This window comes from Argopecten irradians, chromosome 1 (genome assembly GCF_041381155.1).
Source record: "Argopecten irradians isolate NY chromosome 1, Ai_NY, whole genome shotgun sequence".
Taxonomy (NCBI): domain Eukaryota; kingdom Metazoa; phylum Mollusca; class Bivalvia; order Pectinida; family Pectinidae; genus Argopecten; species Argopecten irradians.
Window position 1 is genome coordinate 13,832,062 of NC_091134.1, and position 119,446 is coordinate 13,951,507.

A 119,446-nucleotide genomic window follows, 5' to 3' on the forward strand; every position below is an offset into this window, starting at 1 on the left:
GTCTCCAGAAACATCTTTACTTTGGAAAGTCATATAACTATTAAGCCAACCAGTGACCGGGCCATAACTCTATCCCAGGGCTTAATGTTCTGTAGACAGAGGCCATGTCGATGGTCTTTTTTCATTTAGATAGACCTATAAACAACCAGGCTCATGTAAGAACGTGCCAGGTTTGTTGGTTGAGGAAAGCCGGAGTACCCGGAGAAAAAAACCACCGACCAGCGACAAGTACCTGGCACCTGCCCAACATGGGATTCGAACTCTCGATCTAGAGGTGGAGGGCTTGTGGTAATATGTCGAGACATCTTAACCACTCGGTCACCGCGGCCCCATCTAAAACAATCAAATGAAGAGATATCTCCATCGTGAGTACATGTAATACGGTCAATGCGATTCTGGGGATGTAAAGCATTATGTTTATTCATGTTGACGTTCAATGCAAAAAAAATATTATTGGATGATTTGATGAAAAGTTATCGGGAATATATTATCGATATGGCATTGCATTGTAGGCATGACGCATCGCTCAGGTAAGTAAGAAAAAGATATCTAATATTCGAAAATCTTCATATCTTAGTGTAGGGTAGTAATATAAAAATGTTTAGAGAACAACCCTATGAAATACAGTACAAATATTGTATACGATACAGACGTGTCATTCAATACAACGTTGTCTGACAGTGTAAAGGTATAAAGTTTTTGTAATTCCTGTGATAAAATCTCTAACCATGAAGAACTAACTGCTACAGTTTCACACACGTGATCATCGTAATGACCGACAGGTTAGCTTATCAGTGTGCTTTAAGACAAAATGGGTTAGAGAGTATTGTTGACTCAACAATTGTAATGTTTGAACTCAATCTAATGTTTTTGTGACCCCTCGTTTTTATTGTGCAAATTCTGCAATCTTACAAGGAAAGTAGGTAAACATATTTTAAATCCTCATATTTTGCATCGAATGAGTAAATCATCATTCCCCTGGCTCCATATCATCCGTTATTTATACCATTTAAGTGTAACATCCTGTTTTCTGTTTGATTTAAACAAAGAAATGGTAAAGTGCGAGAAGGCGTCAATTACGTCACAAAGAATAAGAATGAGTTACTGTAACTTACAACTTGTCAACCTGCATTTACAGAGATTACATTTCTCTCTTATATCATCCACTTGTTAACGTTGTTGATGAATATTGATGTTTTACATTTAAATAATTTATCCTATTATATCCATTTATGTATAAGGATCGATGCATTCTGTAACGTATTATTGGTTTGATAAATTATTTTTGTAGATTGTTATTTTTCTATATATTTACAACAAACATTAAATTTATTTCACATACTCCATTTTATTAGCCCTCTTATTCTTTCAGCCATCTGACCGATTCTGATATCACAATGATCGTTTTATGTCATAATTCATATAACAACGATTAAAGCACACATATTACATTTAATCAAAACAAATCAAATCAAAATACAGTAATTATAAGAACAACATAAAAATAAAGAAGTATATAATTAATACTCTATATACAGCGAACGCTCAACACATTGTGTTTAATTTAGGAAATTCAAGTATCCACTGATATTTCCTATATAAAGCTGTAACGTCGAAAATGTATCGATTCAGATAACAATGTCATATTTCCTTGTCATTCGTATTTTCCTCGTCAAGTTGATCAGGAAGTAAAAAATAATTTGTCCTAGTATTCAACCTCGACTGAAAACGTACAACCGGTTAAAATGTTCTTTGTTATATACATGTTTGTGTACCTTTATAAAAGGGTTACGCAATGCAGATATTCTTGACAAAGAATCGTCAATTTAACGTATTAAAATAAATACACATGCTATCTTGCATACAAAGTGTGTATATCATTCACATCTTGTTTTGTGCTGTACAACATAGATAACATACCTCTGTTTTAAACCAAATAAAAGATAGTTACAAGCTCAGTATGTTATCTGTTTGTTGAAGTCTCTTATAAAGCTAACAGAAAAAAATGCAGCTAAGTGTATTTATTATCTAAAGCGTAATAACATTAGGTACGGAGGCTTTTTAAAGCCAACACAGTACTAATATATATCGTTTCCATATTAAATTATATAATTATACTGATATAAGTCAAGTGCATAGGATATGGAGATCCATATAACGTCTAGAAATAAGTATTTCATTTATAGTAAGATTAATTAGTTCTTTGGCTTCTGACAATGTCATTGTAAAGTTGCACCCACAAGCTTCCATACAACAACCGGTAGTGGGTTATAAATACTACTACCCACGTCTTTGTATACCTGACACAGGTAGGACGAGATATGTCGAATGTTCGTTAATTAACAAGATGTAATGTTAATCATGAGTTCGAAGGCTTCATCCCAATTACCCATTAGGGTGAAGGGGGAGACATCATGTGCTGTTCACCATGGAAGCCAACTGGTGTTTGTGTGCCAAACCTGTTCATTACCAGCGTGTGTCAAGTGTGTATCCACAGTTCACAGGGGACATATCATCGACGACTTAGAAGTTGTGGCTGCTCGAAAGAGGGAAGCAATGAGAATTAATATCAGTATTGATATAGAGAGAGAACTGTCCAAATTGGATAATGAGGTCATTTCGGAAAAAGAAAGCATAGAGGATGATCTCGATAATTTTGAAACCTTGGATAAGAAAATTATAGACAATGGAGAAGAACTTAAGCGAATGGTTGATATGTTTACAGAAGAGCAGCGACGAGTATGTAGACAAAGCAAAGAAAGTAATGTTCCGGTTTTGGAAAGTTATGCGAGGAGGAAAAAGACGGCAATTTCAAAATTCAAAGAAAATGTGAAATTATACAAAGAAGTTCTTCAATGTGGTTCTGACATTATGGTTTATGATACTGATGTCATGCCTTTCTCACACTGCACGTCAATGAAACGTCCATTAATGAATACAGCCAAACAGACAGCCGACTTCCTTCATCAAACTTTCAACATCGTTATCATGTCTTGCCAAAGAGAGTATGTCATGGATGGCACTGATGGCATTTCCTCATTTGAACCGCAACATTCACAAGAAAGCATTCACAGTATGAATGCATGTGTGGAAAGACGGCAAACATATTCAACAACGCCAGGTGAATATTTTAACGTTGATGCTTCTGTGGACGGCGCAAAATCAGAAGATCGAAAGACGAGTGTAGATCGCAGGGAGGAACGCTATAGATTGCCCGATTCTGCTGTGGATTACGCTTTTGACTACACGAAGAAAGAAACTGAATCCAATAAGACATCAATGGGACATTTCTTTGGTTTGACTAAAAGTTATACCAGAACGTCAAATCCACAAGGGAGACTTCCCTTTGACGTCACAGACAGAGACACTTGTCCGTCTGACTCGGCCAACGTGTTTAACAACACAAAAAGTGCCAATGATCCATCAGCTATTGAACACATGCTAAACTACACGACGGCAGACTCCTGTTCGCTTGATTCAGCCTCCAGCCAAGAAATCGACTATATCAAAACCGGCGACGAGTCGGCATCTTACTGTCAAATGGTCGACGAATTTGATGCGCCAGATAACGACTTTATAATATACGACATTGCACCCTCCAATGACGGTTCTGTCTGGGTGTGCTGTAAGAACAGTGTCGTAGTGACAAAGTTCGACAGTAGCGGAAATATTACTGAGGAAATAAAGTTCGATGATGTCGTAAACTGTCTGTCCGTATCACCAATCACGTGCCGTTTGTGGGCAGGGTCCGGTAAAGAGCAACATTCGATATATGAAATTCTTTCTGGAGTTCCTTCATTAAAATTCGAGGTTGACATATTACAAAAATGTCTTTGTGTTTTGCACGACGAGAATGTCGCCATCGGAATGGAAGATAGTGTCTCCATGTTCACAAATGACGGTGAACTTATTCTCTCAGCGTCTGTAGACGGAAAACCGATCCGCATATCAGAATGTCCGAAGACAAACAACATCGCCGTTGTCCTCGTTACGACAAAACACACATCTTCAATTGTGATGATGAATGATAATCTAGACGAACTGACGACATTTAGCTTGGTTTCCAGTACAATCAGCATTATAGCAACAAATGTAGTGTATGATGATGGGGGAGACATGTTAATAGCGGCCATGAGTCAAACTGACGACAGTCGGAACAACGTTGTCCTTCTAAGAGACGGACTTTTAGAGGAAAGTAAGACAAATCTAACAGTTAAAGCTAAGGGAAGTTCGATGACCGGATGTCAACATCCCGTTATTACGCTGGACAAAACTGGAATTATGTGGACAGTGTTTCATGAAGATATCAATTCACCACAACACGTTCAGCTGTTGCAATATCATTCTGAGACCTAACAAAGTAAATTCGTGCGTTTTTATCAAATCTTTAAATCGTGGATTATAAAAACGAAGGTTTGTTGAATACTGTATATACATGATCCTTGAACCAGTTTTTTTTTACATTGGCTTGTATCAACTTTATCAAACCTGTTTAGCAATAAATGAGAAATTGGTTATCTGAAAATATTCGGCCCTGGCAAACTTAGATGGATTGATAACATGATGTAATATAATTGAATTCAACGATAAAAGAAACGGATTTCGAACTTCTACGTTGTCAATACTAGGCTATTCAGACTAATTGAACAAATATTTTACAATGAAATTCAAATAGATAGTCATGTATATGAAGTGATAGTGACGCGGGACTTTAAATCAATTTTCCTCGTACACCACGTTTTGAATAATACAGTCAAGCTATCTAGATCTATATTGACAATTCTGTTATCAACTTCAGTACTCGCACTTTATTTACTAAATATTGATATGTCGTGATACTCTGAGACATTAAAATGTCGTTAATTTTATCGTAGATACCATTTGATATGTGGTTCACAAACTATCAATTACTAACTGAAATAACTAAAAACTGATACATATATACTTAATTAAAATATAAATCTATTTATTGCATATTTTAGTAAATAATATTTTTGTCATTTAGTAACTCCTTTGTCCCAGGCATTGGTACATAATTTCCTTTTGGTTTTTATTCCTTTTTCAATTTGTATTAAAATGGCTAATCAACATTTATTAAGATAGTAATTGTTTGAATCTGATAGTGAACCGCCATAAATCAATTATGTTTGATCAATTGATGCATTCTACGAAGGTGAAGGTGCAGAGATTATGTCACAAAGGAACATATTATGCATTTTGCATGTTATAGAGTTATTTGCTATCTATTTTTATGTGTAGATATTAAATGTAACGTCATACGTTTATGGGTATTACGTCACCCGTATTACAGAGAAAACGATATCTTTGTTCACACAAACTAATGTTGTGACAATTATCAACAATTACCAATTGTGGTAGATTACAATTACTATAATGTAAACTAACAAAGCCAAATTAAAGTAAATGTGGGTATAAATGACACCCAAAATGTGACCATTTTGACGCCTCACTAATTTAACATGGTAACGTCAAAAGATCCCGGTCAAAATCACTATTCCATCTTGTGGAGTAATTCGCCAATAATAAACGGTTCTCTTGGTCTAACTTAAACCAATTCCAATGCAGACACAAAAACAATGCTCAAAAAATTTAAACGAATATTGTAAATATAAGGATTGAAATATCTTATTAATGTGAAATCTATGGTATACATATATGTATTTCGATGGCAGTGTTTGGCAGTCTATCCATAATGCGTCAGAAAAGCTATAGCATTTATATAGATCATAAATTCCATAAAAAGACAATTTAATGTTTAAAGACAAAACCATTTTACGCGGGTTAAGGATTACTGTAAAAAATTATATTCATTACCTTTATCAATGTACAGTATCATCAATCAATGTTATTTGTCTCTAGTCCGTCCTTCATCAACGAAAAGCGTTTTATGGGTTTTTTTTGTGTGAGATGTGCATTTAAATTAAAGATTTCAAATCAAATCAAATGCATTTTATGTAACTTTAAATTTGTGTGCGTGAATTCAAAGAGAAGAACTAGTACTATTTATCCATCACGTTTATCGGGAGCTGGAATAATGCTGCATCAGTACCACTTAAGTAATATTGAGAAAATATTTTATCAAAATATGTTTTTTTAGGAGAAGAACAAATGATAAGATGACAAAAAGATAAGAAGCCATTCCAGAAAATATAGAAGGGTCAGAAATCATTGATAATGTTTAGAAGCGGACGTTACATTTTTATTTGTGTGATATGTTTGATATGTTTGCATTTGGTAGCAAATATGCTAATATTTAGCTAAAAATTATTTGTCATGTTTTACTAATAAAAATCATGAGTCTTTTCAAAATGTGTATCTCTCATTTTTTTCCACTCTTATCAAAAAATCAATATATCTGTATATGATGAAGAGCGGTTTATCTGGTATTGCATGTAAATAATCAGTCGATATAAAATTAATTTCAAAACATACTTTGGCCAATATTGCTTTTTTATCTAAATCCTATTACGACCAAAGTCATATCTAAGAAGAAAGCACCAAGTTTAGGTGATGAGGAAATTAAAATACTGAATAAAATCCACCGAACTACGGTCATTACGGTTTCGAACTAACTCTCCAGAGGTGGATGACTGCTGATGAAATATCGATATACAAATTACTTGGTCCTCGTGGTCAAAAATATATATAAATGTTACGATCCCATAAAAAATACATTTCCTTGTTATGCTTTTTGAAAATGGTTCTTGTAAAATAACGCTGCATATTCTTTTATATGAAAACAATTTTGAATGTTATTGCAATAGTTTGTTAAAGATACCGGTATGTCGTAATTTGTAAAACTGCGGAAGTTAGATAGCTGTAAAACTGCCAACAAGTACATACATCAGTAGATTAAAGATGCACCACGCCTATTTCCACTCAATTGTTTTTTCTCCGCAAACCCATTTTATTATTTCTTTTTCATTATTCTTTCATATCTTAGTTAAGATATTATTTATTAATTAAGTATTAATGATTTGGAATAATTCTGAAAAAGGAGACAAATATTTTGAATAATTAAAAGTAAATTGATCAACCAAAAACACTATGGTAAAAGAAATTGTAGAGAAAAAACAAACAATCAGCGCAAATTCGCAGGATCATATGGGTTTTTTTCGATGTAATATATTAAAATTTAAATGTACAGTTGCCTTGGGATTAGCTGCATTCTATTTCTATAAATTCGACAAAATGTCCCTGTCGAGACATATTTCCTGTGCAAAAATAATTGTTACGTATAACGTGACATTATACACAAAAATACATATTAAAGTGGTTACAATTTTTTTATCCTTTTATTACCTTATATATACTATATATTTACTCGCCAACAAACTTTATGTCTAAATTGAAAATGGGTAGATATTAATGTGTAATCACGTTAGTCATTCATTCTTATGAAGTACTGATGTAGGAAGTGGACTGTTGCAGCGAAACAGGGAAATAATTAAAATAGAGGAAAACGGAGTGCTTGAAGAGATGACTTTTAAACCAGTGCATAATTATACGAAGGTCTTATTGTAATAATGTGATTGTAATAACCTTTCATTATTTTCTATATTGAAATTATACATTGTAAGTATTTTTATGTGTGTATGTGTTCATGATTGTGATATTCCACTGTATTCATGGATTTTAATAGTATTGTCGAGACATGTCAATCATGTGACGTTTGTCTCACTGGGCCTCCATACACGCAGGAAATAATTCAATATAAGTGGTCAGTAATATAGCATTGGCATTGCACTCCCTTCTACAAACCACTGAGGTGTGTCATTTCCACAATGGCCTCTGATACGTGTGCTGCGGCACAGCTACCTTTACGGGCCAAAGGGCAGTCGTTTTGCCCTCATCATAGTAACGAAAATGTGACGCTCGTGTGTCATACTTGTTCAGAATTAGCCTGTGTAAAGTGTGTAACAAAGACTCACAAGGGTCACGACTTTGATGACCTGCAAGAATATGCAACGTCGAAGAAAGCGGTGATACGGAGATATTTGTGTGACGATGTGGAAAACGATCTTCGCAAACTCAAGGAGGAAATTCGCATATTCCAATACTTACTTACAAAGTATACTGCAAAAGCCACTGACAACTCCGATAAAGACAATGCATTTAAGACGCATTTGGGTGAGAAGCAAGCCGTCTGTTGTAATCTTGAAGAAAACATTGCAAATTGCAAGGTTTTACTGCAATCTGGGACAAGTATCAATATTTATGATTCTGATATTGAACCCTACACACCATGTTCAACGCTATCACAACTTGAAAACACAGAATCAAGTTCATTTGAACTTCAGGATGCAAAGGCTACTGATGAAAAACATAGCGGTGACACAAAAATGTCAATTGCGTATATTCCAAATGTGAGTCCCGAAGGTCTTGCTGAAGAAGAGGATTATGAAAATATAGATGAAGAAGATGTAAACGTCACCAACGAAAAGGTTACCGGGACTAACGAGAGCATGGAAACTGAGGTGATTGGTGGATTTGTTGGACCTGTATCAAAATTCGTCATCTACGACATAGCAGCAGCCTCTGACAATACAGTGTGGATTTGTTGCCGTGATAGCAAAGTTTTGACACGATTCGACAGCAAAGGAACAGTGATGAAGGAGTTGGACTTTGAAAAGCTTGTGAATAGCGTGTCCGTGTCACCTACCACAGGGAATCTATGGGCGGCATCTGGCAAGACTGTGTGCGAGGTCAGAAAAGCCGAAATATTTGTAAGATTCCATTTAGACAAACCATGTTACTGCATTTGTGTTTTAGAAAATGATCACATTGCTGTTGGGAGGGCAGTTGAACAGTTACATGAAGTAAGCGTCTTCACTGCAGATGGGGAAAGGAAGCTATCGACCAAAGTCATAGGTGTACCAAATAAACTCACTTCTTGTCCGTTAACAAGGAATATTGCGGCACTCCTTTTAAACTCTTTGAGTGCATCGTCTTCATCCATTTCAGTAATGGACAGCTTTCTTTCACAGCTGATAGTTCTTAATTTGGAGCAAGATCAATTTGATATGGCACTGGCAAGTTGCCTTTCTTACGACGAAAACGGATCCCTCGTTGTCGAAGCAATATCGAAGAAGGACCGAGAATATAATGTTACCCTACTTCTTGACGGGAAAGGTCACTTCTCGAGAACACTCACCACGACCAGAAGAATGAGTAAATGCCACCACCCTGTGAATAGCATCAGTAAAACTGGTGATTATTGGAGAGTTCTTCACGAAGCTCAACGATCACCTCAGAAAATCCAACTCCTGAAATACTGAAATACAGGTCACATGAATTTGCGAAGCTTTTGTGAAGTTATAACTTCGTTTCATAAATTCGTCTTTCCTGTATGGACTTACTACTGACCATATTATTTTCGCTTGTAATGGAATTTCTCGTGACAAGTGATAACTTCAAACAAAGCCTACTATTAACTATTAATGCCAGCATGAAAATGCCAATACACATCGTTAGACGTACAAACGTTAAGTCAAATTGCCATGAAAATAGAGAATGGTTAACGGTGGTAACACGTCTGAGTAAGTAATCTCTACAGAAATTAAGGACAGATATAACACATAGGTAATCATTCGGGCCCATACTATTTCTAATTTATGTCAATGACATCCCAGAGGTAGTGAATTGTGTTACCAAAATGTTTGCGGATGATACCAAATTGTATTCAAAAATCAACACATTACAGGACTGTGAAGAGCTACAGAGAAATATTGACAGGATCTCCGATTGGACTGACCTCTGGTTAATGAAACTAAATAAAGAAAAATGCAAGCATATGGAAATTGGAAATATCCCCATTAACAGACAATACACCATAAAGGACGGCGACAACAGAATACGACTTGGGAAAACCAACAGTGAAAAAGATCTGGGAGTCACAATAGATAATACCCTGAATTTTACAAATCAAGTGAATAAAGCTTCAACAAAGGGAAACCAAATTATGGTATCATTTTTAGAACATTCACGTATCTTGACAACCAAACTTTTAAAACACTGTATAAGACTCTGGTTAGACCTCATTTGGAATACTGTTCTGTCGTTTGGTCTCCCTGGATTAAAAAAGATATAAAAACCATCGAAAACGTCCAACGAAGAGGCACAAAAAGACTAGTAAACCTCAAAGATCTCTCCTATCCAGACCGATTGAAGACCCTGGGTATCCCAACACTTGAATATAGAAGAATGAGGGCCGATATGGTGGAGACCTTCAAAATTATCAACAAAATCGATATTGTTACCAGTGCGAACATGTGTACTCCAACGAGACACACAGGTACAAGAGGTCATAATAAAAAAAACTCTACAAGAAACCTTTTCGTCTCAACTCGGCAAGAAATGTTTTCAGTCACAGGATAGTGGAGTCCTGGAATTCACTCCCTGTTGATGTGGTCAATGCTGAAAACCTGAATATTTAAAAAAAAAATAGGCTAAACAAGCACTGGAAAAACCACGCCACGAAATTTTCACCATCAACCTAGGAAAGACAGTATATTATACATAAACCTAGGACATACTATTAAGGATTTTAAGCAATCACTTTAAATATTTTACCATTATTGTAAATATCACTATACATATTTACAAGCCTTATGTGGCTTCCCAATGATGTTGGACTGATGAGAAACTGATGAGAAATTCGGATGGTGGAACCGTAATAAATGTGTAATTGGTATATAATACCAAAAACATATGCTAGCAGAAGTACAAACGTTTAACGCAACTCGACCGCTTGTGTAAAATATTAAAGTTTGAACTGAATTGTGAATGCAAACTGATTAGTTTTAACTGAATATATCCATGGATACTTCCCATATTGCATTGATAAGGATTGATATCAAAATAGTCTTGTAATTTGTCTTTGTAAATGCATGTTTTGACGATTCACAGTGATTGGATGTGATTCGCTATATAGCGAATACATTATCAATGTCTTCGGTATTTTTGGTGAGAATTGAGAAAGACAGAAGTGTAGAGCTTAACACACATATATTACTATGTGGGATTTTACTATTTGAATGGAATATATATAAAGTATAAATATGTATAATATCCTTTAAGTAGTGGTGCAGTTGGGAAAATATGTTGTTGGACTAAACAAGTAATTTTAAAATTTATTTGGGCACACTATGGAAACAAATGTATATGAAGTTAGAGTAGAAATTTGTATATTTGGAATAAAAAGGATGATGTTTGTTTATCTATTTATTCTTTTATTCTCTGATCGTAAGAGAAAGGCAATGAGGTGGCATCTTTCTTACAAAGTTTTGTAATTACTGCAAACGTTTGTTGAACAGCTAATACAATACTCATTTTGTAATTGATCAGGTAGCCTTCAAATCAACTATTCGAACTTATGTTGCTAATGCTTTGGTCACAACCCCTTCCGAATAGGCTTAGGATGTACTCCCGGCTTGATTTTTAGCCATTTTAGACTGGTTCCCGGCCGGACACCAGACATGGCTGGTCGAAGAGTTTTAACTCGAAGTCAAGATGTCTCTGATGTCTCGTAGATTTTCATAACCGGCCCCATTTCCATTACATATCGTTTAAGAATCTTCCGAAATCCGGTCTGGAATCGTGCGGCAATCACACCGCCCGACATTCGGCCGAGACTGCTGGTACAGGTATCGTTCAGAAGATATCCCTTCAGTATTAGTACGATGTCCAGAGAATAGGCATATGCTTGATCAGAACTATTAGATTTAACAGAATTACATTTTAAGTCATTAAATGAGATTACAATGCATTGTTTTCTTTATGCAAAAAGTGACTTTTGGAATCTACAACAAAATGCTATAATACTATATTTAAAGAAAGCGTTTAAACTCGTGTTCGTATAATGTTGACATTTGCATAACCAGGTAGATCATTTTCCAGATAAATGTACTGTTTTCAAAGTAAACAAACACACCAAATTCAGCTCCTATTATCATCTCCATGGCCACACACTTGAAATTAAAAATTCTGCAAAATACCTAGGTGTCACAATCCAATCCAACCAAAAATGGGACAAACATATCAATTCAATTACATCTAAAGTAAACCAGTCATTAGGCTTTTTGAAACAAAATATGAAAAACAAATCAAAACAAATCAAAGATCACGCATACAAAACCCTGATTCGTCAAAAACTAGAGTATTGCACACCAGTGTGGAATCCCCATCTACAAATGAGATAAACCAGATGGAGAAAAATCAAAGGCGTGTTACAAGATTCAAATGCGACCGTTAATAATACCAGTTCAGTTTCAGACATGCTCGACGACCTGAACTGGCTGGCTTATCTTCTTCTAGAGGATTGTAAATAACCATGTTGTCCTACACTCTTATTTTATCAAATTCTGACTCCACGAAAAACCAAGACCCACTTTAGCCATCATAATTCAAACTCTTTCATGCAACGTCTAACAAAAAAGGTTCATATACATTTGCTCACTATCTATAGGTGGTACTGTCTACCACAAACTAAAATGTTTATCATCTCTTTAGAGACCGCGGACTCCTTAAAATCTGCCATCCCTATCTCTGTAAACTGCATTTTTTGTATAGATATTTTAAATGACGCGCGTTAGCTCGTCATGTTGAAATATCTGTACAAAAAATGCATTATACACACAAGTAAAAAACAAACAATAACAATCATTCCTTATATTTACATTTCGACCGACCCTTTCATTAAAAATTAAGTGTTCAAATAAAATAAAACTTTAATTTTTCAATGTTATACGATTGTTGGAACAGCCGGTCAATTGATGGAATCCACTGCGTTTACGCAAGTGTAAACGATTTCGCAGTTGGTAAGGTTATATAGCAAAGAGAAAACGGAAATGTAAATATTACAGTATAATTGTAAACTCAGATAAAACAACCTGAATTAAACTCTTTTACTTCCAAAACGTACCTTCCAAAATTTCTTATTTAAATGAAATGTTCCAATGTGTTCGGTTAGGCTAGTGCGGTGCTTTCCATTTCAGATACAACAGATTTGTACCGGTACAAGTGGTACGAACGCACGGATAGTTCATTGATCTAATCTAAATACATGTATTGTCTAAGTATACGAACTTCCGGTAAATCCGGTAGAGAGTCCGAATAGAGGAAAAAGAGAGAGTGGATACCATCTACTCCATTGAAAGCCTTTTATGGAAAACGACAAATTATTAGTGTTAAATAGTTAAATTGAAAAGTTATTTCAATGTTTTAGTTATGATAATTGTAACTACTATATCTTTTATGGAAGACTTTAGTGAAATATTTTGGAAAAAACCCAATGTCATGTAAAGATGATTATATATCAGACATGGAATATTTGTCCCATTGGGCCTTCATACTTATAATATAAGGAAATATTTCTGTTTGAAATAAAAGTGTTAAGGTCACACTGGGATGGTATTTTACTCTTGTTCATAACTTTCCAACGATCATAATCACAATGGACTCCGATACATGTGTTGTAGCTCAGTTACCTATACGAACCAAGGGTCAGTCTCGCTGCCCACTTCACCATGGCCAAAATGTGAGTCTTGAGTGCCGTACTTGCTCAGCATTGATCTGTGTTAAGTGTGTCACAAACTGTCACAAAGGTCATGATTTCGGTGACTTTGAAGAAGCTGTCGTTTCGAAGAGGAGGATACTGCAGAAGTATTTGTGGAGTAACGTCGAAGATTTGGAGAGGCAGAAACAAGACATCCACTCCGTTCAAAATTGTAAGAAGAAAACTCAACAAGAGGAGGATAGCCATGATAGGAATGCCACAAAGAAAACACATGTGAACGAGAAACAAACGCTTTGTTCTAAACTGGAAAGAAACATGGAGAGATGCAAGAGAATACTACAATCAGGATCAAGTATCGATATTTATGATTTCGATATCGAACCAAACGAACAGTGTGTGACGTTGTCACAGTCTAATATTTCACAAGTGGACTCTTCTGAGTTTACAACGGACACTGGTGGAAAAGACATCGAAGACAAAAGACAATTAGACAAGGATTCTGATACCACTCAAAGTGAAGAAGATCCACACTATGAAACAATTCCGGATATTATATATATTGATGAGAAACATGCTAGCAAGGAACGCATTATTGTTACTGGCGATAGCGAAAAATCGCGAAGGACGACCAAGGTGATTGACGAATTTGAATCACCAGACACGAATTTCATAATTTACGACATAGCGGCAGCCCCTGACAATACAGCATGGGTTTGTTGTATGAACAGCAAAATTGTGACTCGGTTTGATAGTAAAGGAACCGTTCTGGAGGAGATAGAATCTAAAGAGCTTGTCAATAGTGTGTCCGTGTCACCCATGACAGGAAACTTATGGTTAGGAGCAGGTCGTACATTGTATGAGGTCAGTGTGAATGGATTGCGTGCCAGATTCCATCTACAAGGCCCACAGGAATGCATTTGTGTTTTAAGCAATGAAAACGTTGCTATTGGAATGATTGAAATCATTCACGGAGTCAGTATTTATACAGTTGATGGTAAAAGGATTATCAGAACAAACATTGCCGACATTCCAGATAAAATAACAGAATGCCCTGTGACAAACAATATTGCCGTTCTTACCGTTGATTGCATGCATGCAACTTCTACCTCCATTTTGATAATGAACGAACGGCTTGTCATACTAATCGTGGTGAGTTTAAAGGAAGCTGGTTTTGATAAGACAGTGGCAAGTTGTGTGTGTTTTGACGCTGATGGAAATCTAGCTGTGGAGGCCATTTTGTGGGAAGCCAAACGGAATAACATTGCCGTTCTTCTTGACGGAAATGGTCGCTACCTTCTCACCAAAGCCAGGAACATTGGAATGGACGGTTGCAAACGCCCACTGAACAGCACCAGTAAGACTGGACATTACTGGAGAGCATTCCATGACACTCTCGGATCACCGCAAAAAATCCAAATTATGAAATAACACAAACGTTACCAATTGACAATGATAAAAATAAAATAATTCGCAATTAAACTGGTTCTAGACTCAGTTACCTCCCTTGCGGACGCTACACAAAACCTAGAGAGCGGAGTGCAGCCTGACGGAGATTAAGGAAAGAGAACAGTCTATACTTATACTTGCTTGTATCATATGTTCCAACCGGTTATTCTTATCTACAAAACATCGTGTTCTTCCAAAGAAATTAAAACAACTGTAAACTTACTCATTTTACATCGATTGAGACATAGGTTGTATAACTTACTTTTGATGAAGTGGCAGTAAACTGGATTAGTCGAGCAGGTGGCCTCTGCACTTTTGATGTGCGGCGAATCGAATTCCAATCGGCTAAGTGAAAGGCAAGTGGGGTAGCCGCTACACCACCAGATCATCCAGAAGTATAATGAATATGTGATGAAAACTGTCAGTAATATCAAAGAAAATCACACGGCTATTGGTTTGAATTTTGTGTTTGAGAATGGTATTTACTAATAAATCACAAATTACTTTTACTAGTGTGTATAGCTTGTTTAACAGAATTCATCTTTACAAAAGCATCCATCTCGTGTCCTTTTTTGACCATTATTGGCATGTTAGTACACTTATAACATGCAGCAGGCTGGTTTCAGTTCGTCACAACACAAAAGACGTTGTTACGACGTTTGGAAAGGCGGCATTACGCTTATCTAAAAGACTTATAATAACTTTTGTAAAGACAATATAACGCTTATCTAAAAGACTTATAATGACTATTGAAAAGATGACACCAATCTTATCTGAAAGACTTATAATCACTTTTGTAAAGACGATATCACCCTTATCTGAAAGAGTTATAAAGACTTTTGTAAAGACGATATCACGCTTATCTAAAAGACGTATTATGCTTTTTCACGGTTATCGAAACACTGGTTACTATGACGTTTGGGAAGGCGATATCACTGTATAATATCTATAAAAACCCTTTTTAGAACAACTTCTCACATGTTTTAAAAGGTTTTATAACACCATTTTATATTTCTTACATTTCGAAATTGACGTTTCTAAGGTTACCACCTGTTTATGGAGTCCAACAGATATGTTTGTATTGTATATAAAATGCTAAAGGTAAATTACAACTAAAATCCCCAATGCATACATTTCCGAGTGTATATTAGTCACGAAGTTGAGTTCAGGTCACCCCACATCTGAAATAGACACTTGGGCTGTTCCAGCTTAACCGGATGGCAATCCTTTCGCGGAAACTGTGCAGACCGATTGACGAATACTTCATTGTATTATATACGAATACTTTTAAAGGCAATAATGATTAACGTTTGAAAGTTATAACTGTTTACAGCCCACTTTGTTTAAAATGATCAGAGTGACAATTAGCTTTTTAGATGAACGTATATACGTTATCCGATAAGAGCATATGTGACATTTAATTGAAATAGGAAATATATAAAAATAGTAACATAATATCTAACATTATGAATGTGTAAGTCTGAGCCTCCGTACATACAGGAAGGGAACGATCATAAATATACGAAAATAGGTTTGTATAGCTTGTAAATTGATTAGAGATATATTGCTACAAACTATAGAGGGCTAATATTGTCACAATGGACTCCATAACATCTGCTGAAGCGCAGTTACCAGTGCGAGCCAAAGGACAATCGTTCTGCCCTCGCCACAATCATGATGTGACTCTAGTGTGCCTTACCTGTTCTGAATTGGTCTGTGTCAAATGTATAACACATGTTCACAAGGGCCATGCTTTTGGTGACCTGCAAGAAGCTGCAGCGTTGAAGAAAGTTGTAATACAGGATCAAGTGAGTCGAAAATTAGACGATCTTTGTACGCTTAAACAGGAAATTCGCGTTTTGGAATGTTCACTTCCGAAGGACGAACACAATCAGACTGATGTAGGCACTACAATAGAGAAGCATTTAGAAGAGAAGCAAGCTATTTGTTTTAATCTTGAAAAGGACATTGAGAGATGCAAGGGATTATTGCAAGCTGGTACCAGTATCGATATATATGATTCCTGTATCGACACCATGTCATTAAAAACAGATGGCACAGGATCAGATTCGAAAGCATGTCTTTATTCTGGTTGTAATGATAGTGATATAGCAGGTGAATCCGATTCGGATAACATTGCAGACAACCATGCTACAGCCTCAAAGAGATGTGAAGAACTCAACGACATCAATGACATTCTAGATATTGACAACACTTACACAGATAAAGACGATCCCTGTGGGACTCACACTAAAGAAACAAACGACAGTATACACACCTTAGAGTCAACAAAAATTTTCGGAACTGCTGGATTTAATGCTCCAGAAAGAACGTCTATTGTCTACGATATAGCAGCAGCGACTGACAATTCAGCGTGGGTTTGTTGTGTTAGCAGCAAGTTTGTGACACATTTCGATATCAACGGAACCGTGCTGGAAGTGGTGGGATTTGATGAACATGTGAATACTGTGTCCGTGTCACCAACAACTGGGAACTTATGGGCTGGATCCGGGCGCAGTATATACGAGATTAGTGCTTCAAAAGTAAAGGTTAGATTCTGTGTAACCAGATCACAAAAATGCATTTGTCTTTTAGTCAATGAACATATAGCCATTGGAATGGTTGAAAAAGTGTGTGAAGTCAGTGTTGTTAGTGCAGATGGGGAAAGGAAATTATCCACAAAAGTCAGAAACATTCCAGATAAGATATCAGAATGTCCTATAACACGGAATATTGCTGTTCTGCTTGTAAGCTCTACAAATGTATCATCTACTTCCATTGTGATAATGGACAAACTCTTGTTCAGCCTGAAAGAGATTAGTTTAAAAGAAGCTGGTTTTGATAGAACTATGGCCAGTTGTGTGTCTTACGACATTGATGGGGCTCTTGTTGTCGAGGCTATAACATGGACATCATGTATGTACAACATTGCCATTCTTCTTAACGGAAATACACGCTATCTTTGCACATTAGCCAAGAGCAAAGGAAAGATGAGTGGATGTAAACGTGCGGTGAATAGCACCAGTAAGACCGGCTCATATTGGAGAGTTTCGCATGACGCTCCTGAATCTCCTCAGAAAATACAACTCTTGAAATGCTATACAATATAAGTTCACATGCAAGAGTTTATCAGTGAACACGCACATCCTGCTTTCGGATAATGTGTCCAAATGCATCTACTAGAACTCTACAGGTCAAATTGTATGTTTGTGTATTATTTACCGTCCTATCAATATCTTATGTCTTTTCATCCATTGCATGTCGCGTGTTGTGTACGGCGAGAGTGTCTTTGCTGCCAATAGCGAGAACATGTGACAACTTTAGAGTGTTATCCCATTGAATCAAACATGTAATAACAATGACAGCAAACGAGACACCTCGCCCGGTCACATTATATAAACAACGGAACACCAGTCGTCATGCTTTGAAAAAAAATATTTCAAAGTGCGTTAAATATGGTGAAAGTTGCAAAGTGCTTTGAATTTTTCAAAGTGGGTTATTTTTTCAAAGTGAATGGTAACAGTTGTTCCTTTATGTTGATGCTTGATTAAGCAAGAATACTTTTATGGTGTTTCTAGATCTAGGGTCTAGAGGCATTTTTACACATATGTATTGTATGTCTATTATCATTATCATTCAACCATGATGTCAATAATCATATTATCGAGCATAATCGACGGTTAACCTCACGCCACATTCGGAAATATTTAGAAAGACGGATTTTAATAGATTCATCAATCTGTAGATATTGCCTGGAAGAGCCGTAAGAATATTGTAGGAGATACACATATTGTTTCGTTACAAAAATTTAAGTAATAGAAATGAAATTCTTAAAACCGTGCCTTAAAATACACTTTAACATACCTTAGCAACCACCTGTTTATTTGGGACAAATGGTTTACCTGTGTATATTTAGAGACATGATTGACTGTAAATGACTGTTCCTTTCTATTGTCGATGGAAAGTACATCCATCCCCATTATCATCATTATCTTCTTTTTTAGTTTCATCATTATTTGATTTTTTAATATTTTTTTTATATATCATCAGATGGTGGGCTATTCAAATCGCCTTTCGTCCGTGGTCCGTCCGTCCGTCCGTCCGTTAACAATTCTTGTTACCGCTATTTCTCAGAAAGTACTAAAGGGATCTTTTTCAAATTTCATATGTAGGTTCCCCTATGGCCCTAGTTGTGCATATTGCATTTTGGGACCGATCGGTCAACAAGATGGCCGACAGGCGGCCATCTTGGATTTTGATAGTTCAAGTTTGTTACCGCTATTTCTCAGAAAGTACTGAAGGGATCTTTCTCAAATTTCATATGTAGGTTCCCCTAGGACCCTAGTTTTGCATATTGCAATTTGAGACCGATCGGTTATCAAGATGGCTGACAGACGGCCATCTTAGATTTTGATAGTTAAAGTTTGTTACCGCCATTTCTGAGAAAGTACAGAAGGGATCTTTCTCAAATTTCATATGTAGGTTCCCCTAGGGACCTTGTTGTGCATATTGTGTTTTGATACTGATTTGTCAACAAGATGGCTGCCAGGCGGCCATCTTGGATTTTGGTAGTGTAAGTTTGTTACCACTATTTCTCAGAAAGTATTGAAGGGATCTCAAGCAAATTCCATACATAGGTTCCCCTAGGGCCCTAGTTATGCATATTGCGTTTTGGGACCAATCGGTCAACAAGATGGCCGCCTGGCAGCCATCTTGGATTTTGATAGTTAAAGTTTGTTACTGCTATTTCTTAAAAAGTACTGAAGGGATCTCTCTCAAATTCTATATGTAGGTTCCCCTAGGGCCCTAGTTGTGCATATTGCATTTTGTAACTGATAGGTCAACAAGATGGCTGCACGGCTGCCATCTTGGATTTCATTGTTGAAGTTTGTTACCACTATTTCTTAGATAGTACTATAGCGATCTGTCTCAAATTTTATATGTAGTTGTGTTTGAAAAAGTTTGAAAAGCAGGGAAAAGATCCCTCTTTCCATTGTCAGACATAGATCATTCTTTGGTGGGCGCCAAGATCCCTCTGGGATCTCTTGTTCATATATCAATGGATAATCAGCAATACTAATGATGTATAATATACGGATTATATATACAAGTAGATCGATAAAGTCGATAAAGACTTTGTATTTTAATCTTACAGATTGTCAATAATATACATTACCTGATAGTGGTATTATCTGATAAGCTGTTCAAACATTCTAGGTATAATTTACGGTGTAACATTGTTTAGATTTGCAGGTGACTCACATTTTAGATAATGTTTATATTCCTACTTCAGGAATTTTATTGTCGTTGTTATATTAGAATTTTGATCTTGGTGGTTTACCGTAATGCACATAATACTCGAATATTTGTTTAGTTAAAATATAACAGGCAGGTATTAAATTTGAATGAATTTATCACAGTAATACGTTTGACCTTTTCAAATTCAGATTGCCTGATTTTTGTTAATGACTTACTCAAGAATGAAGCATGATGAGTATATAAGAAAACCTTGGGATTTATCACTCCTAAAAGGACACAGTGTAACCTAGTAAAGCGGATCTTGTGTAATCCGGATTTATGTTTATTGTGGCTTGATTGAATATTATTTTCTTATTTATCATAGTAAAGAAAAACCTTAATAATCCGGAAACTTGCTGGTCCCGATAACATCCAGTTTAGACAGAGATTATTGCATTGAGATTATTTATTTACAGCAAAAACACAAAGAGCAGTAAAATAACACAATTCTGTATCATTATGCGTTGTATTTGTAAACATTTTATTCCATTATAAAGCACAACTAAACAAGCAGTTGGCAGCAAGGTTATTGAAGTCAACGGCATAATTCAAAGTTTTATGTCTGATGAACATGATCTTGTTAAGGATTTAAGGAAAGACTCGCCTGACCATATGTCAATGAAAGGAGGTCACAGGTCAAGGTTAGCGTGTAAGAGGTTAAGGTCACCAGATCATTATCTTTGATTTATGCTCATACGTACAGATGTTTTGTGATTTCTTATCACTTCATAAAATTTAGTTGTTAAATAATTAACCAAGAAATTCACTTACGATACATTAGTTTTTCAAAGTAAATTATTCTGTCAAAGTAAGCTTGCTGAGTAAATTTGCGACCCGCATGCTGTTTCTATTCTTACTACAAATTGTACTGAATATCTTAATGCATAATGAAAAGATATTCAGCAAAATTTCCAGCAAGAATATAACCACAATTCGGGTCAGTCAGCGGGACCCTTCCTGACTTCTCAGTATTCCAGTTGTTTTGACTTTCCTGTATATACATGTAACGTTATATCATGTCATAACAATCAGTCTTTTACAAATTATGGGATTTTATTGTTTTTTCTTTTTTTTTCAATATGTCAAAATTTCGATATTCTGTGGTGATCGAGAATCGTCTTGATAAACCCTCCAATAAACTCCGGTCTCACCGATGCTATTCACTGGATGCTTGCATTGGTCAATTCGTTTAGTCTTGACTAAAGTTCGCTGGTACCGACCATTTCCATCAAAAAGGAGGGCAACATTATAATATATGCAATCTTTGCATACCACGGCCTCTACAATAAGGTTGTCCTTCCTATCATAGGATACACAGCTTGCTGCCATTTTGTCGTTACCTTTCAGGGTGAAGAACCTTAATTTGGTGAGGTGTTTATCCATAATCATAATGGAACTAGCGGCACACACACCCTCCTTATCCACAACAAGCACTGCGATGTTTTTCGTAACAGGACTTTCCGATATTTTGTTTGGAATATTATGGAATTTTGTAGATGAAATTATTTCACCGTCAGCCTTGACAACGCTGACCTCGTTTGACATTCCGAGGATGATGTTTTCACTACTTGAAACACAAATGCATTTTAGTATGGTGTCCAAACGAATCCGAGGTCGTATCCTTGTTTCACTGACCTCGTACACAGTGTGATCAGATCCCGCCCAAAGACTTCCTGTCGTTGGTGACACAGAAACACTATACACAAGTTCATCGAATTCTACCTCCTCCATGACTGTTCCTTTACTATCAAACAGGGTCACAATCTTGCTGTTCCTACAACAAACCCAGGCTGTATTGCCAGGGGCTGCTGCAATATCGCAAATGATGAATTTTGTATCTGGGGATTCAAATGCGTCAACTACATCAACATTAGGTGACGTTAGAGATTTCTTTGTCCTGTCATCCGTTTCCTTTCTCTGACTGTCAGTTCTTTCATCCTGATAGTTGATGGTGTTTGGTGAAAGTCCTTTACTATTCTTTGGAATTGTTGCATACATTTTCTCTACATGACCTGTGGGAAACGTTACGTCCGCTTTCGAATCACCTCTTTCTTCGATTTCTTCTATGATTTCTGATTGTGATAGCGTTGGGTATGAGGTGTAAGGCTGAACATCACAATCATAGATATCGACACTTGATCCAGATTGTAGTAGTTCTTTGCATATCTCGATGTTCTTTTCGAGATCAGAACAAATAGTTTGTTTCACCTCCAAATTCGTCTGTGATACTACGAGTTCTTCTATATTGTTCTTATTTTGCTCAGTGTCTCTGGCGATGAACTCACGTATTTCTATTTTAAGCCTGTTAAGATTGTCTTCCACCTCTCGATCCAAATACTTCTGTATCATCGACCTCTTTGTTCTTACAGCTTCCTCCAGGTCCTCAAAATCATGACCCTTGTGATTTTGTGTCACACACTTAACACAGACCAATTCTGAACAAGTACGACATACTAGTTACCTTTGTACCATTGTGAAAAGGGCAGAATGACTGTCCCTTGATTCGGACTGGTAACTGAGCCGCAGCACAAGTACCGGAATCCATAATGATGGTGTGCTCCGCGATGGTTTGTAGACCTTTATAAGCTGGAAGACACCGATATCTGACATATCTGTACATTTGTATTGATTTTTTTTTAAATATATAGCTGAAGTTATGGAAGCCGTACTACACCTATGTCAAGTTTCTAACAGATATTTCTAGATCCTTAATCTTATTTGATTTCATTTACAACACATATCTAATCGTAGTCTTAAGTTTGTTTTGAGAACATCAATAATAATTTTAATATATCAATTTGTTATCGAATTATAGGTAATATAAAATATAGGTAACAATAAACAATAAAAAAGGATATACATTCCTCTAATAGGCCTTCGTAGTATATCATGCAAATCACACATATTGAATAGTTGATTTACAACGATAATCAAACGGGCTATAGATTATAAGATTCTTTCGTATGTGGATATAGAGGATAGGGATATTCTACCCGAGGGTCACAAAATGTAGTAAAACCTGAGGCTTGCCGAGGAATTTGCAACATTTTGTGAACCCGAGGTTCTCGTGTTTCTTATATCATCGTCTTTACGCAGGCTGTTAATTAGAAGCCATAGCATTTTGTTTACTTTCTAAGGCGTAAATGTTGTCAGAAACCGGTCCGTTTCTGGTATCTGAATTGTCTTTGCATTTGGCTGCAGTAGTCATGTCTTTATTTTCAGAACGATTTTCTGAAATGTTCTTTTGAGAAACATCTTGTTGTGCCGAAGAATGTGTTTCTGTAAATATCGGATGTAATAACGATTTGTATGATGTATACGGTACGATATCGGAATCATAGATATCGATATTTGATCCAGATTGAAGAAGGCTCTTGCAAACTGCAATGCTATTCTCTAGATTAGTACGAATAGTCTGTTTCTCCTCCAAATGCACTTTCATTGCAACGATTTCTTCAGTATTTGTCTCAATTTGTCAAGCACCTCTAGTGATGAGCAATCGTATTTCCTTTTGAAGATTACCGAGATCCTCTTCTACGCCTTGACTCAAATATCTCTGCAGTAACCCCCTCTTTGTTGTGGCAGCTTCTTCAAAGTCATACGAGTCATGACCCTTGTGGAAGGTCGTGACACATATTAATTCTGAACATGAACGGTACACCAGAGACACATTCTGGTCACTGTGAAGAGAGCAATATGACTGTCCCTTAATTCGTATGGGTAGCTGAGCTGCAGCTCCTGTTCTGGAATCCATTATTATACAATGTACCCTACCTCGCTATGTTTATATGTAGACATTCATTAATGAATAGTCCGTAATACATGTACCTCATGTAATTGGTGTCGTACAATTATGGGACAGGTATTTGTTACCCATTCACGAGCAGCCATATAATTGATCTAATGGTTTTCCACATGATTTCACATCTTTGTTAAAGAGACAATTCACTCAGGCTAATTCTTTTACATAACCAAGAAGCACAATATAGCATAAATGCATTGTTCTACATTTCTTATGAAACATTTAACGTAAAACATTGACCGATTCCATGACATTGTTAAGTATTTTAATTAATATTGCTGAAATATCAAATCGTTGATCAATACGATTTAGCAGGTACAATATGGACGCTGTACCCATACCGAGCCAAAGTCACGCACGTTAAACAAATGAACTGCATAACCACTGAGGAGGTGATAAAATGATTTTTTTAGGCAAGACAATTCACCTAATAAGGTAAACACACTACTGTCAGAGCGATTTGAGCAGTTCTGGACAAAAGTTGCATTACTCTACGAGCAAGGGACAGGGTTCGGCATACAAGAAGTTCGACCTCAGTGTGTAATGGCGGATAGCGAGCGAGTTTGAACATTTCACACACAAGTCACCACCATGGGCTTTTCAGGCATATCACAGTAAAACCGACTGATATAATTTCCATTAGAACTGGGTTTTATCCGATATATGTACAAATTTTAATGTTCTCTTAGACTGAATTGTCCCTTTAATGTTGTGACTACACAATGACTAAACCTAGTATACCTCAATGCTGCCTATAACTTACAATGGATTTTATATAGTGTTGAACCGGACGTTATAATAATATCCCTAGAAATCAAAGGACTTGTTCATTATGTGATAAAAATGACGTCGAAGATGAAGTACATTTTGTTCTTCTCTGTCTGGCATATTCTGAATTTAGAGAAAAATAGATTAACAGATATTTTTATCATAGACCAAGCGTGCATAAGTTTATAGAATTATTCTCTAGTAAAGATGTTAAAATTTTGAATATGTTGGGTAACTTTTTGTTTCGTGCAACAGAGAAAAGAAAAACTCTGCTCTCAATTAATTAAATGATAAAATTGTTTTTTATTTGCCGTCAGCATCAACGTGGGTTCTGTTGTGATCACGTCTTTTATACATATGTAGCTTATTAGTATATTGAAATACTGAAATATTGTCCTCCGCCATCTTATACTTGTATACATTGTATGTCATATTATAATGATAATAATTGTACTGTTCCCTATATGCTTGTTATGCATTTGGATGAAATAAAAAAAAAACTTGAACTTAAGACAGATCCTAATCATCCAATATTTAAACAAAACTTGATGCGTGTCATAATAGGTGTAATCAATTTTTGCAAAGAATGAGCACGTACATGTATTTTGACAAAACACGTTGTACTTGAACACATGTAGGGTTTAATAAATATGAAATCGGTACGTCGGTTGTGTTAATTGGCACTTCCGCAATTGGAATATATCTATATATAATTATAAGCCTGGAGTCCGGCGCAATGGAGTCCTTTTTTGACGATTGTGAAGAGAGAAACATGACTGACCTTTGGTTGCATAGGAAGTAAATGTAGCTGAGCTGAAGTTCTTGTACATGAATCCATGATAACGCTGCCATGCTTCTGTTGATGGAGCACTTTTTCGGATGATGATGATTCCACTCTATGCTGTTAGTAGAACTGTAAAAACGAGTACGCAGCGTTTTCTAATACAATGATGTATTCTATACGTAGTGAGATCTTGCATAACAGAAACACGTTTTTACACATTTAAGAGGAGCAGTCTGCGAATGGTGTATAGGGTTCAATATCGGAACCGCAAATGTCGATAATTGTTCTTTTCAAGACGAGAGCTTTAATTTGTTTCTTTCCATTCCTTCTAGTCCCGATATCGGTGTCAAACAGGCATTTTACTTCCATGTTCAGGTCCTGTGAAAATCCGACTTGAAAGTTTGTAATGGTCCTCTCGTACATCTCGACCCAAAAACTGCTGCATTATAAACCGTTTTTTGTAGCAGTTTTTCATCTCAGCAAAGTCGTCACCCTTGGGAAATTGAACAACACAACAAATTGTGTGCTGGAAGTCGAAAAATAGTTTTCAAGTCATCCAGTAAATGACAATAATTGATAAACACACTGTATGAAATAAATATTCAAAACAAAACCTTTCATTTCGTCATAAAATTGTTTATCGTTTTCAATTAATTATTACAAAAAATGAAACACACACAGTATATTCTAAGAATATTGAAGCATAAAACACAACACATTTGTCATAAATAGCCAATACACCTTGGACACTTAATTAGCAACCAAGTTCAAGGATCATGAAACAACCTTTAAGACTTAAAATGACGTATCTTTCATAACTATTGTAATTCAGCTTTGATAGGCTCAAGCTAATTTTCAGACTGTTTTGAACGTAAGATGTTTCATAAACTTGGGGTGAGTTTCATTAATGCTAATATACAAGGTCCATTCCCAAATAGTGTGATATAGTGGGTATCCATTCAGGCACCAAGACCTTGAATGGAACTAACATCCATTTGCATTAACTTGTGCAAAATCAAATTAGAACGTTCCAAACGTGAAATATCTTTTCATTGGAAATGCATGCTTATGTTACTAACAAATATAATTAATGTTGGATCTGTTTAACCCATAATGAAAGTGTTCTATTTTACTACTTACTTTCTTATACAACAAACTTTTAAAACTCATGTTTGAAGTATTTTCTACATTTTCAAATATTTTTTATAATATCTGATTCAGGAATTAAATCATCAAAAAATATTTCCATGTAATTATACTAATAGAAGCCGATGGGTATAGCTCCAAAATATTTCAGATTAAAAGAAAACAAATTAAGATTTTAATTACAAGATCAAAAGAAAACAAATAAAGATTTTAATTACAAGTTTATCATCCCCTTGTCACCTCTATCCGTAAGAGCATCAGTTATATATCCTCTACAGCATTCATTTAGAATGATTGCTCTACACCAAACACAAAAACGTAAACAAGAGCACACATATAGCACTACGATATATCACACTTTCTATCACATTGATTTGTTAGTTTCTATCCTGTACAAGCAATGTCATATATGATTTAGACAAAACCCATTCATCCCTCGAAAAATTACAGATATGTACCAGTGAATACATATATACATATAGTAATGACTGCATGCTTGATGGCAGCAGCTGTAAAATCAAAATCATCAGAAATTTTGAAAAACAAGCTAGGTGTTGGGTCTATCAGTAATGCAATTCTCTTCTAATGGAAGGGGCATTTCTTGTCTTGATAAATCAAAATCATCAGAAATTTTGAAAAACAAGCTTGTTGTTGGGTCTATCAGTATTGCAATTCTCTTCTAATGGAAGGGGCATTTCTTGTCTTGATCTAAAACATTTATGCTGTTAGTCCTTGACACAAATAAGGTTATATAGATGTTATCAAAAGCAGTTAAATCTGTATGAGAAGAGGCTTTATTTGTTTTATAGACCCCGATACATACATGTATTCTTATACCAAAATATACCATGACCTTATCAACTCACTATTGGCACTTAAATTAGTGATCTGTTAAGTCAGTGGGTCAGAAACAAATCATTGGTCCATAAATTAAGGGGCCAGTGAAATAAGTGGTCAGTAAAGTCATAAGTCAGTTAAATCATTGGTCTGTAATTGCAGGAGTCAGCAAAAAAATATTAAGTGGTCGGATCAGTAAAGACAGCGGCCAGTGAATGATTGGTTACTTAAATTGGTGGTCAGTAAAGTCAAGGGTCAGTTACGTTAGTGGTCAGTAAAGTCAATTAAGGGTCAGTTAAGTTAATGGTCAGTGAAGTCATGGGTCAGTTAAGTTAATGGTCAGTGAAGTCATGGGTCAGTTAAGTTAATGGTCAGTCAAGTCAAGGGTCAGTTAAGGTAGTGGCCGCTTTATTTTAAGTCAGAGGTCAATAAAGTCAATGGCTCATAAAATCAGTACCAGTCTGTAAAAAAATTACTGATCTAGAAGAAGTAAGTATGAAAATATCAATGTTCTGCTGAATATTATGCATGTATTGCCCTGGCATTAGGGAGACAGGATCAGTTGTTACTGTTATAAGGGGAAGATAAAGTTAGATATCATCTTGCCTTAACTAACATTGAAAAAAGACTAGCTTTTCCTTCTACACAAAACAGTGAGTTGAGATTTAAATCCTCCGATATATAACTTTGGTATCAGCTTTATGAAGTTTTGAATAACACATTACAACATAAGTCAGCACAAATCTCTGAACAATGAAAATAAACATCTACAGCTATTTGGTATGTAATCATATTGACAAGCAACCAAAATGTACTTTTTTGTGCAATCAAATCCTAATTAGAACAAAATAATTACCACAATGATGAATTCTTCAAGCATTGACAGTAATTTGTTTATCTCTGTATATCAACAATTGATATAGAGTAAAATTGATCTGTGCACTATTTCTAGTCTCTAGAAAAAAGCCCTAGAATAAGAATACTGGTAAAATGTGATAATTTATATCAATGTAAGTGCCTTTAAAGGAGACAATCAGATATGTAACTGGTATCTTATATATGAACCAAAAACATTGTATACATTGTTCTACCTTATACACATGACGAAACAACTCTACATAGATATGGAATACTGAATGGTACTATTCAACCTTCATACATTGCTTCATTGAACACACCGGAAAAACAAGAGTGAAGTCACTGATACTTCTACAAAAAGAAATAAGAATTATTGTTATAAATCATTATCACAAGTAAGCAACAAATTTCCACAGCATATTTTAAAGTTTAATGTTTACCAGGGTATCAACTTTTTTTTCACAGCAATTTTCCTGTCATTCATAGTTTAAAACTTTACCGGTCATCCAAATTTCATGACATTTTTTTTAACGAGGCTAATCTTGTGTGAAATATGTATACATAATGTCTAATCACAGATGAAAGAAGTTGCTATAAACGGCAGTATCTTTTTATCATATTTAATCCTTATTGACTGACATCATTTTGTTTGTGTTTAGAGTCATCACTGAATAATGATAAACCACAATAAGATTTCATCTTCCGCTTACTTTGAACAAATAGCAGCAGGTATTTTTAACAAAAACTGTTTTCATTAATTATATAAATACCAATCAATTATCATTATGTAAATTAAACCTGTGTTCAATTTTTCCATTTTATAAATATTTACATATATGTATAGGCTTAGTGTATAACAACAGAGTTCTTTCTATGGTAATGATCAATACATCAATGGAAAGATATAATAGGTTGTCTCATACATCACTGGGCTACTTACATATTAATATTAAATGTATAATACTCTAGTGAATTGTTAGTTGGTTATGTGCATGATGTACGGTACAACTTCCGTACACTTAAAGCAGAAGTGGGGAGGTTAGTTTTATTAGTTAACAAGTCTATATCAATGCTGTTATAGTGTTTGATTTACTCTATCAATAGAATTACAAAAGCTAAAATACTGTGGAAAAAATTATTTGATTACAAATACCAAGCTTACCATTATTCAATACAACATTAATATCTTTTGACTAGTAAACTGCAAAATACGGATAACTGGTATTCAGATCAATCAGTATGATTGTTATGAAAATATTTCCACTGTAAATTGTTTAGTGTAACAAATCCAATAGATCCCCTTATTACCACTAAATAGCTGGGTGAATGACGTCTTGAAAATAAAATAAATGGTCATTTCCAAAGTGAGTAAAATAACAGAAGAAATCTCAGCAGTAAATTCAGACTACAAGCAAAATAAACAAATAAATTGCTTAGTGAAAACTAATAATTTAAAAATGTTAATAAACTTACACATCTGTAAAAATAATGTGAAAATAAACCAAAATAATAATTTTAAAATTTTAATTAATTTACACCTCCAAAAACCCATCCTATTTACCTAAGGGTACACATGGTATATATGTATATTATTGGTGACATACCGGTATACCAAGAGAAGGGTTTATGTAATGGTAATGCCATAATGATACATATGTATGGTAGCCAGACTTTTCATTCCTTTATCCTATTGGTACTGATACAATTAAAGGGAGATAACACTGCAGTTACTACTAGAGTGTACAATATCAGAATCAAACGTTACATAAACAAACAAAATTCTAATGATATGTCAGTGTTTCGGAATTATTTAAATGAAGTAATCACCTTCCTCATTCAAGTTATAATCTACATACATAAATGTACAACAGTTATGACTTAATATACATCAATGAATTGTATCCAGAAATTTAAATCATTAATGCTGATATGCCCCCGGTCTTTTAATAGATATATAGTATATACTGGGTACCCAAAATCTGCCACAGATCTATTTGAACCTAAATGATCAAAATATAACAAGCTGATAACATCATACACATAACATCATTTTAAAATCCTGATACAATATGTATCATTTCTTGTAAACTAACTGGACAGCCTTACATCAATTATTTTGAAAAATCAAATTTTGGTTTCTTTTTTCATTTTTTGCCTTCATTAACTAGAAAAAGTAGACTTTGATATGATAAAATCTCCAAAGCTTAAAGTAACAATGATTAGTTGACATAATGCAACTAATTAATATATTAAAAAATCGTACACAGATATGCATCAGCATTCAATGAAAATTGTGCTACTTTTCTGGAATGAGAAAGTGTTGGGGAAAATTAGCCAGTAAAGAATACTGAAAGGTGGCATATAACTTATATGATACATCGTAATAAAGTCAACAATTTTATATAAACAACCTCTGTTCTTGCTTGGTGTTTTGTTTATACACATTTCGACTCGGATTATATACAAGTGTACATCAAATAGTTGAGGGGAAAAGCTATTCTTGCTGGAAAACTCAATTTAGAATATCGAACAATAAACCAATTTTTGAAAAAATAGAGATATTTTAGAACAATTGTCCAATTACATTTACCAAAATTAAATCTAGCTAACAAATCAAAGATAATGTTAAAATCTATCAACAATTTAATGTTAGCAAAGAAACCAAACAATAGGATGAATAGCATATACTCGTGCTATCAACATATATAAAACAGGTACTTTTATGTGTTTTGTGTACAAAAGCTGATCCTCATTTACATCTATAATTCAGCAAGAGTCAGCTTTCAGTCTGAAATTAAATTTGCTATAAGCAATTATGTTTAAATACAGTCACACGTAAATGGAAATATTATAATTGTTTCCATCTTGAATGATTATAATTCTCTAGAATGCTGAAATTGGGAGAAGATTGTATGATGTCATTGTATTGTCGGTACTATGTTTTAAAGTAATCAAAAGGAGATAATCCAGCATTATTTAATTCTCATATTAAAAAATAATCTTTTTAACGAAAAACTTTGGTTTAACGAGATGTTCTGTCTTCGCAAAAAGAAATCCAGTACGATCCATAGAACAGATATGCTGTATTTTGTATATAGTAGCTGTGCATGCAATTATTTTTGATTTTCAAAATAATTCAGGCAAGAATCTGCAAACTTATTACATTGTTATAATACTCGATTATTACATACATTCTCAAATAGTTTTGTCAGCAAACTGAAAGACATTATATTTCAACACCTGTGTCATCACTAATAATACTGATAGAGGCCTGTAGTACGATATATAACCTTAAACCCTGAAATTTAAAAATGAAATGTTCCAGCCTTAGAATAGGAACATCTCAAATAGGTTTTTAGGGGTGATTGAGTTAGTGTAAATGGTGTTTAAAGGGAAAACATATGCTTGACAATGACAGAAAAGCATACAGCAGTCGTCTTAAAGGCTGGACAAAAAACCGAATCTATACCAAAAATTCAAATCTTGAAGATAACAAACTGATATTTTCACCGTTCAGTGACTGAAATCATTAGTCTGACATCAGAAATAAAACAAAGCCATAGCCACAGGCAACTTCATACAAATTAAACTATAGCTACATTACTATTAAGTTTTGTCTTAACTAAAAATGGCATACTATCACAAAACAATAATACTGTAGATTTTGTTATTCGGAACGAAAACAATACTGTTTAACACTTTCTACTAAATTAATTTTGCTCCTGCATTGGTCAACCGGTCACCACTGACCATTATATCACAACAAATTGTGCTAGGAGTCTTTGAGACTATTATATGATTTATACTTGTAGTTGACTGTACATCAATTGACCGTCTCATTTTCAACATGAATTGTACAAACTTTTATCTTATAATAGGTACACTAATATCACAGGATATATACGGATCACTGGTATATTCTAATACATATAACATACATTTATATCTGAAGAAAAAATTGTAAAACAAAAAAATACTGTTAGTTATAGCAGACTAAACTAGTACTAATGTAACTGTATCATATCTAAACATATAACAATGATAAATTAAAACACTCAAAACATTAAAGGGACAATTCACTCAAGCTAATTCTTTTACATAACCAAAAAGCAAATATGGCATAAATGTACTGTTCTACATTTCTTATGAAACATATAACATAACATATTGACAAATTCCACATCATTGATTAGTATTTTAATTGATACCATTGTAATTACAAATCGTTGATCAATACGATTAAGCAAGTACAATATGTACGCTGTACCCATACTCTAGCCAAAGTCACGCACGTTAAACAAATGAACTACATAACCACTGAGGAGGTGATAAATAATTTTTTAGGCAAGACAATTCACCTAATAAGGTAAACACACTGCTGTCAGAGCGATTTGAGCAGTTCTAGACAAAAGTTGCATTACTTTACGAGCAAAGGACAGGGTTCGGCATACAAGATGTTCGACCACCATGTGTGATGGCGGACAGCGAGCGAGTTTGAACATTTCACACGCATTTCACCACCATGGGTTTTTCTGGCATATCGCAGTAAAACCGACTGATCTAATTTCTATAAGAACTGGGTTTTTCCGATATATGTACAAATTTTAATGTTCTCTTAGACTGAATTGTCCCTTTAACCACAGAAAACTATGAACAATACACAAGTTCTATCAAATTACAACCAGTCTTTGCATTTAAATAAATATAGTTTTAAGCAGCAGAAAAAAAAAACCTTCATATTTACACCTTTTCGCAATATTGAACTATGATTTAATCAATCTTACGGGAAATGTGTATAGAATACATATTTATTAAATTATTATGCAATGAACTCGGTCAATAATTTTCAAATTATTTGCATTGATTAACAGTTTGCTTAATACATTTATGTTTGCTGTTTACTTTAAGGAGGTGCCTGGAATCAAAGGTTAAGGAATGCAAAGTATAGGAAGGAGAAAAAAAATCAGATATATTCGTAGGACATTTAATGGTGATGTGAAGAAATGTGACAGAATGGAAAGGACAAGAGTAACACTGTTTACTGTTCAAAAAATGCTGCTAAAAACTGAACCTAGCAACATACGTCTGAAAGTTACCATTCCTAAATTTTGCTGAAAGTCTTCGTAGTTTAAATTGAAAATGTTGACAGAAAACTAAGTTTAAATTGAAAATGTTGACAGCAAGCTATAAAAAATCTGCATTTTTACCAAAAAAATTTAAATTTACTTTATACATTCTAAGGTGATAAAAGTGACAAGTGCACTTTCAATTAAATATCAATCCAGATTACGATATAAGGGAAAAGCACCTTTGTGAGAGTTTACACTATATAGATACACACTATACAATAAATTTTTATCAAATTTATGATGAATGGTGATGACAACCATTCAAACATGATATATACACACCATATTTTCATACTAGTCTGGATTTCTAAGTATTAAATTGCACCATTTTAATGCATGTGCCACCACAAGTAAATAGACGCATACATTGTTGTATTTCACATTTATTTTTATAACTATTCTAACACATGACTAAATTGTAGTTTTACAACTATCAATATTCCCTTAATATAGTATTAGAAGGCTCAATGGTCCTTCAAATTTAAATCTGAACTAGGAAAAGAGCCAAAAGGGCCTGCACCATTCATCTATACTGCTTATGTAGAGTAACACTTTAAGATTTGCTCGATCGCTGACAAATGGTATTTTTTTCACTATCAAAAAACAGCAGCAGATGATTGAGTATTTTTCTTCAGTTACAAAAGTTACTTACTTTACACCATTACCGTCGTTGAAAAGTTTGAGCTTCTAATTTTACTTCAAGTTAAAAATATTAAAAAATAGTTAATTGCATCCCGAAAAAATTCTGTGGCACTATATCCTATATGGAATGAAGTACTGATTGCGCATGACCCAAAGGCAAAATAAATTATTTTATATTATTATTTGTGTTAATTAGACTTATGTATACATGATTAAACACTAATTATTGTTCAAACGATGAATATCATTTATGCTCTGTCGGCAGTGGAGCATCTTTAAACACTAATCTATTTCTTTCCTTACAATTCACAGCAAATACTAGAAGTTATCAATTTAAGATAATCCAGAAATAGTTCAAATACTGATACAAGTCATTAGGAATAAATAGTATACAAAATCAACATATTTAACACTAGTTACATGGGAAATAAATCATTTTTTCTCAGAAAATAAGAAAAAAGGTTACCCTTATGGTATTTCAGAAGATTTAGATAAGGAAATTTTGACGTCCATTAGTAGACAGTGGGAGCCTGATCAATAATATACAATATACCACCACTAGTTTTAATTGAAAACAAAATCTGATCTACACACTAATTAACTTTTAGTTACATATTTCTAAACAAATGTGCAAAACTAAAAAATGTTTTTTTTATAAAATGCTCTCTATACACAAAACTTTTTGTCATTGTCCAGATACCCACTCTTGACCTCAATATGCTTCGATTCAACCGTGGTTCTCAAATGATGAAGCTCAGTAGATTTACTAAATTCTGATATCATCAGTAATTCACATGTTTCCAAAATGCTACAACTTAATTAACGATCATTTTTACTATTCTGAGGTGATGAAAAAAATATCTTGCAAGCCCAAGGATTCCAAAAGTTTCTGGGGTTTTTTTTTTATAGGAACTCTCTTTCTATCATTTCTAAATGGAATGATAAAAATAAAGTTCTACTGGTGGCACTAAGAGATCCTTAGAATCAGCCACTTAACATTGATAGCATTGAATTTAAGTGTCGAGTTATCAAGAACGACTCCCAAACAAAATCCCCTGGAGTGGAGGATATACCGGAATAATTCTTCTCATATTGCAATGCCTACACGTTATTAAAAATTAAAAAAAAAAAATGTTTTGATTTATTGACTAAAAATCATCAATCATTACTCCAGCACTATTCTCACAACACTATTTTCACTGAATCTCAATAAGATTGAATCACATATGATATATGGACTATACATAAAGTGATGTCTTTTGTGCTTGATTTCTAAATGAGGATGTTGAAACGGATAGAAACGACTATGAGCTGACCTCTTGTTCACTATCAGATATATGCCTAGAGGAAGAATAGTTTGTCTTGTGCTTCTTGCTGTCCATGTGCATTGCAAATTGTCCATCACCACTCAAAGTTACGTTGCACACCTTACAGTAAAACTTCCCACTTGGCGTGCGGTAGTTTTGAAAGTCTCTTTGTCGTTTAGACTGTCCCGAGTCATTGTCACTACCAGGGAATGGATAGCTACGCTTGGAGCCGCTGTGGTAGCCTGAACGGCCGTTAAATCCTATACCTGTAAATATAATCAGGTGATCAATTACTCCAACAATGTTGAAAGCGAACAAGTGAAGAGAAAATTAATCATGCATCCCCTTGGAAGTGAGACAAAGGAAATTTTAATCCTCGACTTACAGATTCTTAAGGAGACAATTCCGTGGCAAGCCTCGTGTTTGACAACTTAGAATCTTACTCCTTGAGTTAAGATTTCCATTTGTCATCCTCAAAGGGGTGAAAGATTTTTTAACCGTTTTAGCAAAACAAGGTTCAGTTTTCAATAACATTTTAAAGATATTGCAACCAAGTTGATATGCTGTAAAAGAAATATTTGTGCAAAAGTTTTGTCCCGTCTGTATGGGATGTAAGATACATCATGATATCAGTAATTTAACGTGGAGATATCCAATCCTCAGGATTGCAGTAAACATATAGCTGAGAAAGCATCAAGATTATGATACAAAGCCTTACCTCGCCCCCTACCTCTGTAGCCTGGACCAGCAGAACCGTTAGACCAGGCTCCACCACGCTCCTGAGATTTTAACTTTGCTTTGTGTTTAGCTCCTTCTAGATGGGCATTGAGTTGTTCCTGACAAGTAACATGGACTGAACAGAGTTTACACTCAAAGACGGTGCCGTCGCTATAAATAAAACATATAGCTTTTAAGGTGCTACAGAGATTTTAAAGTTTTTAAACAATATTGAATGACTTCATCATACATAAAATTGCAATGCGACTTATTTAAAAAACAACATGCTCCCCCATTGACAATTCACCTCATAGGTACCGTATGTGACTTTTCATTTTGTGAACTACACCATTTGAATGACATTGTATAGGTCCACGTGCATCTGCAGACACAAGGCTTGGCTCTATACTCTTTGGCCATTGGTCAATTACATGACTGCAAGGGCAACAAATACACCTACATACTGTGCAAGGAGATTGCATTAGGAGCAATACAAGGTGTCTTCAAACTTAGAATATACAGAAACATCTGAGACCTGGATTATTTGCTTGAATAGCAGATAGAACCTTTCACACTTACACTGTGACGTGGTCCTTCTGAGATTCTGTGACACTGCGAACCTGAGAGGACATGCGAACTTTCTTCTGATGGTTTTTACCCTCATAATGTTGCATGGCTTGCTTTGGGGAGTTGAACGACACGTCACACACTTTACAATAAATCTCCTCTGTCGCTCCGGACAATTTCTGAAATAGAAAAGTCATATATGTCAAATAAAGTCTTATTTCTGATACAAGTATAGGACCTCTCAAGTTCTATTTTGCTATGCATCCTATAACAGCCAAATTGAGTGTTTGAAAACTAGTTAGTGATAACCATAGTCTTAGTGATTACCATAAATATCATGTATCTCAATGTGTTGAAGCATTTTGTCTGTTACCCTTTAAATACTTAAATACTAAAATAATTATCAATGTACTACACAGTTTTTCCATACCTCTTTATCATCTTTCGTCATTTTACTCTCTGTCTTATCCTTCTGCTCATTTTTCTTCTCTTTGTCATTCTGTCCATCATCATCCAGAAGAACAACAGTCTTTCCTGTCACAATACTTCCTTCCTTTTCTAACTTCTTTAATGTCACTTCAAGTGCTGCCGACTGGCGGAACAGTCGCACTTTTTTCGCGTGATTTTTTCCATCGTAATGTTGATCAGCCTGGAGGCCATTGTTCATTGCTAAATTACAGAGTTTACAACACATTGGCTGTATAAGAAGTGCAAGTTTTGCTTCTACTTCGGGATCTAATTCCACGTCTTCCTTTTTGCCAGCACTTTTCTTTTTTGCAGTTGTCTCCTCTTTGCTGTCTGACGATTTTGCTGAGGAGGTACTACATGTACGATTAGTCTTGGGTCCAGGTTTAATTTCACTGTTTTGTTCTGTTTTAATTAATTTGGTAGTCGAGGGTCCAGATTGGCATGTTTCTGGTGAGGCTGGTCTTTTTCCAGCTTTGCTTCCAGTTTCAGATTGTGGAGGAATATTCTTAGTATTTAACGCTTTGTTATCACTTGATGGCTTCTGCTCATTTTTGTTCTGTTCTTGGTTACTCGATCTACTCATATTTCCTCTCCAAGCTCCCCTAGGACCACCACCATAGGACCTTCCATTACCACGGTGATCACCTCTCTGTCCTATACCTCCTTGCCCCATTCCTCTTTGTCCCATCCCACCTCGTCCCATACCTCCAGGATGATCTCCAAAACCTCTTCCCAAAGTACTACCTCTATAGTTTCTTTGATTCATTCTTCCACTGTCCCCTCCCCTGCCCCCTCCCCTAACCCCTCTTTGATTGAAACTGCTATTTCCCCCACTGTCTTCTCTCTGCTGACCTCTGTTGCTCCCTCTACCCCTCGTACCTCTAATATCTCTACCCCTATGACCTCTTGCTCCCCTCATACCCCTGTTCGAATTATCTAGCTGGACCTTACTTATCCCTGTGGCATACCCTGAATATGCATAATCAGGTTGTCCCCCCTTGTTGTGTTTATCGTTATACTGATTATTGTGCGATTTGTTGTGCGCATATCCATAGTTATTCTCAGAATAGTTGGTATAAGCATAATCATTGTTGTAATTATTGTTGTCATAGCCACTGTTATTGGATCCACCATAACTCTGGGAGTTGTCGCCATAGTAACTGTAGCCATCATAACCAAACTGGTCATAGGAACCAACATTATGGTAACCATTGCTAGCACTGTAGTTACCATTTACGTCATTACCATAGCCACCACTATTGCTTCTACTATGGTAACCCTGGGCATTGTTGTTATTTGAACTGTCGTACTGTGAAGAACTGTTGTAATAATTGTCGTTGGAGTTGTTATAAGAGTGATTAGCATAGCCAGCAGAGTTGTAACTGGAATGGTTATATCCGGAATTATCATAGCTGTCCCCGTTACTGTAGGTCGCATCAGCGCCCTCTGTGCTCGGGGAATTGTAGCTGCCATGATAACTTGAATCATTGTAGGAAGCGTAAGCAGAGCTAGCACCAGTGGAACCATAGCTTTCATACCCTGTTGTAGTCTGGTTATACGAGTTATAACTGTATGTATTCTGGGTCTGGTAATCGGTTGACTGGTTTAAATTTCCAGTATTAGTTACCGAATTCTGTTGGTAACCGCTGGTAACCTGCTGATTGTAACTGGTACTGCCCGTTGTCTGTCCGGTACTGGACACTACAGATGTATGGTAATTCCCTGTGGCATCATTGGCATAATTGCCAGCCGGTGTCTGGCCAGCACTGGACACTACTGAGGTATGGTAATTCCCTGTGGTGTCATTGGAATAACTGCCAGTCGGTGTCTGGCCAGCACTGGACACTACTGAGTTATGGTAATTCCCTGTGGTGTCATTGGAATAACTGCCAGTCGGTGTCTGACTGACACTCGACACTACCGAGGTATGGTAACTCCCTGCGGCGTCATTGGAATAATTGCTAGTCGTTGAGTTACTGGTAGGTGCAGCGGCGGTTGATGTCTGGGAGACAACGCCCTGATTAAAGTAGGGCTTGTAGTCAGCTGTAATGAAAGGAGGAATTTCATCAAATACTTAATAGTTAGATACCACAAACAAATGTAGGTGTTCTTAATGAAGTCTGTAAAACAATATCTTGCATTACAAAACTTAAAAAAATACTGTTTTATAAAGCACATAACAGCAGGCAATAAGCAATAGGTCGGAGAATATTTGATTCACTGCTCAGTTGAGCAATGTGAACATGTCTCGACAGAATTTCTTCTTTGCAACATTTCTACACAAAACTGATTGAAAATACAAACATTTGTCATATCATCATGACATTTTTATCAAAGTCACATGTAACGAGAAGAACCATGGACCTTAAAAAGTTAAATGTCGGACCCATATTCTGTACTTGCATATTAGAGTTATCTGCATTTTTGGGTAGGTATTGATTGTGACGTCATGTGTTTGTGAGTGTAACCTCATAATTTTCAGAGAAAACAATGTGAATTGCCTTCACAAAATAATGATGTCACTATCCGCAAGAGAGCTAACTCAGCAATAAGCAAAGATGGAATATATAAATATAGTATATGATTCTCTTATGAACGGTATGTTTTTCTAAAATAACACAAGATCATATCATAATGTTAGGCTATATTCAGAGGTATTTCATCAATCTTAGACTTTCATTGTAGATTAAAATTATTCAAATTATGTCCGCAAGGAAAACTTTATGAACAGCAAATGACAAGTCAAAATTATTGCAATTGATAGGTTAGGTGTTCATTACCAGAATACCTAATATAAATCAATTAGTGATTTGGACCTATCTGCATATGTATCACTTGTTCAAAGATGCTACCGGTGACAAATGATATTTTTCTCTATCAAAAACAGGAGTGGACAAATAATTAAGTATTTTTCTTTAGTTACAAAAGTTCATTTCACCATATGCATTACACTTATGCATTGTAAAGTTTGAGCTTTGTTTTTTAATTCAATAAGATAAAAAATATTAAGAATAATAAAGTACGCTCCCAAAAAAAATACATTACACTTATATACATGTGTAACGGAGCAGCCTTAAATTTGGCAAGAAGGCTATTGAAATAGCCTCTGAGTAAAGCAAGGAAACGGTTGATACCTATAAAGCTTAATTACTTGAATCGTTACTAATTTATGATCAATTACGATCATATAGAGCTATAGACTCTCGCCCTGTTACATTTGGTGCTTTAGACCACTCCAAGTGGAAGTAATTGAGGCTTCCTTGGAGAGAGAACCTGGGTTGGTCTGTGTTCAGGGGCGAACACGTTTAAAATAGGGGAGTAGTGAAGCAGGTTTTAATTGTACATAGTGATATAGTGGCCTTCTAGATTCACGCCAGGAGGAAATTCCCTTTAGCTCAGTCGGTAGAGCGTTGGACCAGTAAGTCCGGGGTCGCGATTCGAACCCGGCTGGCGGCACACAATTCTTGCCCTGTTACACATGTAGGCTCTAGCTATGCTCTATATGGAATGAAGTATGTAATGTACCGAATTGTGTCCATGTGCGCCATGCACCAAATGTAAAATAAATAATTTTGTTTGTACTTCTGTGGTAATTAGGCACATAACCTTGTATGCAGGATTAAACATCAGTTATTGTTCACATGATGTTCGTATCATTTATAATTGCTCTGTTTGCGGTGGAGCATCTTTACTAGGCCTAGCTGGTACTATTGGGCATGGTCCTGTACAATCTTGCTCCCATATGAGGAGAGATAAGACTTAATTAATTATCAGACACATAACCTACCTCGGTGAGCCCAGAACCATCCTCGATACTCCAGGGATTCTGATCACTTACGATCTCTACACTCCTGGACTATCTCCTTGTGAAATTGAAGGCAACTCAGCAGAAAACATTTGACCAATCACTGGCTAGCAAAGATTTCCTTTGAAGACTACAGAGAGAGCAACGACTAGCATCAAAGCCACCCAGTCAACCACAGTGTACCGTTATACGGCTCTTTTGGTGTGTACATCAAATGACTAAATTACCTCTTCTATTCTGTTGCCTCCAGTTTTACTATGAGATAGTCCAGGGGTGTAGAGATCGTAAGTGATCGGAACCTCTGGAATATCGAGGATGGCCCAGAACACACAGTAGATTAAACGTTTTATGCTGTTGTATCTTTAACAGTGAACACCGTTAACCTCGTCTATATAATAATTTAAGTCAAAAATATACTAGAATTACTAACTTACCGGTGCTTAAAACTGTTTAATTGGGAGGAAACGAGTGCATAAGAAATCCTACCAAGTGTCAATTAAAATGTCAAGCTGACACCGACAACCGTCGACATCAGACAGACGGGATCGTCTGCAGTGATCTGGGTCTGTCTGTGTCTGCGATTCGCAGCTATAAAAAAAAATCGGGAATTGCTTACATCGAGAAAAAACACACAAAAATGACAACCTCTGTATTTTTACCTGAATATGTCGAAGACATTGAGTTTGTCAATTGTGCAGTAAATTCCTTTACATGGAGTGAGTAAAAAGTAACTATATTTCTTTGACGTCTGCCGACAGTTCACCTTTCTCTGTTCGCCATGCTAATGCTGAGTGAGGATGCAAAATTCGACACTAAAAATTAGTTCCAGTATGTTTGATTGTATTTCATATGTTTGACGAGAAACTATGGCGTAATTGATTACAAAACGACATATGAATTTTCGATTTATTGTAATAAGGAAATATGATACAATAAATTTGTCTATAAGTACCTAAATTATACAACAATTTCAGGAACAAAATATTACAGGGCATAAATTCCATATACACTTTAGGGAATGGACTCACCCAAACCTCAAAGCTTCTTTTTAACGATTTTATTTGCTACAATTAGATATTTTAACTTTTTCAAAATCAGAGGTAAATCAAATTTTAAATGTTTACAAAATGCATTATCCAATGATTATCCATCCCATACATTTGAGGATCTAATGCTAGGTACGGCAGCCTAAACATGCCAAATCGTCCCGGTTACAGCAAGCAGTTTCAGTACATGAAACGTAATTCGTTAATTTTATTCTTTTAGGAAGAATACAGAAATTGATTAATTATGGTTCTGGATTTTCCTGGGATCAACAGGCAGAGACGCCATGAATCATTATATGTACGTGCGTAATGGAAATGAAAAGTGAAGGTTGACAGGTATAGGGGAGATAACTCTTACGCGCGATAATGTGGATGGTCTTTTGGCGCCACTGGGCCACCGTAGATATATGAAGACTCGTCACTTCCGTGTTTTGAACAAAACAACTTCGAGGTTGTTTGTATGAATTTTGTTTAGAAAAACAACCAGGATGGGTCATTTGGTGTGTGTCACATGTATCAAATCGATATATTGGTGAAGTTTATGGTAAAAATTGGAAGATTTTCTACAGAAAATGTAGGTAAGAAGCTGAACAAGTTATTCTGAAACGAGAAAATAATTTTCTCTATCAGCTGATAGCAGTTTTCTTGGAACAACACGTGTAAATTATCGAATAAATAAGTACCAGATTTTGTATCGTTACCATGTGTATACCCATATGTTTGTTTGGTTAGATAAGTAGACAATTTTCGTCACATAATTGCCGAACAATAAAATGGTGAAACATATAATTCTGTGAAAATAATGGGTTTTTTATTGATAAACACATGTAATTGTGAACGTGGTTTGATGATCCACATAGCTATAGACAAATACATCAATCGTTTGAACAGCTTTATAACATATTTTTTGTGTAACTATAGTTAATTTTCCAAGAAGCACATGGATGCATACCCTTGATCGATACTCCAGGCAGTGGTTACTTTAATCACTGAAGTTATAGATTCAACACCCCAACTATCTCACATATATATAGAAAACCTGAAGGCTGTTCAGGAGATAAAAACTGATCACAACTGTATATTTAATTTGTACTAGTGATTAACTAGCTGGACTACTAAAATTTTGGAGTTTACTTATCTAAATGAATTTGACTTACAGCGAAAAAATTAATGTCACAGACTGGAGAAGCAGTTTTGACTTTGTTTTAACAAATTAAACTAAAAGCATAATATCACACAAACTGCATGTCTAGACCAGATATATAAAATGTATATATTATTATTATGTATTTAGCTTGAGAGATTTTAAGATTTAGCTCCCAGTATTGTAGCTGCAGCTAGTGAATGCGGAGCTCGAGCTGATCAAGTTGTTTTGTTTTACATTTAATTAATGTTTAGATGTACACATGAACATATATATATATTTTTATATATTTCAGCCAACATACATATATACTGATTGAGTTGAGCTCAGACGAAATATTATAAAAGATTAGACACCATGCCGCCGAGTTCGGGTGAGCTATGGGGTCACCACTTGATGCCGCAGCAAGTGCTGGTGGATTGTCTATTACCCAACGGCATCCTTGTCCAGCTTTATGTGAACCGAGATGCCACCCTCGAGTCCATCAAAGCCAATGTGTGGATCGAGGCTAAGAAATTCCCTCTTCATCATCTGCTGTTAGACGCAGCCTCCTATATTTTTGTCAGCATCACTCAAGATGCAGAAAAGGAGGAATTTTATGATGAGACACGTCGTCTGTGTGATTTAAGACTTTTCCAGCCAGTTCTCAAAGTTGTAGAACCAAAAGGCAATCGTGAGGAGAAGATGCTTAACTATGAAATTGGTAATTATTTCTTTCTAAAACTCAAATTAATCTATATTCATACACATTTATTTAAGCATTGATGTCACTATTTTTTAACTTTATCGGGTTATGAAAGAAATTTTGTTTGTAAACTGTTTGAATCTGCGAAGCGGATTCTCACAAAAGATTGCAAACAAAACATTTTTCATAACCTAATGAAGTTAAAAAATAGTTACATCAATGCTTATAATTAATTTTTCAGACTACTTGATAACATAAAATATGTTTAAACATACGATTCCATTGATTTTCCAATGGATTATTTTTTATAAATCAGTATGCAACGCCGACGTCTCTATTGTGACGTCTTGATATGATTTTATCGTCGGGTTTTCGCGCCATTCCCAGATTTTTTCTTCATAGTATATGAAGAAAAAAGATCTGCCAATCAGAAAGTCGGATATAGTATGAAAACCAATAAAAATTAATTATATTATTTTAGAGCAGTGCAAATTTTTAAAAAATATCCTATAACTGTAAATATTACTATTTTTGTTAATTTTCAAGACTCGATCTGCTGCAAAAAGACATCGTTACAATTTTAAGGGCATCCTTTTCAGTTACCATCATATTAACTTAATCATTACAATTACAGGAATTCTAAAATCATGTTTAAGAATGTAAATTAATTCAAAGCTTAAAAAAAATAGTAGTATAAAACACAAACATTCTTTTGAAAAACTTTTGAAATGAATATTATATCTTGGTGTTGTACAAATATTTAACATTCACAGGTATGACAATCGGAATCCCTACCAATGACTTTAATGAGATGAAGGATCTGGAAATTGTGACATTTCGTAGAAACATTTTGGATGTGTGTAAAGAAAGTGTGGACCTTCGAGAGGCTGCAGGCAAAGAAAGTCTGGCACTGTACGCCTATCCCCCTAATGTAGAGTCTTCTCCGAACCTTCCGAAACATCTGGAGGATAAACTCGCTTCATATGGTAATGATTCATAGACATATGTACATATTTTTATCTTTGATATTCCAGGGGTTACTATCACTGTAGTTATTTCCATCTATAGACTTAAACAGCAAAACTGAAGGCTCTGTGTTTTGATTATAACTAATGAGCAGATCGGTTGGTCTTTGGATACACAAGTACATCAAAAGAATTGAATAACAGCAAACTAATGTTCACTGTGTTGCTTTGAATTTGGGTATCATTCTCCCTGTAATTTTCAAAGGAAATCTCTGCAGGCCTGTGATTGGTCAGTTGTTTTTGTCTAAATTGTCTTCAGTTTTACTTTGAGATATATAGTCCGGGTTGGTTATATTGACAGTGATAGTAACCCCTGGAATATCAAGGATAATGTACTTTATGGTATACAGTTGCACCTGTACATTTAAAACCATAATCAACCCAATGGTTGTTTTTTTTTGTAGAACATAATTATCAGGAATTTTGTTCCACAAAAAAAAATGAGAGTCCACACTTCTTTGGAAATTATATTCAGTCATATTAATCTGTAAGTATTAATTATCAATGAGTTTCAAGATGATCCTCATTCAAATTCCATCTTTGTCAAAGTAATGGAGGTGTAACACCTGCATTGGTTTTTCATTGACATTTTATAAAAACACCATAAACAAAATAAGTTTGGTATATATACTTATAACAATCTAATTTTATTACTTATAACTCTGTTGTGGTATGTGGATGATGTATTGGTTTTGTTACACAGATAACTTCATTGTGGTCTGTATATGGGTTGTGGCGGACGATGGAAACAGGACTAAGTTCAGTGTAAGGGTATCTCATAAAGCAGCACCTATAACAGTAATAGCGGAGACAATCCGACGTCGTAGTCGTATGATGGGGATTACCAAGGAACATGCTGAACGGTGTATAGACGTGTACAGTTCGGCATATGCTCTTAAAGTGTGTGGATCCGACCAATTCTTGCTGCAGGAATTCCCAATTAGTCAGTATAAGGTCAGTATATTGTAGTCTGTGTCAGTCTTTATTAAACCATCAATTCAGCATTTTCAGTATTTAGCGTTCTGACCGAGTGCACGTGATTGTCAGTATATTGTAATTTTGTTACAGTGGAATTCCCAATTAGTCAGTATAAGGTCAGTATATTGTAGTCTGTGTCAGTCTTTATTAAACCATCAATTCAGCATTTTCAGTATTTAGCGTTCTGACCGAGTGATTGTCAGTATATTGTAATTTTGTTACAGTGTTATGATTGATCGATGTAACCGAATCATTGAATATATGGTATTTAATTCACAATAGATTTCATGCTCAATTGCTACAGGTCAGACATAAGGGAGATAACTTTTGATATTAAGGGTTGATTCCATAGCTAATAAATTTATTTACAGTATGTACGTGAGTGTATTGGACGAGACAAGATCCCACAGTTTATGTTGCTGACTAGGGAAGGGATTTATGCTTCCCTACCAGACAATTACTTCTTCCTGCCTTCATATGCACAGAGAGGTGAGTTTTATAGTGATAGAAAGAATTTTAATATCAGTTTTGTAATAATAAAACATATGTAAACAAAATTTTAATATCAGTTTTGTAATAATAAAATATATGTAAACAGAATTTTAATATCAGTTTTGTAATAATAAAACATATGTAAACAGAATTTTAATATCAGTTTTGTAATAATAAAACATATGTAAACAGAATTTTAATATCAGTATTGTAATAATAAAATACATGTAAACAGAATTTAATGTCAATTTTGTTATAATAAAACACATGTAAACAGAATTTTAATGTCAGTATTGTAATAATAAAATACATGTAAACAGAATTTAATGTCAATTTTGTTATAATAAAACACATGTAAACAGAATTTAATGTCAGTTTTGTTATAATAAATACATGTAAATAGAATTTTATTATCAATTTTGTAACAATAAAATTCATGTAAACAGAATTTTGATATCAGTTTTGTAATAAAAATATGTAAACATGATTTATATATCAGTTTTGTAAATAAAAAAAACATGTAAATAAAATTTTATTATCAATTTTGTAACAATAAAATTCATGTAAACAGAATTTTGATATCAGTTTTGTAATAAAACATATGTAAACATGATTTTATATATCAGTTTTGTAATAATAAAAAACATGTAAACAGAATTTTAATATCAGTTTTGTAATAATAAAATTCATGTAAACAGAATTTAATGTCAGTTTTGTTATAATAAAATACATGTAAATAGAATTTTAATATTAATTTTGTAACAATAAAATTCATGTTAACAGAATTTTAATATCTGTTTGTTTTGTAATAATAAAATTCATGTAAACAGAATTTTAATATCGGTTTTGTAATTATAAAATACATGTAAACAGAATTTTGATATCAGTTTTGTAAAAATAAAACACATGTAAACATTATTTTAATATCAGTTTTGTAATTGTAATAATAAAATACATGTAAACAGAATTTTAATATCAGTTTTGTAATAATAAAATTCATGTAAACAGAATTTTAATATCAGTTTTGTAATAATAAAATACATGTAAACAGAATTTTAATATCAGTTTTGTAATAATAAAATTCATGTAAACAGAATTTTAATATCAGTTTTGTAATAATAAAATTCATGTAAACATAATTTAATATCTGTTTTGTAATAATAAAATTCATGCAAACAGAATTTTGATATCAGTTTTGTAATAATAAAGTACATGTTAACAGAATTTAAATATCAGTTTTGTAATTATACTAATTCATGTAAATATAATTTCAAAACAATTTCCTGGTGTAAGATATATTTATATTTGATAAGATTTTGTTTGTGCCTGATAATTAATTCAACGAAACATAAAGCTCCTCATATTGATAGGCACAAGGAGACTCTCCTGGTATTGCAGGTAACATTGGCCCCGATATTTAATGCTAGATGAGTAAATTATGTGATATCATACATTGTAATTACAGGTCTACAGGCCTTGTTAGACATCAACAACAAACAGACCATCAGTCTGTGGGAGATTCAGGCCAACCTACGCATCAGGATCCTGTGTGCAACTTATGTCAATGTCAAAGAACCGTGCAAGGTCAGCATTTATGTCAAAGTTGAAGTGTATCATAGGGCTGATTTTTACATAGTTCAACATTATGTTTATGTTATAATGTTACGAACCTCTCACTCAAACATATTCAAATGCATTTCAGTAATGATTTTTACAAATATAATACTGTCTAGTTTGAAGAAATTGTTTTTTAAAAAGAAGAACTTTGTTTTATTCTTATTGTTTATTATAAACCTATAGCTAGTTCACTAAAAGACAAGATGAGTAGCAATCTTTTAGTCTTGAGACTAGCTTTTGAAAAGTGCATAAGCCAGTACAAGGAATAAACAACTGGACCACAGCTATGTCACTAACACATTCACCGTCCCCTGATCCCACATTTGAACTCTTCTTATTTCTAAGACTGGAGTAGTCCATTATGAAATTTCTGGGATGAATAGGAGTTATAATTAATGTTAACAAGGTACAAGAAAACTTTTGTTTATCTTATTCCTTCACATGGAACATCTTAGATACTTTAGAATTTAAATTTAAGTTAATATTTCTACAAGTTTTTATAACTTTTCTGCAATGTGAATATATTGGTTTTGATATTGATTACAGATATTCGTGCGAGCTGGTATATTTCATGGTACTGAGGCTTTGTGTGAACCGCGGGATACTAAGCTTGTTGAGTCTAACAATCCACGATGGAATGAATGGCTTGAATTCCTCTACATCCCCGATCTCCCTCGCTCAGCACGACTCTGTCTCTCAATCTGTTGTGTGTTGAGGCGCAACAAGAATAAGCGTGGTGTAAGTTTGCCCTGAATTTGTATATTTAATGTTGTTCACTGTTCACTAAACCAACTTTCTTCATCAACTACAAAATTTTGTGAATTCATTTTGTGGACAGATACTTTTGCAGAATGAAAATTCAATAGCATTTCAGTAAAAGTTCATTTGCTGGGATATACTTTTGAGATTTCAATTTGACTAATAATTCTTAAATAAATTGCAAACTCAATGTTGGTTCATGCAATATAGTCTCCGAAAAACATGGAGGACTAATTTTACAAATTTCTTTTGTTTAAATTGAACATGGAATTTACAGTAATTTTGCGCGTATAGTGCGCAGGTACTTTTTTTGGGGTCGGATCCAAAAAAAAATTAAGAATTTTTTTTTTTTTTTTAATAGCTACCAACAAAAACCATGTGTAAACATGCTACTATTATTAATTATTTTATAATTTCTGTAACGATCTCCCATATTTCTTCTCACATTTATATAAGAAAAAAAATCTTCATATTGTCATCGATATACATTTCTGCATGCTCAAGTTAGAACGAATTCAACATACCAAGATTTCAAGATAATTGAGTGATGTTCAATAAAGTTGATCATACATTTTTATGTTACAACAAGTAATGTTTTATCCTATAGGTGAGCAGTGAACCTCTAGCTTGGGGTAACCTCCAAATGTTTGACTTTAATGACCGCCTACTGAACGACAAAGTCAGCCTCAATCTCTGGGCTATGCCGAAGGGAATGGATGAGTCTCTCAATCCTATAGGAATCCCAGGTTTGTAGGACTGCAGTTATCTCTAGTCATCCATTGGAATCACATGATTGATGATTCTAGTCACATGGCTGATCTTGATCACATGATTTTTATCATATATAAAAATATGACTATATTTATTGATCAAAACTCATTTGACTCTTAATTGTATAGTTTCCTGATCTTAATTTTATCATATGATCTTAATCCCATAATTAATTAATTTAATCACATTATCTATTGGTTATCTGTAAATTTCCAATCAATAGTGTTAAATGATTGGTTATGAATATTTTTTTAGCCTTGGTTTCACTATCCTTTTTTTTTTTTTATCGGGTATGAAAGAAATTTTATTTGATAACTGTGAATCCACGTAACGGATCCTCACAAAAATTTGAAAGAAATTTTTTTTTTCTTTAATTACATTAAGTATATCAAGTAATGACTTTGCTTTAGGTTCAAACCCTGACAAGGAGACACCCTGTATAGAGATTGAGTTTGACAAATTCAGCTACCCAGTATCCTACCCACCAGAATCTCACTTTGAGGAACTGGCACATATGGCTTTGTCAAGGGAGAGGAGATCACAATACCTTGTAAGATGAATTACTGTATACACTAACAATGCTAATGGTGGATTTCTACAATGCTGTATATAGCCTATATTGTAGATTTGACACATTGAAATGTTGAGGCATTTGTATATAATTTCAAATTTCATTTCAAATTGATAAGAATAAATGTAAAAGATTTACAGAAATTTAAAAAAGACTGCAGTAGTAGTTATAATTCCAAGAATACAGGTTGTCGCACATGAAAAACTTAATATAATTTCATCTTGAATATTATTCACTATGAATAATAAAGGTTGTCACACATGGAAAGTTTAGTTTAATTTCGTCTTTAAAATATATAATTAGAATTATTGTTATCATTCATGAAAAAATGTAAATGATATGGGGAGCCTACAGTTTTACAAATGTCTGTCCACTCCTGTTCCTCCATATAATGGTGTGCTGTGTTCCTCTTCCATATGAAGGCGAGAGCATTTATGTCTTACAAATATTTGTATAGTTACTCAATCTTTTTTTAAATAGGTGTCAGTGTCCATATAATCCTTCATGAAGAAGTTTATGTGTCAATCTGAACTCTGTTATCATAGTACACACATCATAAAATCGATCGAAAACTAGCCAGATAGAAAATATTTTCAAACTGAAGAATTTTCAAGTGATTTAGAAATCAATATTCAGCTACATGTTGTAACTATTCCCTGTATGAATGGTCCTTCAGGAAACAACACAGAGCAGGAAGAAGGAGGAGGAGTTAGTCGATGACATAATAAAACGTGATCCACTATCAGAAATCTACGACCAAGAAAAAGAAATCTTATGGAAAAGGAGGTAAAGAACACATAAATATACGTCTTTCACAAAATCAAGAATGACGTTTATATCACATTATTTATATAAAACATGTGCAAACAGTTTGGAAAAAAAATACTAGCTTAAATCTAATATCATCTTGAAAAAATAATATAAAAAAAAAATATTTTTTTGCGGGGGAAAGTTTTTGCTGTTGATTTGAGGAAATATTCTTGATAAGAAATGGTTTCAATTTATGTTTTTGGGGAACAGTTTTGGCTGTTAAGTTTGCAACATAATTTTAGCTATTGTTATATCTATTTTGCCTGTCCTTCCCTATATATAAAATGATCTGCTTTTCCTCGTAGAGAGTACTGCCTACAGCATCCTCAATCTCTACCTAAACTCGTGTCAGCAACAAAGTGGAATGACAGAGAACAAGTTGCACAGGTAATGGAGAATTAATGTTTACATTAGGGAAAAGTGGTGTGAATATTCTTTCAGATTGGTTCTGGTTTAAGTCACCATTTCTTTTAGCCTGGTTCTGGTTTAACTGATCATCTCATTCACTGGTTAAAAGAAAACTTCAGATTCTGAATGCTTGCCGAAACGTTCATGTTAGGGTCCATAAAAGTGATTCATCCATCTGCTTAATGCTCAGGTGCTTTGGATCAAGATTATTGTTTCACCTTTTTAATCTCTGATGTATTTCTGTCTTCCAGTTATACATGCTCTTGAAGAAATGGCCGCAGCTAAAACCTGAGGTTGCCCTTGAACTTCTCGACTGTTCCTTTCCTGACCAACAGCTGCGGAGATTTGCTGTCACTTGTTTTGAAATGGGTCTCACGGATGACAAATTACAGCAGTTTCTTCTTCAACTTGTACAGGTATGTAACAAAATGTTTACTTTCACTTGCAACTATAACTATAGATAAACTAACCAAGCCAAAGTGAAGTCTATGTGTATGTAACTGGCATTTATAATTTGACCATTATGACATCACTAATGTTGCCAATGTTACAATGTAAGCATTAGACTATCTTATATGGTGTATATATTTTTGCAGACAATATTCATTGTGTGCTAGCATGCATTTTGAAGATTGTCTGCAAAACTCTGGCATCTATATAGACCATAAGAAGATTTTTCATGCGTAAATCAATATCAGGTAGGGTACCATTATGTAATCTGTCATTCAATGTTTGGTGTAACTTGCATTTTGTTTATGAATTTACGTTGATAAAATCTATCTTAAACAACAGGCATTGAAGTTTGAGCCATACCTGGATAGTCCTATCGCGAGATTCCTGTTGAAAAAATCCTTGCTAAATCAAAGTATTGGCCAATATTTCTTCTGGCTGCTGAAGTAAGTGTACTGTAGAAGATATTTGAAGAAAAAATCAAAGAAATGTGGTTTTTAAAACATTAAATTAATACAGTATAGGATATAAGTATGTTAGATGTGTGTTATAACTGTTCAAATTGATAAAGTAAAATATAAAACTGACGATTTTGTTAAAAATATTTTAAAGAATTGTAGCTATATAGCTGAATATTACAACAATATTTAGATCAGGACTACACAGATTACAGACATTTTCAGCTGTTTTCATCTTGAAATCTGGAAATATTGAAATCATCAATTGCCTTGAATTGTTCTGCAAAATGGCTTAATTTTGAAAGATTCAGCCATTTTCATAATAAAATACTATCTGAGGTTTTAATGTTGCTTCTATTGAACAAGGCAAAAATGTTCCGTTGAACAAGTCAAAACTGTACTCATGACTTACCAGTGATGTTAATTTTACATGTTTGGTCTGTTGAACAGGTCTGAAATGCACCAAACCAACATTAGGCTGAGGTTTGGTCTGATACTAGAGGCTTTCTGTCGTGGCTGTGGACCATATTTACGTATGTTATCACGACAAGTAGAGGCGCTGGAAAAACTCACAAAACTAACGGACATGCTGAAGAGTGATGTACGCGAGGTGAGAGCTACCGAAACATGTTTATTGATAAGATCAATGGTAAAATATGCACAGTTACAGTATTATCTTTCTCTCTTATAGCTTTACCATATAAAGGTAATAAATTGTTACAAATTTTCTTTGACAATCTATTAACTTGTAAAAGGCTTACTGGGATGATTACGGTAATTCATTACATAACTTACCCATTCAGCCATGTCATAAATTACGACTTTTTCTGCCAACTTTTATCTTGTCATATGCTAATATAAATTGGCAAAGGAAAAATTAAGTTAATAATGGCTCCAATATTAACCATCTTTGTTTTAAGGATGATCACATCCGTGTCTTACAAGAACATCTTAGACAGCCGGACTATCAAGAAGCTCTCACTAATTTTATGTCACCTCTCAACAACAGTCATCGCCTGGGAGATATCGAGTAAGTTCATAAGTCTTGGAGATATTAGTTGTATGATACTGGTCCTAAAAGTCGGGTTACTGAATATATGTTTTCCTATGATGTTTGTAAAATGAATGTAAGCTTACAGGTCTGCTTATGAAAATGAGAATGAAAATGTCGAAGATATTATGGGGAATCAGAAAAAATAATGTCATTAATATTATATATGCTGAAGCAGAATAATTTATTCTAACACCATGGTGTCAATTATTAAATGATCATTTTGCCTGTTGAAATCTGCCATAATGAATCTCTAAAATGGCATATCTTTAAATAACAAATCATAATCTCTATTTCCATTCTTATGTCAGTAGATAACAATTAAAATGAATTATTTTGAACTTTAAAAGGGGGCTAGAATTGTTTACTTAGATGTGAAACAATGAATTTTTGACAACTCTTTTTAACTACTTCTAGCTTGGATGACTGTCGTGTGATGAAGTCTAAAAAACGGCCTCTGTGGATCGTCTGGACCAATCCCGACTCGTTAGCTGATGTCTGGTTCCCAAACTACAAACTCATCTTTAAACACGGAGATGGTAAGTAAATATACACAGTATAATTCATCTTAGATATGTAAGATTTCATGGAGATAGAGGCACTGGGTCAAATATGCATGTCTATAAATAGCGGTCACAATATAATTATAGTACATCTATTTAGCTCTTCTAACTCTTTAAGTAATGGGATTAGCTCATGCTATATCTACTGAACCATTGTTTGTATACTGTACTACTTAAATAAACCAGTAAATATACCAGGCTCCAGCTTTGAAAAACAAAGTGGTCAAAACATCTTGTGCAAAAGCATTGCCTTAAAGATTCATAAGTAGGTGAATAGGTTTTTACTCAAGTTAGAGCTATTTGTAAGAAGAAATCAGGGCTAGACATTTTGACTCGTGAAATGTTCTCCTACAGGTTCATTAATAGGTGAAATATAAAATTACAGTGTACTTGTATATTAGTGTTTCAACACCTCTTACTGACTACAGTGAATAACAAATACAAATTTTAATGTTGGCCTTTGTGTTTCAGACTTGCGACAAGACATGCTGACCTTACAGCTATTGGGAGTTATGGATGTACTGTGGAAAGATGCAGGTCTAGATCTCAAGTAAGAATACCTGATTGTCATCAAGATTTATGTTGATAGTGCAGTCACTAAATAAAAGGGGGCAGAATTGATTTAAAATCTTGTCTTCAGTGGGAATTGAACCTGGGACCTCTAGCTTACCAGTCATATGCTGAAAACAAAAATTTACATACAGGAAAGAACTTGTCCACTTTCCATGGGTCACAATTGGGTTTTTTTTTTTGCAACTACCAATGAGTATTTTCTCTCAAATTTCAACACGCATGGAAGTCATTGTATTGTTCTGGGTTTCGTTGGTTCCAACCAAACTTTTTTAACATCTATTTTAGATCATTTAACTCAAATACCTAATTAAGTTAAAGTTTATCTTCATTACTTACAGGTTGATTCCCTACGGTTGTGTGTCAACGGGGAAGGACGTCGGGGTAATACAGATCGTACGACAGGCCTCGACTCTGATGGAGATCCAGAGTAAGGGAGGCATGAAAGGAGCCATACAAATCGACTCGAGCGCCCTACATAAGTGGATCAGCATGAAGAACAAAGACAGGTGAGCAGCTACACCACTGTAATGGTGTACCTGTCCATACTGACCACTCAGGACACAAATGACCATTATAGCCGAGTGGTCTTTATACAGACCACTCAGGACACAAATGATCATTTTAGCCGAGTGATCTTTATAGAAAAAGCAAAATATGTTTAAATTGGCCTTTTGGACCATAAAACAACAGTCCTATTAACTCAATCACCCCTGAGATTTCATAATGGACTGCTCTAGTCTTTGATTTAGAAGAGTCTAAGTTTGTCTTCAGGGGTGAATTAGTTAAGCATGGGTCTTTGGACAGAGCTTGTCACTCAGACAGGTTTCACTGTATATTTATGGTGCATATATATGTGTGTTATTCTTGTAAAGACTGGGTAAATAATGTATAAAGAAAGTATGCTGTCCAGCTACCTGCAAGTTCTGTCTGCATTCACCAAGACATGTCTTCATGCATGACCAGGTTAAGATTACTCAAACTATATTATTATGCATTTTGAATGTCATCTTTAAAACACACTGATACCAACACTTAAGTTACCTTATATATCTCACATACATTGATAAAAGTAAGCTAACTGAAAGTTTTATTTTTTTATAAGTTTCATTTCGAAATATTTCATTAAATCAAAAAGGATTGAACTTACAACCATGCTTGTAACAAAATCACATAACTTTTGTGTATTGTTACACCAGTACAATATTATCATTCTGATATTTTAGGTATGACCAGGCCATTGACAAGTTTACCAGATCCTGTGAATATATTTTTACCCTGAAGTGTGTAATACTAATTATGATATTTAACACGTTTACCAGATCCTGTGTATATGTTTTTACCCTGTGTAATATTAATTGTGATGTTTCAGATATGACCAGGCCATTGACACATTTACCAGATCCTGTGCTGGTTACTGCGTTGCAACATTCATCCTTGGAATTGGTGACCGCCACTCTGAGAATATCATGGTAACGGAGGAAGGACAGGTAAAGGGACATTACTCTTAGAAGATATTTTTAGTGGTTCATTTATCACTTATTTTCCTGATTTTCAATTTATTCTTGATCATTGCTGATGTTGTATTAATCATGTTATAGAAAATACAAATCATGTATTTGCCATACAGATATGTAAAGAGTTCTTTACTGTAACATTACGATGATTATGCTTGTGACCATGGATGGATTTGATACATTGTCATGTCATACCTGTAAGATTATCTATCCAACAATCTAAAACTGTCTTACGTGCTAAAAATATTTCATAAATGTTATCTTATTTACAAAGCCAAATGTTTTGTGCGAAAAGATCCAAAGTATTGGCCGGGTTATGTTGATGTAGATATTTAAATAGAAATAAAGGAATTTAAAGTTTATAGTTACATGTCATTTACACTTGTTAATGTTTCACAGGTATTTCACATAGACTTTGGACATTTTCTCAACCACAAGAAAAAGAAGTTTGGAATCAACAGAGAGCGTGTCCCATTTGTTCTGACTGAGGATTTCATGCGAGTGATTACCAGAGACTCGGACAAAGCCCAGAAGCAAGAAAGTTTTAAAAAGTAATAACAGTTCAAGCTTTTCAAATTAAGCTCAGATACTTTTTAACATATTTTTGTGGGTACTGCGTTTACTGTATTTAGCACACAAAACATATATGGACTTGTGATGCAGAACATAACTGCCAACCAATTGTATGAGATGCATTTCTGAAAATTCAGGTCACAAAACAAGTATTTCTCCATTTCCGTATTTTTGCGCGCATAGTGCACACTTTTTTTCATAAATTATCAAGTGAAAGGTTGGGGTGCGCACTATACGCAGGTACAAGGCATGGCCAGCTCCTGGGTCATGATCACCGACCGACAGGTCCTAGATAAAGTGTGCAGTAACATTTTGTATATGTTGTCGTGATATGGTTATGATTTAATACTTGGATCTTTAAATCAATGATCAATGCATATATTCAATATAAAAGGAAAACATCACTTGAAATTTCTATCTTTAATTCCTTGAAAGTTCGTTTTGGGAGCACATGTGTTCATGACTGGACACATGTTACGATCGTGAATCTTCAGTAAGCTATCTCCAAATCTAAATGGCTAAATGAATATAGTCTGGAGCTTGAAACGATGTATAAGTGTGTAATTGATTCGTCACATTAAACAGATTACCTTATAAATATTTTTCTCCAGCATGTGAAAAACTTTTGAACTTGCAAATGTTAACGGAAGCGAGGGTGATGGCCACATGCAGAGCCAGCAAATTAAATACGAAGCTAAAACCTTACATTAACACTGACCAATCGGCACTATAAATGATGGTATGACTGTAAAATTTACTCTTATTACCATTTATTGAAATAGCTCTGTAAGATCTCATCCTGATTTCAATACTAATTCAAATAATTGAGAATACGGAATTGTGCAGTCAGTTCTCAAATATGACGGCAACCTGTGGTTGATGGCCTACTCGGTCGGCTTTCCAGCTAATACCTTGGACAATGATTAAATCTAAATGCCTATCAGATACACAATAGACTTGATTGATACCACTTGGAATTACACAAGGTATGATTAATTATTTGATTGTAAAAACATCGTTGTTGAGATCCTCATTATAGTGTCATCGGCAATTCACAAGCTAACTAGGCCTGCCGCTGTGTAAACAAAGTGTCAATCATCGTGTCAAACTCCTCTCGTTACTGAACAGAAGGTTGTTTTAAGCACTGATAAACAATAAGAACCGTTTGATTTTGTTCTTCAAGAGTGATTGGATGAAATGCAAAATGTTTTGAACGAAAAATACAAAAACAGAGTATTTTTTTGTGTAAATTTTTTTTTCCAAAATGAAACTCAAAAATGTACCTGTGCACAATACGCTCAAAAATACGGTAGTTAGTATGGCTATTAGGCGAGACTTTCACATCACACTTTCATAATTCTGATCAATCATTAAAAAAGAGAAACGTACATATTTATTCACAAAAACAAATATGTAATTAGATGCTCCTTTTTTTCAAGGTTTGCCAAGATGTGTGTCAAAGCTTACCTTGTACTGAGACAGAACGCCCATCTCCTCATCAATCTGTTCACCATGATGCTCTCCTGTGGTATCCCAGAACTTCAATCTCTCGACGATATCAGCTACCTCCGTAAGACACTGGCCGTCGAGAAATCGGAGCACGACGCTGTGGAATATTTCTCTGGACAATTTAACATCGCTGTGGGCGAACAGTGGAAGCAGAAAGTAGACTGGTTTTTCCACAATGTTAAAAATATGTGATACGACAAGGAATCTTTTGAAGAAAAGAAACAGCTGCCAAGTGTGATTTCTAGTGAGATTGGTGTGATGAGCACAACGCCTAATGGACATTGTTGAGAAACAGAATGTCCAGAATATGGGAAGTAGATGGTCAAATGTGTGAGTGACAGATAGAATGAAAAAATATTGGACTTGGATAATTAACCATTGCTTGTACAATACACTTATGAACTTTGTGTTATCAGATTTTCTATGATCTTGTGACCAAAAAAAATAAGTCTGATCCAAGTGAAAATAAGAGATGAGTGTATTCGTGTGTAAGTAACTAATTAGAATTTGATGTAATAAGATAAAATAAAAAGATTAACAAACTGACTGAAGAGATTAAATGTAACAGGTCTGGGTTTAATTTTTGTTTCAGATAACTTTCCGACATTAGCCCTGCAGGCTATACAAATTCAGTAAACACTGATAAATCTCTTTCCTTTAGTCATTCATTTTCACTTATTAACCTCCAACACATTTGGTTTATTTGCCTTTTACAGATTTCATACAGAGACTTTAAAATTGAGCCAATGTATTTGTTGTGATTGCTTTGTGTACGTATTGTATTGTTGTGATTGTTTGTTGAGATTTTTTGTCCAATATTCCGTTGTATGGTTTAAAATCATACCTTTATACAAATGCGTTTTTACCTTTTCATTTGTATGCTTGAAGCTAAAGTTATGCAATATTAGTCTAAGCATATGAAACATAAATTAAAGATTGCAGGTGTCCTTCCGTTTTAGTCCATAATCAAAATAAAACAGATCAATGCAATGAAGATCTGACATTCACATGCACACAAATACTGTAAGAAAACTGCAATTGGAGTGTTCAGTACGCCGTTGGTGGTATATTTAACGTATTTTGAACATACATAGTCATTATCTATATTAAGATAATTTAAACGAACATCATTGGAAATATTTATGTCAATAATTATCACTAGTTTTACTACACCGGTCATTATAGCTAAACTGTAACAGAAAAATAGATTTCAAGCTCAGAATGAACATACTGTATATATATGTAGCCATAGTAACTAAATTAAAAATGTGTCCAGTTAACAAATGAAAGTGAATTAAGTTCCCTATATGGTACATCTTTCTCTCCACCTAACAACTTGTCTTCCTTTACTTTTAGCAATATAATTTATGTAATTAGCCAAGTTGTTAATAATCAGGTTTCCATTTCAACATTTAATCGCTCAGTCATGTGCCTTTGGCCGAAATAGTCCAGTTTCAGATGCATGTCGTTAGCAGGAGACTTTCTTTCTCGGCCATGGTATTAAAGCTATAATGCAATTTCTCAGATATTTTAGGATTCATTTTAATTAGATTAGCTATTTTGATATTATGCTGAAATTATTGTTTTGTAGCAAATGACCTTGGCAACTTTGTATGACCTTTGACCCTCTCTCTGGTCCTTGATTTTTGAAATGTTGACCTCTGACCCTCTTCGAATTCCCGGTGCTTGACATTGGAAGTGTGTATAACCTCTGTCCCTCTCTGTAGCTATTTTATTTTACATCACGATCATCTTGTGCTAAACTTCCAAGAAAATCAATCAAATAATGATACCAGGTTCAATATGTTTGGGACCAAAGCTGTTTTAAATCACAATGAGGGGCCAGGCCAATTCTATCCATTGTTTAGCAGATCGTACAGGAAATATTTTAGTTGAGATAATATGCACAGAAATTAGAAATTATTTTGTGATTTGTGCTAAAATTGTAGGATTTCTAGAGCTAACTTTAATCGCCAGTTCAGTGAGCTTGTGAAAACATGATTTCTATATTATTAAATGCTGTGTCTCCTGGATTGCAAAATAATCTTGGATGCAAAATAGTAAGACAGTTTTAGAACAACTCTTCTTTTTTCTTTTTTTTTCCTGTTTTTTTTGTGATCTTTGGACTATGGCAAAATGACACCTCTTGGCTAAAAGACACTGGTGCATGTACATCACTATAGGACACTTTTAATACAGCCATTGAAATACTAGATAGTCTTAGGGATGGTAGTTTCTTGTACCAGGTAATAGTGGATGTACATGTATGTATTATTAGTTAGTGCTATAGTTAATCAGGCATGGGCTTAATTACTTTCTAAAGGTGTCAATCAATTACCGTTATATTATCATATTTCCATTAGATCAATGGTAATAATTTTAGAACAGCTGATTTCTGTTTTTAATATAAAAAACTGAAATTTGATGACCTTTCTATGATACTTATATCATATTATCTTCAAAAATTAAACATGAAAAATGCTGATGAATGATCTATGAAAAAGTAAAATACCGGTATATATGATCTGAAAGAAATAACATGTGTATGGTAGTTATATAGTATTAATTAAGCCCATGTCTGTACATGTTATAAGTGCTATTCTGTGGATTTGGTTGTGACTGTTATATGAGAGCGAGGTTGTTAAAAGGCTATACAGCTACAACCAATATTTATCTTTTACATAAGTCAGATACGAATATTTTCAATTTCAACAAAATTTTATTAATTACATTAAATTGGCAAGGGATTAAAGTGAATAGTCGGGCAAAGAAAACCAGTCTAAATGCGTTCATTGGCCTTCCAAAAGTTCTCACATATTAATACGACGGTCAAGTTCTGCTTAGTTTCCCAGTTCTGACCATTAAAGTAAAGAAAAGTTGAAAGAATTGAAAGCGAGGCTGCGTGGAAATGTAACCACGGACATAGTGAGCCGGGAGGACATTTTAGAATTTCCATACTTTAAATTAATTTCTTCGTACGCAGACAGATTTTGACGAGAGATTTTATTTTTCCATTTCATAAGAAATTATACTGGATACATTCACACCATTTTTACCGACTTTAGCCATCCTTGCCCAACTGTTCACTTTAAACAACAGGTGGATATGAATATTATTGATTTACTTATTTTTGTGAATCAAAAGATATTGTTGGTTTGCATAGAATTATTAATCAGAATTCAAACTATATTTGCTGTATAAGATAGGAAATAGGAAATGTGATGATCAAGTACTACAGTATCTTACTTCAACAGGAATTTCACATGTAAGTAAACATGCTGATATGATATAATTTTTCTGCTAAAATAGGTATGTTTCTTGTATTTCAATAGATTATTTTATTATGTACCTACCATGGAATTGGAGGTATTTAGTCTTCCATATATATGTTTCCCGTCCCAAATTTAAATAATTGACCACACAAGTGAATTGTGGTGTTAGGTCTATTTCTATTCACTGCCAATTCATCCCTAATGATTCATAATGAACTCTTCTTGGTAAATGATTAGAAGAGTTCATTTTCGTTTTGAGGGTTTAACACTTTTTGTTTTTCTCAAAAAAAAATCATAAATTCAAATTTGTTTTTGGTTTTGAAAGAAGGGAATCATTGAATGGCTGGCTTTCAGGTCACTTTTTTTAGCATCAATTACATGTATGTATATAATACACAAAACAATGAATCTATTTATAGAAAGGTTGTTATGTTTTCTATTGTTTGGGAGTATATTCCTACACTACAAGACCAACACATTTACATATTTACATTGTTGAACAAAATGCTTTGTTTACAAGCAATGACTTTTTGTCTTTTCACTGACAGAAATGAATGTTTTTGAAAGGATAAGTACTATGGTTGTAAAGGTTTATGAATGATTGTGAAAAGAGAATATTTTTGTGAAATACAAATCACAGAATTTTTTATAATAAAATAATTCATGTTCATTAAACCAACAAATAAAATATTAAAACTATTAAATACTGTGTTTGTTACAATGTCATTGCATTTGGTGCAGTTTTGAGTGTCTGTTATATCCAAACAGATCATTTCATTCCCGATATTCCAGGGGTTACTATCACTATGGTTATATCAATCCTTGGACTATGTCAAAGCAAAAACTTGGGGGGAAACCTGATAAATCACAGGCCTATACACAGAGCAACGTCCAACTTCAAAGTCATCCAGTCAACCATTATTTGATTCTTTTTAAATGTACATCAAAGGGCCAAACTACCTGTCTCATCTGTTGTCACACACTGTGCATTCAGTTTTGCAATGACAAACTGGTAGTCCATGGATGGATATAACGACGACGAGAGAGATATATTGTAACCCCAGGAATATCGATGAAACGCTTCATATACTTTCCCATCAGATTTGCTAAGCTGTTTCAACCATGGTAATGGTGTTTATAATATGAAAACACATCATTTTGAGTTAACATAAAGTGCTGTAATTCACATTTGTTTTAATTAACCAATGAAAAAATAATGTAATATAATACTTAGTATTTTCTTTACAAAATAAGGAGGTTGCGGTTTAATCTTATCGTAAAGTACATACTGTATGATACGAGTTACTGCTCTTAGAACGCAGAAAACAACTCCGAGAAGAAAACGGTTTTGAACTTTTTTTTGAACTGATTTTTTTTCATCGTGTAATGAAAAAAATGAATAGGCCAATCAGAAAGCCAGAAACAAAGAGAAAATTAATTATTATTGTATACAAATACCAGACGTAAGACCTTGCTTCCCTTGTTTGAAACCATGATATCTTAAGATTTATCGCAAAACTCCTAATTTCACAAAATTTCTTTTACATTATTGTACACAAATGTCCAGACGTAAGACCTTGCTTTCTTTTATTGAATCCATAGATTTGTTGCAAAACGCCATTTTCATTTTTGTTTTACTTTATAATTAAACGGTAATGACAGCTAAAATAACCGAATGAAGAATTTGGTTCACAAGAATCGTCACAGTTCCTTTGAGTTCTTTTACTGCGTTTGAAATAGTAATCGCGTTTTACTGCAATAAATCTGCACCAAATATTCTAAATGTGATCCATTTTCGGTACCGTTCCGTTTTGGGTAGGTCTAAGTTACAATTGGCAAATGCGAATTTTTTGTTAGTGTTTGATCGAAACGAAACCCCATATCAGTTTGAAATTTCAGCACAAGAGAGAATAGAAACGATTGCATCATTTTTACGAATGTCCATGCGGAAAAATAATGAAAACATGGGGCGTTCCGGAAGAGTAGGCGTCATGACAGCTTTATCGACAAGAACCAACTTATAAATCTGATCCTAAGGTAACATTGGACAAACATCCCATGAATTTTTCAGATTATTTGTCATGAGTTACTTTTGGATGTGATCACTAAAGCCCATGGCTATATCATATTGTCTATCTGTTTTTACACTTATGAATAAGGACAACGACTTAAAGAAATGAAGTTAGTTGCAATATAGATTTAACCGGAAGTGCGACTAAAAACATAAAACTAGTTATTAACACAGATGAAATTAATTTTACCGCTTATTAAAGATTTTATGTCAAGTAAACTCAAATTGAGCTGCATCTTAGCTAAAAGAAAAGAACTTAATGAACGAAAAACTCAAACGAAACATACCTAGACTACTTAAGAGACGTGGCACAAAACTATCGTATTCTTAAAAGTAAATGGAAAATAGAATTATGGCTTCAATTGTTGAATTAGGATTTTCACTTGAATTGCAACTCAGAAATAAACTTGTAGCCATTATATGTCAAACAGACATAACTTAGAATTGTGATGGAAAAAACCAGTTGTTAGTGTTTGATATTGCAGCAACCATCGATACATGTTCTTTTGTAAATAAACACATTTTTTACGTGATAATGATCTAGCAAAATTGCTCACTTCGCTTCTATTACCCATGCAGTTTTCAATTATCAGAGGTAAGACCTATGCAGTCAAATTACTAATTATATTTAAAGACTGGTAACGCATTTAGTATCCACAAGTTTTCAAGTTATGATAACAGCTATACAACAAATAGGCCAGAACGGAGGTGTTTTTTCTCGGGATACTCCGGTTTTCCTCCACTTTCAACTGACATGATACATTTTATTGTACGTCCTTGTTGTTAACTACAATGCACTAATTTGAATCCTGTAGTACAAGGTTTAAGATTTGTACCTCCTGTACACTCTCTTTTTGCGATAATCGTAAAAAGGCTGATTGATTTTGGCAATTTTTTTTAAAAGGAAAATCTTCTTTCTGACCTCGATTTTCCTATACTCGATGTTTCATCTATATGCTTCAGCACTATAATATCGACAAGAGATTCCGCTATCAAAAGACAACACAAAAGAATATACCCCAACCTCCCAAAACACCTACATGTATACACCCGTGCACTCACCATGCTTCTTTAGTAGATGGCATAGTTTTACTGATAGGACGCGTTCAAAACATTGTAAAACAAAAGTAAACATTTGCAAATTTTACTACACTGTTAGTCTGTTCGATAGAATACTTTAGAAATTAATCTGCAATAAACGGGACAATGATTGTGCTTGCTTACACTTTAAATAACACCGAATCAATATGCATATTATATGCAAACATGCATTTTAGCCTTTGTATTTCAGTTGCAGATCGATAGCACATGCTTTTATACCTCCCTCTTCCTTCGACACAATTAAGACATGTAGAAAGAAAAAAAGTTAAATTGCAATTAAACATTTAACTGTGATACTAGGATTTTTTTAGTATTTGTCCTTGTTATGTAATGTTAGTTTACGACGGCAATAAACTGGGAGCTTTTGTTTCCTTCACTACAACTCTATTGTATTAGCTTTGTAATCTGAGAGAGAGATATACAAATTAGAAATAGCTTTATCAACCTCTCTCGTTTTATTGCGCGACAGCTAAAAAAGTTCAGCAGAATCGATTGAAATTTTCATGACGTTTCAAACTAAAATGACCCTGTCCTAAGATAATGAAGATTTATGAAATGTTTAATCTCACCGGTTAACAATTTATTCCGGTATAACAAACTTGGGGTCATAAATTCATACAACACCGGTAATAATGGCATTTACACGAGATTACATGTGACCCGCGCGCGAGCGTTGCCCGTCACAATTGGTGATAGGTTCCCGCTAAAGTCATGGATAGTTAGATCAAGAAATAGTTTCAATCTCTATGAACTGGGGTCATCAACGTAGAAGGAACAAACGGATTGGAATGTTGTGATTTTTTGAGTCTCGTATGCAGCTTTTCTAGGAAGGAAGTTAATTATTTGATTATCCCGATATTTTCTAGCGCTGCATGTTCAATAATTAGACAGCAATAAAACCAGTATTGTTTAAACATTAATGTAATAAAACACAAACAGGTTCCGTATCTGAGAGAATAACAGACCAAAGGAGTACTATATTCCGTGTACATTGTCTGAGAGGCTATTTCAGCGAACCGGAATGTTTACGTTATATCACAAGGCTCTGATAATTAGTTACAGTTGATATAATCATGGATACACCAGCGTGGCCATAGACTATTTGAGATGTTTTGGGGGTCTGGGTCAAAAATTGGTAAAAATCATACTCTACATGTCACTGATTTTGACTGAATATCGCTAGACCCCTAAAACGTCCTAAAAGGGTCTTAGGGCACTGATGGGTCCATAATTATAAATAAACTGTACCTAATTCTCATTTCCACGTGATATCAACCTATCAAGGCGACTGATCGTGCCAATTTAAAGTGTTTTTATATCTAGATATCGAACAGCATGCCCATTTCGGTGGTCAGTATTTTTGAAAAAATGAAAAGCAAAAACCTACAAATATGTTATATACTTTTTTTGTAATTTTTGTATTTATAATTTTGATCAAAATGTTTCAGATATAGGAATAGCTAAATATAATCTATGTTTTGGAACCTTCTTAAGTTGAAATTTGAAAGATATTTGGTTAACGTTCATTGGACAGATAATGTCATTTCATGTCAAATGATGTGGCATCTTGGATGTTGACGGAAAGATTGAGTATCTGACCTAGTAAACCTACTAATGACCTACTTGTATAGCAAAATTTTGGAAACTGTTACTAGTTCTCGAACACATTAGCAATTCGTTATAATGACAGTGTTAGTAATTAACCCCTTGAATATCGGGGACGGCTACCTTGGTTTACCAATGCAGTCTTACATAGGTAACCTATAACTAGTATATCAATCGATTGTGTTACTTTAAATATACTGTCCCTAATCCATGATAGTAAAAAGCGACTATTTAGGATCTATCTTTTTTCTTCCCTTTGTCCTTCGGTTGAGAGCTCGCCCACGTGAGGTAGGCTGTTGGGTCTGTCCGCTGGCTTAGAAATACCATAGCCTATAAAAAATGTAGTTTTTCAGCTTGTCAGTATAACGTGACCAGGTGGGGTGTGTTGCTTTGTGTCTTCGGCGGCATCCTTCAGTGATTTTATTTCACTATATAAAGGCCAAGAGTTTCACTATTTATAAGACACAGCACGAATACTCACACTTCACATATGCAATACACTATGTCTTATGACAGTCACAATAGCTACCAATCCAGCAATGTCTACCCTTTGTTATGATGTCTGATGAATATTTTTCAGATGTACTCTATGTGAACCAAATCAGATAATCATACGTTTTGTTCAATTGTTTTGTCAATTAAAACACTTTTGGTAAAAAGTGAATCATTTACCGTTCTTCCAAAATGCTTTTCATAAACGTTTAATAAAACAACGTCAACTAATGAGACTGCTGAGTCGAAATCGTTTACGACTTCATGCTTATATTTGATTCTAATTCAGTCAAATTCTCCTTGATAGTTTAGCATTTACGTGAGTCACTCGACCAATATTAATAAACGTTTATTTTTTTCTTCTCTTTTCAACTCAATTTTCTGGACTAATTTCAGAGTTTGTCGTAAAACGACTACCCCAAGGCCCTTTGCGGCCTCGACGGTTTCGGATTTGCACCACAAATATCCAAGGGTCAGTGCGCCGATATCGCGGGTCACCGTATGACGCATCCATGTTGATTTCAAACCGTGTAATGGACATCAGGAATAACAAGTGTGATTATATTTTGAAATAAACACGGCGTAAAAGTACATTCATTTCAGCTACGGGCCATCAAGTTAATCTCGTAATCGTAAAATAGCAAAATATAAATCATAATATAATTTGATGTGATCGCCATTTGCTGATGCAACTATAAATGGGACTTGGTAACATTGCTGGTTTTTATGTATTCTCACTCTGGCGTGTCATAGTTATGAACTTCCGCGATCATTCATTCGTTATCCCAGAAAACATTAAAGTGCACGGATTCTGTTAATACTTCATTTGTTGATAAAGCTAGGGTTTATGTAAACTTTGAAAGATTCTTTATGATCAATAAATCATATTAATACAATTCATAAACGTTTAGATTTAAAATCAATCAGAAATGGATTTCTTTTTAATTTCCGAGACACTTATTTACGTGATAATTTGGTACCCCTTGTTCTCATATGAGCATTGCGTTACGAGTGCTTTATCTGCTCATAGAAATACATTACAATACTTTGAAGCAAAGAACGTTCACATAGGTCTGTTACATCCCTTCAAATTTGAAATCACATGATGGATAAATAAGTGCTGTAATTCATATCAATATGCTAAATGGAGCAACAGTGAATTCCTGAAACGCAATCACCGAAGCCATTATTAAAGCTAAAATTTTAGTTGAAACTAATTAAGAGCTTAAACATAATTATCCTTGCTGATAATATAATAGATCAAGGACAACATCAATTAACCAGATATTAGGATAAATTGGGGTTTATTGACAAACAATACATATTTGAGTATTTTTCTTCTGTAACGTACTAAGTTTAACATGCGTGTATTGTCAAAACTTAAACACCTATAATTCAATTTTGCTTGTAACGAGCATTTTCATTGGTTTAAAAATTTACTTTATCAGCCCATAAAGGAAAAATGGCGTCTGCATTTGTAACGCCGCTTCTGATTGGCTGAGATTACGGCGTAATGATTTCAAAGACAAATGAGTTCCTGATGAATTTTTAATATTGAAGAGACTACCTTTAGTAAATTGAATTATAAGGATCAATTTGAATAGATTGCTTCGCGGTATATTTAGAGTAAACTCAGATTTGTGTGTTATATCTCCACAGCATAAAAATCTATTAAAATTATTCCGTAAGTAAATTAAGCAGATTTGCCCTCCTTCAATATAACAACATACCTCCCTATTTGCATTTTCGTACAAGGTGACTAAATTTAGGATCTGGTGCTTTCTATTCCTTTCTGAATTACTTTTCCTTGACATTAAATTGTCTCTCCGTTGCCTCACAAGATATTACAGTCTCCCAAAATAGACATACATTAACCACTAGCAAATAAAAAGTTCGCAACACATACATGGGAGTCCGTCCTTAAACGACCCTATCTGTTAATATTGGACCTCAGGTTATACGAACCTGTCATCCATCCAGCCAGTAAATGTTGATCTCGCCTAGGTTTGTATTACGTAAGTTGTAGAGAAAACACAAGATGCTTTTACTTTTGTAACACCTGGTCTTTTGTCACATTCTGTTTTATAAACTTCATTTAAAACTATTAGATGCACTTTAGTTATATATACAGTATTATTAGACTTATCCTTTATCGACTGCATTAGATGTTCTGCATGCATCCTTACAGTTACATTATACAAGCATGTTTCAAGTTGTTTTTAACAGATTCTTATTAGCTTATTAAATATGGATAGAATGCTGGGGATTCTACACTGCAAAGCACTCGGTGGAATATGGGTAGGTGTATTATGTTTGTCATATTAATGGTATTCTTTGTTGCAAAAAAGTATTAAGAGATGAGTAATGATGTTTACGAAGAAATTTTACTTGTTATGAATTGTTTTGTATAGTGTTATAAATATTTTGTAAAGTATTCTTAGTGTGTTATATACATTACTTTGGATGTTTTTAAAACACATTTTCATCTTAATTTTATGAAAATGTTGTATATTGCTACCAGGTAGTTCGACGAGAGTAAATTCTTGTCAGTACCGTACACTTGATGTCGCTGTGAGCCATCTAAAGGTTATTCAATTACTCCCAACTCTTTGATTGACGCTAGGTGAACTTTTTTTGAAAATTCTACCTTAATTTTACCATCCCAGAACACAACAGCCAATATGCGAACAGCAGATTATTCTCACTATCATAACACATTCTAATGACGTAAACCGGAGCCGGTCGTCCAATTTGCGGACGTCGCCGCATGGGTGCCAAGCTTGCTTTGCCAATCGGAAACTCCGGTCTCTAATAGCTACACATTTGGGTGCTGCTTGAGGCAGTTTCACAGCTACTGTGATTCCAGGGGTAACAATCATTGGTCCATTCAGGGAAAAAACATTTTTCAAGGATGGCTTTTCACATTTTGTGAAGAAATAGATTTAATTAGTCTCTTGCGAATTTTCGTAATAAAATTAGAGAAAACATATTTTCTAAAGATGCAATCTTGAAGCGGAAGGTTTTGGTGTGAAAAGGCGGAAACACTCTCAGAATGACAAGGTTCCGTCGTGAAATATTAATGGGCTTTTGGTAGTGTTGTTTATCAGCGGTTTAAATCAGAAAGTCGCGGGTACTCTAAACCACTGGATCCATGATATGACGCAATGTTTTAATTGTAAAATGTTTTATGGATAAAAGATATTGTAACATAATGGAACCGTTTCCTATAAAACCGATATCTCCTGTAAGAAGGTGTCATTTAATGGCTTGAGAAAGTGGTCATCCGTTTTCTTTTCACAATTTCACCATGATGCTTACTTGCCGTTACCAAAGATTGTCCTTTAAAATGTGTCTTTTCTGATTTTGTTAAGTCAAGCATCATTTTTATTTGAAACAGCGGTAATATGTATTTGATGACACTGATTAAATTCCAAGAGACGTGATAAACTATATATTTTTATATATAACTTCAGACTCAATTTTAGGACATCATATACAATTTACAAGGTAATCCTTGGTAACGGCAAGTAAGCATCTAGATGAACATTTGAAATGAAAACAGATGGTACTAGTTGATATGATGGACATGATAAAACAATTCTACAATACTAGTATCATACTAGATATCATTTAAATAGGACAAGATATTTAATGCTACCAAATACTTTGATTTTGTATATTTTTTCCAAGATTAATATGCATGCACTTTCAAAAATATAGTGCACAAAAATCAGGATTTAATTTCTGTTATTTCAAGATTTGAATTGTACAATGCTTGAAATACAAAGATTTTTTTAGGTTTTATTAGCTGTGCGTTTCCATACAACCCTATTGTTTGAACATTTTTATTGTCCACCATTTGGAAGAAAAAGGACTTATCTTTTTGTGCTCTAAATGACCCCTTATCCATATTTTTTTAAATCTGTTATTTTGAGATAAAATTGTTGTGCATATGTATATATCAAATATTATGTGCATTCCAGGATGCAATTGGTATACAAGTTTTGCATCATTGCACATGTAGTTGCTATGGTGAGCGTCCGAAATATACATAAATTATGCAATACATTTGTATGTCAACATCTTGTCGATTTTAGTCATTTTCTCCATATTTTTCATCTTTTAATCATACAACGCATCTTTTAAGAAACTTTTTTGTTTCTCCTAAAGTCGTATCTATTGCCTACATATTATCTTTTATTACCGTAAATATGAAATTTGTTCAAGGTTGCGCTCTGTTGTTGCTACATTGTATTATGTAATTTGAAACCTTTCAAAAGGCCAAAAATAAACATTTTTTCCTTGATTAATGCATATATGAGATAATTACCATGGCAACGAGAGTTGTACCAACAAAAATAACGATTGCAAATAATACAAATGAATCAGTAATTGAACAAATATTAAACACATAATCTTTCATACTAATCACTTTTTGTTATATTTAGTGGACTTGGTGAGAGGGGGGGGGGCAAATGATACCGAAATTTTCATGTAATGATGTAGACAATTTTATAAAGGCGAACTAAAATATTATTTGTAATTAATATTTCTTTATGACAGTCGTGTTTTTAAGCTTTGTCTCGATTACTCTTTTTATCGCCTTTGTAGTTGGGAATAGTATCACCTGCTATACCACACTAAGGCGTGGAATCTGTGACTAATTATACCAATTTTATCGCTTTATACCTTATATCAATGTGCGTTTCATGCCATGACGCTATGCAATTCAATTAGACATGCACACGTAATGATCTGTATGTATCAGGTGCCGAATGGAATCAATTGTCTTGCTTCATTTTTGCAACAGATACCCGATACAATATCGCATAACCGATAAGGCGATGAAACAGATACAATCAGCTGGGTTAAAATGGCTGGAGATTAATTGCTTATTTATTAACAGGTGTCTGCGTGTTATAAGGATATGGGAATTAGTAAATTCTTCAATTGTTTTAATCTGAGATCGTTATCAGTTGGTACATTGCAATGCATGTCGAGGCTTAGCCGGACATCTTGGTTTCAATTGCAGCTTACGGCTTTGCGTTATAGCTGGTATTTTGAATAAATATTTTATAATGTTATACACTATATGAACACCCTATGGTGTAGAACTATCTCTGGGATCAATAGTAATAAGGCTCTAGTTCAACAATGTGTTTATATGCTAAATATTTTGTATCTTCTGTGAACAGAAAATACATGATGTTTGCCTGATCTTATGTAAAGTTTTGCAATTATTTCAGATCACTGTAGTATGCTCTCCCCTTCATACTTATAAGTATTCATGTTTTGCCCTCCGGGAATTCTAGCAAACCATTTTTTGTCACCTCAATGGAAACAACCGAACACACGCACACTTACTAACAAGACACACACTCACTATATGATAAAGGGTTACTGTATTAGGAGCAGAAACTAGCATTTTAGGCCTCCAAAAATTTAGGCGAATGCAAACTTAGAGGTCAAAGGTAAGCAGGCTATTAAGATTGATATTAAGAAGAAAACTTCATTGACCCTGTCCGTAGTCTTTAAGTAATTAAACGTGTTCATCATGTGGCACGTTGAGCATATTTTGGCTGTCTCATTTTATGAAATAAAAGATATCGTTGAATAGAACCTTACTCTTCAAGTTTAGTAGTGTCACCGATCTTAATTGCATTTAACAAATGCAATATGGTATGTGGGTATGGAATTTAATTATATAAGTTATCAAATGTTTGGGGTATAAACTTCGATTAGATTCAAATGTGAACAGTCCTAGGATGTGGTTCTATGAAATCAAATTTCACGTATACATTCCTGCGTTGTGGAGTGTTAAATAATTTGAAAAGATATCGTTGGCCGATTGTGATCGGGGATCACTTCCCCACACAAATCACGTCATCATCTCGTGTTACCTCTATAACTTATATCATAATTAATTAAACTCAGATATTTTTAAATGGTTGATGTTTGCAGAACCAATCAGAAGTGTTCAATTAAACCATTTAACCAATCAGAAGTAAGCAATAAACTATTTTAGATCGTGTTTATTTTATTACTAAAAGTGTCACGCAAAGGAACTTGAGAAACATATCAGTTTACCTTGATGATCTTGTGCTAGTTTTGGTCACCAGGGAGAAATATATTTAACAAGAGGTCGGTTTCAGCTCGTTGAGGAAATCTTTCAAAACCATCGTGGTGGCAAACAGAAAATACTATTAAAGTATGCTGTTTCAAGAATGGCTTGACTTGCCAGTATAAATTACTAGTAATGATACACAAGAGTAGCGCAGCATCATTTAACTGGCATTTTAAAGTAAATTCAAGTATACTCCATAAATCATCAAACAATTTTTTTTCAGAAATTATGATGACGCTGTTGTGGAAATTATCACCTTCAACTTTCAACCTCACCTTCGACTTTATGCGCTGTCAAATCCTGGTCATGTCGGAATAACCAGCGAAAACTAAATTGTTGAGCAATGCCATGGTTTGACTTGATATCGCAACCGAAAACAAGATTTTTTCAAAGACAACTTTTCGTCGAAATCCTCATGCCGACCGTAAAACTTTTCCATAGTCTTCTATTTTTATCTCATAATCATTTCTAATTTTTCACTCATACTTCTCACAAAATGATTTGTTGGGAAATATAAACAAAATATATTCATAGTGGAAAAATAAAATTGTACAGATATGGAAAAACAACAATTAGCAAAATTAAAGTACCACGCATCCTTGTTAGTTTTGTTGTAAATAAGTCAGATGAAAGTAACAATCTTTATAGTATTGGGTTTCTGAAGACAATGTAGAGCAGGTTATTTTGGCGGATCACATTTGAACTTTAACTTGAAAATTCAAAAGCAACTCAACATTTCACAATTTGGCTTTATTAGACCAATTCTTATTATTTCATAACTCACAATATCGCAACAATGCCGATGACAAGCGAAATTGCGAAAATGAACGACTGTACAGTGTTGTCGATTTGAAAGCTGGTTAACTTGAAGCAATATAACGGTTAACGGTTTGGATTAATTAAAATTAGTTTAATAATATTAAAAACGATTTCTGATCGGAAGGCACAAGCACCTCTTCCAAATGAGCATTTGATTGAGATAGTGATGTATTTTCTCATCTGTCTCTGTACTGTTATTACTGTGAAAAAAGCTAATGCAGATGAAAATTGTTTCAAATAAAAAAACATCCGTTATATAATCAAATTTTGTATGAAATAAAAAATTAGAAACACAAGTGAAACATAGCCGAGGTCTAAAGAATTGCTTTATACAACTGTACATGTATCAATATCTTGACTAATATCCGTGACATCAAATTATCAGATGTGGTTATTTTTAGCCATCAGACTTGGACAATTATCCGTCTGGAACACGTAATATTGACGTAATATTTAAGATCATTGTAAAAGAACTGCGTCTTGTTTCACACGTAAACCTGTGCAAAGTATAACATAAGCATCGTACAATGATAAAATCCAATAACATAATATGCAATGATTAACCTTTCTACAGTTAAACATTTACATGGAAACATATTAAAAGATAAATGTACATTATTTATTTAAATATAAACATTATCAATGAAAAATAAAACCCACTGCAGTTGTGATACTGTTTTACGTAAGTCATTTATTGGTATGGCTGTAAACCAGTTCATGGAAAGATCGAAGCTGTTTCTTTTTTCAATACTTGGTTCTCCTATACCATTTTCCAGATCAGCTTTCTCATCCACCTTTGTCTACGCGATTGTGAGTTCATGTTTCCCGAAAAAAACAATGGCGATACCATCCGTACTGATTGCGTACGTGATGAACAATGCTTGTTCGGTCCTAGGGTAAGTACCGGCTGGAGTTTAATGGGATATCGGATGATAGCTAAACAAGAACACTTGGATATCAATGTTTGATTTAGAGTGCATTTTAAATGAAGTATTAATAACTGAGTGTGCACTATGCACAAAATAAATATTTTCCTGGAGTCAATAGAAGAAATAAAATCAATGAAATTAATAGATTAGTTTCTAAATTAAAGCTTAATATGCAATGCCAAATAGAAAGACATGATATGAACATAGGAGTCATTTGTATTAAGTATTTGTGAAATTTACCCTTCGTTTATTTCGGTATCTCTAATTAAAAAGAAAAAAAATTGACTGAAATGTAAAAATCGTATTACAAAGATATATTGATGCAGTGGATAATTCTAAAATAACAAATATACCATATATATGAAAGAAAATAATTCTTGAAAGGAAATTACCAATATGATTTAATACACGAGTTAAATTTCTTCTCTTTCATAATTTTACAACCTTTAGTTGTCTGCTTGTGGGTATTTTTGGTTTTTATTTTAATTTGTCTTTTTGGGGGAATATTTTCTTAATTGATTTACAAATAATAATAAATTCTGTAGTTCAGCAAAACCAATATCAATTTAAGAGTATGCATTAACGTACACATGTAATGTGTGAGAGGAGGTTTCATTGCAAATGCACATTGTCCTATTAAATCATAAAATATACTTTTAAGATAGCACAGTGGCATTACACTTTTTCGTTAAGTCCATATAACCTATAACTTTACTATCTATTAAGTACAACATTGATGAAGTGAAAAATTTAAGGCATAATCTTGCAAAAATGGTGTTAGTTTTTCAAATAATCGGTTTGATGACATATGACGTTAAAATTCATATAAAAAAATAAATGAGGTTTTAAATACGGATCATAATAAGCTTTTTTGTTATTCTTCTTCAAACTTTCTCTATTAAATTACAATTTAAGATTTTAAATTGCATTTAATTCCTTTACAATGTGTTTATAACAAACCCCTCGTGTCACATTGGTTTTAATTTCAGTCGTTGTGAGCTCGTGATAATTAAGTTTAATTAGGATTGAACATTTCTTTCTAAAATGCCATTAAGTGTTCTGGATAACGTAATGTTGTCAAAACCAAACAAAATATTATTATTGTGAAATAAAACACGTTTCTATCATGAAGCAAAAAAAAAACCACAGAAGATAAATATCCCGAATTTCTTGTTTTCCGAAGTTTTCACATTGAAATACCAAATAACGATGTAATGCGAAAGAAAAGAAAACTAGACCAAGGCGCTCCGGAATCAAAACTTTTTCTTCAATGACACCCACCACACCATGCGGGTGAAATCAAAATCATTTGTTTATATTCCGAATGTGATTGATGGATTTTTAGTCAATATTGTAGTTACATATTTAAGTTATATTCGTTATACTTGATTTATTTCATTTCATTGTCTCACTTGCTTATCTGGCTGTAGTTCCAATCATGTATTAATGAATGACGATGATATCTCTATCAACACTAACATGACCAGGAGTAATATACCAAACATCAGCTCTACTGTAAGCACACCAAGCCCCGACACCCACGACAGCAAATGGTTCATAAACACGGAACATTTTACGATATACACCGGTTGTTGTCTGTCTCACGGACGGCTTTGTTGGTCAATGTTTCAAAGGCGCTTGATTAATATGCGCTAATCACGTAAAACAAAAGGTATAAGAACTCTTACAACTCTTATCAATTCCTCATTTTGGAAGGAAATTCTTATCACAAAGGCCATACCTAAGAACTGGGAGGGATCAGGCTTAATATACGACGGACGCTGAGGGGCACTAACCTTATAAACACAGATTGTCCTACAATTTACTGCTTTTCTTAAGTAGACGGTCTTGTATCTGATTAATATTTTTTGATGTGGTTATTTCTTTGTTTGGAGGCAAAATGAAGCCGATAAGTAATAAAACCAATGTTTTTTGTATTTTCTCCGAATCATCATATTGTTATATTCGTGTCTCCATTCTCGTTTCGGACTTAGTACGACGTTTCGGTGCTAATTAAAGGCAATGGATAACATTCAATGTTAGTAGGTATCTTTAATTGGATCTAATTCTTAACTTCTGCTTTATATGGAATATGATTATATTATTGGATCATTTGTTTATTGAGTAAATAGCATTAACTTTAAAACCTATAAATATACATTTCCAAAATATATACAGGAAGAGACTTCCCATAAAGAAAATTTGCATAATTGCAGTTTTAGATTTATTGCTTGAATGTTATAAGGCTGATCTAATCTGGATCCACGTGTTATATTTTACTACATTCAGCCATCATGTATATGCCTTAATCATACATTGAAAGCTGATAATTATTTAACGAAGATTTTACTACATTATAGCTTTCTGGTCTGAAGACGATAGTATTAATCCAAATTCCCTATTATCTCCGATTTTAATAATCCTTTAAACTGATATATCTTCTAGAACGCCCTTATAGGATTTCCCTGGATATTGGAACAAGGACAATCGTCATTGTTGAAGTCCAAATGCTAACTACTTTAGTATATGATCTGAGTTTACGGAATGTTGTAACATTGATTTATACTGTAAAAAGGACAGCTAGCTGACTGTGAGACGCCAGTCGTCACCTAGATCTAGTTAGAAACCTACACCAAATACCGACGAGAGATATTCTTATAACCAAAGCATCAATTTTATGTATTTTCGGTATTCAAATCTGTCAACTGTTGATGCTATTTTGGTGTGACAATCCCGTATTACGACTTGAGGGAACCTGATGGGAAATAATCAGTAATATTGCGGGGATATTCTCCGGACTTAACAGCGGAGAAAAACTCCACTGATCCTCTTGGGGCAATAAAACTGGAAACGTAATCATTTCTTTTAGTATCCCAATCTAAAGCGTCATGCTGATGCGGAGTCGTAAAACAAGAATCACGGCGATCCAGATGAGAAAATGGCCGTCACTTCGTATCTAATGAACTGTTAAGATTCGGCATTGTTCCTTTACGGTTATTAGTGCAGTTCGATATATGATATTAAATTTTGATTTATACACATGTAAAAAGACACATGCGTGTATTACTTATAAATCGTTTTTTTTTTTTCATTTCAAGGCAGTAAGAAAACAACACCTGATATCGCAAATTAACACTGGTAAGATGCTTCCTTCTTTTTCCATGAAAACCATTGATCGAATGGAATTAAGACTTTCTGTCATTGTAGCCATTCAAGGTTTCTCCATGATGCGGGCTTTGAGGTTGCTTTTCCTCGTTTGTTGCCTCTTGTCGAAAGTTAACACATAGCATGTTTAGCGTTAACCCGTATGCTTTTCTTTAACACCCTCTAGTATTTTAAGAAGTTTGTAAATAGACTTTAATTGATGAAGTGACACGTAAGTGGTCTGAGAAGTATTTTGTTGTGATAAACAACTCTATAACCCGCATTTTGTCTCTGCTTTGTAAACGTCACAAGTGTTGCCAAAGAGAAGCTCATGAATTTTTTTACTTTAGGCGAGGATGGCCTGTATGCCGCTATCCTCTTTACTTGAACTATAAAAAGTGTATTAATTGAAGAAATGAATTTTGATGCAGATATAAATATCAACAATGTGTTATACAGTCTACAATAGGTCAACAAAGCAACATTTGTACCATCGCGTAAGGGATAAAAACTTCATACTGGACACAAGCTTATTACTTTTATGAAAAATTCAAGTAAAGGAAAATAAGATTGTGATGTTTTTGTACCTGGAACTACTTATTCTGTTGTTGGAACATATATCTTACGACTCATCTTTCTTAACTTGTCTTAATTTCAAAAGAAATGGTATGTTTTGAGGCAAACTGACGCAGAATTCTCAGAAACTCTTATTTGCATGTACAATATATGTGATTTCTCAACAATTCACACAGGTCAACAGGTCAACAGCGATACGAAATGTTGTTTAAATTTTTACTTCACTATCATGGATTGTAGTGAACTATCATTAAAACATAAAACCACTAAGAAAACACATTGAAATATCAAATCGATTATATGCTGCAGAGATAGCACCATAAAACATGTGAGAGCTGCCGCATGAACATACCGCAGCCTCCAAAACCTGCACTAGCACTCACCACACTAAGCATATCTCACCTAATCTACCAACTAACGAAAACAGCTGTTTCCAAATGTTATTAAACAATACTAACACCATTCGGAAAATGAAAATCCGTAAAATACAATATTGTGTTATATCGGTAACTGTATATATCACACTAACTTTACTAACATCATTCGTGTCTAAACTAAAACGTTTATTATGCCATACTTCAGTTATTAAGTGGATCGGATGACAGTGAAATCGTTTCTCATAACAAGAAGTCCAAAATAGAATAAAAATTGGGGTCAAAGTGTGCATAAATATTGATGATTACGTAGTCCGTAGGATATTAAATATTCATGATACTTTACCATAACACCTACACAATGCACTTGTTTTCGAGGATAATATTTCGAACGGAGACACTTCATCTTTCCAATAGTTATTACCTCTATATATGCTAACGCCCCGGGCTATCTTATGTCTATTGTCGAGTCTAGGTCACTGATTGGAGAAGACGTGATGTCAAAGTTCACCTGATTTGGTTTGGCCTATGGCGTGTCGAAGTGACAATTTTTGTAATAATGGCGTCGCGTTGTCTCGGTTTTCGACTGTAGACTTGTTAAGTGATTGTATATGGAAAGAATATTAAAGTTGCATGTTTATCAATTGAAGTCACGAAAACCTGTGAGTAACCTGGCACTTGTTATAGAAATGAGTTTGAATAAAGTTATCCAATACAACTTATATTATTTTAATTTAAAAGTGTTTAAGTGTGCCATCAATGATCGAATATTCTAACTTGTTGATTTGGGGATTTTTTTCTGATATTCTATCAAAGTTTTTTTTTGTATTTGATAAGCTTAAGAAATCCTCAAAAGTCACGGCAAAACATTTATGATGTTTATAAGGAATATTTTATTACAGAATGTGGGAAAAAATCTTTGCTCTTTGTATGAGGCATGGAAACATATTTCAAATTTAGTGATTACACTCTTGAAACTGAAAAATCATTGAAGACTTACAAAATTAGGTTTATATGACGTAAATACCATTGTTGCTTTCACAAATTACTAAAACTCATTTTGAGTTCATCTGGGTTTTTTTCCATTAAGACACCTAAAGTTAAAACTAAAATCCTTAAAATGTTAATAGCTTTTGGTACTCAGTAACCAAAGTTCCTCTTGATGTACTACTTCCGCACCTAGAAGAACTAATAGAATCGAAATGTATTGACTACTAGTATATAAGGATGTTATGTGCTAACAACTACACAGTAAACAATACGCTCAACACAATCTGAAAATTCAAACAGGATGGTGGATAGAACTGTGGATGTTGTCTCGGTTCAAAATGTTACGGATTCTAAAGTTGTCTTGGCGAGTTTCTTTAACACCAAAATTCTGGGATACTTTCTTCATATATCAATGTGAGTTACTTTAATCTGCATCTCTTCAATGTTCACCTGATCTGGGATGTATCACATGTTAACCGACATAGGAAATATGAACAAGCATGCATTAAAAGTATCATATTCTGTATAAAGGTCAATAACATTTTAGTAAAATTATTCAATTTCAAACTGAAAGGTGATTTATTTTTATTCCAAATTTCGTCGTAAAGGATTTTTCATTCGCGTGAAATATTATTATGATTAGGTACTTTAAGTTTGTTTTACAATTTGATTCGACTGACGATAAATCATAGGAGAAGTTCTCAATATGTATTATCTGTATAGCCTTAAGTTCTTACTTTATTCATGTCCTTATATTAAAAAAATGCATTTTATTTGCTTATTATTTTATCTTTTATTCATTACGAGTATTGTTTTTAAAATACTTAAATTGTTATACCAATAACTATTAACTGAGTACATTCACATTTTACAAGAAATCACTAGATCTCTAAAAGTCAATAATGTAGAAAACTGCATTTTAAAGATGCTCCACCGCTGACAAATGGTATTTTTTCACTATATAAAATAGCAGCAGAAGATTTAGTATTTTTCTTCAGTTACAAAAGTTGCTTACTTTACACCATTAACGCCGTTGAAAAGTTTGAGATTCCAATTTTACTTCAAGTTAAGAATATAAAAAATAATTAATTGCATCCCGAAAAAATTCTGTGGCACTATATCCTATATGGAATAAAGTACTGATTGCGCATGACCCAAAGGCAAAATGAATTATTTTATATTATTTTTTGTGTTAATTAGACTGATGTATACACGATTAAACACTAATAATTGTTCAAATGATGAATATCATTTATGCTCTGTCGGTGGTGGAGCATCTTTAATGGTTAAAAGATTTTTATTTGAATCCAATAGTTTGTTGTTAGCTTCTCAAGTACTTTGATGTTAATTGGCTTCTGTGAGTTTAAATATGTGCAAATCAGATGAAATTGAACCAGTGAGTGGATTTATAAAAATATATAACAAATATATGTATAGATATATCTGTGAGAAATGTGAATTTAATTAGGGAAAAAAGAAAAACTGAAATAGTCACAAAAAAGATCTGATCAGATCGCTTTACCTGTTTTATTTTATAAACACAGCAGGTAATCTTGCAGTCAGAAGGTTTTTTTTTTCATTTTAAAATATTTTTATAAAATCATTTGATTTAATAGGGATTGGGCAGCAGGCTATGCCTATATAAGCCCTCTACCTGTGGATACATATATGTACATCTCAAAATCATATAAGTACGACTATATGTAATTTTATAGACAATATTGAAATTAAATATATATTTAGGATACACTTGTAAGTAATACTATGATAACACTCCGATAATGAGCAGGTATAAAAAAACATGTTAAGTTTATATTAATACTATGACGTCATGTTTTACAAATGAAATGAGCCGAGAAAGCGATAGGGAGGAAAAAACTGTTTTATAGTTGTGTTTTCTTTTTATGTATAAGGAAACCATCACATGGACACGGTTCTTTTTTACTTATATATATATGTATACCTATGTTTTTGTTTATAGTTACTGTATAGTCAGATAATTATAAGTTGTTTATAATGGATTCATATCAGTTCAATATATACAGTTCCTTGATTTAAATCAGTTGATATTGATTTGAATTTAATTTGAATTTGGATCCCTCAATATCACTCCCACACAAGCCATTCCTAGTGACCGGGCAGTACTATAAAGTCCATAGTGTTACCACTGAGTACTGGTCCTAGTCAGGAATGTCCAGAGAAAGAGCCATGCTGAGGGAGTATATTAAAGCATATGCATATAAATTAATTATAACATTGGAGAAAATGGTTTTATAATATAAAAATATGAGTGTTATAAGGGTTTACCTATGATCTACTCCTGTCAAAGAACTTGGTACAGACAAAGGATAAAACTTGTAATATTATATCTAGGTAATTCATTATAATAAAATGTAATATCAATAGTTCAATACAAATTTGAGAATCAAATGGTTGAGTTATGGTATGGATATATTTGAGAATAGTAACCAATGCAGAAGTTAAATCGGTAAGGTTGTTTTTTTTAACTTCCAACGCCTTGTACTTATTTTCCATATTAATCTGTTTTCAAAAGTCGATGGTGATATTTCACACAAGAATAAAAAAAAATTAATTGTTAAATGTTTCATTGTAACTAATTAAGCAAAAAATAATAATACTTGTACTAATTTTGTGATATACTCTACATGCTCGTACCATTCTAACCTTTATATTGTTTTTACATTAGATTGATGGTTATACAACTATGACTTTTTCAACTGTGCTGATTTTTCTTCCCATCATTAAATATTTTAGCCCAAACGTATGTAATTTATTTTATATTAATATTACCATTGCCGTTTAGCCAGGTATTATCGCGAGAAGTATATTTTAGCTATTTCGCGGAGTATTGCTCTGATCGCAAAAGGTTGATCTGCGAACTATAAAAAATATTTGATTGAAATAGGCCCTGAAAGCCAGATCATGAATACCTAAAATCGCTAAAATTTAATTTTCTCACTTTTGCTTAAAATCGGGAACATTTTATTTACGTTAATAATCGGCTTTGCGATATTTGCTTCTGTTAGAGACGTTGATAAACACAGTATTATCCTTTTGCAAGAAGCGTTGACTTAATTATATAAGATGTGACGTTTGATTATTTTAGATATTATAAATCATCAATATATTGCAACTTAAGTTTGTTATAAACCATTTTAAAGAAAACCACACATGAACTTACTAGTGAAATACGTTACAGTATTAAGTAATATTGCCAAACCGGTCAATGTATTTCTAAAGTCCGTGTCTGTCCGTGTGTCATGAGCGCGCGTGCTTCTAAAGACGTGTTGATAACAATGACAGATGTCGGCTCACGTGCACCAGTAATATGATTACAGTGAGTTTTGACTTCCTTAAAGTTCGTATTTTATGTCCTAGACTGTAGCCTGGCGGGATACGCCCCGACCTGGCTATTTCGTATCACACAATCAATTTCCATTACATAATAAACCTTGGGAAATCAATAAGAATCTGGATTCTGTTGCCACCTACATCACATTTATGTATATATAGGCGTGTCGCCCCTAGTCTGGTATTGATACTGATAATACTATCACACAGTCATTGTGTTGTCTGTAGGGTCATGTTGATTTGTTTATACTCCAAGTCATCAATACTATATGTCCATACCATTTCAATAATGACAGAAAATTTGATTTTATTCTGTAAAGCCTTCGAAAATTTCAGCTTAAAAAGTTGAAATACAAATTTGTACAATCTAATATAAATAGCTTTTAAAATTAGTTACAACATGAAATTGTCAATGTCAATCTTATATTTTCGCATAAATTTATGTTTATGATTTTAATATTTTATTACACCGAATAGTATTTTTTAAATGTTTAACTTTATTGATATACCTAATCTTTTCATTTTTATCATCAATTCTTTAAACTATGGATTTGAAAATAATTTAAAATGTCAATAATTCCATATTTCATTGGAAATGGTATTTATTGTCTGTACAACTGTGGATTGGCCGTTTTACGACTGTATACTTGATTCTATAATAATCTTGACATCTCTTGAAATGTCTGGAAGGAGGCCTTAAATTTGATCCTCAATATTTAGGACTCACCAGCGGCGCTACAGATCCAGACATCAAACAGCTGTTTCGTCCTCCATGGACCCGTCAGTAATATCATCATAAGAAGCCAAAATGTTTAAATCCTCAAGTATGTCTGGCTTTAACAAAATGAACAAAAAATATGCATTTTCCCCAGATTACTTATCTTATGATTTATATTTTATCTGCACCACTGTTGGCACGGAATTGAACTAAATGACCAAGACTTTAAGTACTGAGTATTCACATTGTGTCTTGTTTGATTAATTAAATGACAACCTTCAGCTTTCCATCATTTGTAATTTTGCAAATATTGCTAAATAACAAAAGGTTTGTAAATGAAACATTGTGGAAAGCAAAATATATATGTTATTTTTTTAAAATGTACTTTATATGTTAATATAAAGTAAAAATAAATTTATGAATTCGGGGTAACGAATCATAGATATAGATTACCCAAGCTAGAATGCCATTGGTATTAGCATCATAATGATATTTAAATAGACATGTTTTTCAATAAAAACAAACATTCTGTGATAATTATAAAAGTAATGAAATAAAATTAAATATTATTGTAAAAGCGAGATAACACTAGACTCTATACACAAATAACATAGTTATGCGAAATAGGATGATAACTTACCTAGTTCCAAAAACATGGTTTGTTCCCCTTAACCAGTCAAGGAGTGAGTAGATCCAGGGTACCCCACAAAATATAGTTACTTCCGTAAACTAGGCGAGGTGACATCTAAGAGTCTTCTCCAAACATTGGCTGAACTCAACAATCAGGATAAGCAGTTGGTTCAAATCTGCAACACGTGGTTACATCACGATTTACAAGGGCATCTGGTTCACGTTGCCACTCGCCAGGGTCAGGTTCAACAATGTTCCTTAAATAAATGAAATTCCAGAACTTTTGATTTCTTCCTGTAAGATCATTTAGAAATCATAGGACACGTCTTATTTTAGAGAACCAGTTTATCCACTTCTATAATTCAAATGGAATTAAGGAGTTTCATTCGGTTAAGAATATATTGATGAAACCGAAGTCCTAATATGGCCATATAGTCTATCAACAAATATTACTAGTTCATTATTATCGGGTGTTGCACATCAATTGTTCATCAAAAGACAAAGCTGGCTCATATTATCAGTTAACATTGTAAGAGTTTTTTTCTCAAATGTGATGAGTTATCTTAACCCATATAATATGTGTTTACATCTATGGTACATTACTAGATAATGCAAATTAAGTTTGCTGGTGCCATTTGGTAAATTCGTCTTTAAATGATGTCAGATCAAAAGTTCATCCAAAACCGAACCAGGTTCCCAATATCAGATATGGTCACTTTGAGAGATTGATATCAAACGTTGTATTCCCATCTCGATCATGTTTTAAATATTTTGTTACAGCAGCACATGTATTTTGTTCAAATTTACTTTCTGTTATATTAGTATAGAATTTAAAGTTCAATAACGAGAAAAAAATTGTTTCATGGAAATATACATTTAATTTATACCATATGAAATAACTCTTTTAATAATTGTAGCAACTACCAAAGAAAATAACATCATTTTGAAATTTGACGATGAAAATAATATTTGATTGGCAATTGTCCTCGATGAAACAATGAAATGCTTACTCTTCTGGGAATCGTGGTTCTAATCACAATGTACTCTTTAAATGGAAATTATAATTTCATGATATTTCCTTATTCAATCTAATGACGAGTCAGCTATTTCGTAATGATATTGACATTATATATGTATTCCATATTTGCATATTAATGAGTTTTATCTTTTATGGGAATATATCTATTTTGACGTAATTATTTTGTGAGCAAAACTCGGGTCGTTTTCTCGGAAGCATATGACGTGACGTTCGGTCGCAGACACATGACGTCACAATCAATTCATTTTTTTGCAGATAACTCTTTAATATGTATACACTGATTACTTGATTTAAATGCATTTGAATTAAAATCTGACAGAAATATTTTAATTTAAGGGATTTTTTCTTTTGCTATATATTCCGATCTTTAACGTGACCGGTACTTAATCCAAGACTATACAGTGTTTTGATATTTATTAATGCACATTTTTTATAATCATATCATATTTGTTTATAACTATGTACAGCTACCTAAGGCTTTCGTAATCATTTTTCCCTGGCTGGTTCGGCTTTGATAAGACAGCTTCTTCACATTAAAATCAAGCTTTTGGTGCCCTTCTCGATAGCAAATTATACAGTTCCCTCCATAACGCGGTAAGGTATTGTCAGACTGCTCTGAGCATAAACATCACAATACTGCCTTTTGAAATAAAATTTCTTTACAAATTACACGTTCACATTCATATTTGTCTATGTTTGATATTTAATATGCGAAATATATCCTTAAAGTTACGCTCTTCGATGTAAATTATACACCGTGTTCCTTTTTACGGATTTGTGTTATAAACCGAGGTATACGTGAATGGGTTGGAAGTTGCTTGCGCGCCATTTTTACGACCGTCGTCTGCCAAAGATAGCCGGCGGGACGCTGTTGTTGTCTATCTATGCTACATGATTAAAGTCTATAATTACGAATATTTTACGACACTACTCTCGAGATCAAGCCATAATTTGACATATGTGCATGATAAGTAATGTGTTTTTATTGTTCTTCCTTTTTACTCTCGTATTGATCACAAGTAATGGGAGACGAGGTCTTATCAAATTAAAACCGCGAGATAGGACGCAATAAAACGTGATCTCATCGACGAGAGTTCAACATTATCGTACGAAATGTGCAAAAGGTCGACACTAGGTGTCGCTTGTAGACGGGAAATGTTATTGTAAAATGAACGATTAAGATAGGCTATGACATTAGTAGCGACCTCAGATGATACTAGTAGAATATACAGAACATATTGCTTTCTTTGTTAGATAAGGCACATTAATGTCCTTCCAGTGGACGTCATCAAAACACAAAACAACATCAAGCTATCTTAATAGTAACGGAGACACTGGGAAACACTGGTGTAGTTTGCTTTTATTCTGACTCCTTTATCGTTTGTTGAATCAAAAGTCATAAAGATAAAATAGATACATCAACGATTGTTTAAATCACACTGGATATCAATGAATTTGAACGTAGAAGTAAAAAGGATATAATTGAAAAGTTTGCTTCCTTTCTTTAAAATTCGTTATTTATAATGATGCTAATGATCAAAAATCGATGCATCTCGGACAATATCACTTATATATCTGGGTTGAACGCTGGAATTTTGCACTACCAATCAAATCCTAGACAATCCTAGAAAAACTGAAGTCGATCCTGTTTGGACATTTACTTTAAATGGATCAAATCATTGACTTAAAAGATACTCCGCCGCTGCCAATTGGTAGTTTTCTCTATCAAAACCAGAAGCAGTCGATTAAGTATTTTTCTTCGGTTACAAAAGTTACTTACTCCACACCATTACTACCATTGAAAAGTTTGAGCATCCAATTTTACTTAAAGATAAAAATTATTAAAGATAATTAATTACATCCTGAAAAACATCCTGGCACTATGTTCTATATGGAATAAAGTATTGATTGCGCCTGCACCAAAGGCAAAATAAATAATGTTATGCTATATTTTGTGTTAATTAGACATATAAATATATACTTTCAAACACCAATTACTGTTGAAATGATCAGTATAGTTTATGCTCTGTCGGCGGTGGAGCATCTTTAATGAACTTGCTTACGCGGTATCATTGCTCCTAAAGCATGTTTGTCATTGGCTCACTATATATCCATCTATATTTAGATGTAGCAACTTGTAAATGGCGCAAAAAGACATTTCACATATTTAACCGTGTATGTGCATTAATTTTGAAATCCGATGAAATTTCTTATGTGAGAAATTAAAGAAAAGTGTATCAAATTTACATTGAGGTAGAAAAAAAATGGGTAAATTTAGATAAATTCGTTTATAAAATAATATGAAATATAAGTACTTCATGCTCTTTGTACGCATATTATACATGTTATAGTCAAATAATTACAACATAAATCTTACACCGTGTCGTATTTCTGTTGCAGATGTCTTCTGGCGGTATGATTTTTTTATTTTGTTCATGGCGGTGTCGAGTCAATGTTAAATGTCGAATTTGTACTCAGATGTTGCGACTCAATTTAAACTATAAATCTGACGCCCCCTGTAATTAGGTGCTGGTAGGAAACAGGGGCAGTAACTCTATACTTAATTACCTTCCTGTATTGTTATGTCATTCGTGCACCGACATTCCTATCGCGATGTATGGTTAGGATGTAGCAACATGCTCAAGATATTGTTTGTCGCGTCACTCATGATGCAGAACGCCAACGACTGTTCGTGTATGGTGTGAAATTTCTAGTATCTGTTTTCTAATTGAACAGTTGTCTATATTCAGTACACGTTCTTATAATCTTCAAAACAGAAAAATTCGTATTGCAATACATTGTATCAAATTGGAATTTTGTTGAACGTGATGTAAAAAGATACCACTATCCATAAATAAGTTTGCCTTGTGTCATGTACAGCTTGTCTTATTTCGTCAGCAAATCCAGAATGAAATTTCTGAAAGAAAAAATATTTTCTTTATTTAATCTATAATTTAAGCAAAAAAGCTACCCATACTCAACCGTGCTGTCTCAGAGAAGTGCCTAATATAAAATCTGCGAGTTCATTCAAACAGGCGGAGTGATTAAAATTCATTAACGGGTGTCGTGTATCGGCTAATTACAGTATTAAACTGATAAATGACTATAAAATGCACGGCTGCCTGCGGCAGGGAGTCGAGTTACGCCAGCGCCTTTTACAATCACTTAGGTAAACCATTTGCTGTCTTATCCTCATGTATGTTTTCTTTACTTGGCTTCTATCATACCGTGGTCGTTTATCCTCAATAAACGTTAGGTGATCGTAGGATTAATGTTTAGTCGCTTTATACCTTCAAGGTGAAGTGTTAAAACCAATTAACTGCCTCAACGTTTTTGCAAAGCTACTTCACCTGTTTCTTTTAAATTTATATAATAACGTATTCTATGTTTATACGACTTGTATGCGACCTTTTGTAAATTGATATGCGCGATGACTTGCATAACCCGATTTTCAAAAACGTATTCAAAATAATCATGTTAACTAGATGTCTTGTGGTTCAGAGTTCAAGGTTTCGGTAATTAATCTATTGCTGTTTTGGTAATTAATTTTCCCCTATTTCATTTACCGTAATTAATTTCAAAATTAACTTTTTTTTTCGAAGGGCATTGCATGACTATCTAAAGCGTCGTATACGGATGCAAAGGCATTTTATAACAATGCTTTAGAAAAAGGTTTTAGAAATAAACAAAAATATTTTGTTTTGAAGGATATCAACTGTTTTTGTCACTTAATTATCACACTCAATTGGCAGTTGGAGTTTGAAAGACATAGGAATTATATACAATTATGGATATCTGTGAAGGGATACATTCAGAATTGCCTCCTTGGAAAGAGGTTTTTTCTCTAGTCACATAGGGACATGATTATTTTATCATACCGAAATTACAAAATTAAAATAAATCCATAAATTTGTAATATTCAACATCAACAAGCTATCTAAGTATCAGGTAAAGAACTCATAAAGATATTTCCTAACAATGTTGCTCAATTCGTCGGACCACAAACCATAAGTTGGTTGACGTTGCAGATGACATCAACTTCTGGTCACGTGCGGAGCCTCCAAGGGATTATTTCCCTGGGGTTATTTCCCTCGCTTTCCAATTCCTGTGAAATATCTTACATTCTAAATGAAAGCGAAGCAAGATAATCACCTTAATATGCTTCTCTCACTTCAGACTAGATTTCAGGACAGGTAATATAAATTCGTTCTGCAATACTGTTTTACTACCAAAAGTATGAAAAAAGACACAGAACGAAAACATTTGTACCCATATAAGTATACAGAATATTATACATTGAATATCATATCTGACTGCATGGTCTTGCATCTTGTCAATTGTTATTGAATAAATCAATCAATGACTCAAACTTCAAAAATAAACAAAGGAAAAAATATATCTGAAATAAGTTTGATCTTTTAGACCTATTTTTGGATAATTCTTACTGATCATATTTCAAATTTAACTACTTCAAACATCCCTATGAAATCGTCACTGAAACCGTAGAAATATATTAATCTGCTTCAATTCATAGTCTATAGCCTTGATCTACTTTAGAGCGCAATCAGAAGCAGGAAATCCAGAAAAAAAATGTGTTTGAAAAGACCTTGACCTATTAGAAGATAATCACGAGCTCACAGATTTTAGTGTCACGTGCACTCTCAGCAACAGGTTTTGAGCTTTAATTTGGTCGTATAACAGGTAAACCCGTACAATGTTGGTTTTGGTGAGCTGTTGGCTTGTTTTGCGTGTGGTTTCGAGCGATCAGCCTGGTACTAAAGATGTACTAAAATGGTCATAAAATAGCACGAAAAGCACACGGGGAAATTTCAATTTACATTAGCTGGTCTCCCCACGCCGGTGTTATCCATCTCTTATTACCAACTGTGCCTTTGATGTTCTAAGATTGCACTCCACGGGGTAGAGCATCACGGACTGTAACCTGTAACGTACGACATTGGTGATAACGGTCATAAAGATGTCACTGGTAATAAACACATGATTACCTATGATTGTGGGAACGGGACCTTTTTTCAAAGACCAAATTTTCTGTAGTTTTTTTTTACTGAAAAACAAGGAAACAAAGAGATTTAGATTACAGCAAAATTTGCGATCCGGGCATAGAGGGATTTAACTAATCGACTAAATCTACTAAATCGATATCGATGTTTGGCCCTTAAATATAAAAGGAGCTGTCAAAACGCCTAAGAAAGAACTAGCAATACAATGCATGCATTGAAGTCGTCTTTTGATGGATAACAATGTTCAATGTTCACGAATACATACCAATTATCACTGAATTTTGTTTTGTATTTGATGAACACAAACAGAAAATATTGACAATATTTTTACATGAAAATAAACTACGCTATATTAATACTACATATTGGTTTCATTGTAACAAAACCATGCCTACTTTAGTATCAATTCTCTCTGCTAGGTTGAGATCATAATACATTTTCTCGGTGCGCCCCCTAGCGGAGAGTAGATAACTACGGCAGATAATCCAGTCTGGAGACTCTAACTGAATGTGACCTTGTTTATATGGCAGGTTTTGATGATGAAGCAAATGACGCTAACTCTCCCGGAACATCTTATTTTCCTTTTTTAGAACTTATAATTCATTGATTTACTTGTTGATTTCTCGATGTCAGTAGATCAGAATATTTGATTTGTATCAACCAAGGTTTACAGAACAGTACATATTGTCGTATACGTGTATTTGTACATGTCAAGGAAAATACAAATTAATCCGGAATATAAAAATGTTATGTGTTTGGTTCTAATTTTACAATCTCCATTTTCCGGAATTGTTTCTCCGGGTTTCGATTATTATGTTACTTATGTGGAGAAAAATGAAAATAAACGAAGCAACCAGCAGCTCAGAAGATTTTGTTATCGTTTCAGCCCTTATATTACATGTCTGACGTCGCCATCACAACAAAAACCTCTCACAAGCCTTTCCCGGCGACGACAATATGTATACACTCACCAACAGTAGGATATCTGAACTTAATAATGGTTTATTATGACTTTTATGTTTTCTTGCGTTGACGATATAAAAGCAGCGTCTGATCATGATTTGATCATGTACGTGTGATAAAACGCCTTAATTTTGTTCGTTTTATTGATTGCTCATCTAAACAAACTGTATATTGCAAGCAGTAATGCATATCTTTAACACTATATAGATTATTCCAAATTCACAACACAGCTATTTTGTTCATCTAGAGTCGAAGTCGAAAGAGTTGATGAGGCAGGAAAATCAAATACGAACCTCAAACTAATAAAAAAAAACTAACTTTAGACACGCCCGCTAACGTAGATAGATTCACTGATGTTGACCACAGCTGTTGACCATTAGGCCTGACTGATGACCAGTTCCATTACTGTCACATTTTTAATTGTTATTGATATACATTACAATACGCTTTTGTCTGTGAACAGACGCCCGGTACCTAATCGTAAATCGCCTTAAAACGGCTACCATTTCGTGAAACATTATATGATTGCCAGATTTTGGACATTTGTAATCTCCCGGTGTCTCCATAAACCATTCCAAACAAACAATGGTTGGAATACGACCAGTTGTCTTCCCAATAAAAGACTACCTGTATCGGGTCAATATTAACGGAATTAAATCAAAAAGATCATTTGGCCGGCCGCGATGACGTGAATGGACACTAGCGCACGTGCTGGAAATATCCCTCTTAATCACCTATTTGTCATCAACGTCTTTATTAGCGGTTAAATTAATTACAAGGGACCCAGTCTAGCCCCAGTTCTTGCCCTTTTATTGGATAAAAGACGGCGCCAAATTGAGAAAGAGGCTTTGCAATGACTCGTGGAATCTCATGGTGATCGTTAATTCTTTCGTTTTTGTCTAGATAGGCTTACTGCTTCATCTTAGGACGTTGTCTGAATCGAATGCGCCTGTCGTGAAAAAGGCCTCAGGGGAGATATAATGTCGTTATCGAACTCACCCTCTCGAACTTATCGGCGTATGTTACAAGACAATTCATTTCAGCGTAATTACACCATTGTCAACACGGGCGACGAGGACAGGGGCCAAGTGGTGAAATATGAGAACTTCCCCATTACTGCTTTTGGGACCATGGTCAGCGACTCATTTGACCATCACATGACAAGAATAAGCTTGTCATGAAAAGATCTCCGTCTTTAATTTTTTTTCTTAAATGCATGAGTGATTATAAAAAGACGTAACCATGACGATGTTATCCAGCGACGCCATTGTCCGAATGTCAGGCTTAGCAGAATGTATTCCCGACTTGTCTGTCCTTAGGGAAGAGAGCAGGAATATGCAAGGACTCTAGCAAGCTACACTATTATTCATGTTTCAGTAGAATATTTACAGAAATATGTTTTGAAATAATTATCAAGGTAACGAAACCTATCATAATTTCATCAAACAATACTTCCGTTGGTTTGTGTGATACAGAAGGGGATGTGTACAAGATGGATAATTTGCATTTGAGCTGCGAGAAAACACAAAGAAAGAAACAATTACGCTCCTTCCCCTAGAAATTATTCCTTTTGTCAATTACTTTAGAAGGCTTTTTTGAAAATTTCAAATAAAACACCAAAATCACAATTATAACTAGTCTTTGCCTTGTGTTTGCATGGAACAATCTATCATCATATCAGTTGTGTGTAAAATTGCATTAGTTGACTTGCTCACAACAAAAGTTCAGCTCAATGTTTAAAATAAGGATGCACCTTTATTCCTTGCGGCGATAGTAAGCTGAATACTAACGCAATTATAAAATATGGAGGCCTCGGAGGAATTTGAGATATTTATTATAATCGCACTTTAATGGTATAAAGTGACTCAGTTTTTCCCTACAGATTCAGAAGTTTTCTGGTATGGCTTCTGCTCACGAGAACATTGAAAAGTGCAACATTTTCCCCCTAACCTTGCATATCTATAATACATACTACTATTTTGATATTTTGAATTTTGGTCCCAGCGGTGACGAGTACTATGGTGATGATCGTGGTACAATTGCTGTGCTATTCAATAGAGGGATACAGATTTATTTCAAACCATCGCATCAAAATTATATTCCAAATCTCGCAATGAACCAAATCTGTATTTGCATATTACAGAGTTATCTGCCCTTGCGGGTAGGTATTGATTGTGACGACACGTTTTTTCGGAAAAACGACGTAAATTGCGCCCATAAAATAATGACGTCACAATGGATACCTACCCGCAAGGGAGCTAACTCAGTAATATGCAAAGACGGAATACAATAAAGTGCAATGACAAGGTATATTATATTTGAGTGTATGGTGCAGACCGTAATTTTTCATCCATATGCATCCATGGAACGATGATGTTTCTGATTTTGTTTTCCACTGGATATTTTCCGTGCATATGCGACCAATCTATCGAACAACAAAGCAACTTTTACTGGTTTTGTTGGTTGCATGAATGTAATCATAGCTTCCATAATGCGTGAAATGTATCGAATTGTTACCAATGACGGAGATAAACGACTGACATTAAAGATTTTATCCACATATCAAAAATACATGTTTCTGTTATCTGATGTTTTACAAACCACAGTAAACTTACAACAATCTTATGTAATTAAGTTACAATTTGTCTGTGAACTCTAAACAAAAATGTGAACCTTTGTCACGCAAAATGCTCTCAGGATTGTCTAGAGCTAAGGGGGAGGTCATTCCTTGTCCTTTTATTACCTATACACACGATCGAACACAAACAACTTAAAATAGATTTATCAAATGAACTTCTCATAATGGTTTTATTTCAAAGTGGCTTTTACCTGTAAGCGGGCTCATTCAAACATTAACACGACTTCGATTTCTTGTGCTTTCCTTCCGGTCTTTCTGGGAATTCTTTTGCATTCGTAGAAAACAGATCTGGTTCAACCAAACGGAAAGCCTAATGTCCACTGTCGTCGATCTATACAAGAGCAATCGTGACACAGAACAGTTACATCAGAGACGCGTTTTACAGTGAAGGGAAGTCTCGTGTTTTAGTAGGAATTACATGGTGAACATAAAACATTTCGCATTTACAACCTACTGTTGTCAACACATCAGGTGGGAATATCATTATAAACACTTCAAAAGTGGAACTTAATCAATAACAACCACAATTAAAAACACATGAGTAAACTTGCGATTGATTTTTCTTGTAGCATTATCAAAATTAGAAGGAATTCATTTATGTTTTAATTTCAATTTCCGTCAATGTTACCGGAACGCTTTGAACTGACGTAATTGAGCTATAAACAATGATAGCGTCTGGATGAGTAAGAGCAGAAAAATCACAATATATGCATTATAGAAAACTTATGTATATGTTAGGACGAAAGTAAACAGCGGCAAAACAGGACAAGACATATAGAAATGGATGCCAAGAACATTGAAAAACTTTGATCAAATATGGTTATTTTAGTTTGATACCTTAAAATAATCGTGGTAGATAGGTAAAACATTGTTTTAACAAATATTTTGGAGCAAAATCAATTTCATGGTCCTTTTTTTCTCTTTTTCCCTTCGTTATTTTTCTCTCATTCACTAACGGGAATGTAAAGATAAGCGAGGAAATAGTTAGCGATTTTTTTTCCGAACAACAGACATTGAAGTACATGTACATCAATAAGATACATAAATTTACGTTTGTGTAGTACTAAAAATGTATGTGATATTATAATGTGACAACATGGGTTTTCATCGTTTAATGAGGAAAAGAGGAGATACAATTATCTCATAAAACACATTTCCATCCGAAACACTGACAATATGAGTGTTTGAGAAAAATATAGACCCAAACATTCTTCAAACCATTACATAATAAGATTTTAGAAAATATGATACTTAGTAATAAGCATTACAGCATAATTATACCCCCTTCAGGATTATGTTATCGTTCTGAAGATATGGCTAAGACACTGAGAGAACTTGTGGTAGACCACCATTATTGCATGTGTTTTAACGACTTCCTACTGATAGGTGTAGCGGTCATTACACAAACCACTAACACAGCATACCAACCACCATCGTGCCTAATTATCTGCTGATGAGAAAATAATGAGAATTAGAAAATGAGGGGCTCCCAACAGGGTAATTTTGGGTAACTATGAACATCTGTTTTAGAACGTAATTGAATAATGTTCGTAGTGTATGCAAATGCATGTTCTTTTTATTTGGCTTTTGTTACAAGTTTATAATGAACGACCATCACAGGTCGAAGAACACAGATTTAGTCAGCATATATTGTACATACGGGTACCTGTACCTCCGATATTACTCAACTCGCGCATGATAATGCATAAGTAAACCTGACTACTGTATTTAACTTAAGTACAATATAACTGCAGTACTTCTTCAAACGAACCTATTATCAAAATATCAAATATCAACAGCTTTTATGCTTTCCAGTATAATTTGCTACATAATGCTAATGTAAATCTGCTAATAAATCTTACGATTAAGAGAATTTCACAGTGGACTTAAAATACTAGAAAAATATTTGTCTCAAACGTTGTATTTAGAATAAGATATTCTGTATTCTGATGTTGCAGCACGCATTATTATTGATATTCTTCATACAGGTAGCAAATCGTCTTGCATATAACAAAATGACGAATATAGTAAGTACAAATGACTAATTTATCATTCTCTTCGTTGACAGTCCCATTACAAAGTGTTCTTCACACACATTGCACACAAGCCTATGCAAGATACACATTCGTACCTTGGTTTTTCACCAACGTGGTAGCACAATTGGGAACCAGCAATTTTTTTCGCTACAAATCCTCTCTCTACTGTACTAGTAAGCAACTGCAGTTTGTTAACATTTTTTTGTAAAGTGAATGCCTGATATCATTCGTCTGAGATATTCATTCATGTTACCATTAAAATGATAGGGACGACTGTAACAGGAAAAAATGGGATGAAAGCCGAGTGTTTAAAATGACTGTGAGCATCAACAAGACTGTATCATAAAACTGTGTTAACACATAAGTACGTATCACTTACAGGAGAAAGCGTGATGCTGTTCCTTTCCTTTCTTTCTGTTTATCGCTGTTGTCTTACATCATGTTTCTCTGAACATTTAACATTACCTTGCTTATTTTTGTTTCAAATTAGTTTTTATTTCGACCAGTTTTTGTAAGTAGGAAATGCTCTGTTTCACTTTCCCTATTATACCTATAATTAAAGAGGTTGGTATAAGTCTTGTTGGTTTCATTGTTGCCACCATGATCTGTATGTGCAATCGTGGCTTGACTCGAAATTGACCTTTATATGATTGCATACGTCAAATGGATTATTTTGGTCAATGTTTGGTAATGGGAAATACTCTGTATCACTTTCCACTTAACGACAGAACGTCTTAGGTGCTCGGTGGTACTAGGTTTCAATGTCTCCAGTTATCCATTGCTTCACTCGAATTCGACATATATATGTATTGCATGTGCCGTTCATGACTGGTAACTGAGACATATGGCCCCGATTTCTCGAAACAAAAGTGCAGACTTCAGTCAAAACTTTAAAAGTTTTTTCTCCTTATGTAACTTATGTGAAAACGTTTGACATAAGGCAGTTTTTGACTTCAGTTTGTTTTGACCAATCAGTGCCAGTTTCTGTTTTATTTGTATTTTCCACGAAAAGTAGTACCTATGGTTGTCCTTGATTGATCGACTGTGGACTTCTTCAGAGTACATTGATAGTCCTTTGGACTTTTCAGATGACATTGATCGACCTGTGGACTTTTTCAGAGGACATTGATCGTCCTTTGGACTTTTCAGAGGACATTGATCGTCCTATGGACTTTTTCAGGTGACATTGATCGTCCTTCCTGTTTTCAGACAAGAATAACATAAAAATTTATTTCAGTAATAACCTATATCTATAATTTTAACCTTTCTTCTCTGTTACTAAATAATTTATAGAAGAGATGAAAGAGTTCTTAGGATACTATCTTTTTCACATAGGTTGTCGGATCCAGATGATTTTTGGAAAATCTGATATTCTTACAAACAGTTCATATTTGCTTAAACATCTATCTTTGTGTAATAATTTCATTGTCATTAATATTTGCATGTAAGTATAGAATGTACGTTTTAATGTAACATTTTAAGATTTGTATACTTTTTTAATGTCAGTGGCTATAGAACATTTAGCTGGTGCCAATGAATCGTGAATTTTAGTATAAATGTTAATAAAGGGAAAATTAAGCTGCTTAGCAGTAGTAAAATTCTGCATGGGAATCCCTACTTTACCCTTAATGTCCCTCGGACATTCTGGCGATTCTTCATTGGTTAATATCGGATGAAGCACACGCTTTATACCGCTATTAGGATTTACTTATAAATCAAACTTTTCCCTGACTGTCTGGTGACAATAACGGCATTAAAATCCCATTTCCGGTCCTCAGAGCCTCTGTAACTACAAGTCCAGCGGACTAATGATGCTCAGACGTAATGTGTCTTAATACAGAAATGCCTCTAATTGGTCGTGTATCGTAATACCCACTCATTCATGGCAGACATTGTTTGGTGAAATGTTTCGCTTTGAAGAGATTTTATGTTTCCATTTAAAGAGGTGATATCATTTCAATTCGGTGTAATTTGTTCAATTGCTGGGCTAAATTGATCTATCAAAACATATTAGCGTTTTAATGAAGCCGATAATGTGGACTTAATTTCGTATTTGGTACCAGGTTGTAAGGAATAACATTAAGGCGTTTTATGTATGCAGTATGCAATCAGATTTTTTTTTTACAAAATAAGCCAGTTTCTTATTTCTTGTCCCTCAATTTTACTTGTTAAAACAGGAACTATTATATATGCTTCTATGCTCATTTTTGCACCTATTATTAATAGATATGAATTTTGTATTTTTATCTCAATAGCTATTACTTTGCCTTCTATGTCCCTAATATTTCCTCTTTGAAAATATTGTATCCATATTTTCAACTGAATATCACCCATTTCATACATAACTTGTCAATTTAACGTTGTGTATTTTTTCTCTTAATTTTCGTAAATTCATTATCGTAAATAATTCGCCTTAATCCCCTCGAACTCGTTATGATTAACATAATCTATATGTGTTTTCCTGACAATTGTCGACAGATGGCCTGGACTCCGACTGTCGAGTTGTGCGTAATACATTGTGATTATGTTAGCGTTGGTGTACCTCGCTGTCCATGTGACCTTAAATCCAATTGGCCAATCATGGATCAGAGGTCACAAGTAGTCTTAAAGGCGCATAATCAACGACGTCGCTGATTTGTCACCTATTGTCATGATTGACCCTTGGCATGAAGATATCTATCAAGCAGGGTTATTTTTTCATTTTGATAGACCAATACTTTTTTAATCAAAACTAAATTTGCTTATACTTGTGTTACAAACTTTGTAAATACCGTATAGCCGCTCATATTCAAGGGTATAATTTTTCTCGATTTAGTCTAAAAAACGAGAACATTTAATTTTAGCGGATTTTTATGGACATGTTAAATGAAATCACATCACTCCTATATATCTAAAAGCATATTGCCAAGTTAAATAAGAAAATACAATATTTAAATAATTTTAAGTGGAAAATAATAATCGGATATTGATTTTTGTAATATTGATTTAATTTTTCAACTGTGTGTGAATGTTTTTCATTTTTATATTTGTATTCTGCACTTATATTGATAATGGAACATGTAATCAGAGCAAGTATGCCAGTAGTCTGCTAAACCTGCCTATTTTATTAGACCTTTTTAATATTCTTTCCTTTTTTGCCTAATGCATATCTATTAGGCAAAAAACGCCTAATAATATATAGGCATGTTTAGTGGACTAGTGTGCCAGTGGTAACAAGCATGCCCATTATAAATATTCTCAACATTAAGTTTGACCGAGATGTTATTGGTTTTTAACTAAATAGAGCTTTCTATTTGACTTTAAACTAGTTTCATCATGGTTTTTTTTTTTGGATGTGAATTAACAGCGAATATATATATTCTACAGAATACTTTTACATATCATGATTTAAGATCTGTAATCTTTGAGATTATATGTAACAGTCGTTTTCCATGCTCGCCCATTTGAACATGTTTTGCGAGAGGAGGTATCGATGCCTCTATTATCGTTTAATTTTTAGAGTTATTATAATTTCCGTTATATTAAGTATGTCTTTTTTTCGTTGAACGGTTCTCAGAAAATGCATGACCCAGAAACGGTATACTTTAAAAATGATACCGACCATACATCTTGTAGCAATACAGGCTTATAACACGACTGCATGAATATACTAATGTTAAATAAAAACATACAAGCAAAACACAGATTTGTAAGCTGAAGTACTTTTTAAAACTGTCTTTATTTTGTCTAATTCAAAACTTTCCATTACCTTAATTTTAAAATATTTGTTCTCACAGTTAAAGCAACTATGGGATTACTTTTAGCATTCAACAACCATCCTATGTTTTTTTTCTCAGTGCCACTAACAAGGGCACTTTTAACTTGTTGGTGTAAGATTCAGAAACTTAAAAGACCGCAACATAACTTTGAAATTTCAATAACATCAATAAATTATTATCAAAATATTTAGATATAATTTTAATTGTTTTTACATTCTTTATTGGTACTAATTTAAACATTCATTTCTCTGCCATCAAAATTATTAAATGTATTCATTTTTAACAATCATGTCATTTCTTTTATGAATTTGAGTGTGAATTTGATGGATATTACCGAATTTGATTTTGATGTGAATGTGTTGAAATTGACATGGAACATTACAAACGATACAACATCTTATATTGTTTTGATAATAGAGAAGTAAACAGAATGCAGTATTTTTACATGTAGTTATGAAGGTCAACCGTACATCGACCCCAAACATGGATATGAAAACATTAGATATAGAAAGAAAGAAATTACTCCTTTAAAACGCTGCATGGATGAATTCATAAAGAAAAAAAGAAAGCTCCTAGATACCTGTTAACTGAATATATCCCAGACGGACGGTATGATATGACTCATGCGTCCTTAAAAAGCATCTAGTAATATATTAAGTAACGGAATTGGGCCGGTTTTTCGAATTAGGACAAAAACTGATTAGGGAAAGTAGAAATACGACATGTTAGACAGAAAGATTTTCATTTTCATTCATCCGTTTTTATCTTTGAAATGACAATAGGAAGCAATTCCTTTACCAGATTAAGTTCAATTCTAAACCTAATATAACAATGAAACGCACGTGCACAGATTTTGCTCAATACGAGTGACCGAGGCAAATTACGCAATAAAGAACATAGTAGAGTAATCCCGTTTACAATATTCATCAAATCTTGCTAATTTCTGCAACGTCTGTTGGAGTATAAAGAACGATGGTTTGTCACGCGCACAAGCACGAGAGGTCAGACCTCCGTCATGTAGGGTCACATGACCATGGCTACTCGTGTTCGGTTCTGACTGACAACAAATGAGGTGGGGGTCGACAAATAACTAATTAGGCAAAGGTCGGTCACATCAGAACCTCTCTTTGTTAGCGGAGTTATTACAGCTCCACCAGACGAATTTTTAGCATCCTTTGTTATTTGGTGATAATTCTGTCCCTCTATCAGATTGTTTAATGAAGTTAAGCAGCCAGCGTTTTATTACCTTGGTTACGATGGGTTGTTCGGATGGTTTCTGATGTTTACCGATCTGATTTGTATTACCATGGAATTAAGAATGGGTACTGAACGGATAACTAATAATCTGAACGATCTCATCCAAATAAGAAATTATCTGCTTTTAGACAAAACTGTAATAATGATGGTGAAGTCCGTTAGTCGCGGGATCACAATTTTCGATTTTGACTTCTAACGAGAAAATGACATTTATGCAATTTAGAATCTTAATTTTGCGTTTTGGCTATAAAGTTATATATGCTAGATCCATCGATAATCATTTAATGGATAAAATTCTTGCTATCGTTCAAATGTTATTCCCACGAAAATTATTTACTACATATATTCTCAAACCTTATAGTGATAGTATTCAGACATAATATGTTGTTTTTGAGTAAAGATCCGTTACAATTACTTCAAACATCATACACGAATTATAAATGATCTTTCAAAACTGCTTCGACACTCATATCCAACGTCTCTTGTCGGAAGTATGATATATGGCAGTGGAATAACCCACAGGTAGGTTCGCTAAGCGATTGGGTGACGTAGATCATAAGTTCGAGGCTTGGATGGGGTACGAACCATAAATTTATCATCCTTCGTCATTTGTGTTTCTGAAATCCATTATAAAGTATATTACGTATACCTTTAAACAATACTCATCTTAAAAAAGAAGGAGAGAGACCTTTATAAGACTTCGAAATTTTGGTGACTACAGTTATGATCCAGTAAAAAATACTAGTCCAAATTATAAGTTAAGATTATGTAAATACTTAGAATATTTATGAAATGAATGGGTTATGAATGCTAAGCAATTTGTTCAGGGTAAAGTATTCAAAACGAAATATGAATTGGTCTTTGACAAATTACATTGGATGTAACCGTGCAGCATAAATCTAAAGACCCATGACACACTTGATCAAAATATAATAACGGAAAAGATCAACATGTATCATAATTTTCCGTTTTATTATCCAGACTTGGACATTCGGAATTCCAATACGTGAACCCATTCACTCCAAACCGAATTGTCTATCTGTATTAGGAAAGGCAATCCATCTTGATGACAAATCCCAGGATACAAAAATACATATTCAGTCCGATCGGTAATGCATTTCCATGAGATAATGTTAGTATTTCTATCAAATTCATTCTCTGAAATCATCTCTAGAAGACAACATTAGACAAAGATGTTATTGTCTCAACAAATTCATCATTTGTTGCCTGCGCGTCGTTATCATGTGTGAAGTCGATGGTAATATTTGTCAATACAGATCAAACCGGCGCTGCTAGTTCTGTTTAGGTACCAAGTTCTGATTTTTGGCGCGTTTCATCTACACCACAAATGTTACCAACAATTAATGCAAAATATGTTTGATAGAACGCATGCCCTCTAATGACGGATTGAAATGGCTAAATTAACTCCCTTTGGGATCCATCTTTATTTAAATTGATGACGGAGCGTTAGAGACTTGGCGACGTCCGTATATGCAAGTTGTCAATATAAAAACAAAAAATCGGCTGTAGAAGTTAGTTCTTCCCACACGTGACCAAAATGAGTCAGCGAATATTCAAATGTACTGAGTGTTAATGGCCGTAAATCGCTTGATGTCCTAAATGCACATCGATGTGTATCCGTGGAGTAAATACCATATTACGAGTTTGTATTAATTTTCTCCCTGCCATGAATATTGCAAAGTTAACATATTTATGTGAATTAAAGGTTAAAGGAGGCAGTATCTCTGTATCGCAAATATATTTATCTCGTTTTCCGTGGAAACCTAAATGAAGTTAAAACGCTGAAAAGTTTTATGAGTAGAATTTTGTAGAAATCCGTCGGAAAAAATGTCATAAATCTGTATCTGTCCTGTTGAAAATCATATATTTTTCAGTTGAATGGCTAGCACCTCCGATCTTTCACGCCCGTATTCCCAATAACACTCAATATGTCGGCAATTTCGAAAATAATAAAATTGGTATCTGGACTGTTTACACTCCAAACCGGGACCTCTGACTCCCGAGGAACAGATTAACGCGTAAATCTTCTGCTTTTTATTTCTATGCCTTCTTTACACACCATTAAAGACAAATGTTCCACAATAACAAATTTACGATAACCAAATGGCGGCCGAGTGCCCGGATCCTGACCGGCTGATCGGAGCGCCCCCTACCGGCGTTATTGTGTCACTGCCTGACGGTTTTATGTATCATCCACGTCATTCAATTAACTCTGATTAATTACTTAATATGTCAGGTTTGTAAAAGTACAATAAAACTGTAAAATGGAGATACTATTATCGCTAAACAACGGGTCATCTCTAAGATAACTGACACAAAAATCGTTTTTTATACTATTAAAAAATAAGAATAAAAAACGTGTGATTTTGGAGGGAAAAAAAGCTGTTTTCATATTCGACAATTCGACTTTCAGTAGACTGATGCTAAAAAGTGAAAGTACCATTATAATAAAAACATTTTGAACAGTTTATACAATTGCTATAGCCAAACTTAACCCTTTACCTTAGATGTTCAAATATAAATATGAGAAAATAAAATCAATGTATATTCGTCTAATTTGAAAAAAATAGAAATAAAGTCGCGTATCCTCCAATACGAACGCTGAATCACAAGCCTATTGTCATAGAACACTTAATACCTTATTGGGCGTTTTGGTGGGTGATCGTTTGTGATAGTTTGGTACCGTTAGTAGTATCATCAATCAGTCAGGATTACTGGTGAAATTGTATGTTTTAAACTATTTCAACAATGAACGAATTACAAGCTGTCTCAGTATTAAATCCCAATGAGTCTAAATTGACAATTTAGAAATCGAAGAATACCATTGTATTGTGCTTTTCTTAATATAAAATAGTGGTTTTACGAGAATGTTAATTTGGTTTGATTAGTTTAACGTCCTATTAAAACCCAGGGTCATTTAAGGACGTGCCAGGTTTGTTGGTGGAGGAAAGCCGGAGTACCCGGAGAAAAACCACCGACCAGCGGCCAGTACCTGGCAACTGCCCCACATGGGATTCGAACTCGCGACCCAGAGGTGGAGGGCATGTGGTAATATCTCGATACATCTTAACCACTCGGCCACCGCGGCCCCTCAAGAATGTTAAGAAGCCCTCATCCCAAAATGACCATTGCGATTTTTCTTAATAGAATTATATATTTTGATTGCTCAATTCGGACTACATTTTTATCATCGGTTTTGTTTAAACAGCAGATGACATACCCTAATGATTAATATCAGTAAAATAGATTTGCCCTACCTTGTGAATTATGTCTAATCATTAAATTAATTGAATGACTATGTCGTTGCGCCTCCCAGTCGACATGTCGATATTTAATTTTATTTCCTATACGAATGAGACAGATGCGCACATAAGTATGATTAATTTTGAAAATGAAAGGTGTAAGCATTTTGGATATATTTTGGAAATACTTCGTTTTTATTTCCTATAAGAATTAGGCAGGTGCGCACGTAGGTGTAATTCTTTCGAAAGTGAAAGATATAAGTATCAGAGGTATATTTTGCAAATCATTTACAAGTGTTAAGTTGGACTATCAGACGACAATTAAGAATATTCTTCCAAACATCCAACACCTGTTCTGCAACATTTTCTACCCAAGAATATTAGCTCCATTGAAGTTCGTTTGAAATTAAATGATTTATAAAATGTACTGGTAATCACCATCTGTTATGCAAAACAATTTTATCTTTTCTATCCCTAACCCTAAAAATTAAAAGTTCCTATAAAATTAAATTAATTATAGAATGCTTTGTTTTCCAATTATTAATTATAGAATGCTTTGTTTTCCAATTACCCCCCTATGGAATCATGCTATTGTTTAACGATTCTGAATTACCAATAATATGCATGCGTTTACAAGAGGCATATCAGGATAGAACAATTATTTATGCATAGCCACGCAGACACCACGTTTTCATGTCAAATAACATTTCCATGACGATTTAATTTCGTGAACTCACAATGTTCTAATGTATTGTGTTTGTAACATTTTTTCCACGGCTATTAAAAATCGCGATTTGTCTCCATCCGCGAAAACGAACAAGCTTTAAATTTGCACACGAAAATCAGTTGGGGTACAGTAACGCGCGGTTGGCTATTGTAAGCTTATCGATCGGATGTTTAGGCATACCGTTAATGACAAATATGACTATTCAGTTCCTACAGCATAAACGACACTCTTCGTTTATAATACAAGCAAACTCATTCGCTAACTTTAAAATCGTATCCGGGCGGAGTCCAAAAAAAGACTCATTCTTTCAGAACTCGGATGCATTGAATAGATGCACTATATCCTTTACTAAAGTTATCTTCCCTTAGGCCGTTTCACAAATCAGACTGTTACTAACTGTTACAGATATGAGATCCACTTGGCCAACTCATCACAAATGACTAATACCGCCGTACGTGTCATTATACCGTCAAAATCTTTTATGAAAGGTTTCTCTATGAAAGGTTAAAGACCGAAGATAAAATGGTTTTTTTTAGATTTCAGTAATTTTCTTAATTTTTCAGTATCACATTTCAGCGGACCTTCTACCATAACGGTATTAAGCTTAGGCTTCATTTAGAATGACCCCACGATTCATCAATATAAAAACGATGTGATTTACAAGTATATGGTCCGAAACAAATATCTTTATTTCAACCGAGTCATTTTTATAACCAGGCAAACTTAGCTACATTGATGCAGCCCGCCGGAACGCAATAACATAGATCACTTTATCACAGCAACAAACCACCAATTCTGGTACACAAATGTCTGGTTAGCTTCAAACGGTCGGCAGAATTATATCCTCAGCTATTATTCATCACATTATCACATTTACACGATAAAAACTAATGGGCCTACCAATAGGTAAGTAAATATAGACAAGTATATATAATTTAAATGTGTCTCCTGATGAAGGATTTTATATTTCGAATGAAATTAATTTTTTACGTTAAGCTTACCAATCATTGAATTCGTTGTCTGTCCATTTCATTTCTCTGCCGTAATGACCAACAGCAAATAAAGCTTTCATACGATTAACCAAATGAACTCGGGATTTGTACTGAAACTAATTTTGTATATAATTTTTACTCTTTCTTCCGAGAAATTGCCTCATAAATCTGTGCCTATGACAGTTGTGTATTTGCCGTGAAGGAATCCGAATGTAAATGCAGAACTTCGACGCGATTGCTGTTCATCATGTGCGCGTTTGTCGCGTATACTTACTCCAGTAATGTTGTGTTGCCAGTATTAATGCCATTTCAAAGACTACTCATAATTTGTCGTCGATCGAGCTTACACAGTTGGTCAGCCGTACAAGCTTGGATGGGGATGGGGGATTATTTCTGTCTCAGGGAGCTGTCCTAACGACTCGGGGAACGACTAACGGAATATTCTCCAAAAGACCCTAGAATATTTTCCGTCCAAACGACTATGGTAGAATGTCGTGTCCGAACAACATCTGAAACATATACCCAAAATTTAAAGTAGTCGATCTGGTGTCGTATTGCAATAACAATGATCAAATACATCATAAAATTATATTTGATACATCATATTGGCAACGTTATTGATAAATAGATTGCTTTAAGGGTTAATTATAAACGTACATCATATGTAGTGTTCTAAATTATAACACATGCTATGATAATGCAATTCAATTGTAGCTGTCTCGCCCTGATACTATGGTACAAAATTGCTATTTGGAAAATACCAAATCCAATATTCGGAATATTGAAAAAAAGATATGTCCATAAAATATAATTTAAAAGAAGAATAAAATTCTAGAACACTTTTAAGAGAGAAAATTCACAAAAAGTGATAATTCAGCAGTCGATTTAAATATTAGAGATTGCATGCTTAAGTAAAATATATCTGAATTTTAAAACTGCTATTTTATATTGCCATGTCTACCATTCGATCGTTTCCATGCCAAATGAATATGATCAGTGAGTATATCGTGGTGTAACCGAACATGTTACCGAACATGTTACCATACAAAATAAAACCAAACCGACATCCACTCTACGCCCTAGCCCCGTGTAAATACACTTAATACAGTGTCATTCCCCTGGGGTGGGAGACTGGTAGGCACGCACATCACCAAGCAAATTATTTACGGCAATCCTTTCCGCATCAGTGACTCGGAAGCCAATTCCGGAACTGTGAAAAATGGTATGAACGTTGCATTCCAAGCATGATTTATACAGTTAATGCTTATGAAAGATATCTTCATCAATCTTCCGCGGCTCTCCGGAAAAAGTATGTGTTCTTCTGGAATTACCAGAATAAGGGCAAGTAAAAAATAATGAAATTTCATAAATCGATAAAAGATAAACCATTAGGATCAAGGTTATACTGACCTCTCATATATTTTACATTAAAATGATTAATCTCATATTCTGAGGTTCACGAAGGGAGCTAAAGATTACATGCAGGTTTTTATTTAACGTGTGCAATTATGATGATTAATTAGGAGTATGTACAAACGTTTTTACAGCTGTTGCGTCCTCCCAGTAGTCTTCAGTAATGTTCTGTGTCATCATAAACTGGTTTGTAGGATATGTCATTGATGTTACGGAGTCCTTACAGGTCGTCCCTCCTTCTACTACCCCACTATATCTTCTTATGTTCACCACACAGCTATTTGTCCTTCTACAAGTCGTCATTGGTGTTACAGAGAGAGACCATATTTTTGCCCTAGGACTCGCCCATGATCGAAAGTGTTAGTAACTGGAAGCGAATAAAAGTTAACTAGGAATCCTTATATCTACCTGTTCCTCTGCTTTACAATATAAAATCTATTCACTTTATTGTTATATTTTTCGTTAAGATGGATATCTGATATTGAAAGTGAATCATCGATTTTACGGCCTTGCTTTACTGCACTATACTCCCTAGTCAAAATTAAGTGGACTAAAACAACATCTTGATAGGCATGTACGGTGGTTTTTAAAACAAATCATAATAGAACTCCTCCATTTTAGGAAGCAACACCGTAATTAATTGTTAAGTAACAATGTCTTTGAATGGCTTATTTTACAATAATATATGACGAGGGTTATTGGTAGATGTCGATATTTTCTTAATCAATAAATATATAAATATGGATATCTAGATAATAGTTTTGATTAGCAAAATATGCATAACGTCCGAAACAGAAACACGGAAACATGTCGATTAACATATGATCTAAATACACATGTATTTAATGCAATATATAATACAATGATGAATACACTATGTTATGTTATTAGATATTTGTCATAATACAATATAACATAGCCATAATTTACTTTTGTAGAATATCATACTATTAGGCCTATACTATTTCTCTGCATTTCAATATTATGTGAAAGTACTTCTCAATCTGAAATAAAAATGCTTAATGTTTCCTGTCATATAAGAATATTTAAAATTAAAATTCCTCCTCCAACAACTCACACTTATTTATACCATATCTGTGTTATAAAATAATGTGATACCGAAATGTGTTATTACCAATGCAATCCGCTCGATGACCGGCAGTCAGGAATTATCTGTAACATTGATTTGATTCCAGATGGATATAGCCACTCTGTCGCCAGAGATATGTCGATGTTTTTTTCTTAATTTTCGTTTAGTACTTTTAGATTATTTTGTTGGTTAAAATCACAAATTAATCATTTAAGAAATCTTTTAAAAAAAATCATATTCGTTTGATATAAACATTGTACAAATTACCCAGACTATGACATCGCCAAATTACAGATATTAAATTCTCATAAAAGATGAAAGACATTAACAATTATTATCATTCTATCAATAGTATAAAATTATTTAATCCGAATAAAGATGAAGCGATGACAATTTTAAAACGCGCTGTAAAATGTCACTAACAAAAATCCTATTTCTCATTTTTCATTTTTATCATCGTTACGTGTAATTAGCGGAGTTAAACCCGTTTGACACATCTTTAATTTATCGAATGAATCTCAAATAGTAATATTTATGGTTTTTTGTCTCGTTGTCATGGTTTTCGCCCCATTTTAAACATTAAGATAAAATCACATTTTATTTACCTGTATGTCATTTTAAAAAGTCAAAACGTTTAAATCATAATCATTAAATACATTTACGCTCAAAAAAGTCTTAAATATTACATCAATTGACTTTTGATCTCTGTCGGGGTATTAATAGCTCAATTAAGTCTTTATAAATCGAACACCGTTGACACGATATCATCACGCGACTTTAAAAAGCAGACATGATTATGTTCATCCTTCTTATTCGTATCAACTTGAAAAGGCAAACTGATCTAATTAGTGTCGAGTCAGATTTATTGTTATTGTTATCATGAATTTTCATGATTTTTTAAATTAAAAAATGTGTCTTCTGTTTCACAAGTAGCAAATAGCGAGCATTTTTCTGTCTTCTATTTCATAGGTAGCGAACATTTTTCTGTCTTCGTTTTCGCATTGTCTCAGTGATGTAAACATGTACAGAGGACAACGTGAAGTAACACGTGAAATCATAGCAATAAATACGGTATGTAATGAGAATTGTGACCGAAATCGAATGAATAACCATCGAATGAACAAGGGGAATATGTATTAGCTATCAGTTTTCCACAGATTCACTAAAACTGTTTTATCAAGTTGTTTTGCATTTAGATGTGATATTCACATACAAATACTTTTCATATGATAAATGTTCTGAAGGATGATATGGACATGTAATATAAAATAAGTATTCATTTCAGAATATGTAAAAATTACAGTTAATATTTAATATAAAAGATAATTAGAATGTGTTGATATTAGACTGTATGTTGGATTTTTTTTTTCAAAATTATCTGTCCGACATTAATCTGTCTTTGACGCAAAGTGGAAGTTAACATGTGTGTATGAAATGAAATATATTTCATGATTGACATTTTATTTGATATGCATTATTTTATCATTAACATAACAAATCGACCCTTTTGATGGTAACAAATACGTTCTCGCCTTTTAAGATAAAGAAAATAAATGTATCAATATTTCATTAGGCAATAAAAGTATATACCAATTAAAGAACAATAAAACAGTGTTCATTTACTTTCATCTTATACATCGTGCTACCCTATTTTTTCGAAATAAACTTTTAATTGACCATGTCCTCTATACGGCATTTACAGTTATTTAATCATGGAATCTTACGTACAGGAAACAGAAAATTAGATAATGAAATCATTTACAATAGTAGAATTTAAAAGTCCGTTTAAAACTATGAATATTGAGTGATATTAATTCAGTAATTAATCACAGACATTACCGTTAGAATTAGTTCCTTCATCGATCATATTACCACGGAATTATATACAATTAATCAAGAAATAAGGGGTGAAATTATCAGTGCCAAACTAATTATTCTTCAGGTATAAAAATATCGGTAACTGTACTGAAAAATAAAAAGATATTATATCTCATTAACTTAAGTTTATTTTCTCTCCATCACATATTCTAACTGTAAACTGAATAACAGTACCACTCTTAACATGTCGCCATTTATACCACTGTAACCGTTGGATTATGTTTGAATGTATCGCCGAAAACATCGTACATTGTAAGCCGATTTTTAAGTATCCATCACCTTTGATTTTGATACTGTATTTTCAATTTCAATGAGGTTTTACACGTATTCAACAATAATAATCCTATCATTCTAGTAGTTATTACGAGATACAGATTTCATTACAATACACAATAAGCCACCCATTAAAAAGAACAATTGTAACTTTTGAATAATACAATGTTGTACAGCTGTTTTGTTATCTTAGAATTGAATTTGATAGTGATGCTAAGGACCAAATGTGGTGATAGGGGATGATCACTAATCTAATCAGGAAATAGATCAAAAGAAAATTTATTAACAAAAATATTTGCGAAAGAACCCTAAATTCTTTATTTAAATTTTGAAATTTAAAAACGTCACACAGAGAAAATATATTTACCACTTATTTCAAAACTCATTTCTTTAATGCAATACATTGATTAATCTTGGAAATAATACAAGTATGCGATGTCTGAAGTCTATGTCTATATCAAAATTTCTCTATCGTTCATATTGTTCATTCGTAATGTATTTTGTCAGTGACATCGGTGCACATAGAATGAAAATAAAACTATAATTATCACGTTAAATATCAAAAAGAAAAAAATGTGTAAGTATAAACGTTCAACATCATTAAGCTATCTCCTATAGGGATTTGATGTTGGGTAGATTAATATTTTAATAACACTTTGTGCAACGAAATGACGAGTAAAGCTATTTGATATCATGATGCAGGTAATTATCTCATCAAAACTTACCTGTGTCAAACACAGGTAATTACCATATCACTCAGAGATGGGAATACAGGTGATGTAGACAAAATACACCAGGTGCAAATTATCTTTGATGTTTCGCTTAATAAAATGATAATAAAAATATTAAGTTAAACATCAAAAATGCACAATACATCTTTATAGACCAAATAACTGCTGTCAATGACAAAGAAAATTCAGTAGATAAAATGCAATTTGTATTTCACGTCACTTCTATCAATAACATCAGAAATATCTTCAATACGTTACCTAAAATCTGCTTGATTTATTTCTTGAAAACAAATATTGAATTGATAAACTATTTCAAAATTGTTCTAATTCCATACACTGTCCATAATGCTAGATTTTGGGCTTATGTTTTGAACATTAACATTTTGTTTTGTATTCGTTCAGCAAATTATATGTATATAAAATGTTTAAAATAAAAAAAAAATAAAAAAAGATATAATATGTGTAATATTTCAAGTTATAATGATGCAAAATAATAGTGTGAGCTAATGAAAAGCTGAATTGCTAAAAAATAACATCATAGACCCTTTACATCACGCATTATTTTTTTTCCATAATTGTATATTGAGTAAGAATATAAAGAATTAAAATTATAAATATAAAGGAAATGTCAGCTGTTGTTGATAGTATGGTAAATGAAAGAACAAATTAAGATCATTATGCCTACTTAAATCGAAAATTTAATTGATAACAACAGAAAATATTCAAAAGCAATGTCAGTCTCTCATAGGAATGTAACTGTTATGATATTTTACAGAAAATAACATATACGTACAAAGTACTCTAAATCTCATTGCATCATTTTTTAGTATTTGTACTTTTTTATTGTTTTCACTTATGGCTGGTGTCTTTAAAACCGTACCACCTTTTATATCATAATGTCCATCCATTAACATTTGGTTTATGCTTCATATATCGTTTTTGTTAAAACACATAAAAGTGAGCGAAATGTCATTTTACCAACACTTAATATTTCATGTGTATAACAAAATTATTCTAATGGATTCAGTGAATTCAGTTTCTTTTCGTGATAAAATTGTTATTTATCTATGTTTGTATATATGGTTGTATCTACGATCGCTACTCATTTTAACTCTCCTGTCCAGACCAGATTCAAATTGTTTACTTGACACTTTTTATATGCGCTTTTAAGAAAATGGAGAAAATAGATAAAGAAGTGTTACAGTTAATTACACATAAACATTGCACATTATATACGAGAACTTTTTTCTCCATTATATGCTATGTAGAAATATACATTTTACACAACAATAAAATATTATTTCTTTTGAAATGTCTATTGTAATATCACATTTGCGAATATTTTAGGCTAAGGTTAATTTCTGAAAATCTTTCCATATTAACGATGCATGAAACATTTAGATGAATTGATTCACAAATCGGTGAATATTTTACCACATAAAATGTGTCATCTATTTTGTAATCTATCCTCTCATCTGTTTCATCTCACTTGTGAAGACTAATTTGCCGCCTTATAACAAGGATGATGTATTTTGTACAAAAGATTATGGTAGTATATGTGATGCAAATTTCAGGGTTAAAATCTCATCACCTCTAATATCCCCATTCTAAGGTATAAAAGTATTAGTAAGTATTAACATATCTGAATTTAAGAAAAATGAACTAAATACATACTAACTTGAAATAATACAAGGCAGACATTTAAAATTTTAGATGGTATCAATATACAAATTATTTGAGTATTTCAATCGAGACGAAAAAGACATCAACTGTGCCAGGTTGGTCTAACCAATCGGGATAACGCGACAATAGCCTTGTAACTTTGACAAGTTGGGCATGTGTTTCGGGGTACACGAGGTGCGAATGCCAGCACGATATCGATAGGATGATTGTTTCACAAAAACAACCATGAGAAAACAACCTGACTTAGTCATATTGTTAATATTTTTCTTCCCGTGTAACACAACGTTTTTATCTTTTCTTTACGAAAACTACCCCATTGTTGTGCATACCTGTCCTGGTTTGACCCCGCCCACCTTGTGTTCAGGTAGCCAGGTCGCATTGTTTAAAGTTGTATACCTGGCAGGTAACATGATCTACACAATAACGCGACCAGGTCTACCTGGGTATTGAATACACACAATCTGATAGGGTCCTCACTTCTTACAAAAACAACAGGTTTTTTTAGCGAGAGTTTCAAAAGATTGTTTTTCATATCATTATTAGAACAGAATATCCCCATCTGTCATACCCACATACCTCAACGTTTTTATTATTACAATTTCACAATTACGATGTCCCGCAATTTTGCAAATTATCCAATAAAAAGTTCTAAAAAAGTCACGGTTGCAAATCGATTGTACATACAAGAAAATTTCGAGTGGCATTTTTAAATGTACATACTTTGTAGTAAAACCGGCCAAGTTTCTGAAAAATAGTTACATTTTGATGCAGTGACGTGAAGAGGCTTTTATTTCAAGGGTAGCCTTGTTATACAGCCCAAGATAACATGAGTGTAGCAGTCACTTTACCCGTAGGTATGGGAGGATAACCAATACTAGAGCTATAGAGAAAAAAAAGTACTAATACTACACCCTTATGCAAGAGTAACCATTTTAATGTCAGTTTATCACAGCATACTCGTCGATCGATCGTTTTAAAGGGACACACAAGATGTAAACGTGATATGTGAAAATTATCAAAAGGACAAACAAGACATGATTGCATCATACTTATTATACATATTATACATTTGTTTTTATTTATCTCCTTAACTTGCCTATAACATGTGACCAAAACAATGTCTCAGGCAGATCAAACGAAATCATTTTAAAGTGCTTTCATTCCAGCAGTTTTTAACGAATTAGCTACTGTTATTAGAAAAAATATGATCGAATCCATTCGATTAAAATTCTTTATGGTACATTATAGTAACTATCGAGAGCAGTAAAAGTTGTGTGTATTGGTTGATAACGTTAGATAGCTATTAAATCATCAATAATAATCATAAATGTTGTGTTGATTAATAGCCTTTGTATAGGCGTTGACTTTTAATACTAATCCGGAAATTCCTTATGTAAATACGCAACCGAATAGCGCTCGTATCTTTGTACTCCTAACGCATTCAATTACAGGCTTTTCGCGGCATATTCTAATTTTAAAATTTGTTCTAAAAATAGTAACGCTACCAGCACCGATACCTTTAAATTTCGTCCACATTGAATATCAATTATTGTTGTTTAGAACTGATTTGTTATTTCAGTATGAAGAAACAACTTGATAATTTAACAGCATTTTAATATCATACAGACACCTATTCCTGTTTTAATGTTGACGTCAGCCTGCAAAGCTGGATAAACCTGTATATATCATTTTTTTGGAGACTGAGATGTAGGCCCGGTTTATGTACACTTGACCATCAGAACATTTTTCCATTTGGAATTCCACTTTACATATCTTATCTAATGTTCATGGGTATATAAGGAGTTCCGCGACACGACGAATTACACTATACCCTACATATCCTCCCTATAAACACCTGAGAAACTAAATGATGGAACTTACATTGAACTATCTTCGTCTTTGGCAGGTAAGAGTGCTATAGATTTAATTAGAAAGCAAATATTTTACATTAAGTTTGTTTGACAAGTTCAACTGAACTATATCTACTTTATCTACATATATATTTATTTATTAAGAAAAAAAACAGCAACAAAACATGCATTTGAGAGGATAGCATCAAATTTGAGTTAGTTTTTCGTGATAGACGCTAATCAAATAAATTGTTTGAGGATGGGAAATAATTCAACATTTTCAACATGCAACATTTTTCTTAAGATGCTCCACCGCCGACAGAGCATAAATGATACTCATCATTTGAACAATAATTGGTGTTTAATCGTGTATATGTATGTCTAATTAACACAAAACATAATATAAAATAATTTGTTTTGCTTTTGGTGCATGCGCAATCAGTAATTCATTCCATATAGGATATAGTGCCAGGGAATTTGTTCGGGATGCAATTAATTATTTTTTATATTATAAACTTTGAGTTAAGTAAAATTAGAAGCTCAAACTTTTCAATGGTGGTAATGGTGTGAAGTGAGTAACTTTTGTAACTGAAGAAAAATACCAAATCGTCTGCTCCTGTTTTTGATAGTGAACAAATACCATTTGTCAGCGGTGGAACATCTTTGATAAAGTCGTCTTATTATTATTTCAGACAAGTTTGACGCTGTTTGCGTGTATGCAGCTGACAGTTTCCATGCTAGTACGGTGCCGAGACCCATCAAATTTACAGCAGAGATTACAGTTAAATAATCCAACCATAAATATCACACAATTCATATCAGACTTTAACGAGGAAAGTTGTCCAAATGCAGCACAATCTGAAATGAACATTTTACAACGATGTGAAAATAGAGCCGAGCATCGCCATAGCAACCATCTTCGCGACAGGTCAACGTGCCCATGGGTAACAGAGGTGACGTGCGATGTGAATAGATATCCGATTGATTTGCATAATGCACGATGTTGTCGTCGTCATCATTGCAACGGCAGATCGCATCACCATAACTGTGAGTCTATTACAATAATGGTGACAGTTCTAATGAGAACAGGGCGCTGTGTTGACGGTTTCCATGAATACGAGGAAAGACAGGAACAGATCAGCATCGGCTGCACATGCGCAGCGCGGCGACGACGTCATCATCATCGACATGGATAATTAAATTTTAAGTATACTATTTTAAAAAGGTAAAATAAGAGATTGTATTTTTGTGTGTTTGTTGTTAAAGTCTACTATTTATTTGTTTTGCTCTTTTTAAGATGATAAATGGCACTTTTAAGTAAGTTTTTTTATTAAAAAGATAAAGAAAAAAGATGTCACATAATTATGTTTAGAACAGAAATAGAATCAAACGATCATCATTTTTCCATTCACTATGCATAATTGTAAAATTGTTTCTTTACGTGGTGCTATATGATTGAATGTGTCCGATGTAGCCAGTGTGATTTTGTTAGAAATAGAATGCATGATGAATGAAATTTTAATGCAATTTAATGTTTTGTTGACGAATATTTATTTTTGCCTAATAAAATGTTGCTAATATAAGTGCACTGTTGTGTTATTTTTATGGAAGTTAAAGTTATATACATGTGCCATAACTGGGCGAAAATGTTGACTTGTTATTTTTCTTTAGTAATGTATTGAAAACTATCAGGTTTGATGAAATAAGCAGTGGAAATGATGCATTATAAATAATATTTACAATACAGAATTTATGCATTTTTTTATGCTTTATGTATGTTTAGATGGAAAAATACCTGTATTTCTGACTTTTAACAATTACTAACAACATTGTAAAAATGCGCAATGAAGGTTTGACCATATGCAATCAATTCACTGCTTGACTGTACTGTCAAATCCTAAATTAAAACCTATGCATTGCAAATATTGAAATTTTCAAAATGTTGGTAATATTTGGTGGAGAATAACGAAAGCTCTTCCTGATTAACAAGTATGAAACTTACGGCACATATAACTATAATTTAAGAAATCCATGCTGATATACAATGTAGACCAGATATTTTCTTACTCAGGACAGGAATATTCGCAATTTTATTAGAGTAAAGATAAACTACATATACATGATATATTTACACGTGCTCACAAAGAGTAAGAGAAAAAGAATCATTTGCCCTCTTTGGGGTAAGACAGGGGATCTCAACCCTCGGGATAAGATTTTAGCTGTTAAACACCCGACAAAGCCTCGTGTAAGACAACTTATAAAATATTACTCCTCAGGCCGAAATTATCCTGTCTCACCTCAAATAGGGTGAAATATTCTATTAACCATAGGAATGTGGACTTACTCAAACCACTCATTTAACTATCTCGAAACCCGAATTTAGAAGTATCGTGCTTGTGTTATGAATTTATCAAATTTGTTTAAACAGTTTGATATGAAATTCGCTTAAAGTTCGTAGCATATCTTTGTCATATTTTTTGTATAAATCACTTTTATTAAAAAACGTCATCGCATAATTTTCATTTGTTCGCTTGTTTTAAAACGTTTTGTGTTGAACTATATTCAGAAGCTGATCTATGCTATTGCTGTTCCGTCTATTGAACTTGGTGACGTCAAACACTAGCGCAAGCGGGAAATTTAAAGGATATACGTGTGTATAGTTTTGAATTCGAATGATCGTAATGGAAATATAATTAATAAACTGTCCGAAAGATAAATATTCATCTTCCTTCCGGATGGGCTTCATATCAGCTGTATGTCCAATCTGGTAACAGTTTATTGCTTAATTACTTCCCTATATACCGTATTTCCCCATATACCGCATTTTCCCACATTCCTTATTTCCCCATATACCGTATTTCCCCCATATACCGTATTTTCTCCATATATCGTATTTCCCCACATTCCGTATTTCCCCATATACCGTATTTCCCTATAAAAGGTATTTCCACATATGCCTGATTTCCATTTATTTCCATTCTACTTTCAGTTTCCTGTTTGATCCATGTTAAACCAGATGGGCAATATCTGGCTATGAACTCCAATCTGGTCAAGCGTATGAATATTTAACGTTTCCGTTAACTGACAATGTATACAATATATAGGCTACTTACGCCTAAACATAATGGTCAAATAATTCAAAAAATGGTTTTAAAGTTGTGCGGTCTATGAAATCTAATAGTATCATCGTGTTGACAAAATAGCAAGTATTAAAAATATCATCGCATAATTTCCATTTGTTCGCTTTTTTTCAAACAGTTTTGTGTTGAACTATATTCAGAAGCTGATGCTATGGCTGTTCCGTTTATTGAACTTGGTGACGTCAACACTAGCGCAAGCATGAAATTCAAAGAATATACGTGTAAAATTTTGAATTTAAATGATCGTAATGGAAATATAAGTAATAAACTGTTACCAGATTGGACATACAGTTGATATGAATCCCATCCGTCCGAAAGATAAATATTCATGGCGCCCTAACGGGCGCCATTCTATTTGTCTTCCTTCCGGATGGGATTCATATCAACTGTATGTCCAATCTGGTAACAGTTTATTGCTTAAATATACCTTATTTCTCCATATACCGTATTTCCACCTATTCCATATTTCCCCATATACCGTATTTCTCCATATACTGTATTTCCCCATATTTCGTGATTCCCCATATTTCATATTTCCCTATATACCGTATTTCCCCATATACCATATTTCTCCACATTCCGTATTTCATCATTTTCCGTATTTCCCATGAACCATATTTCCCCATATACCGTATTTTCCAATATTCCGTATTTCCCTATATACATGTACCGTATTTCCCCATATTCCGTATTCCTATATACCGTATTTCCCCATAAAATGTATTTCCACATTTTCCGTATTTCTCCATATACCGCATTTCCCCACATTCCGTATTTCCCCATATACCGTATTTCCCCATAAAAGGTATTTCCACATCTTCCGTATTTACCCATATACCGTATTTCTCCATATTCTTTATTTCTCCATATACCGTATTTCCCCATTTTTCGTAATTTCCCATTATACCGTATTTCCCAATATACCGTATTTCTCCATATACCGTATTTTCCCATATTTCGTAAATCCCCATATTCCATATTTCCCGATATATCGTATTTAACTATATACCGTATTTACCCATATTGCTCCAGTGATATAGCACTGTAAAAAGGGCAAAAGTTCCACTATACAAGAAGACACAACATATTTACCCATATTGCTCCAGTGATATAGCACTATAAAAAGGGCAAAAGTTCCACTATACAAGAAGACACAACATGAATATACCGCAGTCTCCCGAAACACGCACCTCGCACAACATACACGCAACACACCGCATACATGGGAGGCCGTCCTTACATGACCATAGCTGTTAATAGTACGCTTATTAATCAAACAAACAAAAAGTATTTCCCCATATGCTTTATTCCTCCATATTCCGTATTTCCTCATTTTCCGTTTTCCCCATATACTATATTATTTCCCCAT

At 33.8% G+C, this 119,446-nt stretch overlaps 3 protein-coding genes across 6 annotated transcripts; 1 reads left to right on the plus strand and 2 right to left on the minus strand.

Moving 5' to 3' along the window:
* Window positions 1-21,355: 21,355 nt before the first annotated feature.
* LOC138310570 (uncharacterized) lies at window positions 21,356-24,035 on the minus strand. Its single transcript, XM_069252187.1, has 2 exons — window positions 23,804-24,035; window positions 21,356-22,716 (listed from the first exon to the last, which is right to left on the minus strand). Exons 1-2 carry the CDS (start codon window positions 24,033-24,035, stop codon window positions 21,356-21,358), a joined length of 1,593 nt encoding a protein of 530 aa, XP_069108288.1.
* A 2,215-nt stretch (window positions 24,036-26,250) lies between these two features.
* On the minus strand, window positions 26,251-41,895 carry LOC138318373 (probable serine/threonine-protein kinase clkA). Of its 2 annotated transcripts, none has more exons than XM_069260693.1 (5): window positions 41,771-41,895; window positions 37,269-39,349; window positions 36,851-37,017; window positions 36,285-36,442; window positions 26,251-35,820 (listed from the first exon to the last, which is right to left on the minus strand). In XM_069260693.1, exons 1-5 carry the CDS (start codon window positions 41,787-41,789, stop codon window positions 35,552-35,554), a joined length of 2,694 nt encoding a protein of 897 aa, XP_069116794.1. In that variant the 5' UTR covers window positions 41,790-41,895; the 3' UTR covers window positions 26,251-35,551. The 2 variants fall into 2 exon arrangements, with proteins under 2 accessions (XP_069116794.1, XP_069116787.1); XM_069260686.1 differs by having other exon boundaries at window positions 36,273-36,442.
* A 673-nt stretch (window positions 41,896-42,568) lies between these two features.
* On the plus strand, window positions 42,569-62,084 carry LOC138318359 (phosphatidylinositol 4,5-bisphosphate 3-kinase catalytic subunit alpha isoform-like). Of its 3 annotated transcripts, none has more exons than XM_069260655.1 (21): window positions 42,569-42,735; window positions 43,597-44,004; window positions 44,760-44,972; window positions 45,715-45,965; window positions 46,361-46,478; window positions 47,947-48,065; window positions 48,645-48,836; window positions 49,465-49,603; window positions 50,039-50,178; window positions 50,876-50,985; window positions 51,315-51,396; window positions 51,669-51,833; window positions 52,210-52,313; window positions 52,776-52,935; window positions 53,246-53,355; window positions 53,794-53,915; window positions 54,411-54,489; window positions 54,851-55,018; window positions 55,882-55,999; window positions 56,426-56,577; window positions 58,039-62,084. In XM_069260655.1, exons 2-21 carry the CDS (start codon window positions 43,659-43,661, stop codon window positions 58,298-58,300), a joined length of 3,150 nt encoding a protein of 1,049 aa, XP_069116756.1. In that variant the 5' UTR covers window positions 42,569-42,735; window positions 43,597-43,658; the 3' UTR covers window positions 58,301-62,084. The 3 variants fall into 3 exon arrangements, with proteins under 3 accessions (XP_069116756.1, XP_069116766.1, XP_069116773.1); XM_069260665.1 differs by having other exon boundaries at window positions 42,569-42,731; XM_069260672.1 differs by lacking the exons at window positions 42,569-42,735; window positions 43,597-44,004; window positions 44,760-44,972; window positions 45,715-45,965 and adding an exon at window positions 46,087-46,105.
* The last annotated feature ends 57,362 nt before the right edge of the window (window positions 62,085-119,446 follow it).

Excerpts from the sequence above, each read along its gene's own strand:
- LOC138310570 (XM_069252187.1), bottom strand. The coding sequence starts at position 24,035 with ATGGATTCCAGAACAGGAGCTGCAGCTCAGCTACCCATACGAATTAAG. Across the intron at positions 22,717-23,803 it reads AGGCGTAGAAGAGGATCTCG|AATTGGTCTGTGTTAAGTGT; the intron begins GTAATCTTCAAA and ends GTACTTGTTCAG.
- LOC138318373 (XM_069260686.1), bottom strand. Across the intron at positions 37,018-37,268 it reads TGACGAAAGATGATAAAGAG|AAATTGTCCGGAGCGACAGA; the intron begins GTATGGAAAAAC and ends TTTCTATTTCAG. Across the intron at positions 36,443-36,850 it reads CAGAAGGACCACGTCACAGT|CGACGGCACCGTCTTTGAGT; the intron begins GTAAGTGTGAAA and ends TTTTATTTATAG.
- LOC138318359 (XM_069260655.1), top strand. The coding sequence starts at position 43,659 with ATGCCGCCGAGTTCGGGTGAGCTATGGGGTCACCACTTGATGCCGCAG. Across the intron at positions 44,973-45,714 it reads GGATAAACTCGCTTCATATG|ATAACTTCATTGTGGTCTGT; the intron begins GTAATGATTCAT and ends TTTGTTACACAG. Across the intron at positions 48,066-48,644 it reads ATGTCAAAGAACCGTGCAAG|ATATTCGTGCGAGCTGGTAT; the intron begins GTCAGCATTTAT and ends TATTGATTACAG.